Raw genomic sequence first — 144,179 nt, 5'->3', positions numbered from 1 at the left:
CGGACGCTTAACCGACTGCGCCACCCAGGCGCCCCTAGACTGACTTTAAAAGATAATTTTCATCAAGCATATAATCTTAAAAAATTTCAGACTTTCGAATGTCCCCTCTCTGCAAAGAGAGCTTTCACACTATTCTTATTTTCTGAGTTTATACTCTAATAAACTTTTGCCTGCTGCTAAAAAAAAAAAATCAGAAAATATAGTGTTTGAAATTGTTTTGTTTTGTTTTGAGAGAGAGAGAGTGCAAGCAGGGGAGGGGCAGAAGGGGAGGGCAGGGGCAAGAGCACAGAGAGGGAGAGGGAGAGAATATCAAGCAGGCTCCATACTCAGTAAGAACCCAGAGGCAGGGCTTGATCTCATGAACCGTGAAATTGTGACCTGGGCTTGATCTCATGAACCGTGAAATTGTGACCTGGGCTTGATCTCATGAACTGTGACATTGTGACCCGTGCTGAAATCGGTTGCTTAACCTACTGAGCCACCCAAGTGCCCCTTGTGTTTGAAGTTTTGTTATTAGTTTGGCAGGCATACAGAGGTCAGCTGTGAGACAATGACTGTTTGTTTCCAAATAACATTTCTTAGTTCATATTCCTGGCAGAGTTGTTGGGGTAATCCATCTTTGAGGGCTATACCTGAAAATGGTAGATATGAGGTCTTTTTAAAACATTTTTTAATGTTTATTTATTTTTGAGAAAGAGAGAGACAGAGCATTAGCAGACAAGGGGCAGAGAGCAGGGGAGACACAGAATCTGAATCAGGCTTTAGGCTCCTCACTGTCAGCACAGAGCCCGAGCAGGACTCAAACTCATGAACCTCGAGATCATGACCTGAGCTGAAGTCAGACGCTTCACCAACTGAGCCACCGAGAGGCCCCGAAAAAATAGATATGAGGTCTGAAATCTTTCAAAATGGTGGGTTGCATTTTGGTATGCTAACTCCTTTCTTCAGTATCTCATTTTAAAAATGCTTCTCTTAAAATTTATTCTCCCTTATACAGGGAGAAATTAAACCAATTAAAAGTGTACACATGGGATCCTTTATAGACTTGAAAATTCAGAGATTGCTTACAACAAAAAATAAGTAGAGTGGAATTTTAATAACCAATGCAAAGACCAATATATACAGCCCCGACTTCTCTAAATAGGAAAAGATTCCTGAAAACAAAATATCCTGATTGTATTTTATGTTGAAAGACTAAAGGGAGACCCATGAGGGGCGCCTGGGTGGCTCAGTCGGTTAAGCATTCGACTTTGGTTCAGGTCATAATCTCGCAGTTTGTGAGTTCGAGCCCCGCATAAGGCCTGGGGCCTGCTTCGGATTCTGTGTCTCCTTCTCTCTCTGCCCCTCCCCCACTTGTGCTCTGCCCCTTCCTATCAAAAATAAATAAATGTAAAACAAGAATTTTTTTAATAGAATAAATAGGGGCAGCTGGGTGGCTAAGGCGGTTGAGCGCCCAACTCGGTTTCGGCTCAGATCATGATCTCACAGTCCGTGAGTTCGAGCCCTGCGTTGGGCTTTATGCTGACAGCTCAGAGCCTGGAGGCTGCTTCGGATTCTGTGTCTCCCTCTCTCTCTGCCCCTTCCCTGCTTGTGCTCTGTCTCTGTCTCTCTCAAAAAATAAATAAACATTAAAAAAAAGGGAGACCCATGAGGCTTGGGGTGTTCCAGACATGGGTGCAAAATGTCTACCTGCTAAGTGGATGGGCTCTTCAAGTGACATGGTCAGCTAAATGCCACAAGAAGTCGTCTCAGCAGGACTGGGGGCAGTTGATGTCTGTCGCTTGAATGAATACCCCCAACTTATTGGGTTTTAATAATAGGGTCTTGTTTAGATATTGCTACCATTTATAATTTGTGTCACTGGTTTGCATAAGTATATATAGTTCCTCTTCATTATTCATGGATTCTGTATTTGCAAATTTGCTTATTTGCTGAAATTTCTTTGTAACCCCCAAGTCATTATTCACAGGGCTTTTGTGGTCATTTGCAGACAGGCATAGGTTGGGGGGGTGGGTGAAAACTTTTGAGTCGCCTGAGGCACATGTGCCCAGGGGAGGTTGAATTACGAAGAAAAAAACCCCAAAAACAAAAAACTCACCCAGAAAGAGAGACTACTATCACTGTTATCGCTGTTATTAGTTCTTCTGCCATTTTTCAGATACATATGCATTCACAAAATCAGGATATAATGTAAGACTATTTTGCGGCTTTTATTTATTTTTTTTTACTAAACATTATATTATTACCGTGTTCTATGCTTTCAATAGTGTTTGAAGATCCAATTTTAATAGCTGCATTCTATTCCCAGCCACACATGGCAAGCCTAGAAGCTTCTTGGGCTAACCTAAGCCTCATTTTCTTTTCTTTTTTTCTTTTTAAAAAATTTACATCCAAGTTGGGATATAGCGCAATGATTTCAGGAGTAGAATCCAGTAATTCATCCCCTGTATATAATACCCAGCGCTCATCCCAACAAGTGTCTTCCTTAATGCCCCTTACCCATTTAGCCCATCCCCCCACCCACAACCCCTCCAGCAACCCTCTGTTTGTTCTCTGTATTTAAGAGTTTCTTGTTTGTTGTCTATATTTAAGAGTCTCTTCTGTATTGTCCCCCTCCCTGTTTATATATTATTTTTGCTTCCCTTCCCTTATGTTCATCTGTTTTGCATCTTAAATTCTACATATGAGTGAAGTCATATGATATTTGTCTTTCTCTGACTGGCTAATTTCACTGAGCATAATACACTCTAGTTCCATCCCCGTTGTTGCAAATCTGAGCCTCATTTTCTACCTTCAAAGAGGCTGGGGGTTTGCAACCTAGTGCTACCCGAACAAGAGTCTCTTTAGAAAGTCTAACGTAAATGTTTTACAGTTTTCTCCCAAGTGCTCAGGGACTAAGTATAAGAGCATGAAGTACAAGCATTTTGGAAACCATTTGGGAGTTTCTGGTAAAACTCCCAAAATGTGTTCATTTCCTGGTGCAGCAATTAAATATGCTTCAAGAGGAACTCGTACACTTGTCTGCAAAAGGAGAAAAACATTCAGAGATGCTCATTCTAGCCCTCCCTAAAACTACAGTAGTAAAAATAGTGAAACAGTAAAAAAAAAAAAAAAAAAAAAAAAAAAAAAATTGCAACTAACCAAAGTGACCATCAATAAGGGAATGGGTAATAAGCGCTGGTATATTTGTGTGATGGAATACTAGAGAGTCATTAAAAGAAATGGGATGGAGCTATTTACATCATCTTGGGTAGATCTCAAAAGCAGAGTGCTGAACAGACATAGCAAGTGGCAGGACAATACCTTCGATTCAGTTTTCTTTTTTAAGTTTATTTATTTATTTTGAGAGAGAGAGACAAGGCGTGTGGGGGACAAGCAGGCTCCACGCTGCCTGAGCGGAGTCCAACTCGGGGCTCAAACCCATGAAAGTGTGAGATCGTGACCTGAGCTGAAACCGAGAGTCGGATGCTTAGCCGACTGGGCCACCCAGGGGCCCCAATACCTTCAGTTCATTTACGACCATCTGGTTCAGGGATGCACACGTGTACGTGAATATAAAATGAAGGAGGCACAACATCATCATGTCAGGCATGCGCTCTCCGCCTCTGATCTCAGAGCTGTTCCTGGCTGCACAAGAGTAGAGGGAGTTGTGAAAGTTCCCCATCTGCTGGACTGGAAAATAGTGGTTTCCAGACGGAGTCTCCAGCTGCTTGCTATTCAGCATTTGTTTCCCACTGTGAAATTTCCACTCCCGTTTCAACTCTTCAGGACCTTGTCGGTTAACTACTCCTCCGGGCACGCGTCTGCTTGGGCAACACAAAAGACGCTAAGCCACATCTTCAGATTTCCTGACATCTGCATACATCTGGTCAAGGAGAGGTGTGGCTTCTTCAAAGATTTTGGAGCATTGCTTCTCGCACCACCCTCTTTCAGCACACCTTCTTCCTGGCTGCCTCCTGCTCTCGGGCCTAATCTCAACTCTTGGGGGGGGTTGGTGATAGCTGGTGGATGTTTTGTCTGCTTATCATACCTTCTCATCCTCCTTCTTCAGGTTACAGCACTCTTCCTGTTTGGTATTCGTTCCCTCTTTTCCTGGTGATCCTGGTGAGGGTCCCCTCCCCCACTGGTGAGGAGGATTCCCACCCCCTCACCCCCACAGTCCCGTGACCCAAGCAGGACCAATCAGGGCCGTATCTGAACTTCACCTAAGGGAGGTGGGAAACAAGTCTTCTTTGTGGGTGGATCTGAGGCTACGGCTCCCGGAAGCCATCTTCCTGTGTGAGGTGGAGGGAGGCTGTGTGGAGAAACAAGCAGGATGGGTGTTGGGTGTGGGAGGAAGAGAGAGTGAATCCTGGTGTTAGGGAATTCTCTCGGAGGCCTGGTTTCTGCAGCTCACTCTTCAGGCATGTGAATAGCCCGAGTATCCTTCCCAGGTAAGTGAGCCAACACCTTTCCCTTTTTAGTTCTCCTCTTTTGCGACCTAAAGAGCCCTGGCCGATAGAGCTATCCCTTACTGAGATGCTCCACCATTGCCTGGCCTTTGTGTGAAGAGTCCAATCTTCACAGAGTTCTCTGTTTCTCTCTTTCAGTCCCTCCACGTGGACCTGGTCTCTACTGGTGCCTTTTCTCATGCCCTTCTCCCCTCTTTCCAAAGGGATAGCCAGAATCACCCACACCAATATTTCAGAGCTTGGTCTTTTCCGATAACGTATTTAAATACATATGTATAATATACATATGTAATAGATGGACACACAAATATATATAAAATAAATATATTAAAAAGACATACTTTTACATAATACATATTTATTTTATATATTTATATATTTATTATATGTATTTCCACATTATATATTTTTTAATTTTATTTATTTTTTATTTGAGAGAAAGAGAGAGAGCATGAATCAGGGGGGAGAGGCAGAGGGAGAGAGAGAGAGAATCTTAAGCAGGCTTCAAGTTCAGTGAGAAGCCCACCATGGGGCTTGATCCCACAACCTTGGGATCATGGCCTGAGCCAAAATAAAGAGTTGGACGCTCCAATGACTGAGCCATCCAGGTGCCATTGTATGTGTGTGTGTGTATTTTAATATATATTAACATATATAATATATTAACATATATAAAATATGTACTAACATATATATTAACATATATATGCACTATATATTATACATAGTATATATATATACTATATATATAACTATATATAACATATATATAACTATATATAACACACATGTAACATATATAACATATATGTATATGTATAGATAACATATATAACTATATATAACATATATGTATATATGTATATATAACATATATAACATATATGTATATATGTATATATAACATATATATAACATACATATAACTATGTATACTATATATTATACATAGTATAATGCATACTGTTATACATAGTATAATATATACTAACATATGTAATATTATACATAGTATAATACATACTATTATACATAGTATAATATATACTAACATATATAATAATATATATATATAAACAAAGTTGGGAGTTACAGATGCTGTGACAGACTGGTGGAAGAAATGTTTTACAGCCCCAAAGAGGACACACCTTCCATTTGTATAATCCAGTCTTTAAAAAAAAAAAAATAATAATCTTTATTTATTTATTTTGAGAGAGAGTGAGCTCAAGTGGGGGAGGGGCAGAGAGAGAGAGAGAGAGAGGGAGTGAGAGAATCCCAAGCAGGCTCTGCACTGTCAGCCCAGAGCCTGACACGGAGCTCTGTCTCACACACCGTGTGATCAGGACCTAAGCCCATATCACGAGTCAGACTCTTAACTGACTGAACCACCCGGGTGCCCCTGGGTAATCCAGTCTTATACAACGGAATCACGTGGCTCAACTTCATACGGGGATACCCAGACACTCCTATCATGGAACCCTCTCGACTTTTTTACAGTGAGTTGGAGGATCTTTACTTTTATAGCAGCAGGTACAGGTTTCCTTATCAACTGAGACGCGCCATGGTTGGGAAGATGCTTATTTAAAGCCACGCCCGGAAAGGAGATGAGCCTCCAGGATCCAAATAAAGAACTATTCTGCTGATAACAGGGGGAGAGTGTGCCCATCACTCCAAGGCAGAGAAGCAGGGAAAACGGTGGTGGGGGTATTAAGGAATGGCCTATGCACGAAGAAGCCGGCCCGTTCATGATGCGGCCTTGTCTGTAGTTCCTGAGGCACAAAATGCTCGGGTGTGAATGACACTTGTGTGGAACTTCCAAAGGACCAGACATTCTGTAACCTGGTAACACATATGGGTGGATGCTCGTGGAGAGAATTAACTCAGGGAATCTGCAGAATGATTAGGTAGTCCTTGCATAGGGATGCAGATTTAGGATTTGTTTTGTATTTTTTTTCCCGAATATGTTTACTCCTTTTTTTTTCTTTTTATTATTTGTTGATGTAATTTATTTGCTTACATCCAAGTCAGTTAACAGATAGCAAAGGATGCGAAACCCCAGACATCTGTTAAAAAAAAAAAAAGACACTTTGTTAAACTTTACTTCAACAATCTTGTCCTGGTGTTTGCTCGAATTTGTTCCTAGGGTCAAGCTGCCTCAAAAAGTAACGGTAGCTGTTATTATGTGAAAACACGTTGCCAGGCTTAATCTTGTCAGCGGAGAAAAATGCGGTATTTACATGACTTTGTTTAAGCAAACTCTTAATGGCATCTAGAAAGCTAAGACAAGAGAAGTCACTTGATTCTTTCCAAAGTGACAGGCTGTCTGGAAACCTGTGAAAAGGGAAGATAACCTAATATCTTCTGTGCCTCTGTGTTGGAGGGCACCAGAAGCTTTCTAGCTTCTGTCTTGTAAGGAAAAGTAAGAAAGGGCTAAGAGACAGGCACAGGAGAAAGGGCAATATCTTTATCCCGGCCAATCTACTTCCAGTAAGGGAGAGAGAGACCGAGGGCTGGCTCGTTGTGAAGGCTCTGGAGAATTTGGGTCTTTACTCCCCAGAATTCCACAGACTTCAGTGATTCCACTCAGTGATTCCACTGGGAAAATTCTGAGAATCGCGTCCAATGAGTGAGAACAACGGGTTAACTGTTTCTTGGAACATAAGGAGGAAAGTGGACCAATGCAAAATGATTTAGAACCATAAGAATTTAGTAAGAGTGAGTGAAGAAAAGACAAAATATTTGTTTCTATTCTTAATCCTTTGTTGACAGACTTAGTATAGTTTAGTAATACTTGGTGGAGTTAGCTATTTTTATATGTAGTTCTGTTTTTATTTTATTTACGCCAAAATTTCCAACTCAAGCAGACCACGTCCATGGCAAAGGATTCCTGTTTCTCCAGGAGCTTAACCAAACCCATGACTGTTTTCCTCGTGTCTGGAGACCTTCAGTAGGCAACACAGCTCAAGAGGAAATAACCTTTCTGGCATTAAGTTAACAACCTAAAAATATGGCATAATGGTATGTTATACTCCCACTCTCGGACATCTTTGCTCTTCCTGTTATCCTGGCAACTTCTTTTTCTTCAATTCAGGTGGATAGCAGTGCGGGAAGCTGGCGTCTGGAATCACCATGGTGACTTTGATTTCTAGCTGTGAGGAAGAACATGCCCACGTGGCCATTTCTCCAGCACCATGGTATCTATGGGCACAGAAGATATCTGCAGAGATCATGGGGGCAGGATCCGGGAGCATCCACACTGACAGCTGGACACTTCCTGCCAGTGCATTCTAGGGAGAGCTGGCCTCTAGCATCGTCTGTAGTGACCAACAGAAGTGAGTTACGTCTCCTCTGAAGAACAATTACTTTTCAATTTGGAGAGGGGACAGGTTCACTGTTAAGCGAATGTGGGAGTTTTAAAGACTAAAATATCATAAATAAAAGCAGCAGAGCAGAGAGGGCATGAATAGGCTTTGGAATCAGACAGCCCTGAGCTTAAATCTAGGCTTCCTCAATTACTAGCAGAGTCATATATAACTTGTCACAAAATTATGAGACCCGAATTTTGAGACACAAAGTTCTCAATGAGTTAGATCCCTAAAAATTCAGGGTTTTTTTTTTTTTTTTGCCAATTTCTAAAATCTTGTAGCTCTTCCTGCACACCCCAATCCATTGTAATAATATGTTCAACCTCTAAATCATTTTTGTATTTACCATCTATGCAAACCATTTGGTTATTAATATAAATTAGTGAGGATTTGCTAAGGACAGAACCAACCAGGTATATATAGGAAGAGATTTATTATAAGGAAATTGGCTGAGAAGTCCCACAATCCACAATCTGCAAGCGAGAGACCCAGGAAAGCCAGTGGTGACATTCGGTCTGAGTACCACGGGGTACCAATGGCAGAACGAGATTAATATGGCAGTTCAAGCAATGGGGCGGGAGAAGCCAGATTCTTCCAGATTCTTCCTTCCTTGGCCTTTTTGTTCTATCCAGGTTCTCAGCGGATTGGGTGATGCCCTCCCACGTTGAGGAAGGGGCCCACTTACTGAGTCCACTGATTCGGATACTGATTTGATCGGGAAATACCCTCACAGACATACCCAGAAATGATGTTTAGCCAAATACTCCTGGCCTCCCTGTGATCCAATCAAATTGACCATAAAATTAATCATCACATAATATATGTCCTGTTGGTACACTTATCATATTTAGTACTTTCCCTTTTTCCAGGATTAAAAAATAAACTCCATAAGGGCAGATAGAGAAGACTGTATCTTATATCTCTTTATGTTCTCTTCAGCAAAGAAGATCCCTCCGCTTTTGGGACTCTTTTGATTAGTCCTGGATGTGTAACATCTCTGAACCTCAACACCAAATACTAATTACTATTAGTCATGGTGACCACAAAAATGCTGTTACAGGGGTGCCTGGGTGGCTCCGTCAGTTAAGTGTCCAACTCTTGATTTTGGCTCAGGTCAGAATCTCACAGTTCATGGACTGGGAACCCACATTGGGCTCTGCACTAACAGCATAGGGCCTGCTTGAGATTCTCTCTCTCCCTCTATCTCTGCCCCTTCCCAGCTCACGCTCTGAGTCTCTCTCTCAAAATAATTTTTAAAAAATTATATTAAAAAATGCTGTTACCAATTCCCAAAGCTCCTCATAAGGATGGTACAACCTTTGACTGAAAAGCACTATAGTGTCAAATATATTGTAAATGTGTGTCCGGCAAACCTAAGTTTATTTGCTCAGCATTTTGATTGTTTCATTAGTGGCAGTAGGGGGATTTCAGTCAAAAATCCATTACTTTTACAGCAAAAAAAAAAAAAAAAAAAAAAAAAGAAAGAAAAAAAAAAAGAACCCAAGAAATCAGTTCATTCAATATTCTTTCAATTGTGGTTCTACCCACTAATCTTTGTTATGAAGAGACCTGTGAGTCTGTGTTGCAGCTTACATTCTCTGAAACGCAGATCTGAGGAAGACGCTGCATAGTGTGTGTGTGTGTGTGTGTGTGTGTGTTTAAATTAGGCAGTTCTTTTGGGATCGGTTGTAGAGGGAAAGGAAGAAAGTAGGATTAAGCAGAGGGAGAAGTTAGCAGATGGGATTCAGATTCAAGAAAGGCCTGAGCCAACTTCACAGGGGGCTCTGCAACTGAGATAGCTCTTCCCAGTGGTCCCAAGCTGGAGCAAGGGAGCCAGACTCTGTCTCCTATGCCAATCTGTGCTCCGGTGTAGAAGGGACACGAGCTGGGTTATGGCAGCTCTTTTCAAATTTTATTTTATTTTATTTTTTAGAAAGAGCGAGAGAGAGGGAAGGAAGGAGGGAGACAGAGACTCCTAAGCAGGCTCCGTGCTCAGCACAGTACTATTGCTCATAGTATTGAGCCAACGTGGGGCTCATGACCTGAGCCGAAATCGAGAGTCGGACACTTAACTGACTGAGCCACCCAGGCGCCCCAAGGTAGCTCTTTTCAGCAGAAGGCTAGTCTCAAAGACTGCTGAGAGCTCAGGGCTCTTTGTGGGCCTTCATGGTGCTGGAGACCAGAAGTCCAACATCAAGGTGTCAGCAAGGCTTTGTTTCCTCTCAAAGCTCTAAGGTTGAAGCTTCTGATGGCTCTTCTCATTCCTTGGCTTATTGGGAGCAGAGCTCCAATCTCTGCCTGTTGTTACATGGCCTTCTCTTCTTATTTGTGTCTTCTCTTCTCCTATAAGGGCATTCGTCATTGGATTTAGGGCCCCACTTTTATGATCCAGAATGGTCTCGGCTCAAATTCTTAAATTACATCTGTCAAGATCCTTTTTCCAAATAAGCTCACATTCACAGGTTCCAGAAGGTAGAACATTCACGTACCTTTTTGGGAGCCACCATTAACCCCTTACAAATGGTTAACCGTAAATGTTCCAGCTTTCTCATATAGGGCAAATAGACTAATTGTCAAAGGGAAAGAACTTTGACGTGGAATGTAATGTCACATAGGGGGGAGTGTAGGAAATTGGGAATTAGGACGACTGGGGACACTACTGGTACAGTGGGCGAGGGTTTGGGACACTCGTCACTTTGCCCTGTGTGGGAAACTCTTGAATGAAAAAGGGCTGACCCATGTTCTATATACAACTTTGCAAAATCCTACCCAACTTGCATATGTCCCCTAGGACATTGATGTAGGTGAAAAACCTGTTTATCATTATCTGGGGCTAGAACTTATCTCCATTTTACAAACCACCAAGAGGTTATATCATCTGTAAATTTTATTTCGGAGTAGCAAAAGGGACATTACGAAATATTGATTATAAAAGGGGTCTATGGGGTCCGATAAGGTACAAAATCACTTACAGAAAAAAAAAATTCCCCTAAGGTGTTTTTCTCAAATCTTTTAAGTGCATTTTCCAGCTGGTAGTATTTTATTGTCATTTCCTAAAGTAATTACAACTGTCAGCCTCTCCCTGAGTGATGTGTACTTGGACCCAACCACTCATGCTGCTCATACTTTGAAACCATCTAGAGCTCCTGGTGTGGGAAGCAGAGCTCTCTGTATTGAGACCTCTTCCACAGTCCTGTTGGGTGACACTGGAATGGTAACCAGCCCTCCCTGAAACTTAATTTTATTATCTTTCAAAGAGAAATGTCACACATCAAGTGATTGTTGTCTGAAGATTAATCTGACTAATGAATCTGACTAATCAAATTATCCGCAAATAGTTTTTAGAACGTACCTAAAAACTAATGAGGACCTAAGAAGTAGGAACCCTCTGAACAGAAGTACAGCTCATCAAGGCTGATGTCTCTCTCTGTTCCATGAACTACCAGTGCAGGCATTTGGAGATAACAAAGTGGGAGAGGATAATAATCCATACCTCAAAATCAAACTCTCCAGTGGCGCTCCTATAATTGACTCCATTAATGGTAGACTATGACCTATGTTTTTAACATCTGTTCTCCTGCTCTCAGATTGAAGATCAAAACAATACCTTTTGAAAGAATTGGCAAAGGAATACAAGAGGACCCGACACCTGGATGATGCAGCTCCTGGTGGACAGAGGTCTTCAGATGGAATCCCTACCGTGACCTAAAAAACTCTACAAAATCTGGCTTCGGCCCTCCACGCATTCCCCTCTGTCCTCAGTGTCTTTGTTCTGGTTCTTGAAATGTCAGCCATGGTTTATGGTCTGTGTCACCCCTTGAGTCTGTCTTCTCCCAGATATTTTTTCATGCTTCGTGCTTTGTACACCGCGTATCCTTTTCAGTTATTTTTATAAAATAGCATCCCCCAACCAATAGTGTTTTTTGACCTTACTTAATTTTTCATCTTAACCTCTGACATCGTATTACATAATTATTTGATCATTTATTTCTTGCTCTTGTCTCCCACTGAAATGGAAGACCCACCAGGGCAGGGACATTACCTACTTCGTTGCTTTATCCTTCATGCCTAGAACAGAATGGCATATAGTCCTAGAATTCTAAATTGATGCTCATTCATGTGTTCCTCCTGCATGTTTTCTTTGTGATTTAAGTTATGTCTTTCTGCAGGGACAAGAGCTTTGCCTTCTATTTTTGTTTTATTTCCTGAATTTCCTTTGGATAATTAATAAATAGCTTTGATCCGCCTTTATTATTTCCGTTCAACCAATTTGTTTGTCATGGCTTAAAGAACTAGTTAGAAATTTGGCTGCGGAGAGGTAAGCTAGGTGTTGAAGGGCTCTAAACATGACTCAGCCAATTCATTATGTAAACTTTGCAACCATAGACCGTTGAACATGGGCAAGACTAAGAGAATTTTGTAAGGGGATTTAGAGCAGATGATGGGAGGATGGACTCCCTGATTCGTTTATTATTTATGCTGTACTAGGAAAAACAATGGTTACTGGTTATCATAGTCTAATTACTGGTTATTAGACTATAGACTATAAGTCCATGAGGGTAGAGATCTTGCTCTCTTGCTCACCTGTATTCAGGACCTAGAATAGTGTCTAGTATACAGTTGGGGTTCAACAGATGTTTTGAATGAATCACCAAATGAAAGAAGGAGTATTGCCATTGGGGGAGGGGGCAGGAGGATACTCTGGAAAGCAATACCAGTAGTATTTCTTATGCATATGCCTTTTTTTCACACTTCTGTTATCAGCAGAATAAATCAGAGTCCTATCACCACATTCTTAGAGTCACTGATGTATTTTATCCTATATTTAGTAAACTTAGGTATGAGTACCAATCATCAACTAAAAACAAGGATGAACTCTTCAAATGTTGCTTTTGAAATTCTTTCCTCACAAGATTTTGTGCTAGAACAATAAACGTATTCTTTGCTGTGTCATCAAGTTTTGTAACATGATCACTGCAAGAGGTTGAATGGTGGACCCCAAGATATGTTTCTATGTCTTAATCCCTAGAACCTATAGATTTTTTTGTTTATGTATTTATTTTGAGAGAGAGCAAGTGGGGGAGGGGCAGAGAATGAGAGAGAGAGAGAGAGAGAGAGAGAGAATCCCAAGGAGGATCCTCGATGTCAGCATGGAGCCCAATGTGGGGCTCGAACCCACGAACTGTGAGATCATGACCTGAGCCAAAAACAAGAGTCAGGCACTCAATGGACTGAGCTACTCAGGCACCCCTGGTGCCCCCTTTCATGGCAGGGAATGGCTTACTTACTCATGAAGGGGACTTCAGATATGTATTTTTTGCAAAAAAAACCTGAAGTATGACAGTGGCTTTGGAAAACCTATAAAGGCAGATGAGAAAATCCCTTCCTGGGGAAAAAGAATATACATCCACAAAACACCCAGGGACCCATGAGGATGTACAGCACAGTTTCCAAGATGTAATGGCGATCGGCCTGATCTAAGTGGGAGAGCGAGAGTAACCATTTTAGACATGAAAAACCAAGACTCGAGAAAGTTACAAGTCACGTATCTAGAAAATGAAATTGACCAGGACTTGACCTAGATTTTTGACTCTGGCATCCAATGCTGTGTTCAAATGTGGGGAAATCAGGTTCAATTTATATCCACTTAATTGACAGGCTATCTTAGGAAGGCACCTACAAAATAGATGAAAGGGCTATGCTATCAATTTGTTATGTTGGGTCGGGACCCTGGTGCCTGCTTCCGGTGGCAGAGCACAGCTGAGTTCAGTAGGTGGAGGAAACAGAACATGCCATTTAGCCTGCCTGCAGATCAAAACTGGGTTTGCCCTTGTCACTTCCTTTCTGGGAAGGCAATTAAGTGGCGCCCATCTGCCACCCTCCAGGTGCTCAGAAAGAGATGGGTAAACAGAGTGAAATGTGGGCTGGAAGCTCCTCCCAGACCTGCTTCTTCGGCTTTTGATTCTGTCTGCATCACCAAAGCCCAAGTGAGCCTCCTACCCTTAGCCATAGCTTGATTAAGGCATTTCATGGCAACCTACCAAGTAAAGTTGGCAAGGGAAGTGGCTCAGATCTTAAACCACTTACGGCCTTGAATGCCCTTTTTCAATTCCCTCTCTCCCTAATCCAACCCCTGGCCCATCATTTAGGACACAGGCCAAGTATTTCTTTGTGGACGTTTCTGATTATTCTATGGAGCCCACATTGATCTTCCCTTACAAGATAAGTCCTCCATTCCGAGTCTCCATTTATGAGTTGGGCCAGGAGAGCAAAAGTGGTCATAACTTGGCAGTATTTACTAAAGAGTGGATCATTATATAAATATATATCGTTATATAAAATTAATCTCCACCTAATCACCCACCTCACTGATAGGAAAGTGCTTACATCATAAGCGAAAGCCCTTGGTAAACAGGATCTGGCAGGGCGCCACTGGTTTACAATGGAAGAAAAAAAGATCAACATTAATGACAGGATTAAACTGTCAAGAAATGGATCAGAATGCCAAAGGATGAGGAAAGGCCCTTAGGAAAATTGATGGCAACTCAATTACCTCTTATTTTTATTTATTTTTAAATTAAGAAAAATTTGTCAATGTTTGTTTATATTTTGAGAGAGAGAGAGAGAGAGACAGGGTGTGAGCAGGGGAGGGTCAGAGAGAGAGGGAGGCGCAGAATCCGAAGCAGGCTCCAGGCTCTGAGCTGTCAGCACAGAGCCCAACACAGGACTCGAACTCATAAGCCATGAAATCATGACCTGAGCCGCAGTCAGAGGCTCAACCAGCTGAGCCACCCAGGCCTTCCTACAGCTGCTGTAATAAATCACCACAAGTGAGGTGGCTTAACTACAGAAATTTATTTTCCTACAGTTCTATAGGCAAAAACCCCAAATCAAGATCTCAGCAAGGCCACACTGCCTCCAGTGTTTCCAGGAGAGAATTCCTTCTTTGCCTCTTCCAGTTTTGAGTAGGCTGTTGGCATTTCTTGTCACTTGTTGCCTCCTGCTCTCCTGGATGTCTCCTGCTCTGTGTTTCTCTCTTATGAGGTATGCATGTGACTGCATTCAGGGTGCACTTGGAAAATGCAAGATAAGCTCCCCTCTTAAGGCCCTTCACTTAATCACATATTTTGCCGTAAAAGATAATAATCTACACGTCCCAGGGGTGCCTGGGTGGCTCAGTGGGTTGAGCGTCCAACTCTTGATTTCAGCTCAGGTCATGACCTCACGGTTCATGAGTTTGAGCCCCGCATGGGGCTCTGTGCTGACAGCATGGAGTCTGCTTGGGGTTCCTCCCCTCTTGCTCTCTATCTTTCTCTCAAAATAAATAAAAATGAACTTTGAAAAAGAAAAAAAAAAAAGAAAGAAAGGGAGCGCTGAATTACATTAGCTAGGTCTTAGACAATCCGGGCAGAAAACATTCATGCAGCCTAGATAATTTGTCCCTCTGGAAAGTTGTGAAATGTACCTCTAGATGTCACGTTTTAGAGTGCTGACATTATCTCAAAGATAATCTATGCGAACAGGTGCTAATGATGAGGCAATGGGAAAAACCACTAGGCTTTTTCCCACCTATTTGTTTTGAGTGCGTCTGGTTCTTTCTCTAGTCCTCTGTTTGCCCAATCTATGAAATGGGTGTGTGAACGCCACACCTTCCCAAAGGACTATAACTTTGACGTCAGCTTCATTAAGCTGCTGTTTGCCTAACCAAAGAGAACACAGGAGAGGTGGAAAGTGTTTTTTAATTAGCTGTCTGCTCACATGCCAGGTGCCAGTCGCCCAGTGTTCAAACTGAGATTGGCATCAAATGGCCCAGCTAAGCAACGAAGCATGGAACCGGGGAAACAAAAAAGCAGGAAAGGAGCCCAAGAGAGGCTGCTGAGTAGCAGAGCTTTGGTCTGGGTCCTGTGTTTCAGGATGGTGTGATCGAGCCATCACATGTTGGGAGGTTAGGCAGGCTCAGATTGAAATCCCAGATGAGGGTCTTTCTGTAAGTTACTTAAATGATCGAGCCTTATTTCCAAGACTAAAATAGGGATCGCCATACAAACAGTCTAGAACTAGAATTAGAAACCTGTATGTAAACCAAAACTCTGTCGTACCGCTCAGTAATTACTAGCTGATACTGTTTCTGACACTCTGGGGAGAGAGCAGGTTAAGTGTGATAAGTCCTGCTGTACGTTCAGGTGGAAGAAAGTTGCCAATTTTTTCTCTTACGTGCTGGGAGAAACTATTATCCACCAGTTAAACTGGGAAATAGATTTTGAAGATGAAATTTTGCTTCAAAAATAGTCCCTTGCCTATCGGTTTCATTTGGTTTTGCTTTTCTCCTGAAACATCTTTCGTGTCGACTCACCCCTGGTTACAGTTGAGCTTACTGGAAATGCATTAAAAATGAAATGTAAGCTTGTGTCCTCCTGAGGGGTTTCTCTTCTGATGCCATGCACATTGGTGATGGTGTCTTATTCCACACGTCTCCTGCTCACATGGGCATTGATTATGGACGCAAGCCTACGGAAGGATGTTCTAGAACCAGAATGACCACGCAGGTACTTTTACGTGCCGGCCTTGAGAGCTTCTCACCTCAGCTTCCCTGAGCCTTCTGTTCAGTGGAATCCCTAGAATATTTTAGAAGAACATCTAAAGTTCCTTGGAGCAAGACTGCTGCTGCTATCAGAATCTTCTGCGAGACAAGCTGGTCTTGGGCAGCTGGCATAGAAGTGAAGTGCACATAAAAATAAGACTCTTACAAAGGCCAGGAATGGAGAACCCAAAATATGTATGGAGAGAGTTGAGAAGTAAAGGAGAAGGAGGGGGTTTCGCCATTGGCTTAGCGAAGATACCATCCCATACATTAGCAAGCAACCTTGGGCATGTTACTTCACCAAAGTCTTATTTTCCACAGCTTTGACGTGGGGGGATAATGAGTATCGGCCTCAAATGTTTATTGCCACGATTAAGCAAGATAATGTTGGTGAAGCACCTTGGAGATGGCCCAGTATTTAGCAGGTACTAAAAAAACATCAGCTGCCACATCCTTCCCACAAATCCTCTGTCTCATATAGTGATGTGTTGGGAGTCGACTCACATTGGAGCTCGGGTGAGTTGCATGCGTCGCTTCCCCTTTATGTTGAAGGGACACACTGTTGGTGGCTTGGAATTTGCTGCGGTGGGATTATTTACACCATGGAAACTGGCAAATGCTCTCAGTCAGGGCTTTCTCATCTACTTCTCTCCCCAGAAGGTTTGTTGCTAAATAATGTGTCAGCACAACACTGGGTATTGATCGGGGAACTTGATATCTTTGAGCCTCAGTTTCTTCACCTTTAGGGGAGGGAGCATCAACACATTCTATCCATGTCACAGGGACTTTGTGTCACATAACATAATGAAAAACTGAAAGTGGCTGAGAGTAGTGATGATTAATATTAATGTAAGCCAGAGAAGGTGCTAATGGCATTTCTTCCAGGGAAGGACTCCCCAGTCCCGGTTTTCTGAGTACCCTGAGGCAGTGAAGACCACAAAGGTGAAAATCTCAAGTAGAATGAGACTTGCTTTTCCTTATCACCGTCCACACCCTCCATCCTTGATTCCCTAGTTCCTTGCTCAGTTCTTTTTCTTTACGTTTTTTTTCTTTTTTTTTAAAGTTTACTTCTGAAAGAGAGAGAGACACAGAAGCTCCCTCTAGAGAGGGAGACACGGAATCTGAAGCAGGCTCCAGGCTCTGAGTTGTCAGTGCATTACTTACTTAATGCTTAGGAAGCACACTTACTTTCTAGCCAAATACACTCAACAAACACATAGGCTCTGTACCAAACGCCAAAGATATAACAGCCCTGAGATGGTCTCTGCCTTCAGAGGGCTATAGCCCAAGAGGGGATAGGCTAGGAGAGCAGAATAACAATCCTGCGTGATAGGTGTTATGAGGAGGGTGAGCGTGGGTTGCTCTAGAAATACGTGGTCTCATGTAGCAGCCACTAGCCGCATGTGGCTAGTGAGTATTTGAATTGTGGTTATCCAAACTGAGATGTGCTATGAATATAACCCACACCCAATTTAAAAAAAATTTTTTTTTTTAACGTTTATTTATTTTTGAGACAGAGAGAGAGAGAGAGAATGAACGGGGGAGGGTCAGAGAGAGACGGAGACACAGAATCTGAAACAGGCTCCAGGCTCTGAGCAGTCAGTACAGAGCCTGACGCGGGGCTCGAACTCACGGACCGCGAGATCATGACCTGAGCCAAAGTCGGCCGCTTAACCGACTGAGCCACCCAGGCGCCCCTAACCCACACCCAATTTTGAAGACTTAGTAGAAAAACAAAAAACAAAAAAACAGTAAGCTAACTCATAAATAACTTTATTATATTAATTACATGTCAAAATATTAATATTTTGGACATATGGACTTAAATGAAATATATTATTAAAGAACCTCAAATAGTTTCTTTTTATCTATTTTACTGTATTTATTATTGTTATTGTTTCAATTTAAATCCAAGCTAGTTAACATAGTGTAATAATGGTTTCAGGAATAGAATTTAGTGATTCATCCCTTACACACCCAGAGCTCATCCCAACAAGTGCCCTCCTTAATGCCCATCACCCATGCCCCCACCCAACACCCCCCCCCTCGCCAGCAACCCTCAGTTTGTTCTCTGTATTTAAGAAACTCTTATGGTTTGCCTCCCTCTCTGTTTTTATCTTATTTTTCCTTCCCTTCCCCTATGTTCATCTGCTTTCTTTCTTAAGTTCCACATATGAGTGAAATCATGATGTCTGTCTTTCTCTGACTGGCTTATTACACTTTCTTTTTACCTTTTTTAATGTTACTGTTAAGAAATTTAAAATTACATCTGCGTTCATATATTAAAAAATTGTTTAATGTTTATTTTTTTTTTTAATTTTTTTTTCAACGTTTATTTATTTTTGGGACAGAGAGAGACACAGCATGAATGGGGGAGGGTCAGAGAGAGAGGGAGACACAGAATCGGAAACAGGCTCCAGGCTCTGAGCCATCAGCCCAGAGCCTGACGCGGGGCTCGAACTCACGGACGGCGAGATCGTGACCTGGCTGAAGTCGGACGCTTAACCGACTGCGCCACCCAGGCGCCCCTAATGTTTATTTTTGAGAGACAGAGAGGCACAGTGCCTCTTGGCTATTTGTATATCTTTGGAGAAATGTCTATTCAAATTGTTTGCCCATGTTTAAATTGTGTTGTTTGTCTTTTTGTTGTTAAATTATAAGTGTTCTTTATTATTCTGGATATAGACTTTTATCAGATCCAATGATTTGAAAATATTTTCTCTGTGCCTTTGCACTTTTTCAGTAGTTTCCTTTTCTTTAAAAAAATTTTTTTTAATGTTTATTTATTTTTGAGAGAGAGAGGGAGACAGAGTGTGAGTGGGGGAGGGGCAAAGGGAGAAGGAGACACAGAATCTGAAGCAGACTTCAGGCCGAGTTCTCAGCACAGAGCCCAATGTGGGGCTGGAACTCACAAACCATGAATGAGATCATGACCTGAGCCAAAGTCGGACACTTAACTGACTGAGCCACCCAGCCGCCCCGTAGTCTCCTTTTCAAGATTATTTTAGCTGTTCTGGGTCCTTTGCATTTCCATGTGAGGTTTTTGGTTTTATTTTTCCATTTTTTTAAAGTAATCTCTACACACAGCGTGGGGCTCAAACTCACGACCCCAAGATCAAGAGTTGCATGCTCTTCTAACTGAGCCAACCAGGTGAATTTTAAGATCAACTTGTCCATGTGAATTTTAAGATCAACTTGTCCATTTCTGCAAAAAAGGCAGCTGAAATTGTAGGGCTTGCATTGATCTACAGATCAGACTATTGGTCAATATTGCTGTCTTAACAATAGCAAGTCTTCCAATCCATGAAGATTTATTTAGGGCTTCTTTAATTTAATTCTGTAATGTTTTGTACCTTTCACTGTACACAAAAAGTTGGTTAAACATTTTCCTAAGAACTTTATTTTATTGATACTATTGTAAATGAAATTGTCACACCTGGGATGATAGTGATTTCATTGGGACTCACTTTGAACCCTCCCCCTGATCTCCCTGTTAAGCTGTCTGCCTCTGGGGGGTTCACACCCAGATTTCCCACTCCTCTCATTGCTGGTTGATTGCTCTATTGCTTAGACACCCTGGTTGTTAACTTGCTGTCTTTCAGAGCCAGCTAAATTTGAATCCTTCACAGAGATAGTTTTTGAGGCAATTCTTCAAGGTTTGTTTTGACCCCTGGAGGGCTCTCCTTAGCTCTATGCTTTCCTGGTTCTCTTTGATGAACTAGCTGATCTGTGGTTTAAGATGTTACTCCAATGGAATTACCAACTTCTCTCTTAACTGCTACCCCCAAAATCTCCAATGTTTTGAAGAGTGACTGTAAGCCTAACCTTCCCCATAATCTGTTTTAAATAAAATCGGTTCCTCTGGGAGTAGCCTTGGAACTTTCTGTTCTTAGGAACTGCCTCTCCCCCTGTTCAAAATCTCTGAGCTCCTGCTTTTGATATAGAAACAGTGGCTCATGTGTCTTATAACGATATTGCTCCCTAACAAGCAAGGCACTGGATGGAGGTAATAGCTTCTGGTCTTCTCCATTTGCTTCTCCCAGCATGGAATCTCTGCTCTATGAGTGAGGTGGGGCAAGGGTGGTCAGGGCCTCAATATTGTCCACCTGACACATCTCGGACCAAGTCTGTGCCCTTGTAAGTGTGAGATGGATGGAGGAAGGGACTCCCCTATCTTTTGGTCACACTCACCAAGAATTTAAGTTCAGCAACTTGTAGCTGGAGGGAAATGAGAAATGATGATGTTTTGCTCCTTCTGGTAAGGTACTGTATTCCTTGATGGGAAGTGGGGAGGAAAGGGAGCTTTGTTTTCTTGGCCACACCCATCCGGACTGAAGCCTCTGTCTTTGCACAGAGCTACAGCTGAGGGTAGAAAGGAGCCGTGTTGGTTCAAGTGCCACAGATCCTTGGTGTTACTACTGAGATTACTTAGTAGATTTTCTTGAATAAATGCTTCTTCATTTGTTGTATGCCATTAGGACAATTTTCAGAAACTCGAAATGGCCATTTTTACATATTTTTCACCAAATTCTAGTTATTTCCTGTTGAGTCTCTTCCACAGAGCTCCTCATGCTGCCATTCTGGAACTGGAAGTAGTAACGATTCTTTTTAAAACAAAACTAAAACCATAAAGGGGGGAATTCACTGGTGTTTACTCTATTAGAATGAAAGGTTTTTGTTCAAGAATGGATGGCGTTTAAGTAGTTAACTGGTGACTACCAGATAGCAGATTATGATAGAAAAAATTTCAGAAGACATGAATAATAAAATATGGTGTATTTTTAAATTTTTTTTTCAACGTTTTTTATTTATTTTTGGGACAGAGAGAGACAGAGCATGAACGGGGGAGGGGCAGAGAGAGAGGGAGACACAGAATGGGAAACAGGCTCCAGGCTCCGAGCCATCAGCCCAGAGCCTGACGCGGGGCTCGAACTCACGGACCGCGAGATCGTGACCTGGCTGAAGTCGGACGCTTAACCGACTGCACCACCCAGGCGCCCCAAAATATGGTGTATTTTTAATGGAATATACAGAATACGTAGGAATTCCTGTAAATCTGCTAGAAAATGATGTGGAACCTCATAGAAAAATGGGCAATGGATGAGAATAAGTGGTTCAGAGATGGAGGAAACTCTTACGGCTAATAAGTTCAGAACGAGAGACTTAGCCTCATTCGCAGTCCTAAAAATGCAGTTAAAATATTTACTTTAATCCAAATAATAGGGAAAATTAAGTTATTTTCTGTCAAATACTGATGAAAAATGGGGAACAGAAGCCTCACAGACTCTTGGTGAGATTAAGCTTTTGGAGAGCAATTTGGTGGTATCTAATACAAACAATTATGCATTTAGCTTATAACCCAGGAAATTTCATGCCTGGTAAATACGTTGGAAAATCTTCACAAAGAAGCTCGAGGAAGGTGATTCATGGCAGCGTTGTTATTAGTATGTGTTAGAGTGAAGATTTGAAATCTGCCAAAAGTGCATGAACAGAGAATGGATCAACCCATGTGGTATATGCATGTTATCAAATAAGTGTATCAACGAAAGAGAAGGAAGTAGATATATCAGTACAGATGGTTTACAGATGTGATATTGAGTATGAAAACTGAAAAACAAAATGAAATGTTTGGCATCATATAATTGACGTAGAACATAAAAAGATACTTTATGTTGTTCATTGTTACACAGATTTGTGAATAAAGATATGGATGGTGAAATAATATCCATGAGGCTATGTGTGGTGGAGATCAGATGGTGAATGGCAGTGGGTAAGGGAAAGGGAAGATGACAAAAAATAAATAAATAAATAAATAAACTCATTAAAATTAAATTAAAAATGGATTAGGCAAAGGCACAGAGGAATAAAAAAAGAGACTGCTGGTAGTGCTCCAAATAATATGCTCCAAACTAAGGAGTATGCTTGGCCCTATTTTTTCTTAATTTTATTTTTTTTTTATTTTGGTGGGGGAGGGGCAGAGAGCGAGAGGGAGAGAGGATCTTAAGCAGGCTCCACACTCAGGGTGGAGCCTGATGTGGGGCTTGACCTCATGACACTGAGACAATGACCTGAGCTGAAATCAAGAGTCAGTTGCTTAACTGACTGAGCCACCCAGGAGCCCCTGATTGGTCCTATTAGTTGGTCCTATGCAATTCTGTGTGCCCACGAGTCCCATAGTATTTTTGATGATGATAAAATGAGATAATGTATGTATAAGTGATTGGATAAACATTCGAGAAACATTCGTGAAGATTCCCACGGAAACTATAGTTTGAATTACCTTTGTAAAAATTAGACATGAATTACTATTATAAAAATTACCAGTGATTCGTTTTAAATGGCCTGTGGCTTAGTCAGGTAGAGAGCAACTGGGAGGGCAGAGTTTATCTTTTTTATTTTTATTTTTTAAATATGTATTTATTTTGGGGAGAGCGCGAGTGGGGGAGGGGCAGAGAGATGGGGACAGAGGATATGAAGTTGGCTCTGTGCTGACAGGCTGACAGCAGCGAGCCCGATGTGGGTCTTGAACTCATGAACCGTGAGGTCATGATCTGAGCCAAAGTCGGACGCTCAACCGACTGAGCCACCCAAGTGTCCCTGGGAGGGTAGAGTTTAAAAAAAGAAAATATTTCAGTAAGGCAAGCTGTCAAGGTGCCTATGAATTATACACAGAAAATGAAACAAATTCCTGGACAAAATCTGTTAAGTCTTGGTCCAAAGGGTGCCATCTGCTCATAAAATCATGGAGAAGCTGTTGGAACTTTCCAGCACTGGGTTGAACAGTCTCCACAAAATTCTGTGGCACCAGATCATCAGGAGCATTTCTAAGGGGAGAAGGCCACTAGGATACTTTCACTCTTCTTGTCTTGTTTCTGCACAGTAATTCCCAAAGTAGAGAAAACGAGCATTTTCCTTCATAAAACACTGGTCCAGACTAAACTTACTTCTACTGAACTAAATCCAGGAGTGCCCCTGCTTGATCAACACCACCCATCCAATTCATAATCACTCTTCGAATTTCATCTCAAGTCCAAGAGAGAGCGGAACGAGCAAGGGCATTGGATACAGACAAACTTGGGTTCAAATCTAGATTCAACTTCTTATTGGCTGCGTGAACTTGGGCATAGTTTTAAATTTCACGGTGCTGCAATTTCCCGAGTAGAATGGCGGGGGTGTGGGGAATACCTAACTTTCAAGTTGTGGCAATGAAAGAATCAGAACGGATGCTCAAATCAATACTTACACAGGCCCTTCACAGGCCTTGACTACTCTTGTCCCCGTCCACCTCTCCCTTCTCGGAGTTTCCCCAACACATGTAGGTGCAACTCAATAACCTCCTGTCTTGATGGTAATCTCATTTCATGGTGTAAGTCTCATCTCACCAGGAAGAGCTTGGCATGACAGTCTTTTCCTTCTTCTCACTTTGTCCCCTGCCTCTTCTCCCTGTTTCCCGCCTCCTGTGCCTAGCAGACCTGGCACTTAGTAAACCCTTGCGGGCATGATGACGAGGATGCCTCCAGCTTTCCCAGAGGCCTCCAGGAAAACATCTCAGTCAGGGGCAACATGTCTGAACAGGCGTGAAGGGAAAGTTTATTATCAGAAAGTGAAGCAAAATGTCACTGTTGGGCACACGATCTCCACGCAGCGGGTGGTGCCAAGTACTTCTGTGTGTGCCCACAGTTAGTCCTTATAATGCCAACCTCGGGCAACCAGAGGCCTTTTCCAACTGGTTCCTCTTTTCTCCTCCCTGACGATCCCTCCCAACCTTTCCTTGCTTTGCGCTCTGCTGGACTCCCAGAGAAGCACTTTCTGGGTCTCTGTGCCCTGGGAATCATTAGTGGCTCCATCCAGAGTATCTGTAGACGTTCCCTGGGTGTGGCTGAAAGAGGCTTTGCATCCTTCGGATTCTTCAGAAGGGGGTACTTCAGAGCCATAAACAAACCTTTCTTTTGTCAGGGTAAAATGCTGCTCAGGGGACAATTTTGTCGCCTCGCTCTGCTGGCAAAGCCTCCATTTCTATATTGTCTTGTAATAAAATGACCTCCCACTTACGGACCATTTATGCGTAAGCCCATGAGATATGAACTGTCATTACCTATTTTACAATCGAGGAAACTGAGGCACAGAGAGCTTGCATAACTTGCATAAGGTCTATCTCTACTGCCTAATCTAATCCATTGCTCCACCACCACTCACAGTTAAATAAGGAAGAGAAAATCTTATCTCATCTCGTGAGTCTTAATGCATGGGAATGCTTCCCTTAGAAGCTTCCTTCCCTCAGACTTCTAAATGGGTAAAATGGAATCTCATTCTCCATCCAATCCTCGAAACCGGATTTGGTGGGGTCAGGGATTGGCTGGCAAGGACACTTCTCCAGGGCCTGGCCCCACATGGCCTCACATGGTCAGAGGGGACCCCAGGGAATCTTAGGGGGGCGGGGGTGGAGGGAGATGAGCATTTCCGTAAGAGCACGTCTCAGGAAGCTTCCTAATCAGGTGAACTGGATACTGCCAGCCCGTGAAGGCTGGATCACAAAACTGCAACAGGCATTAAAGAGAGACGTATCTTGTCAGGGGCGCCTGGGTGGCTCAGTCAGTCAAGCGTCTGACTTCGGCTCAGATCATGATCCTGCAGTTCGAGGGTTCAAGCCCCACGTCGGGCTCTGGGCTGACAGCTCAGGAGTCTGGAGGCTGCTTTGGATGCTGGGTCTTCCTTTCTCTCTGCCCCTCCCCCACTCACACTCTGTCTGTGTCTCTCTATCACAAAAATAAATACACATTAAAAAAGAAAAAGAAAAACCCACCTTGCTAGAAGGAAGAGGGATAGAGGAGGACTGTGTACAATCCAGCCTGTGTAAACTGCTAGGGAGTGAACCCGTTAGAATAGGAACCTGGCTGCATGTTATTATCATGAATAGATACAAACTGAGGGGGCTTTGCATTTGACTTAACATACCCCACTGGTGATCAGTGGTAGGGGAAAAAAGAAGAGAGAGAGGGGCAGGGGCACCAGGTGGCTCAGTTGGTTGAGCATCTGACTCTTGATTTCAGCTCAGGTCATGATCCCAGGGTCGTGGGATCGAGCCCCCTGTCAGTCTCCTCACTGAGCGTGGAGCCTGCTTGACATTCTCTTTCTCTCTTCCCCTGTCCCACTTGTGTGCTTTCTTTCTCTCTCTAAAATAAAAAAATTGCATCTTTCTTTCGCCTCCACACACATAGTGGTGACTCAATTTCTCCTTATCTGCAGCCACAAAGGAAGGTGGACACTTTATTTTTTCTATGATAAATTTAAAGTAGATAATCATTCTTTTCTCCAGATAATAAGGCAGTACTCACAGTCAAAAGGCTTCTCTTTTCCTAGTTCATTTAAACTCATAATTTCCCATGGGCCTATGATATACCAAAGCACAAAAATAGGTCACTGTCATCCCTACTGCTCCCAATCAGAAAAAAAATACAGTTTAACTGGTAAGGGAAGGGAGTGATAGCTAAATTTCTTATAAAATCTTTAAGCTTTATGGATGCTTTCATGGCTATATAATCGATGCATTTCCTCGAGATTCACCGGGAAAAGAGATGCTCCCCATTTTCCTGGGTGCAGAAAGCCAGGTGCCCTGGCTGGTGGGAATGTGCACGGGCTGCCTTTTCGGTTTCCGTGTTACAGCGGTTCCCAGGAAGCCAATCACTGGGCCAGCTCCGGGCTGTCCAATTACCCAGGCTCTCCAATCAAAGGTCTTTTCTCCTCCTCACGCAGTACAGATTTCTATGAAGCGCTTTGAACCCTCAAAGGAACTTAAAGTAATTCTATTTTGGCTTTAACATACAAGCCATTTATCCCATACATTTACATCAGTCCAGTTACATTTCAATTAACAACATTCAAGTTTGCTGAGTGGGTACCATGAACAAAGCATTATGTAAATGCACATGGATAGCAGTTCTCACTCACGGAGGGAATAGAAGAAGACCTGGCGAGCTTTTCTTTTCCTTGTTTCAAAACAGTTTTGTGGAGGTTTAAATCACATACTCCTAAACGTTACCCATTTTGAGCGTACGGTTCAATGGCTTGTAGTACATTTGCAGAGTTGTGTGAACATTGTGGCAATCCTATTTTGGAACGTTTCCATCATGTCAGGAGCTTTGACAAAAAGTATGGATGCCCAGGCCACCCAGACCCAGGTAGTCAGACTTTTCGGGGTGATTTAGGCAGCTTCCCAAGTGGTTGTGAAAGGCAGCGTGTTGAGAAGGACTATTGTGGAGGATACAAACACAAGTGGTTCCTAGCACCTGCTCGTAGGGGACACACAGTCTACAGCTGTCCCACCAGGGCACTACTGATGTTTTGAGCTGGATAATTCTTTCCTGTGCACTGTAGGGTGTTTTTTTTTTTAAGCTTATTTATTTATTTTGAGAGAAAGAGAGAAGAGAGGGAGAGAGAGAATCCCAAGCAGGCTCTGCACTGTCAGCTCAGAGCCCGACGTGGGGATTAAGGGAAAGCTGTATAAGTAGTCATCCATCCATCCATCCACCCATCCATCCACCCACTCATCCATCCATCCATCCATCCATCCATCTACCCATCCACCCACTCATCCATCCATCCACCCACTCATCCATCCATCCATCCATCCATCCATCCATCCACCCATACACCCATCCACCCACTCATCCATACACCCACCCACTCATCTATCTATCTACCCATCCACCCACTCATCCATCCATCCATCCATCCATCCATCCACCCACTCATCCATCCATCCACCCACTCATCCATCCATCCATCCATCCATCCATCCATCCACCCATACACCCATCCACCCACTCATCTATCTATCTACCAATCCACCCACTCATCCATCCATCCACCCATTCATCCATCCATCCATCCATCCATCCATCCACCCATCCACCCACTCATCCATACACCCACCCACTCATCTATCTACCCATCCACCCACTCATCCATCCATCCATCCATCCAACATGGACTGAGAATCATCTATGTGCCAGACACTATTCTAGCCATTGGACATACAGTCATGAATAAGACAGCAAGAGCAGTGCCCTACCAAGGTTTATATTCCAGTAGGGGAATATGACTTTTGATTCATATCTTGCAGGAAGGATAGGAGTCCACTGTGCAGGTAAGGGAGTCAAGACTTTTCCAGTAGAGAGAATAGGACATACAAAGGCACAAAGGCAAGAAATAGCAAGAAATATAATTAAAGCACTCAAAATGCTTAATATGGTTGGCTCATAGGATGCTTGGTTGGATGGCAAAGATGGAGGGAAATGAGGCGGGGCCAGTCAGGCACATAGCTGGGAGCTTGGGTATGATTCTGTGGAGAGGGGAAGGTTTGATTAATTGTGTAATGTCTCTGCCTTCCTTTTTCCCCACTGCTGTGCCCTCTCTTCCTCTCTATTCCAGTCAGCATGTGTGCTTGTCAGTCCCACCAAATGAGTCAGTGGAGATGGGAGCATTAATTTATTTGAGCAGACATGTGTCAACATCATTTGGAGAAAAGGCACCAGACCCATTACACACACTCATATAACATGATTAAGACTAGTTTGAGAGCAGCGAAACTCAGACCTTCCTAATTCAGTCCTGATCGGCTCAGCTCACTCTGCTTCTCAGCCTGTCTCCCTAGGGAATTTCTCCCTCCCTATCTCCACACCCCTCAGCCCCTTCCCCTACCACACACACACACACACACACACACACGCTTCGTATAAGTGGGTCTCTTTCCTGTTGTATGGTCTTGATTCTTGTTAGGGCAAGCCATAATATTCATTGGATTGCCATAACAAGGAAGGGGTAAATTCTTAGAACCTATCTCCCTTAATGTAGGGGAAGGTACTATAATAAAAACATGGTCTGATCCTAATCTCCTCACATCTTTATTAGATTCATGAAATTGTAACGATCTGGACAGGATCTTAGAGGCTGTGTAATGAAATCCACCTCCTTCATTTTAGAAAAAAAAAAAAGTCTCAGAGAAATTTATCTAAAGTTAACAAGGCTCTGCAGTTGAAAACAACATGAGCACTTTCTGGTTCCTTAATCAGTGGGGGATATGTGTGAGCGTCTGTGTGTGTGAGTGAGTGTGAGAGAGTGTGAGTGTGTACGAGTGTGTTTGTGGGAGTGTGTGTGTGTGTGTGTTTGTGGGAGTGTGTGTGTGTGTGTGTGTGTTGTAGAGGAGTGTGGGGTAGGAAGCCCGGGGGCTATGTGGGAAAGTGGAAAAGGTAACATGCAATCCCAACAGCCATACAGGCAGGCTTATGGCTGCTGGAACATTCTTTAGGCTCTGCAGAAGTTGAATCAGCACCGAATCCAGGCCAGCTGGCCATGCCCTCAGCATCAGGAACTCTAAGTTCCTACTTAAGGGTATGCCTTGCCATATCCCCATTCCTCCTGATCTCTGCTTTGACTATTCCAGCTGCTTCTATCACCTCATGTTAATAACTTGAAAAAAACCTCATCTGTCTTTTTTAGGGCTTATGCTGACTCTTGGCGTCTCCTGATTGTGGTTTCTGCTTGTTGGTTCCCTCTGTGGAAGCTTCAGCTTGTCTGTTGCTAACTCTCTCTCCTTCTGTCTAGCCTTCAGTCTCCCTGAGAGGCACTGACTGGTTCATTTAGTCTAGTTATTCCTTGTGGACAAAATTCTTGTGGCAGCCCTTCTTGGAGACTGCCACCTGGCCTGTGGATCAGCTGTCCGTGGGCCTTTCCCTTGTGGCCAGGATGGCAGGAGTTTTCTTTTGTAAGACAGGATTGTGCAGGTGGCCGTGTTGAACCAACCTCCTCTCCAAGCGGACTCTCCATAAATATTAGTGACTAAGATAGGGCTTAAATCCAGGTTCAGACTCCTAGTTCAGTGCCCTTTCTATTATGCCACGCTCGCCTGGGTTCCCAATGGTTCGTGTATTTCTTCCTTACCACCTGCCTGCCCCTCACCTTCTCATGCTGTGCATGGCCTCCTGGTGCATTCGCTCTCCCACAGAGCAAGGCCCACGCTCAGAGCCTGGAATTATTGAAAAGGACCCGATCAAGTAATTATAACTAAGAGTGGCTTAGTCTACTTCCCTGGGTATTTACATTTTAACAATGCCTTAAGCTGAGCAAATTACCCTCTAATGTGGCATTTTAGACTGCTCAAGAAGGAAAGAAGAATCTGGGAGGAAGCAAATTTTCCAGGGCGCTCCAATTACCATATAAACCGCGACGTATTTTGTATGCCGGTAAGTAGAGCTTCCAGCCTCTTCTACATCCATCATCTCCTCTGTCACCACCACCTTTATTTCACAGATGAAGATTAAGAAGTTAATACATTTTCTGGGCACAACCCAGATTAGGGATGTTGAGACTGGCACATGTAACCACTTCTTATGCTCCAGAAGAAGCTCATGCAATACAAGGTGAAGGGAAAATGTTTCTAATTTAAAGAATTCTTGAACATTCTATTACCCATCGCACTCTCCTGCAAGGCAGAGGTACACTATCTTTCACAGACCTGGAATGAGTTCACTTGTATTCCTGGAGAGTTGTGAACCCACAGTATTAACCTAATGCCTACTACGGAGTGGGTAGTATTTAAGAAATGCCAATTAGTGCACAGAACTGAGTAAGGAGCCCCCATGGAGATATCCACTGTGAGTATTTTTATTTTTACATTTATTTCATTCATGTTTCAAATAAAATCGAGAATATGTGTGTATATGCATACATATGTATTAATATTCTATTTGTCTTAACTTCACTTTATAAGAATTTTTATGTAACTGAACATGTAGAAAGATATTATTCTCAAAAGATGTTATCCTAATAAACTACATAATATTCCACCACTTCAGTATAGCGTATACATTAAATGTTTCCCTCCTGGTGGATGTTTAAGTTGTTTTCCAGTTTTCGCTATGGCAATGATGATGTAAATATTCTTTTACGTAAATCCTTATTTGCATTAATTATTATTCCCTAAGGTAGATCCCCAGATCTAGAAATAGTGAGCCAAAAAGCATGATGGTGTTTCCAGCAAAGAAAGAAGTTCTCTTTGAGACGGAGTGGTAAAGAAGATGTGGGACCCTTTTCCCAAGTATGGGGTAAACTTGATGAGTCCACATTCAGTTTCCTCTCTCATGGGAAGGGAGCCCACTTGAGGGCTGACTTCCATTTTGTCCATCTTTTTTTTGGAGAAATGTGTAACCAGAGTTAGGAGGACAGGTTGGTCCTTTAATATCATCGGCCACTTCTCATTCTCTGCTTGAACCGTATTCTCCTTTCAACGGACTTCTTTCTCTTAAATATTTTTTAATCTTTCATTTATTTTTGAGAGAGAGAGAGAGAGAGAGCTTGAGTAGGGGAGGGGCAGAGAGAGAGGGAGACACAGAATCCAAAGCAGGCTCCAGGCTCTGAGGGGTCAGCACAGAGCCCAACACGGGGCTTGAACCCATGAACTGCAAGATCATGACCTGAGCCGAAGTCGGATGCTTAACCGACTGAACCACCCAGGTGCCCCACGATGGACTTCTGACTACTCTTAGAATGGTATCCAGGGCCTATGCTATCCACACCATCTGTCCCCAGACTGCTTTTGCAGCCATCTTGTGACGCTCTTCCCTTGCTTAACGTCCGTCTGTGGCTCAACCATGCCAGACTCTCTAAAAAGTCTTAATTACGCCTTTTCCCTATGTCTAGGATATTCCTCTCCACACTCTTTTTGAGACGGAGAGGGGGTGGTAAGAAAACATGCAGGGGAGAGGCAGAGAGAGGGAGAGAGAGAGAATCCCAAATATTCCAGGCTCTGAGAGGGCAGAGTCCAACTCAGGGCTCAACCCACGAACCTGTGAGATCATAACCTGAGCTGAAATCAAGAGTCAGATGCTTAACTGACTGAGCCATCCCGTTGCCCCTTCTCCACACTCTTTCCATGACCTAGCTCTTTCTTTTCCTTTAGGATTCAGTTTTAAACGTTCCTCAGAGATTTCTTACCTGACCATGTCACAAAATGTTGCTACTTTTTAGAACTTGCTAAAATTTGCAATTTTTTTTTTTTTTTTTTTTTACTTATTGCTCTGTTACTGTTACTTGTTTTTTTTCCTCTGCTTCCCATCCATGACGGGAGAGCAGGTTCTGGGTGTACCACATGTGATCTGGAATTCCTGGAGCTTAACGCGGTGACCGGCTCGTGTTAGGGCATTGCGTAACTACTTATTGTTGAATTTCTCGTGAATTTGGCCAATTGTAGCGGTGGTACAGGGTGGATAGTGAGACAAGATGTGGAAACTAAAGCCAGGTTTGAAGGGAGGGACTCGGGCTATCGGTCTGAGGTTGGGTTGATCTGCATTTCCCCGATGTGGTGGTTGAATAATGGCCCCCAAACACGTGCCTGTCTTCATCTCTGGAAACTGAATGTCTCAGAATGAAATACCTTAGTTTGCTCGGCTAAACAGCCGACAAAACCATCCCAAGGTTGGGGTAGCTGTGATCCAGGTTCAAGGTCAGGGTTCTATTTATTAAGTTCCCAGCTCAGCAGAAATCCAAACTGCAACAGTCACAGCCTCCAACGAAGCCCAAATAAAATTAAGGGTGATTAAGGTACCTTCCATATAGGGCTATCATAAATATGGCATTAGATAATGCATGTAAAATAGTTATCGAAGAACCTGGTATAAGGTCAGTTGCTCAGTAAACCTGAGCACGTTGCCATGGGGGGTAGCAATGTTGAGCCCAAAGACGCTAATTATATGGATGGTGATGGAGATTCAAGAAGACTGGCTTCCTGACTGAACTCAGGGAACACCCTGGGAGTTATCAGTGCTCAAGCAGCCCTAAGGCAGAATTCTCTTTCTTTTTCTCTTTTCTTTCTTTCTTTCTTTCTTTCTTTCTTTCTTTCTTTCTTTCTTTCTCTTTCTTCCTTTCTTCCTTTCCGGAGGTGGGGTTCAAACAACGCACATTTATTCTCTTACACTTCTGAAGTCAGAATGTTGAAATCAAATGTCAACAGGACTGGTTCCTCGTGGAGGCTGTGGAGGGGCAGGGCAATCTGTTCCCCTGGCCTTTTCAGCTTCTAGAAGCAATCTTCGTTCCTGGGCTCGTGGCCTTGCTCCATCTTCCGAGCGCATCACTCCAATCTCTGCTTCTGTCATCACATTGCCTTCTTGTTTCTTTGACCTCTTGCTTCCCTCTTATAAGAATGCTAGTGATTACATTTATGACCCACTGGATAACCCAGGATAATATCCCCATCTGAAGATGCCTCACTTCTGTCTGCAGAGTCTCTTTTGCAATGTAAGGCAATAGTCACAGGTCCTGGGACTTCGGATGTGGATATTTTGGTGAGGGGGAGGGAGAGATCATTCGGCCCACCACAACCTTCCGTCATCTGTCCCCATCTCCCCACTTCCCCAGTGTAGATTCCTGGACGGTCTGTGAGGCTCCATTGTATACTCTCTCAACACCCTTGCTCTCATCTCTGTCGTAAGCCTCATCCCTGGTTAACTCAACTTCTCCAAGCAGCAAAATGAGTCTGGAGAAAAATGCAATTTTGCCAGCAGGTTCTGCCTAATATTTTTTACCCCAAATCTGAAGTGGGCCCTCAGCATTATGGCAGAGCTCTTGACATATCCCGGGGCACAGACTGGGGTAGAGGGAGAGGTAGAATGATTCAGTTTGAGATAATTAGTAAAGGAGAGGGGAAAAAAGGTAGATGATGTTAAATAGAGATAAGACAATGCAACTGGATTAAAAAGTGAATTGTGAGGAACATTTGCCCTGACAGTGAAGAGTTTTTATGTGACGCCCTCTCGGTGATGGAATTCTACCGCAGAGGGAAAGTTGTGTGGCTAACTCAAAAGAAGGGAATCTTTCCAGGTCTGCTAAGAAGCTTGGGGAAAAGGTCATGTAAGTACAGGGCTTACATTCTTATGGGGGAGACAGGAAATGAGATAGAGATAAGGATACAAATAAAGATACACATAAAGATAAAAAAATAATGCCAGTTGGAGCAAAATGCCGATAAAAATAAAACAGGGAAGAGGATGGGGAATAACAGGGCTTGCTATTTTAAGTTCTTTTTAAAATTATTATTTGAGAGAGAGAGAGAGAGAGAGAGAGAGACAGCACGAGCAGGAGAGGAGCAGAGGGAGAGAGAGAATCCCAAGCCAGCTCTGCACTCAGTACAGAGTACCACGTGGAGCTTGATCCCAAGACCCTGGGGTCATGACATGAGCCCAAGTGAAAAGTCAGATGCTCAACAGACTGAGCCACCCGGGCACTCCAAGGGATTGCTATTTCAGAAAGAGGAATTAGAACTTCTCTGAGGAGGTGGCCTGTGAGCCCAGGATGCAGCCAGGGAGTTCACAAAGAGATGGGCAGGCAAGGAGAACAGCAAGTGTAAAACCCCTGAGGCAGGATTTGCTTGGTGAGTTTGAGGAACAGCACGAAAGTGAGTGTGGCATGGACAGGAGTGGTGGATGAAGCTGGGACGGTCTCCAGGGAGGGTCTTCTCGGAGGATTTTATGTCTTCAGCCTCTCCTCTGGTCAGGGAGACAGGTGCCCCTCTCCTCCTCTCAACTGAAGAGCTGTGCTGCCTTCAGCAGAGCCCTGTTGTCTGTCACTTCTGCTGGGAAGTCCTCTTGGATGCCCTGGAGGCATACCCGATCACAGCCTCCGGTATTCGCCCTTGACTCTTGCGTCCCTCCCCTCGGGCAAGTCACTGCTTCTCAAGATCTCCGCCTCTGCATTGGACCAGCTCTACCTTTCTGTGAGAGTCGAAGTGACACATCTCTTCCCAAACTCCAATATATGAGTCACCACCACATGTCAAGATTTTTTAGAGGATTTTCTTCTTTCTGCTCTATTTGAAAAGAAATGTTGCTTTCTCCTCCATTGTCTAGTTTTGTTGACCTCTCCTATGATTTCCTTTGTTACGTGATTTGCACGTTTGGCCTACGGGGTGAAGAGGGTCCCGAAAGCATAGAAGGTGCCAGGGGGAGGTCAGAGAGGAGGTGGGAGCTTAGAAGGACAAGTTGAGAGCATACTGAAGCAAGGATAAAGAAACAAAATAGAGCCAGGGAGAGAAGTCTGATCCCCCCTGAGAAATCGACTTCCACACCATTGCTGTTAATGCTTTCTTCCCAATCCAGGGGCTAGAGTGGATGTCCTTGACTGTCCCCACCAGCGGTGGCACAGTCCTGTCTGCGTCCTGCAGCTGAAATGTCCGAGGGCTGGGGAGCTCACCTTTGAGGATGTGGAGGAGGAAAAATGGGCGTTAGGCTTTTGCTTTTCGCTTGTTTGCTTGAAGAATCATCAAGGTTTTATTGATTTTATGTCGTTCCATAGGTTATCGTAGGAACTAGGACCATAGCTACGTAAAGACAGACATTCTGAACAGTGTTGCTGTAAGAAATTAAAAAAAGGAGAACAGCCAAAGGAACATTCATTTTAAATCCTTGATCTAATCTCAAATCTCTTCCAATGTTAAAACAATCTGCAAATGATATGGGAGCAAAGAGTTAGACACCATGACCTTGTCCCTTATGTTTTCTTAGCACCTTTGGTGCCTTGTGACATAAGTCTATTTTCAATATTTTGAGGAGCTCTGTATTGGCTTTTCCACAGCGGCTGCATCAACTTACATTCCCACCAACAGTGCATGAGGGTTCCCTTTTTTCCACATCCTGACCAACACTTGTTCCCTCTTGTATTTTTTTTTTTATATAATTTTTTAATGTTTATTTATTTTTGAGAGAGAGAGAGAGAGAGAGAGAGAAAGGCTGTGTGAGTGAGGGAGGGGCAGGGATAGAGGGAGACACAGAATCCAAAGCAGGCTCCAGGCTCCAGGCTGTCAGCACAGAGCCTGAAGTGGGGCTCGAACCCACAAACCATGAGATCATGACCTGAGTGGAAGTTGGACAGTTAACCAACTGAGCCACCCAGGAGCCCTCCTCTGCCCATCTTCTAATTGGATTGTTTTTTGTTTTTGTTACTGAGTTGTAGGAGTTCTTTACGTATTTTTGGATGTTAGCCCCTTATCAGACATATCATTTGCAAATATTTTCCATTTGGTAGGTTGCCTTTGTGTTGGTGTCACATCCAAAAAGTCATCGCCAAAAGCAACGTCAAGGAGCTTCGTGCCTGTTTGGTTCAAGATGTTTTCTGGTTTCACGTCTTGCATTCGAGTCTTCGATCCACTTTTATGGAGCTAATTTTTGCGTATGGGTAAGGTAGGGGTCCAGTTTCATTCTTTTGCCTGTGGCTATTCAGTTTCCGGAAACCCATTTACTGAAGAGACTGTCCTTTCCCCATTGTACGTTCTTACCTTCTCTATCGTGAATTAGTTGACCATACATGCATGGGCATACTTCTGACCCTCTATTCTCTTCCATTGATCTATGTATCTGTTTTTGTTTCAATCACTAGAGTTTTGTAATAGTGTTTGCAATCAGGGAGTGTAATGCTTTCAGCTTTGTTCCTGTCTTCAAAGTCTTGCTTTGGCTATTCAGGGTCTTTCGTGATTCCATACAAACTTTAGGATTGTTCTATTTTTGTGATAATGTTGTTGGAATTTTGAGAGCAATTGCATTGAATCTGTAGATTGCTTTCAGTAGTGTAGACATTTTAACAACATTAATTCTTCTAATCCACGAGCATGAATATCTTCCTATTTATTTGTGTCTTCGGTTTCTTTCATCAGTGTCTTACAGCTTCCAGTATTTCTAAGTATTTTATTCTTTTTGATACCATTACAAATGGAATTTTTTTTCCTTAATTTCTCTCTCTGATAGTTTGTTACAGAAATGCAATAGATGTCTGTATATATTTGTGCCCCAGGTTTTAAAATTGTAATTTAAAATTACACTGGTCAAAATTGAGGACTGAAAAGGTGAAACCAGATATTCATAATAACAATTATAACAAAAACAAAATGTAACTTTTTTGTTTTTGACAGATCTCATGACTCTGGTACATATACATTTTTAAGTTTCTTTTTGAAAGAGAGAGAGAGAGACAAAGTGTGAGCAGGGGAGGGGCAGAGAGAGAGGGAGACACAGAATCTGAAACAGGCTTCAGGCTCTGAGCTGTTAGCACAGAGCCTAATGCAGGGCTTGAACTCTGAACGGAAAGGTGATGATCTGAGCCGAAGTCGGACGCTTAACCTACTGAGCCATCCAGGCACCTGGACTCTGATATATTTCTAAAAAGAGTTCAAAGAGTAGGTTTGCAGGCCTGGGTTCAAGTCTTAATTCTGGAACTTAACAACTGTATAACTTTAGGTACATAGTTACATTTCTTCCTACAGGAGTTTTTCTTGTGTAAATGTGGATAAGAATATGTGGCTTACAAACGCATGGATTAACTAATAGCATATGTCTAGCAAGTTGCCTAACGTGTAGGTAAGGCCCACTCTCACTTCTTTTTAACTTTCCTTCCTCCCTTCCTCTCTCCACCTTTTCTTTCTGATTCTTTAAGGAGCTGTATGACATTCCAAAGATACTTAGAAAGTACAAACATACCAAAAGAATTTAATAAAAATGCTGACATTTTTCTAAGGAAACGTGTCAGCGTTTATAATGGGTGTCATACCAAACTCAAAGCAATAACAAGGAGAGGGAGGAGGAGAAGAAGAAAAGGAAGGAAGAAAAAAAAGAAAGGAAGGAAGAAAACAAGGCAGGAAAAGCCTACATAATTTTTCCTCTTTCCTTCCCCACCACTTTCTTTCTCTCTCCTCCCCTCTCCCCCTTTCAGAATATAAATTCCTGAAGGGCAAGTTTTGCAAACATATTTTTTTTTTCAACGTTTATTTATTTTTGGGACAGAGAGAGACAGAGCATGAACGGGGGAGGGGCAGAGAGAGAGGGAGACACAGAATCGGAAACAGGCTCCAGGCTCTGAGCCATCACCCCAGAGCCTGACGCGGGGCTCGAACCCACGGACCGCGAGATCGTGACCTGGCTGAAGTCGGACGCTTAACCAACTGCGCCACCCAGGCGCCCCTGCAAACATATTTTTATATCAAGTCAAGTAATGTAGTCCAGAAAAAAGATTAGATATACTGCTAATCTTGAGTTGGTTAAATAAGCAAAAGTTTTTCAAGCTTCTGTACAGAAAGCATTGTTCCAGGTGCCATGAGATGATACGAAGATGAGCAAGGAAAGTCTCTACTTTCAAGTGGTTTGCACTCTAGCTACATTCACATATAATCTTACGGAAATACAATGGCCATAATGCAGTGCAGACATCCATGCATAAAAAGAGACTGAGTTAGAACCAAATCACCTAACTGTCCTTTCTCCCTGTGCTTGAGGTTTTTATAGCTACAGAAGATATGAGGATGTGGGACACAGTTGGCACTTTTGATGCCAGCCCGGGTCCAAGCTACTGCCCTTTCTAGTCTGGTTATTTCAGTAACCTCCTAACTGGTATCCCAGCTCCCCCACGGTCTGTCTTCAGCACAACAGCCAGGCCGATTTGGACAAACACACATCAGATCATGAAACTCTGCTCATGGCTTCTGGATTCACCGGGAAAAAGCCAATGTTTTATCACGGTCCTGTCCCTCTTTTCTCTCTGAGCTCTCTCTAGCAGCTCTGCAACACTTGGCTTTCTCGGAATTCCTCCAGAACAATGGGGACATTCCTGCCAGGGCTACCGCGGGTGTTGCTTCTCCCAGACACCTGCTTGGCTCCCTCCCCGACTCCCTCCCTTTGTATCAGATCTTTATGCAAGTATGGTCTTCCTTGATCACCTCCTTTAGAGATTGCAATCTTTCTCCGCTCTGCCTTGTCACTATCATACCGTGTAACTATATCAGTATGTTGGAGCTGCTGTAACAAAGTACCACAGACTGGGTGGCTTAACAACAGAAATTTATTTTCTCAGTTCTGGAGGCCGGAAATAAGAGGTCAGGGTGTCCACGGGGCCAGTGGATTCTGAGCTCTCTCTCTCTTTGGCTTTAAACGGCGGCCGTCGTGTCCTCATCTCCTTTTCTTTTTTTTTTTATTTTTTTTTTCTTAAAAAAAATTTTTTTTTTCAACGTTTATTTATTTTTGGGACAGAGAGAGACAGAGCATGGACGGGGGAGGGGCAGAGAGAGAGAGGGAGACACAGAATCGGAAACAGGCTCCAGGCTCCGAGCCATCAGCCCAGAGCCCGAGGCGGGGCTCGAACTCCCGGACCGCGAGATCGTGACCTGGCTGAAGTCGGACGCTTAACCGACTGCGCCACCCGGCGCCCCTCTCCTTTTCTTATGAAGACATTAGTCATGTGGGAGTAGGGCTCACTCCAATGCTTTCATTTTACCTTACATGCCTCTTAAAATACCCCATCTCCAAATATAGTCATGTTCTGAAATACTGGGGATTAGGACTTTAACATATAAGTTGGGAGGAGGGTGGGAGGGACACAATTCAGCCCCTAAAAATAACTTAAGTATTTATTTTTATCTGCTTCTTGGTAAGTTCCAAGAAGGCAGGGGTAAGTGTCTGTTTTGTTTGCTGTCAGTTACCCAGAACTTAGAAAAATGGCTGGCCCATAGTGGACGATTAACCAATGTTTGAAATGAATAGATAGTAAAGGTATCGACGAGAAAGTAAAAATCTGAATACTTTGGATATATAATGGCTGGGGGCAATGTACATTGTGAATTTGGAGACCTGTCTTCAGCAAGGGGTCAACCAGTCAGGGAGAGACAGAGCTCAGATTCTTCTCTGATCTCAGCTGATCCTTAGCTGGATAGCACTGCATTTCTCAAACTGTGTCTTTGTCCCTGTCCCAAAGGGCTGGAAAGGACTGTAGCGTCATCACTTGGCTATGTGAGCTTGGACCAGTTGCTTGTCTCTCTGGTAATTTGTTTCTTCATCTGTAAAATATGGTTAAGGATTTTTACCTCATAGGATTCATATGAGATGATATCTGTGAAAATATCTGGCATATAGTATTCCCTCAAGCTAAAGTTGCTGACCCATGACATTTCAAGTTATAACCTTCTCAGAGCTCTACAGAGATAACACTCCATCCCTGAACCCTGCCTCTCCATCCTTCGGTTCCGTCCTCTGCCTTCCATATCCTTCCGTCACAGCTCACTGACAGAAGAATTTGAAAAAGAAGCAAGAGAAATGAGGGTGTGGTTATTTTTTTCATGGCTCGTAAACAGATAAATTATTTTTTTTTACGGAAACAATAATTTAATGCCTTAACATGAAACTCATTTTTACAATCACTTCAAAGAGAAAAATTGTGTAAGACAGCAACTTAGCAACCAATACAGTCATTTGCAACCCCCCCTTTTTTTTGTTTATTTTTGAGAGAGACAGAGAGAGAAAGAGAGAGAGAGAGCATGAGTGGGGAAGGGGCAGACAGAGAGAGAGGGAGGGAGACACAGAATCCGAAGCAGGCTCCAGGCTCTGGAGCTGTCAGCACAGAGCCCAACTCGGGGCTGGAATCCACAAAGCATGAGATCATGACCTGAGCCGAAGTCCGACGCTCAACCAACTGAGCCACCCAGGCGCCCCTACGACCCTTTACTTTTTAAAATAGTAAACAGCTCTGTGTTAAAGACAGAGTTTAACTGATTCGTGGACGTGTAAGGAGGATGGGTTTTCAAGTAACACTGTTCATAAATCATTTCTAGAAATAAACTACTTTACAATACAAATGTCCCTTGTGCTCATCATTATGAATTCCTTATGTAGCATTAGTTTTAGTGCTGTGCAGATGGATGGCTGAAAACTGTGCAGTGACAACATTTTTGGTTAAACTAAGCTCTTTAAGTACTTTAGATATTTCAGTGAAATGATTATTTTTCCAAGCACATTCTGGTTGTCCACGTTGCTTGGGAAATGATTTCGGATTCAAGCAAATGACTTCAACTGAGCCTAAGGCATAATATGTATAGGATGTCCCCATACCTTACTGTGGTTTTAAGATTTAATTGCTGGAAAAACGTATGTGTTACAAACAATAACGAATTGGTTGAAAGTGTTATTTCAATGATTTTACCTTTATGCAATTTGGTGAATTCTGAATATTCACTGCTTTATTTTAATTTTTTTGTGTGTGTTCTGGTCAATGTTTGCCATTTTCAGTTAGGTCCAAAATTCAAATTAAATGTGTATTATTCCGAAGACTAAAAAATGTAGTCACAGTACAAAGTTTAAAAATGAAACTTCGGAATGTTTTTTTGGTTAAGTTTGCAACATAGACTTCTGCAAGCGTTGAAGTTTGAAACTGCACTAAGACCTGTGGGGGGCACTCTCTGTAAGAACCCTCTACCTAGTAAGTGCTGTGAGGAATAAAAGCAAAAAAAATTTAATCAGAAGGGGAAGTTTCCTCTCAAGAAAAAAAAAAAAATCCCTTTCCCTGAGATCAGTTGCTGCATGCAGGGCAGCAAAGACCAATCATCCAGAAAACCCCAAAGGCCTTTGAAGGGGTGAGGCAGGGTGTGTGGGGTGGTGAATTGGAATATGAGATCATATTACCTAAATTTCCATTGCTTAAATGACTCTGGATCCAGTTTTCTCTTGCTGATGAAATTGTCCATTTGTCAGAGGCTTTTAATGCTGCCTTTACCATTTACAAAAGCTGAGAGAATGGCTTAAGAGAGGTGCTCCTTTCCCAAGGGATCGTCTACAACCAACAACCTACCGTTGTGAGAGAATCTGTATATTGGCTGAGCAGGTGAGCTAGGAAGCCACAAGACTTGGGTTCAAATCCTATCTTCGCCAATGACTGGGTGTGTGACCACAGGCAAATTACAAAACCTCGGGAAGACTCCGTTTGCCCACCTGTGCAAGGGAGATGATGATTCTAATAATACGTACCCCGTTGTATGGATCAAACAAAATAATATACGTGAATGGCTTATATGGTGCCTGGTATATGGTAAATGTTCAATACATGCTGCTGACGGTTAGTGTTACTCTGATTACAGTGCCCCAAACCCTCTCCTTGCTCTCATCATAAATGGAATCAGGTTTCTTCATTTGAAGTTGGCAAAAGGGGAAAGCTGCTGTTTGCTTTGCAAAATGCCTAATTGCAAGGCAAGGTTCTCCGTGTCAAGACACAGAAAGCCAAAGGGCTGGATGTGAAAAGCAAAATATTTCTTCCCTACGATGTGTAGGTTTTTCCATGCAAAATAACGTGGGGTTCTCTTGGGAGAGACCTTAGAAAGGTTTGGGGAAGGGCAGGGAAGCTGAGAAAAGATGCTGGAAAGGACTCTGTAGAGAGGGCCGGCCCAGAAGCAAGGTGGGAATCTTCAGGACAGAGAAGGCTGCTGGCCTCCTTCTGACTCCCTTGGCTCCCTTTGACAAGCAAGCAGACTTCAGAACAACAGCATCGAATCCAACTTTGTGTGGTGCCGATGATCTTAACCACTACACTGCAGGGCCTCCCTCTCCTGGCAATCTCACTCTTGAGGTCTTCTCAGATGTGCTCCCAGTGGAAATGAATCTTTGCTTCCTATACTCTACTACTGCACTATGTTTGCATCTCACAGAACGCTTAATCGTTTAGTCATTCAGCAAACATGCATCACATCATCTGGGTTCCAGGCCCTAGCTAGGCATTTAAGGCAGAGTGTGAAAATCTGAATGCCATTTGTATGTTTCCAACATCAAGTCTCTCAATAATATTGCCAGCCCCTAAAGGCAGAAGTCACCTTCATTCACCATTGTATGACTTACATTGCCTAGCCTAGCGCATTGAACACAGTCCTCAGTAAATGTTTGCTGAATTGAATGGAACTAAATAAGAGAGGTGAAATATTAAGGTGAGTCTTGACTGAGATTTCAACTGGTAGAGACCGCATGCAGAGAAAACGGACGACACAAAATCACTTAGGAAAATGCACGGTGTGTGCTAGGAATGATGAAAAGTTTTTATTCTCTATAGCTAAGAGAGTGGCAGAAGATGATACAGAAAAGGGAGGATGAAGCCATACTGTAGAGACTTTGAAGTCCAAAACGAAATTTTGATGCTTCACTTTTCAATCAATGGGGAACCATTGAGTGTTCTTCGGCAGGAATGATCAAACCTGTGATTTAGGAAGCAAATTTGGCCTTGGTGTGTCAGTGTTAGGGGAGATGAGCTAAAGACCAGGAGCCCAGTCATCAAACTAATGAATTCAGCTAAGCAGAGATGTTAACAACTTCAATGAGATTGATTATAGAGAGAAATGGAAAGACATACAAAGACACGCGAGACTTTGCTAAAGCACAGGTCTTAGCAGCAAAGTAGACGCAAGGGTTGGGAGGTGGGAGAGAGAAGGCAAAGAAAAGGAAGACTCAGGGATGGTTTGGGAATCCAGAGCTGTGGATGAGAAAAATGTGGTGCCACTAAAACAAAACAAACCAACAAAAAACAGCGCCCCCGCCAAGTCCTTGCAAAAAAGAGGTGTGGGTTGATTTAGGAAAGAAATGGAGAAGTGTACGGGTTTTCTTTATTTGTTTATGTGTTCATTTACTTATTGGTTTACATATTTAAGGATGAAGGTCTCTGGATATTATAGGGATGGGAAAACCAGAAAAGAGAGATTTTCTAGAGGCAGGGCGAGAAGGAGTTGTGATTTTAGAGGCAGAAGCGGTGAAGTCAAGATCCTAAAAGGAAGCGTCAGCCTAGCCAAGGACAGGTGCTTCAAGCACTGAAATGGAAGTAAAGAAAGAAAAGGAAGGGAGGGTAGAAAATGATTCAGGCTTGGGAAGAAGGGAGCAGAGGAAGCTCACATTACATCAAGGTGATCCGATGAGGGCCAAGGGGCCCAGGTGGGAAAGAGAAGATTGGAGGGAAACAGGAGTAAAAGAAAAAAGGCTGATTGCCACCGAGTGGTGAGGACCAAGCCAGAGAATGTCCACCGTAACTACTGAGTCACTGAGCAGATGAAAGGTCCATCAGAGGGAGCAAGTGAGGAAAGGGGAGAAGCCAATGACTTGAAAATTGCCAACTTGGACGAGCATGTTGAACGTGAACCCTGAACAGAAGCTAGTTGGGCTCCATGCTTCTCGCACCCCTCCCTGCATCTGCTTCGACTTCCTCCTCCCCCAATCCTCTCTTCGTCAATCTTCTCTTCTGATTTTAAAGAACTTGAACCCCTCTTGGCCAGGAGAAAGTATGCTACGGGAGCCAATTAGGACCCTAGTAGTAGAAAGAATCATAAATGATTACTTAGTTCATATTTACCAGTTTGCACACCAGGAAGCTTAAACAAATCCAAACAGATGCAGAGGAATGCAGTGAATTGTCCAAATTCGCACAGCTGGCTACTGCCAGAGCCAAGACCACAAATCAGAAGTCCCGTTGCACCTTTCTTTTTTTTTCTTTTTATTTTTTTTAACGTTTTATTTATTTTTGGGACAGAGAGAGACAGAGCATGAACAGGGGAGGGTGAGAGAGAGAGGGAGACACAGAATCCAAAACAGGCTCCAGGCTCTGAGCTGTCCACACAGAGCCCGATGCGGGGCTTGAACTCACGGAGCGCGAGATCATGACCTGAGCCAAAATTGGACACTCAACCGACCGAGTCACCCAGGCGTCCCCCGTTGCACCTTTCTTGACACCACTTTGCATCCTAACAGAGTAAGCAATTTTCCTATTTGTCCCAACCCCAAATTCTAATGTGTCTAGGAAGAAATATTACACTTTCCAGCCTTTCTGTAGTTAGAGTAGTTTATAAAATACTGTCCTCTCAAAAGGGAACTGGAGAAGAGGAGTGGATTTATTGAGTACAAACGAAAGGACAGGCACTGTGCTGGGAATTTTACATATTTTATTCCATTTATTCCTCATATCACCACTGTGAGATAGTTCTCACGTCTTACACATGGAGCAGCTCACACAGGTTAAGGGACTTTCTCATACCCACCCAGTTAGTAAGTGGTGTAACAGAGATTTGATCCCATTATCTGGTCACTCCTCAAACCCACTGTCTTTCAATTAAACTATTAAATGTTATATATAAAAATATAAATATATCATACATGAAATTATTATATAAAATTACATAATGATATATTTATAAATACATAAATTAAAAAATTAAGTATTATATATAAAATTATTAAACTTTCTCATCAACTCTCACATGAAGGGAAAAATTATTTAGGGCCCTGAGTGAAAAAGCTTATGGAAAAATGAAAACATTACCGGTGGGGAACCCTAAAGTTCATGGATGATGGGCATTTCAAGGTGAGCCCCACTATTCCCAGCTCTACAGATTCTCTCCTTCGGGGAAGGGAACTAATTTAGTCACCTCCCTGCTCTTCGGAGTGAGACAAAGGTGTTGTCCCTTCAAAGGGCTGTCTATTTTATTTTCCAAATCATCCTTCTCTTGTCCTCCAAGAGACAAGGAAGCTTCTGGAACTGTGCCTGCTTTGCAATTCTATTCCCATTTGATCTTATCCAAGAGTGCCTTCTTTGTAGAATGTCACCATGGAGACTTGATCAAACTCATGCTCATGCACTTAATCTTGCAATCTGTTGCTGAATGGCTGATATTCCTTCTTAGGCCAAAGCACAGCAAGTTCGTAAATGAATTTTTGAAGGAAACAGAGTCTGCGGACAATATGTTTAACCCAAGTGTGGGACGCGGCCCTTTAGTAATATACAAGATTAAACCTGTTGTTGAATAACACAACTCAAGATGTTTAAATTAAGGCTTGGAAAAAGGAAACGTACAATCTGGTATGTTAACTCCTCTGCTGCTTGTCAAATTTTTCCAAGTTTGTTTTGCTCAACACATATTTACTGAGGCAGGTAAATATCTTGAACCTTGACTATGGAGATATGAAGATGATTAAGATATCAACTTTGGCCCCAAAGAGCTCAATATCTGGCTGGGGACACAGAGAAGTAAGCTAACTATATAATGTCATACATGCTATAATAAAGCTGCCTGTGAAAAAAAAAATGAAAGGAAGGAATAACTAAATCTTTCAAATGAAGGTAGAGAAGGTGAAAAGAGGACATTACAGAAGGCTTCTTAGATGAAGTACCGTTTGAGGTTGGTCTTAAAGAGTGGATTCACAGGAATTCAAAAGCGGAGGAGGGGAAATGAAAACACCACCTAACAAAGGTCTGGAAGAATCACAGGGACAAGGTAGTCAGGAAACACAATGATCTAATGGGATTAGTATGTAGACCTTGGGATTCGTAGGGACTGGTAGCATCGGGGATGGAAATCTGAGCTGGATATAGGACGTAAAAGCTCTGTGTGCCATATTTGTGCCTGTTTACTCAATCTTGTAGCAGTGGTGACAGTTGAATCATAAGCAGAGTTCAGAATATGAATGGTTTTATTAGGACTCTGAACTTCAAATTGAGCCTAATGAGGGTTCTTTGTTGGGCTTTCGGCAAGGGAAGGGCATGATCAGATTTGGGTTCTACCAAGCTCCTTTTCCTTAGGGTGTGAAGAAGAGATTTATTGCAGAACCGAGGGGGTCCAGGCAAAACTAGAGGCAGAGAGGCAATCAGGAGGTTTGCATAACCCCCTAGGCAAGAGGCAGAAGGTTTACAGAGGAGGAGCAAGGGGGAAATTTTCGATGTGGAACCAGATCAGGCTTGACTGAGATAGGATTAGCAGGTTTTAGTGAAGTTTGAAGGGGAGGGGTGATGAATAAGTTCTAGCCAATGGGAATGTTTTTCAGAAGACGCACGGGACAATTCTGCTTCCCTGAAATGTGAGACACGTGCACGCTTAGGAGCGCTGTAGGCTGGGAAAGGTCGACTCTTACTGTGGGCAGCCGCATGACCCCTGCAGTAGGTGTGCATCTGTAATGGGGGTACAAAGCAATCTTTACCACCCACACCTGCTATACTATTATTTCTCCTGGAGACTGTGAACGCCTCGGACAGGATCACTTAGTATTGTTTTTTGCAGTACCCAACAGCGCCTGACACAGAACAGATACTTGATACATGTTGCAATGAAACAATCTTGCTGTTGCTTAGACAAGTTTCCTGCTCTTTCTCTGAGCCTGGCTTCCTTGGATTCTTGTACCTTCCACGTGCTCACACCTATTCCTGTCAATTCCTGCCTTTCCTTCACCGAGGATCAGCTCAGGATATTGGCCATACACTACACAGGATGCAGCCCACTTCTATTTTCATGATAAAAACTGGGTGCTCGCATTTTTGGGCATGCTCACCTTTTTGAAAACTGGAATTTTATTAGAACCGCCCCAAGTGTGCAGGATAAATAACAGTTTAAGGCAAAACTCGAGGCAAGATGGTAGTTTTGGTGATTTCTCCAGCGTCCAAATATGTAATCCGGATTTAGCTAGCAAGACAAAGAAAATGGAAAAAAATATATATAGGAGGATAGAAGAAGCAGATTGACTGGAAATGTGCTAACAGAGGGAAAAGAAGCAACAATGATTTTGAAACTGGAAGCCTAGAAGAAATGTGTAGCAATGGCAGAAATGTGGAAAAAAAGCCCAAAGCTGGGAGGTGTATAAGGAGATGGGAGTTGGAGGGTGATGTGGCAGAAATACGACAAAGCTAATCCTTATGGGTTACTGGATTTCCGTCCTTTCCCAGAAAATGAACATATCTGAGTGACCACACTGAAAATGTGGCAACGAGTTAATCAATAGCTGAAGAATTTTTACGGAGTGAAATAAGATCATTCATATATTTGAATTCAAAGTAACAGTTTCACACCCCACTTAGATTCCAATTATCCATAACCCACTTATGACTCCTATAGAGGGACATGTACTTCAATGTTAGTAGAAAACAGGATTGAGTGAAGTTTTCATCCCTCAAAATGGATATTTAATTTCAACTTGATGTGATCAATACCACACCGGGGGAAATGGTGAAACTTGTGAGTGGTGAAATCACAATTCAAACGTCTTTTAAGAAGAGAGACAGTTAAGACAGGACTCCTTACACCTGCATAGTAACCCAAAACCTAAACCCGAAATTTGCCCAAGTTCATGAAGCAAATCAATCAGCTCCGGCTTTGAGCAAGGTAGGTTTAGTTGTGAGGAGTTAAATGAACTAGCTAACAAACAAGGGCTGTCACTCTCACCCATCCACCCCCATTTTTTTACACCCATGTAACTTTTTAAAAAAACATGATGATATTGACCAGTCCTTTGAGTTTTTAAAGAAATAGTTGAAACCGTTATATTTGGAGACACAATAAATAACCCTCACTCTCTTGAACTTCTGGAAATAGCTAGAGACATTCAAATCCAAACATTACCCTCTCCCCAAACTACATATTGAGTGCTAATATTTTCTACCCGTTCTTTTAATTTCACCAGAGGTTACACATTATGGTCCCCCCCCCCTTTAATATTTATGGAAAATCCTTTTCTTTACCGACAGATGTCTGAAATAAGAGATTGGAATGAATCATCATCTGTCTATCTATCTATCTATCTATCTATCTATCTATCTATCTTTTTATCATCTTCCAAGCAAGCACAGAACAATGGGCAAAGCACAAATATGTCAATCAAAAAATGAATAGTTCACACCTCTGTTTTAATAGGTTATCTTCAGGGGTACTGGGAGTCTTGAAGCAGGTGACTGAGAAAGTGTGTACCTTGAACTAGAAGGGGTCAAGGAAAGCTGGAACAAGCCCAGCACCACAGGGCTCACAAATGAGGACGACAGAGTGAAAGTGGCAGGTTCAATACAGTATTCTATGAGCAGTCAGTATCTAGACGATGGACACCATGGTACCAGACAAGGCGGTCACAGTCAGGGGATGGACTCCCTCCAAACAAAGGGATGCTGGGTCATATCTCACATTCAGAAATGCAGATGTTAACTATCCAAGAAAACGTTCTGGCTGTTCCTACTTCTGAAGCACTGTGCTAACTAACTTCCTTTCTACCCGCCCACAACGGCATTTGAAACTCAACTTCAAAATGTTAACACTTTTTTTGGGGGGGGGGGGGGAGAAATGTTTTTCATCTCGGTGATAATCTGATTCAAAACACTGGATCCTTTAATTAGAAAGATGCACCTGCCCACACATCTCAAGGATTTCCAAGGCCTCACAAAGACCACCCACGGACCCAACTCCACAGACTCTGAGTCTGGAACTCTTAGTCTGGGTTTCCTTAACTGTGCTCATCAGCCCAGAGGTTTTCGGAGTTTGCTCCAGAGTAAAATGACCTGGCGAACCTATAAAAATCCCAATGCTCGGGCCACACCCTATTTTCGATTAAATCAGAATCTCTGGGGTGGGATCAGGCATGCATACATGTGTTTTCAACTCTTCAGGTGATTCGAAAACGCAGCCAGGTTTGAGAACCAACTCACTGGTATATTTTTGGCACGCAGTTCATCTACGTGTTCTAGGGTGCTTGGCTGTTTTTAATCACTGCGTCAAAAACCACAGATGGGCGCCTGTCGCAGAAATAATTTACTTAGAATCGTCTTAGAAAAAACAAGTAAATTTGGGCCAGGGGTGGGCATACCTTCGCCGCGGTTTCCCCGGGTCAAAAAGCAGCTGCAGTTCCTTCAGCCAACGCCAAGGGGCACCCTCTCCCTCCCCGCTCGACCTGGAACGCCTTCCCGGTGCTGATCGCACAAAGAGCCCGGCCTCCTCCCGGGTGACATCACAAAGGGCCGATCCCCCGCCCCTTCGGCGCCACCACGTGTGTCCCCGCGCCCGGCGGCCACCCGACTCAGTCCCTCACCGGCCGGTCTAGGCAGCGGTGGAGGGTGGTTGGCAGTGGCTGGAGGCTTCGCTATGGGAAGTTGTTCCTTTGCTCTCTCGCGCCCAGCCCTCCTCCCTGGTTCTCCGCAGCCGCTGTCGGAGGAGAGCACGGGGAGGCGCGGGCTGCAGCCACCGCTGCCTCTCCCCGCCCGGGCGGCCGCGCGGCTGGGCAGGTGCTGAGCGCCCCCGGAGCCTCCCTCGCCGCCTCCCTCCTCTGCCCGGCTGCCCGGCTGCCGCAGTGCACATGGGGTGTTGGAGGTAGATGGGCTCCCGGCCGGGAGGCGGCGGTGGATGCGGCGCTGGGCAGAAGCAGCCGCCGACTCCAGCTGCCAAGGGGCCACGCGCCCCGGGCGCCTCTGCGAGCCCCGGGCTCAGCCATGGGGACCTCCGCGAACAGCAGCACCGCCCTCGCCTCCTGCAGCCGCGTCGCTAGAGCTACGATGATCGCGGGCTCCTTTCTCCTGGTGAGCGCGCGGGGGGGACCGGGGGCGGCGGGAGCGCGGGAGCCCAAGGCGCCGCGCTCCGGGAGCGGGGCGGGTCCCCGGGCCGGGGTTGCGGAGGGCGCGGGGTCCGCCCGGCTGGGTGGGGGTGGGGGTGGCGGTGGGGGTGGCAGAGCGTGCAGGCCGAGGGGAAGGTACCCGGGTCGTCTGGGGGAGCCACCGGGCTCAGCCGGGACTCTGGAATGAAGGCGAACTGTTTTCCTCGCGGTCTGGCTGCGCTGGAGGAGGCGCTAGAGGTGGCCCCCCGGCTTCCTGCGCATTTCGGGGCTTTTCCCGCACCTCGGGCCCCCGGCGCCCCCTACCCCCTCCACACACCGGCACTGGCACGGGCCGCTGCGCCCTCCGCGTGGCGTGGGGCGGGGGCTGCGGGGCGGGGCGCCGGGGGCGGCGGCCGCCGCTGTGCTGCAGCTGCAGTGTCGTGTCGGGATGCTACCGCAGTGGGAGAGCGGTTCCGGTGCGCCCCGGCCGCCGGAGACCTAGGTGCGTCCGCGCGGTGCCTTCCCGAGCGGCGCGCCGGCCGCCCCTCCCCCACCTCTCCTCCGCGCCTCGGGTGGGTCGCAGTTTCTGCGTGCCAAAAAAAGGACCCTTAGACCCGCTGTCGGGCGCCTCCGAAGCGCCGGCTCCCAGCCAGCCAGCGCGCTGCCACTTGAGTGGGGGGAGGGGGAGAGACCCACATAAAGGAAGATGAATTGCTCCAGCCTTTCCTATCGCTCGCTTACCTGCGGCCAGGCAGGTGACCCTGCAAAGGGGAGCAGGTTCGTTCTTCACCCGAGCCGCATTCAGCCTCCAGGGCGTGCCCTGGACCTAGTCCTCCTTCGCTTACCTGGTCAAAGCCTGAAACCACCCCTTGACCTAAAACTTATCCTCAACTTCCCCAGATCCCTTCCCCTTTCCAAATGTTGGAAGGGAGGGGGCGAGTCAGGTGGAAGAAAAATTGAGATCAAGCCCTTGAGCCACCATAAGCTTCCCATGCCTGTCTTTTTGTCTCTGGAGGGAGGACAGAGATTCTTAGCTGAAACCCAAACAAAAACAAAAGACAAGAGCCTATTTTCATGGCTGGGCTGTGTAAGGGAAAGGCAGGCTCGCTGTCTCCTTCCCGAAAAGGGCTTAATGGCTGGTTAGCCAAGATCTCTTAGATCCCAGGGCATTGCAGTTGCTATGGCCTGGGAATTCATCCTACAGACGCTCTGGTTCCCTGTGTGAGTGTAGGTCTTAAGGGGAAAAGAGAGGCTAAAGAAAAGTTTGGTGCTGTTAGCATTTATAATGAGGCAAGTCCCAGTCTCCTTTCAGCGTCTTTTCTGCCCATTAATAGTAAGGGCAAAGTCAAGATCTGTATCCTTGAAACAAGTGGGAGGGATGCTGAGCATAAGGGGGTGGGGATGGGCGTCTCTTCAAGCAGTGGACCTGGGTTGACAGTGTTGGTGTGGAGAGAAACCCATCTCGGCCCATGGGAACACTGACCCTAACATCAGTGGAGTTACATCAGTCCTTGAATTTCTCCATGCTCCTCTACCCACCACATGCCTGTTGGTCCCTCTGACATATCTGATTATTACATGCCGCACACAGTCCTTGCCTCGGTTAAATCCTGAGTCCGTGTGCTATTTCATTCATTTTACATTTGAGCATGAGATAGGTGTTTAAAGGAAGGTCTCCACATAATGAAAGTGTCTCCACTGCTTTGACCATCAGAGAAAGAACCATGCTCCTTTCCTGAAATCGTTAAACTCAGTTTATCTAAAAATCGTGCCCTGGATTTGCAACGAAAGACCTGAGAATTTAAGTGTAGCTGTCTTTGTTAAAAATGAGATTTATAGGGGGGCTTAGAGGCTACCTCAGGCTGTTAACTCAAGTGAGAGTCTTTATTCTCCTGGCAACTAATTCAGTCCATGAAATGGCTTGGGGTTGACCCAGTTGTCCTGAGGGTGACCGAGAGGGTGTGCCAGGGGTCACCAGGGATTTTGCTCTAACACCCAACGAGGTGATGTCTTTTATTTTTTTCCCATCCCCACTCTGCAAGCCCAGTCCTCAGGATAGACATTGCTAATGTGTAAAATGATGATCTCATGATATTGGTATAGGATTATTTATCCCTTTGGAGTTCTTAGCCATGTGAAAATGGCAGACAACAGGCACTGGAGCCCAGTGAACCATGGCAGGTGCTCAGAACACTCGTGGGGGAAGTGGGGAAGTTAGTGTTCTACCCACATATTGCAGTTAGATTAAAAAAGAGTGCACTCAATAAAATATTGTTTTTATTATGGCTTTCAGTTACTCTAGTTTTTCAAATATCTTCTTTTTATGACTATGATTGTTATTGTCATCATTTAAAAAAATTTTTTCTGGGCGCCTGGGTGGCTCAGTCGGTTAAGCGGCCGACTTCAGCTCAGGTCACGATCTCGCGGTCCGTGAGTTCGAGCCCCGCGTCGGGCTCTGTGCTGACAGCTCAGAGCCTGGAGCCTGCTTCGGATTCTGTGTCCCCCTTCTCTCTCTGCCCCTCCCCCGTTCATGCTCTGTCTCAAAAATAAATAAAACATTAAAAAAAAATTAAAAAAAAATTTTTTTTTGTAATGTTTGTTTTTGAGAGAGAGACAGAGCGTGAGTGTGGGAGGGGTAGAGAGAGAGGGAGACAGAATCCTGGAGCAGGCTCCAGGCTCTGAGCTGTCAGCACAGAGCCCGACGCGGGGCTCGAACTCACGAGCTGTGAGATCATGACCTGAGCTGAAGTCAGCAGCCCAAATGACTGAGCCACCCAGGCACCCCATTATTGTCATCATTTTTGACACTGTTTTTTCGGGATGACAGGCTAACTGTATGAAAATCTCATATCTCTTTAATAAGCTTTAGAAAAAACTTATGATACCTACATAACATACAATATCACATATATATATAAATCACTGTGTCAGGTGCTTTATATACCGTATCTCATTTACTCCCAACATCTCTGCAAAGCAGGTGGTGTTATGCCCATTTTACAGATGAGGAAACCTACGGCTGCAAAAACTTCATTGGTTTGTGCTGGGCCACACAGCTCGCTAGTGATGGCACTCGGGCCGGGACCCAGCAGCGCCTGACTCCTCGGCTCGTACTCTTGCTCACTCCTGTGCCACTTTACCCATTTCACGACTCCAAATTGCTAGACGATGAAGTGTAGCAACCGAAGGCTCACCGGAGGAAAGTTGAGACTGGTGGTTTGGTTTGTTGCAGAGTATTAATGAGGAACGTAAACCAGAAACTGAGAGATGGAATGTTATGTGTTCCAGGCCGAAAGTCTGGAGAGAAGTGAGGCTTTGAAGTTTGTGCCGTTGTTAAGGAATGCCCTACAAGGGCATGCCCAGTAGGTAGGACACACTCACAGGGGTCTCTCCTGCTCTCAGGGAGCTTGCTTTGACCGGAAAGATAGAATGTTGGCAGGGAGGCAGTCAGAAGAGAAGGGAACCGTAATGGATAAGGAAATGAGGTCTGAAGTTTTGGAAACTGCTATTCTGCACGTATTACGAATTCCAGATAGAGGGGCGTTCGTTCTAGGAGCCTGTTCAGCCGTGTGCCGGCCTAGAAAGTACCAAGTAATGCCAGGGTCACTGAGACTGGATGTCTAGCTTCGTGTCACCTCCTGCCCTTCGCTTATTGAAGTTAATCATCTAGCTTCTTGGCACTTGACTTTGGCTATTGGGCTAGGCATGCCTGGAGTGGTCTGGTGGGGCCTGAAGTCCTGAAGCACTTGATGGCAAGTTCAAATAGAACTCTGAATCAGAGCTGGTATTATATCCAAAAGATTTTCTCCTTTCTTTAATATAACTTCCAAATCATAGAGTGGGAAAGTGGCAAGGGAAAGCTGGAGGGAAGACAAGAGCCTAGATTAGGGGAATTGATTTCCTTTCCATGTTAGCAAACCTACTCTGAGCACCTGCTCTGAGAGAGGCGCTGTACTAGGCAGTGGGAACCCAGGGATGAGTTGGGATTTGGATCTTGCTCCTCAGGCACGGTTTCTGTGGTATGTAAAATGCACATGGCTATCAGTAGGGCTGATATGGAGTCCGTGGATGAATGTACTCAAAGTAATACACAACGTGTGGTTGATGTTAAAATCTTTAGACTACTTTAAGTGACTTTGGCTTGTTTAGTTTGAAAGCCAGCAGAAGAAAAACCTTCCCAGGTCTCAGAATAACCTACATTAGCACTGGTAGGGGAAGTGACTTATAATCGGAAGAACAGGGAAGGCCGACTTGGACTGGAACGCAGGATTTCTGACTTACCCCGTGAATCTCCCATCCCCCTTGTCAAAATGTGTAGAATAGGATCAAGCTTTCTCAATCTGCACTGTTTCCAAAGGCATATGGCTGAATCTGCCTCAGGTTCAGTCCAAAACAAACAGACAAAAATCTACTGTAAAATAAAATACACGGGCAAACCAGATCAGCAAGAAAAAAGTTCCTTGTGGAAAGTACACTACCTTAAGTTAAAGGAAAAAAACCTGAGACTAAATAGACACAGATCACCAACTGGCGAAATTATACGTGTTTTAGTGTGGCTAAATTTGCACAAAGGCTACCAAGCTGGATGTGGTCCAAACAGTTAATGCCCTCTTTTCCAGGACAGTTTGAAGAAGGTGACTTTCTCCAGGTATGCCTTATTGGATAGAGGCAAGTAGGCGTGGCTTAAGGGGCTCTCTAACAGGTGGTCTGTGTACTTTCTGCACTGTAGATCAGAATGTGGAGACATCCCACTTCAACTCTAGTCAGATCGCCAGACTATTTAGGAGCCAGTATGAATTGAGTGACTTATCACTGCATAAATGGCAACGTCTATTTTCCAGTAAGCACTAAACGCTGTTGACCCTCTTCCCCCCCAAACAGGCCTGGCAAATTCTGCTGAGGCTAAGTCACTGGCAACTTCCTGGAAAACTCAGATGCTTCTGCTCTGTGACTGGAGGAGCCTAGGGTATGTCATCGCCTTTGGGCATGTGCCCGATGACCATTTGAAGCAGGTTCAGTCCGGGCCATCAGGCGCGGATATGTGTGTTTGATGGAATGAAAACAGAAGCCTTAATAGGAGTCAACTTGTTCCCCCAAATTGGATCTGTGTTTAGCATTAGCAGGACACTGGGCTTTGTTGCTGCTGGGGTAGCAGCTGCTGAGCTTTGATTCTTTAGGAACTGGGGAGGGGTGCTAGATCACGAATAAGTACTGTCTTTGTCTCAGTGTTTGTATTTGTCAAGTACCAAAAAATAAACAAGAGTCTGAAATTGGCTTCTCTGCTGCCACCTGGCTTTCCTACCACCTCCCGTTTCCTGGCCTGAGTCCAGGGGAGAGGAGCCCGGGCAGAGGTATAACCAGGGAGGAGCTTGGCAGGTGTCAGTGAGTGTGTCCTAACCTTGGGGCTTCAGACAGGTGAGGCTCACTGATATTCAGGCTTTTGATTCAAAGCCGTGGTTTCATGGATATTTACGCTTTTGACCTCACTCTTCCTGAGGGGTGGAGAGTCCTCCTGGAATGGTCCATTCTCCCTGGATTCTGGCTGTTTCCCCGCCCCGATCAGCATCCCGGCCTTGTAGAGACCGATGCTTGCAGTGGAGGGAAAGTTTGCTCCAAGGGAGCTCTAGCAGGGTGAGAGTGGGCCGGGTATAGGTGGGTAGTCAGGACACTGACCTCTATAGCCCCATCTCCTCTTTAGAAGATTTGGAAATTATGGGGGCGCCTCCGTGGCTCAGTCAGTTAAGCATCCAGCTTCGGCTTAGTTCACGATCTCACGTGGTTTGTGAGTTTGGGCCCCACGTCGGGCTCTGTGCTGACAGCTCAGAGCCTGAAGCCTTCTTTGGATTCTGTATCTCCTTCTCCCTCTGTCCCACCCCCATTCATTCCCTTTCTCTCTCTCTCAAAAATAAATAAACATTAAACAAAATTTAGGAGATTTGGAAATTCTGTCTAAGGCTTTGTTGCAAAGTAAAGAACAAAAGGAAAACAACAGAGAAGTAAGGGGGCTTTGTAAGTTACGTCATAGCAGGGGCCCTTTCCCCGATCTTATATCATTTTCCATTTGCCTTTTCACCACCAGAACTGCTTGGTGGGTCATCCGCTTGGAGCTGTATGCAGATCTGTTTTGGGAGAAGGAACCTGAGTTTAATGGATTTAGGAGGCAGGAGAGGCTTGCGTCCGTGAGTCCCGGAATCAAATGAGAGTAGCTGTGGATTCAAGAAGGCTTCTGCACCGAGAGCCCAGAGAGGAGGCATATTAATGGCTGTTCATATTAATCACTGATGTGGATATTACTAAGCTCCTGTTAATTGACATTACCACTGACATCGTGTTGAATACCTTCTACAAATGATCTCAGTATACCTTATAAGTCCGTGATGTAGTAGCATTAGCTACTATTATATTATTATATTATTATATAGTAAGTAAGTAATTTTATATTATAAGTAAGGGATATTATATTATAAGTAAGGGATTGAGGTGTGAGAGAAGTTATGGTCAAGCAGTTGGCAAGTGGCAGAGAGAGGATTCCCATCTAGGCCATTGTGGCTTTGTACACAATGCTTTCTCAGCCAAGTTGTGGGTAGGGAACAAGTAACCTTCAGTTATTGGAATTTCGTTTCTCGTTAAGGGAATGATTTTACCTGAGAGTCGAACATTTCCCTTTCTCCCTGGCAAGCCATTCTGCCCTGTGATGGCACTAGGAAGTTTAGCCAGAACAGCTGATTATAAAGTAAGAGCAACCTGTGTGTGTGTGTGTGTGTGTGTGTGTGTGTGTGGACTGAAAGTGGACGGACGATGGTGCCATGGTTAGGATGGAAAGATATTCTTGCAAATTGAAATGTTATAACTAGGGAATGGATGCTTTGCTTTCCTACGCCTTGGGTCATTTTGACAAATATTTGCTTAGTGAGTAACGGTGTGACCGGGGTTCTGCTTAGCAAGTAGTTTTAACTCACTTTTCCGGAGAACTTGAGGACCTGGTAGGGTTTTCTTCGCTGCCAGCCTGGTTATTTGTGTAGGATTAGTGCATGGGTTTGCCTCATCTGTTAGTAGTATTTACTTCAGTAACTTTGCAGGTCTCTTAGAAACTGGTTGAACTCCATGATCTGCACGGTCCCGTAAGTCATGTGTTTGTGTGTGGTTTCTGACACTCACTTTTAGCATTCTCTTAAGCGGGCTTTTAAACATATCTCTTCCTAGATTGTAGATGCTGAGTAGACTAAAGAAAGGCCAAGGATGAGGAGAAGTTTAACCATTGGTTCTGGGAAAGAGGTTGGGACTCTGGTTTCTCAAAGAACTCTTGAGACAAGACCATTATTTGATTTCATCCTAGGTACGGCCAAGTTGGCTTCACCAGGATTAAGAGAAATGGGCCGGGGAGGGAGGAAAAGATTCAAAGGCAAATGGTAACAGGTTTCCAGAATAATTTAACTGGTTATCATTCACTTTTTGCTCTTCCTTTACTTCTAGGAGTCCAGGATCTCGCTCTAAACTAACCATTCATTCTAGACAGGCTGGAGGGTAGTTGGGTCTGGAGCTGCATCTCAACACTTTGAGCTACAACTGGAGGGTGTTTGAGTTATTAACAAAGGACATTTTAAACTTAGGCGAATCGGCAGACTTGAGGAACCTAGTGGGTATGCATTTCTCTTCCCAATTCATTTTTATTCTTTGATATACACACATTTACGAGTAGTTAAAACTCATGTATACATACTTGCTTGTATTCTGCTTTCCTTTATGCATCTATCTTACCTGACAGAGACATTTTCCTTCATTTGATAAATATTTACGGCGCCTTGCTAAATTGCACTGCGAAATGTCAGGCATGGCTAGACTTTGGGTGGGATAGTAAAAGGCCTCTCGTGGCCTTTTACTCCTTCCCTTTTGGAGTTCATAGTTTATTAGGGAAGACAGGAAGGGCGATGTTCTGAAAGAGCACAAGGAAGAGGTTGCCAGTGAGAGGGAACAGCATGTAGAAGGGTCCAGAGGTAGGAAGGAGTCTACATGTTCAGAGTGTAGGCAGAACGCCACTGCAGTTGGTGCTCAGCGAGTAGGGGCAAAGGGAGTGTGGGCTGAGGTTGAAGAGGCAGGCAGGGGTCAGGTTGGACAAGCCCTTTAAAGATGTGAAGGTGTCAGGATGTCGCTGAGCATACAGTTGTAAGCAACCTTGTAATATGATTTTAATGAGATTTCTTAAAAAGTTTTTTAATGTTTATTTTTGAGAGAGAGAGAGAGAGAATAAGTGGAGGAGGGGCAGAGAGAGAGGGAGACACAGAATCTGAAGCAGGCTCCAGGCTCTGTGCTGTCAGCGCAGAGCCCGATGAGAGGCTTGAACTCACGAGCCATGAGATCATGACCTGAGCTGAAGTCAATTGCTAAACCTACTGAGCCACCCAGGCGCCCCTTAATGAGATTTCTTTTAAAGATCACTCTGGCGGTTCTGTGGAGTAAGGCTTAGAGAGGGGACCTGTAGGGGCGCCTGGGTGGCTCAGTTGGTTGGGTGTCTGACTTCGGCTCAGGTCATGATCTCACAGCTCGTGGGTTCAAGCCCCGTGTCGGGCTCTGTGCTGACAGCTCGGAGCCTGGAGCCTGGAGCCTGGAGCCTGGAGCCTGGAGCCTGGAGCCTGGAGCCTGGAGCCTGCTTTGGATTCTGTGTCTCCCTCTCTCTCTGCCCCTCCCCTGCTCATGCTCTGTGTGTGTCTCTCTCTCTCTCTCAAAAATAAATAAACATGAAAGAAAGAAAGAAAGAAAGAAAGAAAGAAAGAAAGAAAGAAAGAAAGAAAGAGGACCTGGAGATACAGGAGGGCCAGTTGGATTCTTTTGCAGTTAGTTCAGGGGAAAGACTATGGTTCTGGGGTCGTGGCAGGGAAGATGGGGATTACTAGCTAGATTTGAAAGATTTTGGAGAGGGTTTACTGACCATGAGATGTGAGGGGGCAGGAGCTGAAGGAAAGCATGACAGCTTTCACTCGGTCATCAAGCCGGACTCCCTGGTTCCTGAGTGGAGTCTTTGGTGGTCTGACAACTTTGAAGGGGAAAGCTGGGGGACGGGTGGGTGGGCTCAGGAACCCAAAGTTTGGATGTGTGTTGGTCAGTTTGAGGTGCCTGTGGTTCATGCAGTTCAAGCCTTCCCACCTGCCATTTTTAAATAGCCGTCTCTCCTCCGGTTGGCCATGTGTTGAGCCACCCTGCCGTTGGTGGACGCTTGGGTTATTGGCATTGCTCTGCAAGCGAGCAGCACTGATGAAGTTGTCTCTGTACAGACCAACCGCTCTTTTTCCTTTTGGGTTGTTCCCAAAAGTGAGGTATATTTGGGGTGTATTCCCCAAAGTGGATTGCTGGGTCACGGGAAATGAATGAACCATTTTATGGCTCTAGCTGCATACTGCCAGATTGTCTTTAGAAAGACTGAATTAATTTAAAGTGCTACCAGGAACTATAAATGTGCCTTCTAGCCCACAAGGCTGCCAACATTGGAGTTTATCATTTTAATTTATTTATGCGGCTTTAATATAGATATGTAAGGGTCCTTGGTTGCCCACGTTTACATTTCGGTGATTGCTAGGGTGTCATAAGTTTATCCATGTGATAATTACCTTTGTAATTAATTACTCATGTTGTCCTCTGTCTCAGCTGTTGGGTGGAATTTATGTTAACCTCATTTGCATTCATTCGTTACATTTTTGGTTATAAGCTTTTGTTAGCTGTGTGTGGCACACATTTTTATGTTCTACTTTTAACATTATATTTAATAACAAAAATTGAGGTGAGTAAATTCTTAAGCCCCCTCTTTTTTGTGTCCGAGAGTGTCTTTGGTTGTCGTTGGTTTTGTTTTAATAGTCAGAAATGGATCTCTTTACAGTCGGGCTCAACCGACTATTCTGACGGCTTTGAATTTTATGCTTGATCTTTTTAACGTCAGGTTAGCCGACTTTTCTGGTCTCGAGCAGCACGTTGGTGGTGGAAACTGCGTCAACGTGTTCTGCGGGGTGTTCATCCATCTTGCGTGAGTAAAGGATTGTATGGCCAGTTCCCAAAAAAGTTTGGGAAATGCCGGATTCAGCGAAGTCACTATTTTCTGCAGCCCTCCTGCAGAGCCTCCTGGAGCCACAACAGGCTAATATGAATTGTGCCTCTGGGAGGGCTGCCATCAGGAGTATTTCCTAAACTTTTAGGCCAGGGGTTGGTACACTTTATCTGTAAAGAGCTAGATAGTGTTTTTTTGGCTTTGAGGGGCATGTGGTCTCTGTGGAAACCGCTCAACTCTGCTTTTGTGCTTTGAAAGCAGCTCTGGGCAATACCTAAAAGAATGGGCGTGGCTGTATTCCAATAAACCTGGATTTGTGGACACTGAAATTTGAATTTCAAATTTCCATGTGTCACAACATTTTATTCGTCTTTTGATTCTCACCCCAGCCACCCACCCCCACCCCCACCCCCCTACGCCCGCAACTATTTAAAAAGTAAAAATCATTCTTAGCTCGTGGGCTATAAAAAAGCAGGGGACTGGGCTATAAAAAAGCAGGGGACTGGCGGGAGTTTCTTCCCCCGTGTTTCAGACCCGAGAGCATGAGCATCCTGTCGGACCAGGTCAGGGAAACTCATTCTGGAACATGCTTGCTGAAATTCTGCTGCTCCGTTTGTCTGAAGTACACTTTATTGAAAGTAAATCCTTTCTCCTCTCTTGTGTTTTCTCGTTTGCTATGTATTGTTTACATGTTAAACCTTTTTTGAAGTGTCAGTTGGCCCTTGTTTGTCTCTTAACTCCTCACCGTGCACTCTGTATTTTGTTTTCTGTTTTTTGGTTTTTGTAGCATGCTCCAAGGCTAGTAGGGAATGTTTTAGGATTACAGCTTTCTAAAGTCTGGTATCTTTTTAAAATTAAAAAAAAATTTTTTTGTTACGTTTTATTTATTTTGAGAGAGAGAGAGAGAGAGAGAGAGCATGAGCAGGGCAGGGGCAGAGAGAGGGAGAGAGAGAATCCCAAGGAGGCTTCATGCCGTCAGTGTGGAGCCCAATGTGGGATGCAAACTCCCGAACCTTGAGATCTTGACTTGAGCCGAAATCAAGAGTCGGATGCTTAACTGACTGAGCCACCCAGGCGCCTCTAAAATCTGGTGTCTTTGATGCACTTCTCAGGAACTGGACATTTGCATTTTAATTGGGGTGTTTTAGGGGACTGCCTAATCCCAAGGCAATGAAGCTACCATATAGTAATGTGATAAGCAGAAGGAGTGATGATTAAAATAACTACAATATCCGGGGGGCTGACTTGTGTCTCTCGTGTTACACCCGCTTTATCTGTATTAACGATGAATCCTGAAAACAGTCTTGGGAGAGTAGTTCTCGCCATTATACCGATGGGGACACGGAGACACAGGTTGGGTCACTCGCCAAGATCCTACAGCCAGGACCTGGTGGAGCCAGCCTGCAGGGCACACGCCAGGCTAAAATAGGTCTTGTTTATGCTCTCCTGCTGGGACCGTTGCCCTGGCTGGTGTTGTTAGTGTTGCCTTGGTTTATATGAGGATTCTATAAATGCTCAGGGAGCGCAGAAAAGTGTTTCCCCTAAACCTTGACCACTGTCTTGTTTATAATGTGGCTTCCCCATGTAGGCGGGGGTCCTGGCCCACGGAATTAGCCACTGGCCTAGATGGAAGGAGCTGAAATCTGTGGTCCAAGGACTCAGTGCTGGGTGCGGGCACTCCTCTGCATTGCAGGTTCCAGGCCAGACAGCATCTGGGTTAAGTTGTGCCTGTGTTTTTCCTTTTCCCAGTATGCCCTGAGCTCGCCTCCTTCCAGCCCTGGAGTCAGCACATTCTAGCCTCGGTGTTTCTTTATATTCGCCGACGTTAACAGCAGTCCCTGCTTTTGCCCTAGCAACAGAAGACCTTTTTAAGGCAGCGTAGATAATAGGGAATGCAAGAAGCTGACCAAATTTATATAACATACCTGGGAACAGATCTGTGTTTTGTGGAAGCTTTGTCCTTGCAGCTTTCCTCTTCATACCGTTCTTTTTCCCCTTCAAATTTGGAGAATTCCCAGCAATGTCTGCTTCTTTAATAAATTTGATGTGACTCTCATAATAAAATGGTCAGAAATTCTGGGGGTGCCTAGCTCTGCCTGGCTTTTGCCTTTTGAGCATCAGTTGGCAGGCTTTATGGTCACCATCTCAGCAATAACTTACTTGCCTTGTCTTTGTTCGAATATCACAGTAACCGAGATCCCTCTTAAAATAATAGTTTGACGTGCCATTAAACATTTTCTCTAGCAAACTCAAAAGCAGTCTTCCTGCTTGCCCGTTGTGAATAGGCAGAAGTCTGTCACTGCCTTGAGCTTACTCATTTTCCATGAAAAATTACTGGAATTTGATCCAGAGCAAGAATGGCATAAACACGTTGTACAGGTAAACCGCAGGGGATTTTCTTTCCCGTTTGTTTGAAGGATGAGGTCATGGGATAAGACTTGTTCAAGATTTATAAACATCAGCAATCTGACCTATGTTTGCACATCTGGGTGCTTCTGGTCCTCGGTCTCATCCCAGTGCCCTAGAGGAGAAGTGACAACAGGACCGGTGTGATGTGGGCCACCAAGGTGAGTGTGGCAGCCTTGGCGGCCTTTACAGCTGGTCATTTTGGAGCTGCCTCTTTCCTCTTTTGCAATTTGGTTTATCCTGGGGTTTGCCTTTTGGCTACTCATTAAGCATTTATAGCACTCCCACATCCTGTACGGTGAGGGTTGGTACACTGACATTTGGTTATTTATCCATTATGGCCGGTGAAATCAGCATCCCGGATAAATGAAAATCTCCCAAGAACTGAAGTTTCGACTAGGGTGGAACATGAAATAGTTTCTGAAGAATAATCTCATTATACCTCTCACAAATCCAAGTCTCACATTAGTGTGATTTTTTTTTTTTTTTTATAAAAGGAAGAGGGATGTTTTAAATTCTTCATGACGTCTGGTTGTCATCGCAAGCGCCCCGCCCAACCTAATTCTTGTACATCAGGCATGGTTCTGTTAAAACGGTGATGTGTCCTTAGTGTCTTTGGAGGTGAAACAGACTGTGTGCCCGCCCACCGAAGGCTGCCAGACTTGGATTCTGATGGCTACATTGTGGAGGCCTTTTGGTTTTCTCACGTTGGCTCCCATACCTGTGCTCCAGCAGCCGCTTCTGTACCATCACACTGTAATTTGTTGCTTCTAATTGTTTGTGGTCTGCACATCCACTCATTGAGTCAATAAACACTCGTCAGGTATGTCATGAATCGGGTACAGGCCTTGAGGGCTTGCGTTAGCATCGGTATGTGAAACAGACTCTATCCTTGTCCTCATGGAGCTTGTCCAGGTGGGAAGGCACACCTAACCTTGACAGATGTACCACTGCAAAATTATGGGTTTCATAGGAAGAAAGGGGAGGGGACAACGTGAAACCTGATTTAAGTTAGGAAGAGAAGGGCAGGGATGATATTGCAGAGGAAGTCCGATCTCTGTGAAAGATTTTGCATTTCATCCTAAGTCGTATGTGAAGCCACTGAGGTTTTGTTTTGTTTTGTTTTTTTAAGTTTATATATATCTGAGAGAGAGAGCATGAGCAGGGGAGGGGCAGAGAGAGAGAGAGAGGGAGACAGAATCCCAAGCAGGCTCTGCACTGTCATCGCAGAGCCTGATGTGGGACTCGATCTCACGAACTGTGAGATCGTGACCTGAGCCAAAACCAAGAGTTGGCTGCTTAACTGACTGAGCTACCAGGCGTCCCTCGAAACTATTGTTTTAAGCAGGGGATAAATGGATCAGATTTGGTGTGTGTCAACAAAGGAAGCCAAGAACTCAATACTGACTGTTAGACTGAGAGAAGGTCTGGGGGTTCCTATGAGTGGGCTCCTGGTCCCTGCGTTTTTTGACATTTCCTTTGACTTCCCAGACCAGGTATTAGTTGGCTTTTTTTCCTGTAAAAGGCCAGATAGTAAATATTTTTAAGTTTGTGGGCCATCTGGTCTCTTTTGGAATTATCCGGCTCTGCTGTTGTAGTTGAAAGCTGCTATAGGCAATACCTAAATGAATGGCTGCATTGCAGTAAAACTTATTTACAAGAATAAGTAGCATGTGCGATTTAGTTCGCTGACCCCTGGCTCAGAGGTTGCTTTGTTTATGATTTCCATGGTCGTCATTATTGAAGTGGTTCAGCAAGGAAGGAAATGCAATCCATGTGGTTGTCCCTGGCCTTGAGCTGCTTATAATCATTATGGGAAGATAACTATATACACTTATGAGGCCATCAACAAACATTACCAGCAAGATGTAATTAGTCACCGAAATGAAGACTAGAAACAGGAAATGTGATGAAGAGCTTACTCATCTGCTTGGAATCCTAGACATAGGAGTAATTGTAAAGCCTTCGTGGAGGAGGTGGAACTTGACCTATAGCCGCAGACAGAGTTGAATATGATCTTGAAGGTTAGAGTTGAATAGGATCTAGTACAACGTACCTAATTTGACACACACGTGAGGCAAGGTGCAACTGATCTTAAGGCATAACCTGGACAAAAACACGTCTTCTGTTTTCTAAATCTTAGTGCACATATCCTTTCTTATTCAGGTCTGGTCTTCCCACAGGCTGACAATACTTATATAGTAGATTCATTTTAATAGGGAATGTGGGGGGAGGGGCAGGGGAAAGACAGAGAGGGAAAGAGAATCTCAAGCAGGTTCCACACCTGCATGGAGCCTGGCTCCGGGCTCGATCTCACAACCCTGAGATCATGATCCCTGCCAAAATCAGGAGTCGGACACTCAACAGACTGTCCTCCAGCTTTGTAGCTCAGATGGGGTTTTGCCATTGACTTTGGAATTGGAGGAGATATTAGAGGTCCCCCAAGTGCAGTGATTTGCAAACTTGTTTTAGGAGTAATCCTTCCTTCAAATGAGTTCTTACTCGGAGCCCCAGCCCCCTTAGCAAATTGGTAAATCAGAGCTGCTGTGTTTGGGGCAGAAATGGGGAGCTCGGAGCCCTCCCTCCTGACCTTGTCATGGCCCACAGGTGCACGCTCCTGGCTTCAGGGGCAGCCTCGAGAACGGTGCTCTCAAGTCTGATATGAAGATGATTGATTTTTTTCTCTCTCCTTCCATAGGTAATTGTTCACCAAATCTAGCTGCTCTGACCTCTCGAATCCATTGCTTTCTTCTCTTTCCATGGCCACCCCCTTAATCCCAGCCACCCCTGACTTTCACTTTGGCTTTCACCTTTTTTCATCCATTCTCCCCCCAGCCACTTTCCCCCCTCTACTCTGCTGCCAGTTACTTTTTTATTCACAAATGTGATTATATGTCCCCCCCCTCATATAAATGCAGAGTGACTTCTCATTGCGTTTTGGATTACGATCAAAATTCAGAGCCTCTCCAAATTTAACTATGGCCACTGTGTTGCATTTGAGGTAGAGCCACGTAAACTTTTTTCGTTCTTGAGCTAAGCTTTATTCTGCTCCAAGTTTTTTTTTTTTAAGTTTATTTATTTATTTTGAGAGAGAGAGAGAAAGCATGCAAGCAGGGGAAGGGCGGAGAGGGAGGGAGAGAGAATCCCAAGGAGGCTCTGCACTGTCAGCGCAGAGCCCGATGTAGGGCTCGATCCCACAAACTGTGAGATCATGACCTGAGCCGAAACCAAGAGTCAGATGCTTAACCAACGGGGCCACCCAGGTGCCCCTCTGCTTCAGAATTTTGCTGTGGGGCTCCCTCTGCCTAATCCGCCCTCCCTTCCCCCTGCGCAGAATTAAATTCTGCTTCTCTGTCCTTCGGAACGACTCCAAACACTTCCATAACATCCCTGAGCTAGGAAGCATGTGCTAACCTCCCCCTCACGGGACTCTGTGTTTCTCCTTAGCAGTAATCTCAATTGGAATTAAGTAATACCTGATGTAATTCGTTGTTTCTGTCCACCTTGCTTTAGAAGGTGCACTGCATGGGGCTGGGATGGAGTTCACGGGGCTCTCTTGTCAGCCGGTGGCATGGTGCCTCGTATACACATAGTAGGTCTTCACTACATGTTTGTCCAGTGTGTTCCAGATGCCTAGTTCTGCACAAATCTCATTTCTAGCGTTCAGTCAGGGTGAGATGTTGAGGCATCATTGTTAACTCCGTGTGTAGGAGCCAGAATTGCCTCCTGTAACATGAGGTAATTGAAAGGTCCATTTTTAGAGCCCCATTGTCTATAAAGTGGGTTACTTAGTATGATGCAGTTAAAGAGCCCCGAGCTTTGCTTCAGTTAGAAATCTGACAAATTATTCTAAAGAAACAGAGAACTGAAACATCTACTTAATGAGTGGCGAAGAGCGGGGGTGCAGTGGGATCTGGAAGTGGGTTTTGTGTGCTGCTGCGGGGCGGAGAGGGGGACCTCTGGTAATTCGGTAGTCAGGGGCTGATGCATCCCTGAGAAGTGTGCACCCTGGGGAGTGAAGTGAAGCTATAGAAGACAAGCTTCAACCCCATGCCTGGACACACACACACACACACACACACACACACACACACACACACTGCTATTCACCACTATGCTTGTTCTGCAGAGCCACCCTGGAGTAGATGCCTGGCTGACTGTCTAGCCTTGCACAGGTAGGGGCCAGACTCAGAGCCCATACGTTGCACAGCAAGATGGTGGTTGTCCTGACCACCACTCTCTGGCCAGATCTCCTGTATGTTCTCTGATTTATCTCCTTTACAAAAGTGTAATAACCTGCCATTTGGGTTGTTTATACATCTTTCAAACTTCCAGAACATTGTGTCCATCTAGAAGCGCTTTTGCACTTAGAAGCTACATATAAAGGAACTTGGAGCAACACAGAGCAGGGCCACTTTTGTGGCCTCTTGGGTCGGTCCTTAGTGTCAAGGAGATGGGGACAAGATTTGTCCTCATGTGCTTGACAAATGGAACTTGGGCTCCACACGATGGTGATGGGCTTTCTTCCCTCAATCTAATACGTCTGCAATGCTCAGAAGAGTGTGGCTGGGCTGATTTTGCAAACAGAAAGACCAAGAAAAGGAAAGAAAGCCAGAAGCAAAAAGGGGATGATAGAGAATTTATCATTATTAAGCAGGAGATTCTTTTTCTTCACAGTCCAACCTGCAGTTAAGTTTCTTACCAAGAAAAATCAACCACTAGCTTTTTTGTGTGTGTCTCAGATTAAAGAAACGATGACTAGATTCTCACAAGCTAAAAATTTGTTTTCAGTATTGTTGTTTAACTGGAGGCGGCCCTGGGAGAGAGTAAGGGATGATACTTTTGATTTAATTAAATTTTGCGGTGGAGGGGAATTGAATCTTGGGTTAAGTTGCAGGGTGCTAAGGAGACAGGAGCTCTGATCAATTTTTGAAAAAATTCTGCTTTTATTCTCCTAGTTTTTGGTTCTAATTTAGAAGGAAATTGCCCTGATGGGTATCTGGTAGTTTGAGGCAGCCATTATTTTCTTGATGCTTGACCTTTCTCCATTTTGAGGAGGGCAGTGGGAACTTGCTTGTTGGACCCTCTCAACCTTCATTCATGCAGAAAAGCTCTCTCTTAATATTCATTCTTAAATATTTTTCTCCCCTCTCGGAAGGACCTCAAGATTTAGTACCACAAATATAATTTACTTTCTCTGAAGTTTTCAGTTTGGAAGCTAGCGTAAAATCTAGCTGGGTGAAGTTTCCGTCCTATGAATTAAATTTACGTATGTTGAGTCTCTGCTGGACCCAGCTTTGTGTTTGGACCCCCTAGGTGTCTGTAGGTCCATGCTCCCGCAACCATGGTCTTCAGAGGCTGAGCAGAACAGGATGTACATCTAAAAGCATCGACTCTATTGTTGAAAGCAAATTAAGAATGCCAAGGGCCTGCCTCTGTTTTGCAAATAAAACAAAACCAAAAAATGTTTGGCGTTGCATAGAGAAAAGCTTTGAAAAAATCATGCATTATCAGTTAACCCCATGTGAGCAATCTGGTGCCATAATTAAATAGACATCGTCATACTTCTCAGTTGCTTTGTCCTGGTACCAAGCAATGGCAACTGAACATTTGGGCCACGAGAAGGAAGACAACTATTCAGGAAGTCAGTTTCTTCTTGCATTAGGACTTTTCACTTCTACACAGCATTTAAAAACAATTTTTTTTTTAATTTGAAAAAAAAAAAATTAAGTAAGCTCCATGCCCACCATGGGGGTTGAACTCACGACCTTGAGGTGAAGGGTTGCAAGCTCCACCAACTGAGCCAGCCAAGCGCCCCCGTATAGCATTTTGAATATGAACTGCAGAGTGTTTTCATGTTCATATTCTCAGTTGATTTTTTTGTAATCGATTTGAGCGGTATCATCAACTTCATGTCACTACAGGCAGAAAAAGAAGGAAGTTGAGGCACAGGTCACGCAACAAAACCAAATCAGGCCTCAGGATGGAATCAGAGTCTTGGGTCTCTTCCTACTGTGTTGAGAGGCTATGGGACCGGTTGGATCTCTAATGGGAGCGATGGTGGTTGTGGTGTTCTTTTCTTTCTTCTCCTCTGTTCCCATCTAACACCTTCTTGGTTTTTATCCCTTCTCCCTCCCCTTTTATTTCTTTCAGCTTGGATTCCTTAGCACCACCACAGCTCAGCCAGAACAGAAGGCCCCAAATCTCATTGGCAAATACCACCATGTGGACCGTGCCACTGGCCAGGTGCTAACCTGTGACAAATGTCCGGCAGGAACGTATGTGTCCGAGCACTGTACCAACACAAGCCTGCGTGTCTGTAGTAGCTGCCCTGTGGGGACCTTTACCAGGCATGAGAATGGCATAGAGAAATGCCATGACTGTAGTCAGCCATGCCCATGGCCGATGGTTGAGAAATTACCCTGTGCTGCCTTGACTGACCGAGAATGCACTTGCCCACCTGGCATGTTCCAGTTTAATGGTACCTGCACCCCCCATACGGTGTGTCCTGTGGGTTGGGGCGTGCGGAAGAAAGGGACAGAGACCGAGGACGTGCGGTGTAAGCAGTGTGCTCGGGGTACCTTCTCTGATGTGCCTTCTAGTGTGATGAAATGCAAAGCATACACAGACTGTCTGAGTCAGAACCTGGTGGTGATCAAGCCGGGGACCAAGGAAGCAGACAACGTCTGTGGCACACTTTCGTCCTCCAGCACGACCTCACCTTCCCCTGGCACAGCCATCTTTTCATACCCGGAGCACATGGAATCCCATGAAGTCCCTTCCTCCACCTATATTCCCAAAGGTAACTTAACCTCATGAGTTACTTATTTGAAAAAGGCTTTGAGCCCAGTGGAACTACCGAAAATGGGCTTGTACAGAGGATGTTTTCTCCATTTTGTATATTCCAAAGTCACCCTTTGAGGAAGGGGCCTCCATTTCGTGGCTAATTTAATCTGGCTTCTTTGCATGTATTAGAAACATTTAGACTCAGGTTTTCTGTTGGGGGGGGGGGATCAAATATCTAAAAACTAGGTCACATCAAGTTTAAAAATAAGAACGAGAGAAATAAAGGTAGTGTGTGGCCTTATGTAAGTCACTTCTTCAGGCCTTGGTTTCAAACTTGTTAAATACATGATGTTCAAGGTTCCGTCCAGACTCAAAAGTTTTCCAATATGGAATCAATCCTGGATAGACACAGCCAGAAGGAAAGAAGGAGGGATAAGGGCAGAAAATACCATGATGCCTGGAAGGGAAGGATGAATATTAGAAACAAGTTGGGGCATAAAAGGAGAAAGAAAGAAGTTTCAGGAAACAAGCAAATTTGTAGCATGTTGAACATAACTGGCATTCACATTTGGAAAATAATAAGTTTAATTTTTTTCTTTAAAAAAAGTTTTTTAATGTTTATTTTTGAGAGAGAGCCACTGGGGGAGGGGCAGAGAGAGAGGGAGACAGAGAATCTGAAGCAGGCTCCACACCATCAGCACAAAGCCCAACATGGGGCTTCAGCCCACAAACTGTGAGGTCATGACCTGAGCCAAAGTCAGACGCTCAACCGACTGAGCCACCCAGGTGCGCCTATAAGTTTAATTTTTTCCAATTATTTTAACTTTATGCCCTTCATCAAGTATCTTAGTTGTTAGGATTTGGACGTCAGGCAGAATATAAAATTTATTATTTATTTCCAAGTCCTTTTTGATTAATTTTCATGAGATGATAGCCAACTTGAGTTGTGCTTTCTAGCATACTCTTTGTGTGTGATTACACTGGACCTTCATGATAACTCTGTAAGGAGGGCCTTCTCACAACCGCCATTTTGAAATGAAGAAATGGGCTCAAAGAGCTCAAATGAACTGTCCAGGTTTTCTCAGTGAAGGATGCAGTCTAGGTCCTGTCTCTTGGGACTCGAAATCCCTGGCTCTCTCACCAGGAGTATGTGCAAGCTTCTCTGAAAGAAGTCCACTAAGCTGCCCCAAATTTACTAATCTATTAATAGCCGATGCTAAGTCCTGCTTTGTTTTATTCACTGACTTTCCTCACCAAAGCTTTCCCTGGTTGGATTTGGAACTGAGTTTGAGCTCTTTTTCCCTACCTTAGTTATAGTCTCAGTTTTCCCATTGTATCCTGAAATGGTCAAAAGGAGGAGGAGTAAAGGAATTAGATTAGTTTTGTGAATAATCAGCACAATTAAGAGTTGACTAGAACCCTGAACATTCATGGGTCTGCTCTGAACGTGAAGCATAGGAGAAGCTGCCCTGAAGCTCAGATGTTGGGTCCCTGAGGATGCTGTTGGTTTTGCCATGAGGAAGTGAGTTTAGCTGTTAGGTTTAGTTTTTACCTTCCACGTAAAAGTGCCGTGAGAGGCCTTACGAAAACGTGCAGTATAAATTACTCTTAAGCTCCAACAGTTCACATCTTGCGTTATCTGGCCTGGTTTGAAGATGAACAGGAAGAGGAGGAATATACAGATCCCCAAATATAGAAAAGCTCTCCCCCCCTCCTTTTTTCTAGGCATGAACTCAACAGAATCCAGCTCTTCTGCCTCTGTTAGACCAAAGGTACCGAGTGGCATCCAGGAAGGGACAGTCCCCAACAACACAAGCTCAGCGAGGGGTGAGGAAGGCGTGAACCAGACCTTCCCAAACCTCCAGGTAGTCAACCACCAGCAAGGCCCCCACCACAGACACATCCTGAAGCTGCTGCCATCCATGGAGGCCACTGGGGGGGAGAAGTCCAGCACGCCCATCAAAGGCCTCAAGAGGGGTCACCCCAGACAGAATTTACACAAGCATTTTGACATCAATGAACATTTGCCCTGGATGATTGTGCTTTTCCTGCTGCTGGTGCTTGTGGTGATAGTGGTATGCAGTATCCGGAAAAGCTCAAGGACTCTGAAAAAGGGGCCCCGGCAGGATCCGAGCGCCATTGTGGAAAAGGCAGGGCTGAAGAAATCCACGACCCCAACCCAGAACCGGGAGAAGTGGATCTACTACTGCAATGGCCATGGTGAGCCTTCTCTCCTCCTTTGCTCACAGATCCCCATGCCTGTCCTTTCTTAGTCCTCGCTGCCTGAAGGAGTGGGAAAGGCAAAGTTTCTGGAAGCTGCTGTATACCGTGTGCTGTTGGATCGAGTTGTGCTATGAAAAATGAGGTGGTCCGCATTTGACGTAATACATTCACAGACAATAACCAGTCTGCCCTTTTCTCCCCGGCACATTTAAAGGAGAATGTTGACAAATCAGAGACCTGAGAATGACCCTTAGGGACTTTGTCCAACCATGTCATTTAACAAGCGGGGAGATAGAGTTCAGGGAAGTTTGGCCGTGTCCTTGACCCAGGCTGGTTGTTTGTTCAGCCCAGATGGGGCTGACTCCGTATCTCCTGACTGTTAGGTCCCTTGCTTCTACAATACGAGGCTGCTGGAGAAATAGAGGGCGAAAAACCCATCTTGTCTTCATTAAGTTTGCCTTTTTGAATCTGAACCTTGCTTTTAGATTCCTGTCACTTTCTCACAAGTGCTTTTCCCCTCGTGTTTTGAGGATCCCATTTCTATCAGGAGGCTAGGAAAGTCTTTGAGATTATAGACACCCAAAGCTTACTCTACTGGTTATCATCCGAAGCTGGACCCTGTGTCTTCTACCGAGTGGTCAGTGTGTGCTGATACAGGCTAGAATATTTCAGTTTTTCCTTTTCTCGAAGGCTAAAAACAGCCAACAGGACGTGTCCCAGCAGCTAAGTTTGATGTGACGAGTGCAGTTTTTAACTTGTGGTAGTAACTTCCCTTTCTTTGAATCCTCGGGGGCTCAATCCAGTGGGATCACAACCTGAGCCAAAATCAAGAGTCAGACGCTCAACCGACTGAGCCACCCGGGCACCCCTGTGTTGAGTCTTAAAAATGTTTATGCCCTTTGCCCCAGTAATTCAGTTTTTGTGAATCTCTCATCAAGGCATAACGTGGAAATACTAAAAAAAAGATATGAGCCCAAAGACCTTAAACTTTTAACTCAGCATGTTGTGTAATAAATAAAAATTAAAAATAATCAATCGAAGGCCTAGTTTTAGGGAAATGGATAAGTAAATTATGGCATATCCATGTAGTGGAATACGGTGTTGACATTGACGATTTTTTTTTTTTTTTAATTTTTTTTTAAATTTTTTTTTTTCAACGTTTATTTATTTTTGGGACAGAGAGAGACAGAGCATGAACCGGGGAGGGGCAGAGAGAGAGGGAGACACAGAATCGGAAACAGGCTCGGGCTCTGAGCCATCAGCCCAGAGCCCGACGCGGGGCTCGAACTCGTGGACCGCGAGATCGTGACCTGGCTGAAGTCGGACGCTTAACCGACTGCGCCACCCAGGCGCCCCGACATTGACGATTTAATGAGGTTTTGTTCTTTTTACCCGCGACATAGGGAAATGTTTACACTAGCTTAAAATAAAAACAACAAAGCCAACCCAGGCTACGCACTTTACACAATAAAATCCTGGTTCTCTTAAAATGTTGGGAAAAGACTGAAAAGAAATACGCCAGAATAAAAATAATGTTTCTTTCAGTTTGGTGGGGTATAGTGGAATTTTTGAGTGCTGTTTTCCCCTTCTTTATTAGTTTTCTGTTCTTCTCCCCAAATTTTCTATAATAAGCTCATGCAATTTTTATAATCAGAAATTTAGGGAAAGTTAAAAAAAAAAACCCAAAACTCATTTTGCTTCCTTTTGCTAGTCTGAGTGAAAATCAGACCGGGGGGAACATCCTGTTTGGGATAGAGCCTGCATAGATTTGAATAAGATGTCTCTTTGCAGGCAACCCAGCTGGGGAAGGAAGGCTTCAATTAATTCTCCCCTCCTTTTTCATAAAACGTAGTTTTATTTGGACATAATTTCAGACTTATGGAAATATTGGCCATAGTACAAAGAATACCCATATACCTGTGCCCAGATCGACCGGTGGTTAACTTTTGTCCCTTTGCTTATTTGCTCTTTTTATATAAAATTACATACAGACTTTGTGTTGTGACATGCGTAGTAACACAGACGAGTTTGTTACATATAGCATAATGTTATATAATATATATAAAATAGTGTTACATAATACGTAGTGTATTTATGCAGAATGTCCCTGACTTAATGATGGTTCAACTTCAGGTGTTTTGACATTACGACGTTGCCAAAGTGATATCTACATACATTCACTCCAAATTGTACTTCAGATTGTGAATTCTGGTCTTTCTGGGCCAGTGATGTGCAGAATGATACTCTGTCATGATGCTGGGTGACAGGCATCTCTCAGTCAGCCACGCGGTCACGGGGGTGAACAACCAATACACTTATAGCCCTGATGTACCCAAATAACCATTCTGGTTTTCACTTTCAGTACAGTATGCAGTAAATTACACGAGGTACTCAACACTTTATTATAAACTAGGCTTTGTGTGAGATGATTTTGCCCAACTGTATGCTAATGTAAGTGTTCCGAGTATGTCTAAGGTAGGCTAGGCTTAGCTGTGATGTTTGATAGGTGAGGTGTATTTTTTTCTTAGTTGAGAATAATGAGTTAGGTGTATTACATGCATTTTCAACTTACTGTATTAAATGATACTTTCAACCTGCGATGGGTTTATCAGGATGTTACCCCATCACCAGTTAAGGAAGACCTATATACATATGTACATGCATACAATAATTTTTCTGAGTCATTTCATGGCCCTTTAAGCCTAGGTACGTTAGTATACATTTCTTAACAGTAAGGATAGTCTCTATATTTTTTTAAATTTTTTAAATTAAGTTTTTAAATGTTTATTTTTGAGAGACAGAGACAGAGTGCGAGCAGGGGAGGGGCAGAGAGAGGGAGACACAGAATCGGAAGCGGTCTCCAGGCTCCGAGCTGTCAGCACAGAGCCCGACGTGGGGCTCGAACCCACAAAGGGTGAGATCGTGACCTGAGCTGAAGTTGGACGCTTAACTGACTGAGCCACCCAGGCGCCCCAAGGATACTCTCTTTAAAAAACGTAGTCATTTTCAAACTTAATAAATTTAACATGGATACAGTATTTTTATTTTATTTTATTTTATTTATTTATTTTTTTAACGTTATCAAGAGCTCCTGGGTTTATTTATTTATTTATTTTTGGCTACAGTATTTTAATTCACTGCCCATATTCCAGTGTTGTCAGTTGACCCAGTAAAGCCCTCGATGGATAGCATACCTTTTTCCTCTGGTCCAGGATCGGTCTAGGATCAGCTATTTCATTGAATTGCCCTTTAAATGGCCAGTCAGGACACTTGTTCTGATATATCTAATTAGGAGAACACGAGCAAAGAACATCTTGCTGGATTCTGTAAATGTCCGGAACCCTCCTCCTACTTTATTAAAAAAGTGACTCCGGGGCGCCTGGGTGGCTCAGTCAGTCGAGCGGCCGACTTCGGCTCAGGTCACGATCTCGCGATCCGTGAGTTCGAGCCCCGCGTCGGGCTCTGTGCTGACAGCTCGGAGCCTGGAGCCTGTTTCGGATTCTCTGTCTCCCTCTCTCTGACCCTCCCCCGTTCATGCTCTGTCTCCCTCTGTCTCAAAAATAAGTAAACGTTAAAAAAAATTAAAAAAAAAAAAAGTGACTCCATTCCTGTAGTAGTTGCACTTACCGATTAGATCGCGGTCATAGCTGTCAGAATTCTTGAGAACACTGCGAGTTGAAGAAGTAAAACTGGTTCGGCGGTAGAAAGCAGCTTAATTCAGTGACCTTTAGGCATTCTTAGGACCACCTTGTGTCCCGTGCCCTTGTGTCCCATGCCTGTGCCCTTGAAACAATCTCCTGTCTCGTAAAAAGGATGGAAGTGCCAAGTCAAATAAAACCATAACTCCTGCATTCAAATCAGTACCTCGGGATTATGCTTTTCCAGCTAAATCACAGTAGTCTCATTCGGGTACAATGATCTCTTCCCGTATTTAAACTTTTCCCCCAGGTTTTTGCATTGCAATGTTTATATTGCAAAAAGTGTGAAGACCTAAGGAAGGTCTCTTCTTTCCAAATTGCTATTCTCAAAGGTGCAACCAGGTAAAATCCCATTACAAAGCAAGGTTCTGTTTAATAACCGTCCCAGGGGCTCAGAGAGGCCTCTGGAAACAATACCTTGTTGATCTGATTGCAGTGAGTTCTGGGCAGCAGATAATCCTGTATAATAAGATCTTTTTGTGATCCTCACCCATTTCACACTGAGTTGTTCATGAGGATGAGAGGGGATAAAATCACCTAGCCCTGGGGCGTGCTCCATAAGAGATCATGTACATGTAGGACGTCACTTATCTCTCCCTACCTTAGCAACCCTGGCTGTGATCCTGAGTGCCTTATAGACCTTCAGCACTCTGACGCGGGGCCATTGGTTCCCATCCGTTTTCCCAACAAGAGCCTCTCCTTTATTTGGCCCCACTCAGCCCTCTTTACCCACTATAGACTTAGGTTAGGAGTTTTAAAGTTGAATACCTGCAAACTGCAATCCTGCTTTCATGGAATCCTAGTGTTGGAAACACCAGATGAGACGTTATATGGCCAAGAGGATCGAAGACCGAAGGTGCTGTGGTACTTGTATACTTCCTTTTTGAAGTCGTAGCAATTTTATGTCTGGTTGATTGGGTCTGGACTGTGGTTTCCTGTAATGCATCTATTGCAGCAACAGAATTAGAAGTCCCTTCAGAATTTTAAAAAATGTATTTATTTATTTTGAGAGAGAGAGAGAGAACACGCACGTGGGAGCGGGAGCGGGAGAGGGGCAGAGAGAGAGGGAGAGAGAGAGAATCCCAAACAGCAGTTCACCATCAGTGCAGAGCCTGATGTGGGGCACAGTTTCACGAGCCATGAGATCGTGACCCAAGTTGAAATCAAGAGTAGGCTGCTTAACGGACTGAACCACCCAGACGCCCCAGAAGTTTTATACATAAAAATCTATGTCACTCTTTATTACTGCGTCATGAGTGCCCTCAAGATGTATGTCTGTTGTTAATGGTCCATTTGTCATCGTTTTGTCACTTTTAAAAACGTTCCTTCTTTCTGTAGTATAACCCCAACATAATGGGTCAATGGTGGGACCAAGATGTTCCATTTAATTTAAAATGAAGAGAAGTGTGGGTTCACATTCATTGGGAGGTCACATGGGAAACAGTAGTTTTTGTTTGATCTGCTTTGTCACAAAAAGCACAAACGCAAAGATAGTGAAATTTAGCCTGTGCACAACTGGCCATACATTGCAACGCGAGAGGCTCAAATGGTCTCAAAATAGTCTCTCTATTCCCTTCCTGGTAACCGTGGAAGAGAGAGAACTGTAGCTGAGGGTATGGCCGACGACGGGAATCTGTCGCCGCTCTCTCATGGCTGTTCCTTTGTGGGCCATTTCTAGTTACCTTTCCTTCCTTCCTTCCCCTTCTCTCTCCATTCCCACTTCTCTCTCTTCTTCCTTCCTTTATCCCCCCTTCTCTTTAGCTATTTGCAAAAAGTGTGAAGTTGCGATCCCGGGCAACCTGTTGTCCGAGGGATTTGGAAGGGGAAGTTTGAAAGGCAGGGCGAGGAGTGGAAGTCACCCCGAAAAATGCTTCTATGGATAAGAGAGGAGAATACAGACAGGAGCCTCTGCAAGGTGATAAAGGGAACAAAAAATGGACAGTATTTCTCCTCGATCGTATTTCCTTTCTCTCTCAGACTTCAGGATATGGAGAAAAATGAGGAATAAAAGAGTGAGAGACCAAGGAAGTGGATTTATCTCGTTTAAACTGAACTTGGCTCCTGACTAGCACCTTCTGAGTTCTGTGTCTCGGGGAGACAGTAAGCATTGGCCAGGGACAGTGAGCCGTTCTGGTGTGGCTACTTCAAGCACATGACATATAAGGACAGCGGCACCTCCTAGAAATTGACTGCAAAAACAATAGTACACGCGGCGGCTGGTGCACTCTTTCTCAAGCAACTCTTTCGCAGCAAAAGGGGAAGGGACTCATTCTGTAGAACTAGATTCTAAGATGCTATTTCTTAACTCCTTTTGCTCTTATTGTCTGGCACTGTTTAACTGTTTGTGTCTATGTGGTTTGTCTCCCCACATTGTTTCTAAGTTCTTAGAGAGCAGACACTGGGTTTTATTGTGTGTCCCCAGGCCTGGGCAATAGCCCAGGGCCCTCAGAGGGGTGGTCCGGAGTCCAGCTGGCCCGTGTGGTAGCCACCCGAGCTATTTCACGTAAAGGTAAAAGTAACTAAAATAAAAAAAAAAAAAAATCAGTACCTCAGTTGTGCCAGCCACCGTTCAGGGGCTCAGTAGCCACATGTAGCTAGTAATGGCCAGATTGGACAGGACAGCTCTGAAACATTTCCATCATAGAAAGTTCTATTGGATAACACTGGTCTAGAGCAACCATGAACTAATTAATCTACCTCATCCCTTTCCAGGTTGCATTGTTTTCCATTCAAATATTGGATTTTTTTCCTTTGGCTTATAATCATATTTGGTGTGAGGGGTTTCACATAAAGATCTTAAGGTGGGTTCTTTACACGAAATTGCCGTAGATACCAAGGGTTATTATTCGGAGCCAAAGGAAGCTTTCGTGACAGTAGTGCTTTAAAATATGCAAAAACCAGCTACCAAATTTGCTGATATTCCTCCATCTGATATGCTTCTCCAATGTGGAACACTTGGGCTCTTGGACACTGGAGAGCTGGGTGACGTGAAGAGAGGGAATTAATTCGTGAATGCTTCGGTGCTTGCGTTTAAGCAGAATGCAAATGGCTCAGTCTTGTGGGTGCCCTCAAGCAAGGAAGCCAGTGGGAGGCGGCCCTTGGTTGGGTCGGAGGTGAGAGCAGCAGAGGCAGTGGAGGCCAGGGGTTTGGGGAGGAGAGCAACACTACACTACACCCTGGAAATGACAGCAATAAAGCTGGGTTCTAAAATTCTAGAATTGCCATTCCCTGTCCATTTCAGTGAAGACCTTTCACTTCTCTGGGCCTCTGTTTAGAAGGTTAGAAAGAAGTTGTTCTCATATGCACTTCAGAGCAAGTTCTCTGGAGTCTGGTTCCACTTAGTGGCTATGTGATCAAGATCAAGGTCCAGTTATTTAGCCCCTCGGTGCCTCGTTTTCCATGTGTATAGAATCGGAATCATACTAACGGATCGTTTGTTGTGGGAGTGAAGGGAGTGTGTGCCCAGCGCTCAGTACGTTGCTGGCCATGTGGTCCGTGGTTTGTAAGGAGAGATGGTAGAGAAGTGACTCGTCATCATCACTTCTGTCCTCTCTGGTAGTCTCTCGGTTTGTTTCCTGATTCAGTCACAGAAATGATGACCACAAGTCTCCTTTATAGTGCGTGCAGCTGTGCTTACATAGCGTCAAAACTGCTACCTTAAAAGAGCTTGCTGGAAATGTGGTTTTCCCTGCATGCAGGGTATGGTTCCTTCTTGGTTTACTTAATCTGCTGCTGGAGGCAGTGCTCTCGGAAATGGCAGAAAGCCTCATAGACAGTCAAACAAGACTCCTTATTGGCTTTATATTTAGATATGGACTTATCCTTTCCATGGTAATATTTTCTCTACGTTCTACCGGGGTCGGCAAGCTAGGACGTATTTCAGCATTCGAAGGTTATACGGTCTATGTTGCTATACTCGGCTCTGCTTTTATGGGATGAAAACAGCCTTATAGGCAACATGTAAATGATGGACGTGGCTGTGTTCCAGGAAAACCTTATTTGTAGGAATAGGGGGCTTGTCTTGCACGTTCTAGTTGGCCAGCCCCTGATATATACCATAGCGTTGTCTTTTAGCAGCTTTTTTAAAATAAATTTTTTTAAATGTTTATTTATTTACTTTTATTTATTATTTATTTTTGAGAGACAGAGAGAGACAGAGCACAAGTGGGGGAGGGGCAGAGAGAGAAGGAGACACTGAATCCGAAGCAGGCTCCAGGCTCTGAGCTGACAGCACAGAGCCCGACGCGGGGCTCAAACTCACAAACCATGAGATCATGACCTGAGCCGAAGTCAGACGCTTAACCCCTGAGCCACTCAGGAGTCCCAAATGTTCATTTATTTTTGAGAGAGAGAGGCAGAGCGTGAGAAGGGGCGGGAGGAGCAGAGAGAGAGGGAGACACAGAAGCTGAAGCAGGCTCCAGGCTCTGAGCTGTCAGCACAGAGCCCCACGCGGGACTCAAACTCACAGACCGGGAGATCATGACCTTAGCCAAAGTCAGATGCTCAACCGACTGAGCCACCCAGGCGCCCTTCTTAGCACTTCTTTTTGTATCTTGCCTCCCGGTGCCTTGTACGGCTTGGAGAAGCAGTCTGGTTCTTCTTGGACAGCTGCTTGAATTCTAGCCTCCGTGTTCTACCTTATATTTAGCAGCAACTATTTCCCAGTCTGACTGCTGAAGGGCTGAGTTATAAAACAGGACCATCGGATATGGGGGGCGGGGGGGAGGAAAAGGTGGCAGTTACCCTGTATTTTGCTGAAAAATTACTCCAGGGTTTCTCCACCTCCTCCTGATAGATACCAGTTTTTGCCAAGAGACCTTAGTCTCACCTCGTGGGTCCACCTCACGGGGGGCACCTGCCATGCACCTGCTATATCTTGCCTCTTAGGCAAACCAGAGCCATAGAGGGAGGAGGCAGTGGTTTGGGGTGTAGTCTGGTCGCCTACCTTTCGTCGTTCGCTCAGGGGACCGATGTGCTTTGCGTAGAGAGAGGGTCCGAGCGAGGCAGTGGACATGCACAACCAACTATACGCTGCAGCGCGCCCCTTCTTTCCTCAGAAGCTGAGAGCGTGCACGGCTGCATAGAATATTTTCTTCGTTCAGTGTCCAAATAGTGGTGTTGAGGAGAGCTGGAAGGGAGGCATGCCAGATTGCTGCACAGAGTAAGAATATCTGAAATGCAGTCCCTTCAACAAGCATGAGCTGGTTGAGTGGAGCCACGGGCTTGTTCTTCAGAGGCTGGATCGCGGTGCCCAGAAGGCGCCACGGCAGCAGAAATGACACTGGACTGTGACACCTGAGGTCCAGATCTGGGTCTTCTACTAAAAGGCTGCTTGATCCTGGGGGGAAGACTTGCTCTCTTTGAATCTCAACTTTGAAGAATGAGGAAACTTGAACCCAACACAGCAGGGTCATCAGATTTTGGTCTGCATGATCATTTTACTGTAACCGAGGACACTGCCGTCACGCTGTTGTCTGTCCCAGTGTGATCTGCCCTCATGGATCCTGCAGCAGGCTGTAGAGTGGAGTACAGGGGCTTCTGGGCCGAGATAAGAGGCCAGGCTTAACCCCAAACTGATGCCAAAGAAGGACCGCGTGCTCACTGCCACGCAGTAAAGCTTTCCCTTGCGCTTACCCTAGAGTAAGGTCAGGGCAGCGGAAATTTCCACCTAAGTCAGGACACGTGGCTGGGGAGGACCAGGGGAACGTGCGATAACCGTGCATGCTTTTGGCGAGAATGTGAGACATTTTTGTAGCGTGGTTGGGACTGGCGGGGCGGGGGGGGGGGGGGGCGGGGAGCTACTTTTGAGTCTTTCAGTCCCTTCAGATGTGTCACCTTGATTGCCTAAGGTGAAGCTGTGTCCAAGGCTCTCATCCATTTCTGAATTATTATGCTGAGGAAGGCCTTGGTCTCCTCATGTGGGCGAGGGACTCCATTCCCAACAGAACTCCTGAGAACAGCTTTACCCTGGTGACACAGAGAGCATACCTGGTAAGTGCTTTCCTGCCTTGGAAAAGTTAGTCGACTCTCGTCCTGGCTGGAGGGCGGCCAGCAGCTCATATCCACCTGTCATATCCACCTGTCAAGGCAGCTTCCAGGATACACATGTTGGGGCAGTACCCCCTCGCAGTCTAGCTGAGGATCAATGAATAAGTTCAGACTTCTGCTGAAACTCTCTTTAACTTTCATATATATTTTTACGAGTTCTTATTAGTTCTCAGGGAGGATTACTCTCCCTGTCAAGGGGTTCTTAAATTACACATTTAGCACAGATCCGTGCAGCTTTGTAATTTGTTGGGACTATGCTTAAAATGTTCCAGGATAATCCAAAAATAATCCTTGAGGATGAGGGAAAAAATGTCACTCATAGATCAGTGGAAGGCTGGGGTTATAGAAAGAATTTATCTCGCTTCCAGAAAGGCAATGTCCAAGTCTGGTTTCACCTGCAGGAAATAGGTGAGGCGCCCTGCCGGGTACTTCAGAGGCCCAGGCAGAGCTCTTGTCCACAGGTTTTGCCTTTTGCCTCGACGGTCAGGAATTTCTTATTTCTTCAGGGGAAAGTGCTATGAGAGACATTAGATTGGAGAGGAGCTAGTCTCCATCTTAGTTACATATTTCTCCCTCTTTGTTGAGTCTTTTGCCGTATTATCTCCCGTGTCAGAGTTGTCATCCAGATGTTGACTTGTTTTCCTGAAAAGGAACTCAATGGTCAATCTGCCTGATTCTGAATTAGCTGCACTTTGGCTGAAGTAGGGGACTATAGTGTCTGAAGTCAACTCTTCCTGTTTGTAACCAGGGTTACCTTTAAGGAATCCCAAGGCAAAAAAAAAAAAAAAAAAAAAAGGAAATTTCAAACGTGACTCGTTTTAAACTGCTTGACTTCTGTTATTTTTTCATTTAATTATGTGTGTGTGAACACCAAGGTTAAGGTACAGTCCAAGGACTAGGCTTTAGTAACGTAGAAGGTATTTGGTTTAGTTTTATTTGGGGAGAGCTTCAAGTTGGAGATCGTGTGTGTGTGTGTGTGTGTGTGTGTGTGTGTGTATTTGTCTAATCTACCATTTTACAGAAGCTGAAACTGAGTGCCAGACGAGAACAGTGACTTGCCCAACGTCATGTGGCCAGTAGGCTTAGAGAAGAAACTAAGGCTGAGTCTCTTGGCTCCTGGGACAGTGCTCTTTATATTTCAGGTGTTGCTTCTCTGGTCAAAGGACTGCAGGGTCCTGCTCAGTTCAGAGGCTATCGGGGTTTGAAAGCAATTACTCCTATTTCTTAAATGACAGCATGGAGAGGCTGTTTGCCTGTGAGGATACCGAAGGCTGAGGCTGGGGTAGCAAAAGAACTTAGCCCTTTGGCCACAGGGACTCAGAAGTGGATGGGGAGGGAGAGACGAAGGTATGTTTCAGAAGGGGACGTCTCCCTGGATTGCCTTCATGGGGATGGTGATGGTCCCTAGGTGGTCATTCATTTGGGGGGGCTGCAGGTGGTGGCGGTGTTCCGCTACCTTTGCTGAGCCTCTTAATTGGATGATTTCCGACTGCGGGAGGTGAAGAAGCTGGGAGCTGGAGACAAATTAGATCTTGGCAGCAGGTGAAAGTAAAGAAGTTCTTAAAGCTCTTGCAATATACACGGAACTTTCCCACCTTGACCTTGAAGAGGCAGAGGCATTCTCCTTTCATTTATCCTTTCCTTACACCCTCATGGCCTGCTTCTCAGGCACTCAAGCACCTTTCTGGCTGCTCTTGACATCCTCTGACTTTAACTCGGTTTTACTCAGAAATGTCCTTGCCTAGGATTATTCTATAAGCAAATTGTTCTAAGGGAGCCTATGTAAGGCCTTGGCATTGACACACTGGTTTGGAGGAAGGGAGAGAGAATACACCAGGGTTATCGGATGCTTACTGTGTGCCAGGTACTGTTCTGTGGGATTTATATGTACTTTCTCATTTTTTAAAAAAAAAAATTTTTTTTTTCAACGTTTATTTATTTTTGGGACAGAGAGAGACAGAGCATGAACGGGGGAGGGGCAGAGAGAGAGGGAGACACAGAATGGGAAGCAGGCTCCAGGCTCTGAGCCATCAGCCCAGAGCCCGACGCGGGGCTCGAACTCACGGAGCGCGAGATCGTGACCTGGCTGAAGTCGGACGCTTAACCGACTGCGCCACCCAGGCGCCCCTGTACTTTCTCATTTAATTCTCAGAACAACCTTATAATGGCAGGACCGTGCCCATTCTACAGCATATTAAGAACGGAGGCACAGAAGGATTACATGACTTGACAAAGTTCCACACGTCAAGCCAGTGGTGAGCCAGGACTGGCATTCACACAGCTGGCCTTGGATTCTGAGCTGGTCACTAGCATGTGCTGCTGCCTCTCCCACATCTCTCCATTGTTTGGAGGAGGAAGAGTGGGCAGAAGGTTGAAACCTGGGCTATCGTAAATCTATCATTGTAACCGATTTCTCCTTTATTTCCACTTGTCTCCTTTCCTGTGACCCCATGAAGGGGAGTCAGGGTTGGCGGGAGACATATTCAAAAGACTTATGTTCAGGGAAGCAACCAAGACTCAAGAAGGACAGGGTGGGTAACACTTTGCTTGGTCCCGGGAGGCATCATGGTGCAGTGAGAGATGTGGGCTGATGGGTGGATTCACCTGCGGTTTTGACTCTCCGTCCTGACTGTGCAACTATGCCAAGCTACCGAACCTCTCCTCAGTTTTCTCATCTGTAATGTGGACATAGCTCCTATCTCATGGGGTTGTTGATGAAGACTAAATTATGAGATCATATGTAAATATTGATAAAGCTGCCAGCTCGGTTTGCTTCTCTTTCTCTCTTTCCTCACAGGAAGGTCAGGAAGTTGAGCTGTACTAAGCATTCGTGGAGAGCTGAGGCCAGGGTGGAGGGACAGTTGTATCTGATGTTCAAGACAAGTAGAACTCCATCGAGGGTGAGATTTAATGAGTCCTGTGGGTCAGGAGAAATGGCTGCAGGGAAAAAAAAAAAAATCTACACTAAGAACGGTGGCCATAACGTGCCTCAAAGCCCGACTGACCAGAACAAAAAGAGCTGGAAAGAAACTGACAGTGTGGCACATAGTCTGTGACTCTCAGCATTCTCGAGGGCGAGAGGAAGGAATTTTGTTCACCCAGCCTGCTCCCGTGGTCGCCTCGACAGTGCAGCCTGGGGCAAGGGGGAGGGGGGAGGAACCCACCATGCTCAGGGGACATGTGCAGTAGGACAGCATTGGCTTGGAGGGAGGCTATGCAGAGGGAAGGACCTTGTGACCTTGTGGACCCCGGTTTTGCTCACTGGTAGGATAAGGTCTTGGCTTCAAGTATCTCCAACATCTTCCATTCCAAAATCCTGTCCTTCGGCGCTGCAAAAACTGACCAGTGAAGTTAAGAATGACCCACGACCAAACACCAAACTGCTTCCGTGTCTCAGGCTTGAAACCTGAAGACGAAGTTCAAGTTCAAGTACAGCTCAGCTGTCTTGGTCGTTAAACCTCTTATTTGCATAACTTGATTGCATAACTTTATTTGTCTAAGATTGATATCCCAGTCTGTCTGTAAAGACTGTTCTTTGGGAAAACAGTGCTGCCTGAGAACCCGGACGTAATTTGCCAGTGCACTTATTTAAAAAGTTCAGACACTGTCCTTGAACGAAGCTATATTTTAGGGGTTGAGTTTCTGGTAATACGTGTTTTGTTTCTTCCATCCTGTTCTCTATCCTTACCCTGCTGCTTAAGCAAAGCACTACCCAGCAAATAAGCAAAACCTATCTCTTCTTTAAGTGTTTCTTACGAGCATCATCCTTGGTTCTAGGTCCTTATGAATCCCAGCAGTAGGCTTAGGAAATGTGTTTCCTTTCTTCCCAAATTGTGGTTCCTCCTTCAGGATGGGTCAGGTATGGGAGAATGGGTCCTTACGGGGGTTGTGAAGGAAACCTGTCTCTTGGATTCCCAGCTCTCATAGCCTTCATTCTCTTTCCAGGGAAAGCAGCCAGATGCGGTCCAGTTGGGACTGTGTTTCTGGCATAAATCTTTCCCCCAGGTTGCAGTGGTTGGTAGGGGACAGAGGTTGAGTAACCGGAAGCCGTGCCCTGGATATTTTTTGAACAATATCAATAGACTTCTTCAGTCAGGTTTCAGGGAGCACTTAAAACATTGCAGTCGAATTATGGAAACTACCATATGCAGCATTCAGAAATGATGAACAAGTGAAGTGTGTTAGGAATTTGATAATAAGTACTCGACTCATTTTTTTTTTCCCCTAAAGTGATGTTACGGGATGTTTGTTAGTGCTGACATAGGCAAGATCATGAAAGTAATTCTGGGGTACAACTGTGACTAGTAAATATATTTTTCTAGCCTTATAAGAAAGGCTTCTGTTACCATTAAGTTTCCATTGTTTACTTTGCTTCAACAAAGACTTACCTCACGCTTACTGAGTGGCATATCCTGTTCTACGAATTTTGTATTTGATTTTTATTTTTTGAGAGATTTTTTTGAAATTTCCCGTGAATCACCTGAGGCTAGAAACTTCTAAATTTCTATGCTTGATTTTTTTTTTTATCATGCTCTATTAAGAAAATTTTATTTCCCTTAGCAAAACCCAACTTGTCTGAAATAAAACAACTACAAAATTGTCATCAATAATGAGTTCTCCTCTATAGAAGTTACACCGATTTCCTACTTTTCACTTTTCTCTTAAGCTTAGGCTTGGAGGGCTCTCGTAAAAAAATAAATAAATAAAGGCCGTTACAGATAAGTCAGAGGTGATGGAGTCCTGCTAATCTGAAGTCACATCTGTTGAACTTGGTGGTGTTCTCAGCCCCAGACAGCAGACAGCTGCAACCAAAGAAACCTTCCTTCTTTGCCTCAAGCCTCCTTGACTAAAAATTCCAGACGGTCACCTCTCTGTCAGCCCAAATTTCCTATGGGAAGTAGACTTGAAATGTAAACACCGGGAAGCTGGGCTGAAGGGAGCAGATTGTTCCATTTTAAGAGGCCGCTGTGTCCTTTGCTCCGTCCCCGGGGCTGCCCCACCACAGCTATTTTACAGTGGCAGGAAGAGACTTTTTTTCCACCTCCCCCCTTACCCCGCTGCCTTTTCCACCTCTGCCTCCACTAATGCCATTTCCCGCCGACAGCACCTATCTGTTTAACCTCTGAGGATGTCTGAGGATTATGCAGCAGAAAGAACTGTTGCAGGAGAAAAGCCTCTTATCACTGGAGCCTAAAAAGCATTATCTCGTGCACAAAGTGGCCAGGGATGGGCTTTTGCCCTTGGGAATCGCAGGCTGCAGTCCTCCCCAGGCCCACCCGCTGATGATGCTTCCTCTGGGCTTTAAGGGGATGGTATTTAGTTTTAAGTGTATATTTTATTTTGTAATTTATCTAACTAACAGCTTTTGCATTTAAGCTCTTTGGAAAACAAATTAGTGTTTTCCCCCACAGAGGGCTAAAATACAAATAAAAACCAACCAACCAAACAAAAAACAACAAAAAAAATCCTTAAAAATCAGTGCCCTTGAATCAACCTGGTCAGGTGTTATGTAAGCAGATTTTGCAGAGGAGGAGGAATTTCTAGATTTCTGTTGGTTGTTCTTCTTGAGTAATTGGTTTTTAACATTGCAGGGTATGCACAGATTTTGACATATTAAGTGTGGATGCTGTGACGTATTTTAAAAAATAGGTGGGTTCAAGTTTATAAGTTAAAAAGATAATGACTCTTTATATTTTATCAAATCTAAGACACCACTGATGGTGACATAACATTTTTTAAAATACCACTAAGGGGGGCGCCTGGGTGGCCCAGTTGATTAAACGGCCGACTTTGGCCCAGGTCATGATCTCGTGGTTTGTGAGTTCAAGCCCCACATCAGGCTCTGTGCTGACAGCTCGGAGCCTGGAGCCTGCTTCAGATTCTGTCTGTCTGTCTGTCTCTCTCTCTCTCAAAATTAAACATTAAAAATATAATACCACTAAGGAAGAAAATCCACTGTAACCAAGATATGAAAAGGCATTGACTGAAATATGCATTCAGATGTCTTAGAATCAGTGAAATATGGCAGTATTTTAGCTACAATCTTGCGTCTTTTCTGTAGAGTCTGACAACATGATTTTGTCTGTTCAGTTCAGTTTCCTCTGAATCTGCATGGCCTATTGGCAGCATTTAACATTCTTGATCCCCTTCTCCTTGAAACATTTCTTTACCTTGGCCTCCAGGACACTGTTCTCTCCTGGTTCTTCTCGCACCTCTCTGGTTATTCCTTCTCCATCTCCTTGGCTAGTTCCTCCTCTTTAACTTGACCTATAAACAGTGGACAGCCCCAGAACTCAGGACTTGCACCTCTTCCCTACCTGTACACTCTCCCTTCCTTGGTGGCTAAGGTCTTTAAATACCGTCTATCTGCTGGTGATTCCCAAGTGCATCTTGGTTCTTGAACCTGAATGTAATATACAAATATCCTCTCCCTTGCCCGATAGACCCAGATGTCTAGACGTTCGACACCTAAAACGTTTAAACTGAATCCCAAGCCACGCCTCCACATCAGTTACCCATTGCAGAAAGAGGCCCCTCCAGCCTTCCAGGTGCTCAGGCCAAAATGTTAGAGTGACTCCTTCTATCTCCCCCCATATTCAGCAAACCCAGTAGCAAATCTCATCAGCCTTCCCTTCAAAATACATTCAGAGGTTGACCCTTTCCTATCATTTTGCCCCTCAGGCCCAAATGACTGTCCCTTCCCTGGGGAGATCGCTGTGACCTCTGACCGGTGGCTTCTATTCTACCTGTATCCCTTCCATGTATTCTTGACGGCAGCCAAAATGACCCTGCTCAAATGGAAGTCAGATGGTGCCATTCCTTGGTTCAAACGTCTCCAGTGACTTTTTGTTACATTTTTCTCCCCAGCATGCCTCGCTGTCTATCACGCTAAATATCTTACTAGTTTCCATATCTCCCAGTGGAATGCAGGAAAGGCTTTTGTTATGCCCTGTACACCACAGTGTCCCCAGTGCCTACGACAGTGGCAGGTGCAGAATAAGGGCTCGATATGTTTTTGTCGAATGAATAAATGAACAGCTTCAAACACAGACTAAGACCAGGAGAAAGGAGGCATCTTGGGCCTTGTGCTTTTTGTTTTCCTCCACGGAGTGAAATACAAGGTTATTAGTTTTCCCCACAGCATCAGTGGTATCTATTTCTTCCATCTGGAAAATTGTCTACTGTTTTGATAGAACTTGTCTTTGGTAGACAGCCCATCATTAGCTTTATGAGACCTTTGCACAGTGGTTTTTTTTTTTTTAGTAGCTTTTGAGATTCATCTGAGCTTATAGTGATTGTCCATTGAGCCTTCAACAAGATAGTGATTAATTCTGCTTCGGAAGTCACTTTTCGAGTTAAAATGAAGTTTAAGCAGTTCTTTCAACTTTTGTACTTCCAACTAGAGGAAAGGAGTATTTTTAACTTGGGGCGTACTGAGCTCCCAAGTGCTGATAAAGTAGTTTCCTGTGTGATGCGTTGAGAGTGATTCCTGTTGATAATCCCATTTTTAAAACCATCCCGTAACCATACTAGTTACTACCAAACACAGGTGCATGGTTTTGGTGTGTGGCTTTTATTTATTTATTTATTTATTTATTTATTTTATTATATTTTATTTTAATTTTTTGTTTTAGTTTTATTTTTGAGAGAGAGAGACAGAGTACGAGTGGGGCAGGGACAGAGAGAGAGAGGGAGACACAGAATCCGAAGTAGGCTCCGGGCTCCGAGCTGTCAGCACAGAGCCCGACTCAGGGCTCGAGGTCGCGAACCACGAGATCATGACCTGAACTGCAGTCGGACGCTTAACCTACTGAGTGACCCGGGCGCCCCGGGTATGTTGCTTTTAGAAGCACTTACTGTGTAATTGGGCCAGACAGACCTTGGTCTAGACAGCCTCTCTCCGCAGGAGGATTTGGCTGCAGGGGCACACAGTCTAGGAGACTTTTTCCTCCGGTGCCTGATATGGTTGTGGTGGACCACCCTCACTGGGAAGAGGGCACTGCCAGAGGGAGAGGCTCTTGCACAAGAACTGGGTCCCTGTGCCAGGAAGCCCAGGTTCCACCCATTGTTGACCACATGAGATCTGGCACGGTTACGTGACGAGGGTGTGTCAGCATGTGGCCCCTCAGGTTCTCGATGGCTGCAGTTATAGAGATTAATGAGATGATAAAAGGTGGTGGTGGTGGGGGGGTGTTCAGGCAAGAGGGGAAAGCTGAGAAAAAAAGGCTCCCATTCATTCATTCAAGATGTTCGTTGTAATTCCCGTTATGTGCTAGGCTCTGGCAGGTGCTGGGGATAATGGTAGTCACAGCCAACGTGGGGCTCAGGCAGAAGAAGGAGGTCAGAAAAGGCACCAATGAGGACATGACCATTGGATAGGGAAGAACATCAATTCTAGGAATGCTAAAGCCAGGCTTTTACTGAGATTTCCAACTTGCTGTACATTGAGGACACAGCACGTGTTGATAAAGAGTAATGTCGGGGCGGGGGGAGGAATTAGGATGATGGTAGAAGGGAGATAATCTTGAGCTCATTTATCCTGCTCGTTCTTTCTTTTTCTTTCTTTCTTTCTTTCTTTCTTTCTTTCTTTCTTTCTTTCTCTCTTTCTTTCTTTCTTTCTTTCTTTCTTTCTTTCTTTCTTTCCTTCTTTCTTTCGTGTGTCTACATCGCAGGAGACTGTTGCGTGTAGAGAAACCAGCATAGAGATAATTATGGAGTTATCTGTCCAGGGAGGAGGAAGTTGTGTATTAATTGCCTCTATGGGAATTTTCTCGTTATTCGTCGCTCTACCTCTCTTTCTAAGAAGAATAATGAGAACAGACATTACATTTCACAAGTATGGGAGATGCAGTGGGAATGCTCGAATCTTTTAAATGATGAGAATTTGGTACCATCACAAGGCTTATAACCTACTCATCTTTTCCACGCACCCGTTCTGTTGAAGCCGGGTGCACGGCATGAAACCAGGTGCTGTGTTGTGGGTTACAGATGGCCTTTGTTTCCATCATCACTGTCCTTCATACCTCGTCCGGGGAGGCTTTAATGTGGGTTCTTAATGATGGCACTCATTTCAGATATTTATCTCTAAAAAGAAAGAGCTTTAATACCTTCTCTGAATATAAAGGGCAGTTCAGGTTTTTAGGAAAAGAGGTGGAACTCTTTTTTTTTTTTTTTTTTTTTTTTTTTTGCATATTGGAGCTGACATTGGGCTTAACAAAATGAGCCTCAAATTAATGTCGTCACCCAGATGATATCTAATTCAGGATTTTAGGATGCACTAGAAAAATGCCATTGTGTCCACAATAGCTCAGTCAGTGACCTCCTTCATGCCTCTGTTCTTGAGTTCCCTGGTGGCCAATCTGGGCAAGGTCAGCAGTGAGTACTGATAGGATGCCCTGCATGTTGCAGGGGCAGAAACAGTTTTCTTTCACATCTGCCTTTCTGTGGATGGTGCCCTTCTGTGTGGCGGTGCCCCTTCTGGTATGTGCCAGTGAGGTTCCAAAAAGCACAGGAAGCCAGGATGCTGGTGCTGGCCTTCATTGTCAAGTAGCTATAATCCCTAGGTCTCTGCAAAACCCCTGCCATCTTTCAGGTCCTTTGTCTCGACGACCTGTCTTTGCAGAGGTGGAGGGGACAGAGGAAGCGAAACCGATGTGCACTCAGGCTCTCGGCTTGACGGTTTTACTGCCCGATCCCATAAATCTCCTTACCTACCCTATGAGATCAGAGGTGGCATTGTCATTTTACTGATGTGGACCCTGAAATCTTAGGGGTGGTCATTTGCCCAAGGTCACACAACTAACAAGTCATGGCATTTGAAACCGTATCTTGTGATGACTAAGTTCATGATCTTTCCGCTACCTGCTCCTCAAAATTCAAAAGCCGTGTCCTGGGGCCAGGGCCACCTTCTCACACACAGCCCCTAGCAACTATCTGGCAGATAAGGGCTTGTTTGACTCCTATGCTGATTTCTTTAGAAGCTTTGTTCTCAGAGCTCCGGGACCTGACATCACAGGAAGAGCAAAGTTAAGCTTCACACCCTTGTCAGCACTTCCGTGGGTGGAGGGATGTGTTATTTTTCAACCTAAGGAATGAGATGTGGCATCCCTTTCAGCTAAATGAGTCCCATCTATTCAGCTCCTCTGTCTCCGGGATAGATAAAAACCTGGGACTTGCATAGGACAGTTGACCAGGACCAGGGTTGGTCTCTCTTTCAGTTACCCCCATTTCACATTAATGATTGGGGCGAGAACTCTCATTGTCTTGTGTGTGTGTCGGCAGGGTGTTTCTTTTAACAAGATGTTTTTCTAAATCTTTGTGCCATTTGATAATCTAGCTATGATCCCTTTATTTTTTTTTTTTAAATGTTTGTTTATTCTTGAGAAAGAGAGGGAGAGAGAGAGAGAAAGTCGGGGAGGGGCGGGGGGTTACAAAGGATCCGAAGCAGGCTCAATCATGACAGCAGAGAGCCCGATGCGGGGCTCAAACTCATGAACTGTGAGATCATGACTGGAGCTGAAGTCCGACGCTTAACTGATTGAGCCACCCAGGCGCCCCCAAGCTATGGTCCCTTTTTTTTTTTTTTTTTTAATTTTTTTTTTCAACGTTTATTTATTTTTGGGACAGAGAGAGACAGAGCATGAACGGGGGAGGGGCAGAGAGAGAGGGAGACACAGAATCGGAAACAGGCTCCAGGCTCCGAGCCATCAGCCCAGAGCCCGACACGGGGCTCGAACTCCCGGACCGCGAGATCGTGACCTGGCTGAAGTCGGACGCTTAACCGACTGCGCCACCCAGGCGCCCCGCTATGGTCCCTTTTAAGTGCATCTGCTTCAGGGGGTGGCAAAGTACAGTGTGTGGGCCATACATAGGCCACCCCCAGTTTTTGTAAACAAAGGTTCTTATAGGCACACTCATGTGTATCATCTATGGCTGTTTTCACATCACAACAGAGTCGAGGAAGAGACCTCGGCCAGAGATCATGGCGGTACTCAAAACCTAATATATTTACTGTTGCCCTTTACGGAAAACCTGTGCTGACCTCCCTTTACTTCCCCCCTAAGGGCACCATAATTTTTTTTTGTAAAATTTTTTTTTTAACATTTATTTATTTTTGAGACAGAGAGAGACAGAGCATGAACGGGGGAGGAGCAGAGAGAGAGGGAGACACAGAATCGGAAGCAGGCTCCAGGCTCTGAGCCATCAGCCCAGAGCCCAACGTGGGGCTCGAACTCACGGACCGCGAGATCGTGACCTGAGCTGAAGTCGGACGCTCAACCGACTGAGCCACCCAGGAGCCCCAAGGGCACCATAATTTTTAAAGAAAAATAAATTTACTAGCCCCACCCACAGAAAACTTTCCCAGCATCTGCTTGGTCAGTAATAACAGGCCAGGAAGAAGCATACACACTGTATCCGACCCCAAGTGCATTCATAATTTCAGCATATAATAAGGCTCCTGTCCTACACCACGTTCCCTATTAACTGCAGTAGAGATACTACTAACTGGCTAGCTGATCTCGAACCAATAATAAAGTAACAAGATAAAAAGAGGACCCATTTCCCCGGCATCCAGTTTGACAAAGAGAACCTTGTGACTACCTCTCAAGTCCCTTCTGTTTCGTTACCCGGTAACCTCCGCCTCGCTCCCGCAGCCCCCACGTAACTATCTCAATGTGGTTTTGTTATCCTACTGCTTTTCTCTATAGTTGTATGGCTTAGTTTTGCCTAAAACTTCTTTCTAAGTAAAGAGCACTCCCAGAGCCCATCACACTTTCCATTTCATTGGCATTACTTCACTTTCTTGGCGATATCATTCTTTCTGCATTAAAATTCTGTAGGGGTCATCAGTCCAGCAAACGCAGTAAGCCGCAGTGGCCGCTCAGCAAATATTCTTGAAATACTCCACAGGTCTTTCTTTCCCCTTTGTGGGGGTGGGGACCAGGGGCCGTAGGCTCTTGGGCCAGTTCAGACTGGCCCGTCTCCTGCTGTGTTGTGATCCCCTGTGGTGTGGAAAGGCTGCTCTCTCCAGTAGCTCTCTCTGCCATTAAAAAAAAAAATGAGGGGCGCCTGCGTGGCTCAGTCCGCTAGGCGTCCGACTTGGCTCAGGTCATGATCTCACCGCCTGTGAGTTTGAGCCCCGTGTTGGGCTCTGTGCTGACATCTTGGAGCCTGGAGCCTGCTTCGGATTCTGTGTCTCCCTCTCTCTCTCCCCTTATTCACGCTCTCTCTCTCTCCCTCTTTCAAAAATAAACAAACATTAAAAAAATAATAAAGAAAGAAATAAAATGAGACCTGATCTGTGGGCCTTAAATTTAGCTTCCAGTCAGTTAGTTGAAGGAAAGTTTCAGTGTATCCATTCTTTGTGTTTTTCTTTTTTTCCTCCTTTTTCTTTATTTTGTGACTGAAACAAAGTATAAATACTGGGTTTGGGGAGAGGGAACTGTTGTTAGGTTTGAGCCTTTTAAACTCTGTAATTACTCTAGGCTGTGTATTTGCATCAGAAATGCATTTAGTCTTAAGTTTTAGTGTTTAGTATATGGAGCATTTATAATGACGGGGTGCTTCCAAAAATAAATCAACTCTATAGAAAATGTTAATCAGCCCATCCCCAGGGACTCTAGTGAGTATCTCCATTGTACAAATGAGGAAATGGACATGACAGTTAGTGGTTTGCCCAAAGCCACACTGTCACGGGCATTATGAAGATTTAGGCAAAAGTCCCATGTACAAGAAAATGCAGTCATGTTTTCGTGTAAGACACTGTGGGCCTTAGTCAAATTAACCTAAATTAAGATTCAGGGATGAACAAGCCTCTTGGTATTTGGAAGAACCTACCGCATCAATCACAAAGAGCTGGCTGTCTCCTTAAAGTTACCTGCAGGGTTTTAAATAGGACATAGACTTTTTTTTTTTTTTTTTTTTTTTTTTTTTTTTTTAGGTGTCTGTTGCTTGAAATCAAAAGCTCTGTATCTGGCTGAACATTGCCATGAAAATTGAAAAGCAACTAGTTCAAGTGTATCTCACACTGCCCAGGGAAAATCATGTGGAAAGTACAGTAATGCCTCAATTTGTGGCATTCTACTCTTAGAGTTGACAAGAAAGCAGCCTTCTACCAGGAACTTATTTTTAAAAGCCAGTTGCGGGTGGTTGGTTCAGGATATGTATGCAATCTTGCAGATAAATCTGCCTCTATAGGTTTGCATGGCAGAGTAAGGATTGACATCGAGGAAACACAAAGCTCTCCATTTTTCAAAGAAACTTCTGGAATTAGTGTTGCTCTTTTCTTAGGCAAACATTGAGAGCTAGTTTTATAATTACTTCCCCAAGAACTGACTGAAGCAAAAAAAAAAAAAAAAAAAAAAAAAAAGACTTTTTCCCCTTGGTTAACCTCTAGTTAATTAAAAAATTCAGTTCTCGATCCCAGGAATCTTCCCTCTCTTCTCTTCTTTTCTTCTTTTTCCCCTAAGCTTCACGTGGGAGCTTGACTCCTTTTTTTTTTTTTTTTTTTTGAGTAGTTAGTGTGTTAAAGACATAACAGTTAACATAATACCTCCGGTATCTGGGCATGGGAGCACGGCCTCATTCGAAGACATGGTACTGGCTGAGAGGGCTCACCCCCTGTTGTGGTAAACTGCCTGCCAGGTCCCCAACTGTGAGGTTCTCTGTAATGCCGTGTATCAATTTGGGCAAAGCCAACGTGTAAATGCCGAGAGAAGGTGCTGTGTACAGGAAGACACCAAAGCGTATTGCTAAGGGAGAGCCACACCTCACAGAGGGTCAATGTCAGGCACTCACCTCGAGCTTGCAGCTGCTGGGATTTGACTCAGCATTTCACCCTGCGTTCATCAGATCTGGGTCCCTTAGACCCACACTGACGGAGTTTACAAGTGACCGATCCGCCAGAGTGACCGTATAATATGTGATCCAGTGAGTCAGGTTCAGTTCCGACCCAGCTGCCTTTGTGCTGTTGGGCAGATTGTCTAACTTTTCTAGGTGCTGTGGTCTTATCCGTGTGGTTGGAATGTTAACGCTTTATAAAGATGTTCCAAGAGCTAGTGCCTGAGACATAAAACCGGGGAGATAATAGCTATTGTTATTATAGTCTCACTTTGGTTGTTGTCTCCCTTTTAACTGTGCAAGTCAGCTTTGGAGACTGAATAATAGATGAAAAAATTGCTTGCTGAGCATAGGATTAGAGCACAAGGAGCCAGAGGTTCTTAAGGAGTGCCTCCATTGGGCTGGAATGGCTGGGCATACCGTCAGTTGACATAAAGGACATTATTTCCAGAATCTGAACACTCTACCCAGATGGTGCTGGATAAAGCCCACTGCGCTTTTAATCCATGGCTTACTTTTTTCTTAATCTCATGAATTTCTTAATTTCTTAATTTCACCACTTTTTTAGTCCGGGGGCCTCTGGTTACACTTTTTTTTTTTTTTTTTAAGTTTTATTTATTTATTTTGAGAGAGAGAGAAAGGGTGTGCGGTGGAGGGGGAGAGAGAGAATCTCAGGCAGGCTTGGCACTCTCAATACGGAGCCTGATGTGGGGCTCAAACCCGAAAACCCATGCAAGATCGTGATGACCTGAGCCGAAATCAAGAGTCAGACGCGTAAGCAGCTGAGCCACTCAGGAGCTGTGGATGCACTTGTTTTTAGCAGTAACAAAGGAGTCCCTGGTTCTTTTGTTTGGATTTGGCTTTCAAAACATCGTTTTGGGGGCTATTTATTGTACTTCCAGGATTGTGCCTTCTTCTGGTTCCATATTCAGGAAGTGAAATTTATAGGAGGGTACCTGACTAGTCCCCAGGAGGGGTTGTGTATGTTAAGTGCTTATAGAAGGCAGTCCACTCCCTTGGATGTTATTACAAGGGGAGAGCATGCTTCTTTTAGGTCATTAAAACAGTCGCCATATATAAAGAAAGACCTTTCCTCGTGTGCCTGTGTCTGTTTTTTCATTTTATTTTCTCTCTGGTTTAGGGATTGACATCCTGAAGCTCGTAGCAGCCCAAGTGGGAAGCCAGTGGAAGGATATCTATCAGTTTCTGTGCAATGCCAGTGAGCGGGAGGTGGCCGCTTTCTCGAACGGGTACACGGCCGACCACGAGCGGGCCTACGCAGCTCTGCAGCACTGGACCATCCGGGGGCCTGAGGCCAGCCTCGCCCAGCTCATCAGTGCCCTGCGCCAGCACCGGCGCAACGATGTCGTGGAGAAGATTCGGGGACTGATGGAAGATACGGCCCAGGTAATGTCCCTGGGTTGTTGGTCTTTCCAACTAACCTGTGGGTCCCTGTGTTCAGATTTTACCAGGTGTATATAATAAGGAAAAATACAGATATTGGGTGTTTGGATCACACACACTCCCCTTCTGGGACAGTGTGGTTCTCGGTGGTTGTCCGTTATGATCATCTAGAGAACTTTAAAAAAATTTCTGGTACTTGGATTGCACTGTAGACCAGTCAGATCAGAATCTGTAGGTGGAGCACCACAGATCAGTATTTAAAAAAAAATTTGTTTTTTAATTTTTTTTTTTTTTTTTTTTTTTTTTTTTTTTTTTTGAGAGAGAGAGAGAGTGCGTGAGCGGCGGAGGGGCAGAGAGAGAGGGAGACAGAATCCGAAGCAGGCTCCGGGCTCTGAGCCATCAGCACAGAGCTGATGCAGGGCTTAAACTCACAAGCCATGAGATCATGACCTGAGCTAAAGTTGGATGCTTAACCGACTGAGCTACCCAGGCGCCCCAGAAATCAGTATTTTAAAAAGCTCTCCAAATGGTGTTAATTTGGGGGTGCAGAGTTGAGAATCATCGTGTTTGGAGTATGTTCTGTCTTCAGACTATGCAGCCAGATCTCGTTATCCCATGTACGGTCTCATTTTGCATAACACACCTGAACAAATCCAAGAAGGAGGACTTTTTTTTTTTCTCCCCCTATTCTCCCCTTTCCCAACCCTCCCCCAGGATATTTTTTGTGATGTAGTTTAGGAGGACTCAATCTTACCTTCTGAGGTTGCACGTGATGCTGACAGCAGTAGGTAACAAGATTGATCAAGTCTTCTTCTTGTGCTTGTTCAATCTGTACATCAGATGGGAACAGAGGGGACCCAGGAGTGTGACTTATTTATAGTCACTGGTCACTGAGTTCTGGCTTTGGAGCCAGGCAGCGCTGGATTTGAATCCTGGCTGTGACACTTATTATCTGGGTGACCAAGGGCAAGTTACTTCCCCTTTCTCTACTTCTATTTTCTCATTTGTAAGCCGGCCTTATAGGGCTAATTGAGATTAGAAATAAAGTATATGGAAGTCCTGGTACGTTGAAGATGTTCTACAAATGGTAGTTATGATGATAACATACCTGATTTTACTCAGCCTTTCCTTTAATCATAATATGCTTCCCTGAAAGGCCGTGAATTAAGTACAAACTTGAGTATTGACTTCTGTTTCTCACAAACTTCGATTAAAGTTTCTGAATGTATTCCCAAAGTAAAGAAAATGTTGCCACCGAGACCTGATAAAACCCACTTAAAATTTAAAAGGCCATTCTGTCGATGTTATTTTCCAGTGCTCCAAACTCATTACCTAAAGAGCTGGAGAGAGTTTTTTCCCCCCATCAACTCTAACTCACTACTGTTCTGTACCAAATTTTGTGTATCAAGGGACTCAATTTTATATATCCAAGAGGTCCAAGTGCTTTTATTTTTTTGTACTAACAGTGTAGTCTTTCTTCACTATTGAAGTAAGCAGTCAAGAGGTGGCTCTTTTATCTAAGCGAGTGGATAAAATTTATAGGTGCTAATTGGTACTGAAGGTGGTCTTTAAACTCCTGGTATATTTTTGGCTTCTTTGAAATGTGGAATTTCAGGAAAAGTATATATTTATTTATTGTTATTTATTTGTTTATTTTGAGAGAGAGAGTGCGAGTGAGCAGAGGAGGGGGAGAGAGAGGGAGAGAGAGGGAATATCCGAAGCAGGCTCTGTGCTGTCACACAGAGGCAGTACGGGACTCGAAGCCATGAACCAACCATGAGATCATGACCTGAGCTGAAATCAAGTCAGACGCTTAACTGACTGAGCCAGCCAGGTGCCCCCAGAAAAAAATATTATGAACAGATGCAGTGGTAAACATTCAAAGGCACGCAGTAGTGTCTTGTGACTTCCTGAGAATGATACCAAAAGTATGGCTCACAACTAAAGCTGGCTTCGAGTTAGCTGGATCTGGGGGAAAGGAAAGGAAGATGTTTAATCTCTAGTTGGATGAAATGACTGCCGTTCGAGTAAGGGAGTTGAGAGGCAAACATGAATGGGCTTCCTTGGAATATTGACTCAGGGAAAGAGCTGGCAGGGCAAACAGGCGACTTGAGGATTTAGATGTTGGAGAATAAGCCGCTAGGTCTTTTCGATGATCCCTACAAGAAACGTAAATTGTGATCGATGCAATGTTAGCATTTGGTGGAGTGGAATCTTTGGTAAAGTAGAAAGATGATCATGATGAATTTTTAAGGGAAAAGAAGGTGTCTTATTAGAAAAAAAAATGCAAGCGTAGGAAAATATAAACATAGGGAAATGAGAAAGCATTAATGTTATGTCATTCAATCCAGGTGGTACAGTGAGAAGTGAATTTTCTTGTTTATTTTTTTCTGTAATGAAAACACATTACTTTTGTGATTTAAAGTTTATTTATTTATTTAAATGGCAAATAGAATGTGACTTATTTAAGTTTTTAAAATTATATTTACTTATTTTGAGAGAGAGAGAGAGAGAGAGAGAGAGAGAGACAGTGCAAGTGGGGGAGAGGCAGAGAGAGAGGGAGACACAGAGTCTGAAGCAGGCTCCAGGCTCCGAGCTGTCAGTACAGAACCTGACGCGGGGCTTGAACTCACGAGTGTGAGATCATGACCTGAGCCGAAGTTGAACGCTCAACCTACTGAGCCACCCAGGCACCCCAAATGTGACTTATTTATATTCAAGTTACCCTCACATACTGATTTCATAAATCAAGTGATACCCACTCTTCACCCCCAATCATACAATTGAAAGATGTGTCGCGGGTATAGATTTGAAGAAAGTATGTTCTGGAATCAGTCTGTGTAGGGTCCAAATTCTGGATCCTCAATTTACCCACTGTGTGATCTGGGACAAATTACTAAACCTCTCTGGTCTCAGGTTCCCCATTAAAATATTTTTTAAATGACTGAGCTGAAAGGGCACAAGCAATAGGGTAGGTAGGGCTTTGTTTGACTGCTGAATTGAGAGAGGGAGGCCCATCCTGTTTCAGTTTAGGGAGAGTAGACAGTGTGACCATATCTGTGTGACAGTCTTCCTTGTAAATGTTTACAAGGACTGACTTGAGGTTTGTGATGTTGGGTCAGGTTTGCCAAAAAAATCGCCGAGACTTATTTCGCTTTTTGATTTCTGCAAGTCTGTCTCATTTCTCTGTGCATACTCAGCAATCACTTAGAAAACTCAGTCCTAATCTTCAGGGTAATTCTCTTTTGGGGGGTGCCGGTGATGGTGGTAGGGTGTTGACTATAAAAAATGACCTTTGGATGTTTCTCTGATGATTCCGTTGAGGTCCATAAATGTTTCTTGAGCACCTACTTTATTCCAGGCACTGTCACAGGTGTTGGGAGAGGTAGGCCCCAAAGTTTCTGTGGAGGCGACCGTGTTTGCGTACCAAGGAGAGTGATTCGTAACAAAAATCACTGAGTCAGTGAATCCGAAAACAAAACAAAATACTGAGTCCCAAAGTGCCAGACTCTTGTACCCTTGAGCGCTTTTCTTCTGTCTCCTCTATATCCAACAAGATTCTAATATCTATTTTGTTATTTATTTTTTAAGGAACAGTGGCATCACGCATCGTCGCTTTCTCTGTAGTTCTGGGGTAGCCTATGTGTGATGATGGAGCCTGAGAAGCCAATATGAAGCTTCTTGTTCCGTGTTTTCATAATGGCCATCATTGTCTAGCAACCCTGTGGACCCAGCTCTGACTCTCATTTTAAGAGCCAATGAGCATGGATTTCTGGCTGCCAGCTTTTATTAATCACACAGTATGTAATTGTCTGCAGCTTATCTCTGAGATTAGTTGAGTCAAACAAGACACAGAGTGCAGGGGGCATAATTGAGACTTATTCTTCCCACTTTATGATGGATTTGTATTCTCGCTGTATTGTGGTAACTGCTGGGGACTTGAGACTTTGCCCTAGGAGTTAATGGAAGCTTAATGTGTAAAAATGACTATGCGTGCGTATGTTGAAAAACGGTTAATAGTTTTTCCTATTCATGAACCCGAGAGCACCCACATTAGCTTCCACTCAAAGGATTAGCCTGGTGTACCTTTTAGTTACCTCTGGCAAGGACAGCTGGGCCATTATTAACCATGGTGGCCTATTAAGCCATGTTTTAGTTAAACACATCCAGAGTCTGACATCAAAAAATTTTTTTATGTACTAAAAAAATTACATAATAAAATTCACTTTTTGGCGTGTTCTTTTTTTTTTTTTTTAAGACTTAAGTGTTTAAGAGCAGTTGTAGGTTTAAAAGAAAATCAAGAGGGAGGTACAGAGATTTCTCATATACCTTCTCCTCCGACATATACATAGCCTCTCCCATTGTCAATATCACTCACCAGAATGGCACATTTTTTACCAAGGAGGAACCTACATTGACATACAATAATCAGCCAAAGTCCATAGTTTACCTTAGGGTTCACTAAGTGTCTATTCTACAGGTTTGGACAAGTGTATAATGATACAATACCATCATGTGGAGGATTTAGACTGCCCCTAAAATCCTCTATGCTGTGCCTGTTTATCTCTCTCTCCTACCCCACCCACCCTGGCAACCACTTTTTTTTTTTTTTTTTTTTTTTACTGTCTCCATGGTTTTTCCTTTTCTAGCATGTTATATAGTTGGAATCATGCAGTATGTAGCCTTCTCAGATTGGCTTCTTTGACTTAGTAATATACAGTTAAGATTCCTTCGTGTCTTTCCATGACTCGATAGCTCATTTGTTTTTAGCCCGGAATAATACTCCAGTGTTTAGTTGTACCAGTTTATTAATCCATTCAGCTACCTGACTCTTTCTTTATCTAAGGTGTGAGTTGTTTTTCAGTACTCTCTTCTTGGAGTTCAACATCTAAAGCCTTCTAGAATCGGATCTATTTTTCCCTTCCAGGGCATCAGCGTTTGGTAGAAACAGCAGTGGGGCCGTAGTTGGAAGTTATTGGGACTTTGCCAAAGCTATTTAAAAACCCCAATACAGCATTCCAAATTGTATGTTATCTCTTTTTTCCCAACCTTTTACTTTGATTTTTCCCCCCCTGTGGCATTATTTAAAGAAAGTCTTATGTAAGTAGCATATATTTAAGGTTTCAAAAAATTTAGTCCGGCAGCTTTTTTGTCATTTAATTAGAGAATTCTAGTGTGGTTACATTTCTAATGTAATTACTCATCTATTTGGGTTTAAATCTAACCATCTGATTATTTGTTTTGTATTTGTCTTGTCTCTTTTTCTCCCCCTCTTTCTTGCCTTCTTTGGGATTAATCAAGTATTTTTTATGATTCGACTTCTCTTCCTTTTTTAGCTTGTTAGTTACACATGTTTTACTGTACTTTTAATGGTTACCGTAGAGATCACAACTTAAATTATGAGAGATGTTTCGTAAGTGCGTACTTCTTACTATTTCTAAACAGCACAACGGCCTTAGGAGACCTTAATTCTGTTTATCCTTCTCTTGCATTATGTTTTTTTATTGTCTTGAATTTTAACACCACACATTTCTTAGCCCCCAAAAGGCACAATTATTACGATTTTTCACGTCAGGATTCCCATGGATAACACCTGCATCTTGATCTTTTCTGTTGTTCCTTGTTCCTTTCTGCAGCTTCTGCTTCTACCTGAGATCATTTTTCTTTGGCCCCAAGAATACTTGGGGTAGGTTTCCGGCAATAAATTCTGTTTTTCTGTGTCTGGAAAATGCCAACTCAATAAATAAATTGCATTAGTTGCCCTTTGGTTTTGAAGGATAGCTGGAAAAGAGAATTTAGTGGGACCGTTGTTTCTTTCCAGTGCTCTCATGTCTGTATGTAAGTTTCCTCTGCTAAAGAGCAAAGGAGATGATGTGATTTTGTGTTCAAATCTCTATTACCTAACAGACTAGATGTGCAGTATTATACCGGACATTTGGGGCAAATGCAAAGACCGGTCTAAGACAGAGTCAGTGCGGTCAAGGAAGCTTACGGTTGAATGGGAGAAACTTCTATATACTTAGGGAGTGTGAGGGAATAAATCCACAAGGGTGGGAGGAGGGGTTGCTGGATATACAGCTAATCAGCCGGTAAGGCTCCAGATCGGAGCCTCAGTGTGGAGATGTGTGCCAGGTGAAGTTCCTGCCCTGGCAGCACGTCGCGGGGAACCCTGGCCTCTCTGCCTCAGTTTGTTCCTGAGGAAATGGGAGCGCCATTAGTGCCTGTCCTATGAGGTGTTGTGGGAGCTAGGTGAGTGTGCCCCCACAGTAAGCACTTGGTGAATGTTTACTGTGCATGGCTGCCATTATTCCCCGGGCTCTAGAGGCAAGAGAGATGGAAAAAGTGTTCCTAAGTAGCTCCAACTCATACACATAATGGATCCTTTAAATCCATCCACTTAGTGTCGGGTGGGGAGGTACTTCCCATTCCAACACTGGTTAAAGTGGGCGGTTGAGCATCAGGTTGCCATCTGGGTTCAGTGCCCAAGAACTGGAAATTCCACTAATGGTAAATATTTATTCCTTGCTGCCTGAGCGAATGTTCCTAGGCTGGGGATGTTTTCTCTAGCGAAGAAACAAAGGTGATGGTATGTGTGAAGATAACGGTCTGCTTTCTCAGTGGCTGTCAGAAAAAGGGAAACAAAATTGAGCAACTGAATCTCTAGATTTACTCTCACCCCTCCTCACCCCTCCCCTCCCTTCAGCTTCTCTCTCTGTCATCCCCTCTCAGATTTTTCTTTTTTCTTTTTTAACTTTTATTTGCTTTTAAGAGACAGAGCATGAGTGGGGGAGGGGTGCGTGCACTTGAGCGTGTGCACGCGCACACACACACACACACACACACACACACACAGAATCCAAAGCAGGCTCCAGGCTCTGAGCTGTTAGCACAGAGCCCGACACGGGGCTCAAACCCATGAACCATGAGATCGTGACCTGAGCCGAAGTCGGATGCTTAACAGACTGAGCCACCCAAGGGCCCAGATTTGTCTACTTAAAATGGAAGATCGAGTGGTTATCAAAATTGAATGAGGTACTGATTATTTAAACTGCGGGATGTAAGAAAATGGCATAGTAAAGCAGTGCTTACTGGCTGGGTTCGACAGTAATTGTGATTGGAATTTCAGTATTCCTTTATCGTCTCAGTTTGATAAAGGATAGAAAAAGGGATTTTATGCACCTTTTACAGAATGATAATATTAAGAAGACCTGCAACAATTGAAAACAATATAAAGTGTTACTTCAGCTGTCTGCTTTGACCAGCGATCCTCAGATGTAAAGAACTGGTGCTAATCCAGCAGGGGAGTTGGGTACCTTACCCCTCCTGCCCGCCTTCCATTAGATAAGACCGATCAAAACTATGCTGTAGTGTAACTAGTGGACTTGAACCCATGCTGTTGTTGTGGACTGCTGGGTAATAGAATGACTCTTTGTTAGACATTCTCGATCCCTTCCAGAAACCATGCAGGAGACCTACGTCCCAGAGGCAGAGTCCTCCCCCCACCAGCCCCCAACTATAGTCGACGCTGTTTGGACACTGGATGGCTTTGCTTTGTATAATCAACTGGGACAGTCTCTGCGTTGGGGACAGCACTGGGCATTCTGATTTTGCCACTGTTTCTGTGGCGGAGGGAACTACAGTTGCTGATTTTTTTTGTTGTTGTTAACCAGCTGCAGGGTGCAGCTGTCCTTACCTAAGGTCTGACTGAGACCAGCTCTTTTCAGACACTTAACATAGTGAGGGCGAGTCAAGGCGAATACCAGCTGTATGTTCAACTGTTGGCTTTTTGGCCATTCAGATTCGTCTTCGTCTTTAATTTACCAGTTGGTCATCTCTGAGAAGATAGGGATTATTATCCCAAGGCCCTAAGACGCTAGCTGAACTCAGCCTGTATCTCGCGCCTGCCCTCGGCCGGCCGTGTTACCACAGCATAGAGGGTCATTTAAGGTCAAGTCACTTAATTTGCAGGGTGTGACTGTGGGCTCTGGGGAACTCCCCTGTGTGGTGACAAGGGGACTTTATAAAAGGATTGTTGCCACACGATAGGCTTAGGTACATTTCGTGGTGCTTGTGTTTAGGGTGGCCATCATGTATAAAGAAGCAAGCTCTGTGAATAAGCTTTTAGGTTTTTAATGGCATTTCAGGCCATTCTACTTATTATCACATTCCAGGGTTTCATTCAGTTGGTCAACAACCTTTTGTGGAGCACCAGCTGTGTGTCTGGTACTCTGTAAAGAAGAAAGGTGGTCTCTAGGCCTTTCAGCAGCTCGGTCACCGAGAGGGAGACTCTTGTGCAAATAATGTGCAATTCAGTGTGATAAGCAAATGTTATAACAGAAGGGTACACAGGAAATTATAAGGTTGTAGCAGAAGGCAGGGGTACTGACCTACCCCAAAATACAGAAAACAATAGCAGACGTATATTTGTCCATTTGAGAAAGTCATTTTTAGGGGCGCCTGGGTGGCTTCGTCAGTTAAGCATCTGACTCTTGATTTTGGCTCAGGTCATGATCTCATCGTTCGTGGGTTTGAGCCCCACGTTGGGCCCCGCACTGACAGTGTGAAACCTGCTTGGGATTCTCTTTCTCTCTCTTTCTGCCCCTCCCCCACTCACACTGTCTCTTTCTCTCTCAAAATAAATAAGGAAAAAAAGGTACTCTTTTTTTTTTTTTAATGTTTATTTATTTTGAGAGACAGAATGAGCAGGGGAGGGGCAGAGAGAGAGGGAGACAGAATCCCAAACAGGCTCTGCGAAGTCAGCACAGAGCTTGACATGGGGCTCGAACCCACCAACTGCAAGATCATGACCTGAGCTGAAATCAAGAGTCGGACGCTTAACTGACTGAGCCACCCAGGTGCCCCCCAAAAAAGACACTCTTAAAAAAACAGACTGTAGTTTCTTTCAAGACTGGATTTTGGTCCTCTTCCCCAAGATTTTCTGTCTGGTTTCTGCTGAGGAAGCCCTACCTAATCACACTTAGGGCTTCTCAAGCTTTTGACTCTGCAAAGGACACTTGTTTTACTGAGAACCTTGTTTTGTTTTGCTCTGTCGCAAGCTGTTCAGAAAGCTTTCACTGTTGCACAGTATTAAAGGTACATAAATAAGTTTCCAATGCCCCACTTCATGGAAGTGCTGAAGTTCGAACTTTGCATCTTTAGGAACTAATAGAACTAATTGGCGGATCCAACAAATTGACTTTCAGCTTCGTGAATTCATGGCTGTCTTCTAAGGATCTGGGGAAGATTGGAACCAGAGTGTGTATACTAGAGATCAGGAGTGTAAATACCCAGTCCTGCACTTGCCATTGAGTGGGGGCTCAATACAGTTTTGCTACTATCCTCTACGTTGAAATTAAATTTTGCCTTCTTCCGTTTTTAACTCAAGAGTGAATGATACCACTCTACTTTCAATAAATGCACATTAAGGAGAAAGGGAGCCAGCATTTGCTGAGTATCTGTTGTGTCCCAAATGCTGTGTGGGTGCTTTACATCTGTGATTATCTAGCAAGCTTCATCGTTCTGCAGGGTATAGGTAGGTATGAGAATTAAGACATCATTTTGTATTTAGTTCAAGGCCGTGTCCATTGTGAGATGCACCATTATTGTATATACTACCAAGGTAGCAATTAAAACACTGCCAATTATAGTTGTAAGATTTATCCCTATTTGAGAGATGTTAAAATGTGAAAAAATACATATCGTAGGATTAATCCAATATGGTAGTTGAGCTTGAGGTGTATAGTTTATAAGGAGTTTCTTGGGGATCTTGAGATTGATACATTTTTCTCTCCCAACGCATGTATTTGCACATGCTTTTTCTTTTCCTTTTTAAAATTGCTTTTGAGGATAGATGGATTAACCTAAACAACTTATTTAGTAAACATTAATGGAATGCCCATTATGTTTTGAGCCCTGTGTCCAACACTGGAGATACTAGATGGAAACATTTACGTATAAGACACACATAAAACACGAAACCTGGGAATCCTCCCTCAAGTTGCTGACAGTTTTACAGGAGGGGTAGGTATTTGAGCCCCACGTTAAAGGATATTCTGTAGACTTGAAGTGGGCTTTTATTTGTTTCCTGAGACACGGTGTCTCCATGTTCAGAAAAGGCAGTCTATTAGTTGATGACATTTTCCGTTGCTTAATCCACACCTTCACTGGCTTTCTCAAAGAATCCACTGAAATGAAATCAGAATCAATATAGTGAAAAGAAGCTTATTTTCTCCATCAATTACCAGTGCTGGATATCATATTTTTAATTTATTTTTAAAGCCAAAACTCATATCTTGATAAAGCTTAGTAGCTTCCAATTCGGGCCCAGTTTCTCCATTTTATGTTTATGAGACTATCTCTTGTTCTGTTATAACACATGTACCAATCACAGGTACACGTGCTGGTGAGGAATTGCATCATGGCCAGCAGTAGGTTTTATTGTATACCAGTTAGTTTCAGTTCAACACTTTCAATGCTTAATTCTTCATATTCTTTGGGAGAGGTAGCTTTCACTCCTGACTTTCCCATTAATTTTTTTTTTTTTTTACACAGAGAAACTTTTGATTTACCCACAGTTGGACTTTGTCAGGGGACAGTCTGCAGTGAACAACCATGAACATGACTTGTCACCAAAAAAGTACTAGAAAAAAACATGGGGAAATTTTTCTTTGTTCTTATTATCCCAACAGTAGGTCAGTCTCTTTTGAGAAGGATAGAAAACACTGAAGTCACACAAGTAAGATTCAACTACTTAACAATAAATGGGTAAGCCAGAAAACATCATAGGTAAATCAAAAGAATAATAGCTGGGAGAAGTTGTTTGCAACGTAGGGTTAACAACCTTAAAAAAAATCAAGAGCTTTTACAAATTAATGAAGAGACCAAGGACCCAACAGAAAATTGGGCAGTCTGTGAACAAGACAGTTCACAGAAAAGGAAATCGTGAGGGTTCCTAAAGGTATACAGGTTTTTTAGCCTTGCTCGGAACAAGAAAAATTAAAATGGAAACCTGCACAGAGATGCAATTTAACTTCTTAGATTGGTAAGGAGGAGAAGGTGTGACGCCATTTTTTGTGTTGTGAGAGTATAGAGAAAAAGGGATATTGTCTGTTGCCAATGTGTGTGTACGTGAGCCCAACCCTTATGGAGAGCCATCTGGTATTATCTACCAAAGTATATGGGAGTTGATGATTGACCTGGTACCTCCAGGACTATGTCCTACGAATAGTCCTACGTGCCTCTGCCATGTGTGTAGAATGTCCCAAGTAAAGTATTCCTTGTAACGTCATCTGTAATAAAGGAGTGGAGGCAGCATAAATGACCTTCAACAGAGAACTGGTTGTAGAAGTTGTGGAAGGCCCGGACAGTGGAACAGCATGCATTTGTCGAAAGGAGCGAGTATTGTGTTAAAAAAAAAAAGTAAAATAAGAAAACTAGTAACAACTAAAGAAGAGGTGGGGAAGGGTAGAGACTATATAATACCTCTTTATTGGTGTAAGTATCGACTGGGAGGAAGAACACGCGAGGAATGGGTAAGAATCACCACCCGCAGGGGAACCGAGTAGATGAGAACTGTGAGTCAGAGATTAATAAGGGAGAAGTATTTTTCACAGTAGCTCCTTTTGGAATTATGTACCAGGTATATTCCAATTCTAATGGCATGCATCCAACTAATGATTTTATTAAATAATACTAATTTAATCAAACTTAGCAAGTTCAAAACAGTTGAATCACTGAGATGAGCTTGAGCCTTCTTAGCTCAAGATCATGAGTTTCCTGTGAAATTACTTTCTGTCTTCCACAATGCCTTAAGGCAAGCTTTGTCAGATTCATGCACCTCCTTCTCATGGTTAGAATTGGTCAAAGACTTTTTTGTGGGAAAGGCTTCCTCATGGGTTCTCAGTGAGTGAAATGTAGGGAAACCCACGTCATTCCCGGCAGCGTGACCTCCTCATGTGTCCACGGGGCCGAGCTCTTGTAAGGCTCAGCAGTATGTTTGGATATGAGTGGGCTCCAGCTTGGAACCAAGAGAACCCACTTGCTCTCTCTGTTCGTCGCTTCCTTTTTCGAGAAAGCTAGTCAGTGAGTCAGCTCAGGGCTGCAATGTTACCGTTGATGTCAGCAGGCTGGACAGCTTGCAGACACAGCGCCAGCAGCTGGGCGGGGCTCACCCTCCCTTCCTTCTCCTTCCAGAGCCAGCTGGTTCTTCCCAGCTCTGGCAGCTTCATACAGCACTACTTGTGGCTTCCTGTGGCTTTTCCCCTCTGCATTCAGCAGAGGAACAGTTCTCTTGCTTAGGGCAGGGATTAGCCACCTTCACTTAAATGTGGGTGGATTTGTAGCCTTTGGGATTCCCTTTTGAAATTAACTCTTAGAAATGACACATACACACAAGACTGTAGCAACTGCCTTGACTTGGGCTTGGCGTAGTTAAGGGAGAAACACACTATGGCCAGCTAACCTGGGATGCAGCTTCAATATAGCCTTAACTGAGGTTGCAGTCGATACAAAATACTTTCATGATGCTATGCTTGGACAGATCTAGGGTGGGTGTGAGGTGTCTTTTAAAAGAATTTCCCGGTGGCTTTGCCATTCTTGGGCCAAGTTAATCCTATGAGCCTCCCGAGGATGAGTACTGTAGGTCCTGCTATTAGTCCCCAGCTCTCGGGGACAGTGCACACCTCTGCGTCCACTGAGCTCTGCTACTGCTGTGGGCTGACATCGGGCTTCCCAGGGAAGACGAGCAGGGCTTCTTGGCATCGCACTCCTGTTCCTGCTTCCATCCCATGACCTCCGGTGGCCCTAGGGGGATCTAGACAGCATGAGGCCAGCAATGCCCACTTGCCAACTGATGATTTAGATTTAAGTGTTAGCCTTCTTCCCTGCTTATGCAACGGAAGCCCCCTCTTGTCTCCCTTTCCTGGGACAGGGGCTGGGCAAGAGAAGAAAGACGGAATGACAACAGACTAAAGAATCAGAAGCTTAGGAAAAGTTTGGGGAATTTTTGTCCTATAGTTACTTGGCTCTTAGCCTTTGTTTAAAATTTATTTTTCCAATTAAGAAAATAAGGCTTATGAAACAGAGAAGTTGAAAACACAGTACAACAAATACCCATAAGCTTAACCACCTAGATTTAACAGTTAACTCACATTTTAACGTCTTTGCTTTATCTATATACGTGAATGTATATTTCCGGGTCATATTCCCATTTCTAAGACTTCCCTCCAAATTTCTTAACAACTGATAACGCTTCTTTTAAAGGCTGAGGAATCAGCATCTTCCCATTTCCTTTTTTTTCTTTTTGTTTGTGAAAAAAATTTTTATAATTTTACTAGGTGTAAATTTGGATTATTCCTGCCAACACCTTTTACTCTGAGTGAATTTAATAAGAACTCACACTCAGAAGAATAAAGCCATTGTCTCCCATCCATTTTTTCTCTTTTCCGTTGTTGGGATCACCACCGTATTTCATTTATTAAAGAGAGAAATCGTTGTATTTCTCAGGTTTTCTTCAGTATCTGAACCTAGGAATTGAATAGATTCAGGTAAGTTTTTTGAGAGACAGCTGGTAACCATCATTGTCTGAACCTTATTTATATATGAAATCCTGGAACCACATAGATTTAGATGACAAAGGTTTCCTTATCATCTGGATTCCTGTTCTCTAAACAAAGGGACTGCATAAGATTCAGATATCTAGATGCTTATACGGGCAGGGAAGATAGCACTTGCTTTTATCAGAGCCCCGGCTTACATATCTACCAGACCTATAGGACGTCATGAAATCTAATTTGATTTTGATTACACGAGCAGCTGGGAGAGCAGGGGAAACAAGCTTGAGATAATATCATAATCCTCAAATAATTTTAGTTATGTATTTATTTGTGACTGTAATTCCTTTGAGATAAAACTTTAGTGGAAATTACGTGTGTGTGTGTTTTGTTTTTTTTTTAAACAGTCCCTGGTCTGTCAGACTGGAAATATTTTCAAATACAAATGCAAGTCATTGGTCCACCGTTGAGGTGTCTGATATTTACAGAATCTCTCTCTCATCTTTATCTCAGGGCCGTCATCCAGCCGGAGTCTAAGCTCTGCCACTGAATTACAGATCCTTGCAGACCCCGCCTTTTGCTTCTTCCTTCTGGCTCAGCAGCCAGGGCACCTCCTTGTGGTCATGTGGTTGCTCATACTGAGGTTACGGGGTTTGTCATTTTTCTGTAAACGTAGTGGGTCCAGACAGAGAAGTGACATGGCTCAGCAAAGAGGGTCGCTTTGCAACTGGACAGACCTGATCTTGAATCCTGGCTCCGTGACCTTGGGCAGGGTAGTCAAACCTCTTAGAGCCTCAGTTTTTTCATTTGTAAAATGAAGCCCCTAAGAGTTACCTTCACAGCAAATGGAATATGTGTATTTCACACTGAATCATTTAAGCACAGTACCGGTAATGGTTTATTTCTTAAAGTCCCTGTTGTTTGCTGGATCTGAGTGACAAGCTGGTCAACTCAGATGGAATAGCAATTAGTTTTCATTGAATTTAGCAAATGGGCTTTTAAACACCATTATTAAAGTGATGGAAAACGTCGCAAATGTGACATAGGATTCTCCCATCTTTCTAAGTGTTGGAGGAGGCCTGGAGGGAAAGTTCAGCTGAAAGGGTAGCTTTTGATTGTGAGGAGTTCTCTTCTTGAGGCTGTCGGGCATATCGGTGGGATATGAAATCTTGTGGAATCCCAACTGGCTAGTGCCAGGAGCCAAGGGGTTAAGTTGAACCATTTTAGCAGATTGGCAAGGAGCATCTAGGCTGGGTAATTAGTGCTTCATTTCAGGGGGTCATTGATGCATCAAAGTTGTGAATTCGTTTTATGAAAACAGATTGTGCAACCACAGGGAGATTATAATTGGGTAGTAATTGAAAATAACTCAGTGGTAAACTTTCGTTGAGTGAACCAGTTAGGGGTAACTTGGAAGGAGAAAGGGAGTTGGGGGTGGGTGGGTTGAGGGGAGAGAAGGGAATAGCCATAGTGTGGCAAACAATAAATAAGACATAATTTCAACAGAGATGACCTAGTCTAATCTTTTTTGTTCAAAAATGAGGAAATAGGTCTAAGGAGGGAAGTGATTTCTCCAAGACCACACAGCTAGTTGGAAGTCGATTTCCTTTCCTCTCTTTCAGTGGAATTTCCAGGATGTTAATGATTTTGATGTTGAGGAGTTGACTGTGGGGCACATGAAATGCATGCTGGAAAGACAGCCTCTGGGGCTGGCGTTCTCTGGCCGATTCCTGTTTGCAGACTATATTTGGGAGTAGTCTTGGAACCTTATTTCATTTATAAACCACTCTTGCCATGACTGAGGCTTGGAAGGATTTTCCTTTACCATCCCTGGCCACGCCATCCCCAAGGCTAGTCAACAAGGAAAGCGATTTGGGGTTTGATGCTAAAACCGAAGAATTACTTCTGAGCTTCAGTTTCAGGTTGTAGTTGAGCTGAGCACCCAGAGTGGGTGCTCATTTGGATGCCGTAGGAGTGGAGGGTCGCAAAGACACAGCTGGAAATGAATGGCTCACCCCGGTGTAGCCCAAATACAAGTTAAATCACTGTTCTTACAAGGACTGCTATAAACCTCTACAGCCCTGGGATGGTCAAGCCCACCAATTTCAATCAATACGTTGGTTCCCTCATCCATTTGGATGGTACCTTGTACTCGGTGGTTCTGCTAATCAGAAAGAAAAGCAGTCAGGTCAGCAGTGGACCTTTAGGTGTGACTCAGCTGTTGAGTAGGTGAATCATTTATCTATCTCCCTTCCCCTATCACTTGGGACTAATAAATACAGTATCTGGCAGGACTAAGTGTACTTGCATAGAAACTCATCAGGAGGACATTTGGGGCTCATTTGGCGAAAGTAAATTGCACGCTCTTGAAGTTCGTACAATAGAACCGTTCTGGTTTTGGCTGCTTGGGGAGCTCTCCCCTCGTTATCCCTGCTGCCTCCCCCTTCCGTGTGTCTTACCGTCTCTACCTCATTTCTCAAGTAAGTCTTCTAAGTTAGCATGATTTGTCTCCTGGCTGTAAGGCAAAAAGAATTGTATTTTTAAAGTTTCTGCAAAAGGACTTCAAATATCTGGTGGATGTATTGCCTTCATTGGCCAGATTTCTCCAGAGGCCTTTCTTTTAAGTCGAGTGTCTACCTCACTGCAGTGAATTGGAGGGTAATGTTACCCTTTTGTGCCTGTGGACACTTAACGGAAGTATAGCGAGGTGCTCAGCCAAGTAGGTGATCTTCCAAGGTGATCCTGTTCCTCGGCTACCAATATAAATAAATAAGAGCTACTGTAGCCATAATATTTCCAAGTTAGCAAATAGAAAATATACTTATCAGTGGTGACTGCTTTTATTTTATTTATTAAATTTTTTTTTTAAATTTTTTTTTCCAACGTTTTTATTTATTTTTGGGACAGAGAGAGACAGAGCATGAACGGGGGAGGGGCAGAGAGAGAGGGAGACACAGAATCGGAAACAGGCTCCAGGCTCCGAGCCATCAGCCCAGAGCCTGACGCGGGGCTCGAACTCACGGACCGCGAGATCGTGACCTGGCTGAAGTCGGACGCCCAACCGACTGCGCCACCCAGGCGCCCCTATTAAAATTTTTAAAAAATATTTTATTTATTTGAAAAAAAATTTTTTAACGTTTATTCATTTTTGAGAGACAGAGAGAGACAGAGCATAAGCGGGGAAGGGGCAGAGAGAGAGGGAGACACAGAATCTGAAGCAGGCTTCAGGCTCCGAGCTGTCAGCACAGAGCCTGATGTGGGGCTCGAACCATGAACTGCGAGATCATGACCTGAGCCTAAGTTGGATGCTTGACCGACTGAGCCACCCAGGCACCCCAGTATTTTATTTATTTTTGAGAGAGAGAGAGAGAGAGAGAGAGAGAGAGAGAGAGAAAATGGGGGAGGGGCAGAGAGAGAGGGAGACGCAGAATCCAAAGCAGACTCCAGGCTCTGAGCTGTTAGCACAGAGCGCAATGTGGGGCTTGAACCCACACACCATGAGATCATGACCTGAGCCAAAATTGGTTGCTTAACCAACTGAGCCACCCAGGCGCCCCATTGTGGTAACTTCTTTTAAAAATAACTTGTATTGTTTTTATAGTTATAAAAGTTGATATGTCCCTGTAAAGTTGGAAGGCCCAAAGATGCATAAGGAAGAAATTAAGTCCCTCATAATCTATTTTGTGAATATTTGGATAAGTGTATGCTTAAAGATTTAACAAGAGGACCCTTTTCTGGCTTTCTTGTTTAGAGTGTTTGTCTTTTAGTATCTAAATCTTATTAATAAGTATTCTTTATTTGCTATCAACTCAACAATGAACATGAACTTTCTGAATTAATAAAGAATTAATTTATTCCACATACCCCGATGACTTAATTTTCTTTTTTAAAAATTTTTAAGTGTTTTATTTATTTTTGAGAGAGTGAGTACGAGCAGGGGAGGGGAAGAGAGAGAGGGAGACACAGAATCTGAAGCACGCTCCAGGCTCCGAGCTGTCAGCACAGAGCCTGATGTGGGGCTCAAACTCATGAACCGCTAGATTATGATCTGAGCTGAAGTCAGATGCTTAACTGACTAAACCACCCAGGTGACCCCCAATGACTTAATTTCCATTTAGAGCTATCTAATAGGTATCGTAGGTAATACAATGCTTGAGTTGCTGTGTTGTAACCCAGTGTTGATGGATATTGTAAATAGTAAGATAAAGGGAGGAAAGAAGTTAACTTTCTATGAGCAGGGTTTTTTTTTTCCTTATAGGAAAAGTGCAGATAATTTTAGAGAAATCTGGAAATCAACCAGCTGCTGTGTATCCTGCATAAAGGGAGAGATACCTATATTTAGTAGCTGAATAGATTTTCTAGAAAGATGATTGTCACATGAGCTCTGGCTTTGGCTGTGATTGTTAGCCCTACGGTGATGACGCTAAAACCACTCTTAGGGACATCTTCTTATTCGCTGGACTCATCGTTAATTATAAGAGAGCATCACTGCAGCATTCTGTCTCACTGAATTGTGTTGGAAATCACGTACTTAATTTCCACTGATAGGATCCTTTGGCAAAAGTGGGGGAAAAATAAAATATTTAAAGTTTTGAGCTAAGTTCAGGAAATAGGTGGGTGGACTCCTTAGTCTGTTGGCATGTGATTTGTGGGCAGGAATTTCTTTTTTTAAGCAAGAACAGTGCACTATATTGACTGACCATGTCGTCCAATGTAATGTGGTCCCTGAGAACCAGAGTGTAGACAAGTGCTCTTTGTCTAATTGAGTGAATAAAAAATGTGTATTGGCATGAATGGCCATGTGCATTTCAGAGAGGAGGGGCACATGCCAAGGCCTATTGAATTAAAAGTGTAAAAGCAGAAACATAAAATTTTGTCTGTGGATCAGAAAGGGGGCAGCTGGGAATGCGTTATGCAAGTCTTCAGCTTGTACTGGGAAGCAGAAGCAGGGTGTGGGTGGTCGTGCGGAGGAAAAATGCTGTTGGAACAGTGGGCAGGTGCAGTAATCGGTGGTCTTTGGAATCTCCAGTCAGTTGCGAGAATTCCTCAGGCCTTACAGGTTGTAAAAGAAGCAGCTGTGTTTGCCTTGTGCGTTTTACAGCCCTTGAGCACAATACTTTGAAATGAGGGTCAGTGTCTTCCTGATTGAGGAACTGGACAATGTTTTGCTTGTCGTGTCTGAGTGAAGTCATGAGGGTTCTAATAAGTGGTGATTAGCACTCCCTGAACCCTGCCCTGTGCGATCTGGCCACCTGGCCCCCAGATTTTCATCCATGCCAGAAGAGCCAATAAAAAGATTCAAGTCAATGAACTAAGAGATGCCACAAATGCCTGCCAGAGTTCTAAAGCAGAGTGTCAAATGAGAAGCTAAGTAGAGGTATTAAGCAGACCCGAGTTGAGCACCGGCCTCCTCCCAAGGGCTGTGTGCCCTCTCTGGACCTTGGTCATTTCATCTGTAAAACGGGGTGATATCGCCTATCATTTCCCCACTGCACACCTAGGTACAAACCATGCTTTTACCTGACCCGGCCACTGTAGCAGCATCCTAACTGGGCTCTCTTGTTTCTTGCCCGCCCTCCCCCGCGCCCCCCAAAATCCATTCTCTGCATACCAGCCAATGGGCATGAAGCTCACCATCTCCATGTGAAACCATCTTGTTTGTTTGCTTCCTTGTTTTTGTCTTTCTGACCCTCCCCTCCAGAATGCAAGCTTCACTGTCTCCATTAAGTCCTTGGGAGCTCTATACTGGCTCCAGTGGGGTGGTCCTCACTCTCTTCCAGCTGCTTTGGCCTCTGGTGTTCTCCTGAGCTGCTTTGAAATGGGAATGAGTCTTAGCTCTGCCCCTTACTCTTTGGGAGCCCATAATTAAGAAAGTCATGTCATTTCTCTAGACCTCAGTTTCCTTACTTGTAAAAAAAAGATGTGTTCGTTTGCTAGGGCTACCGTAATAAAGTATCGCAGACTGGAAGCTTAAACAGCAGACGCTTATCTTGTCACAGTTCTGGAGGCTAGAAGTTTGAGGTGTCCTCAGGCTTCTCGACTTGTAGAAGATGGTAACCATCACCCTGTGTCTTACATGGTCTTTCTGCTGTGTGCCTCTTCTAAAGGCTTCTTCTGAGGATACCAGTCATATTGGATTAGAACCCAACTATACCTTAATCACCTCTTTTTAAACTTACTTAGTTGGCCCCATCTTCAAATACAGTCATATTCTGAGGTACAGGAAGTTACAACTTCAACATGAATTTTGGGGGACATAATTCAGCTCATACAGAGGGGAAGGTACTAGATGTTATCTAAGACCTACACCGGCTCAATCAATGTTTTTCTAAGTTGGAGATCTTCCTGTTCATTCCCTTGTCCAATTCCGTTCCTGTGAGGTAACAGCTTCGTGCACATGCTTCCTAATTTTTAATGCTTAACGCTTAGCCAGCGCCTAAGGTTTAAAAAGTGTGTGTGTATGTGTGTCTAGCAATAATGTAAGTTACAGACTGTCAGAATGGCAGAATTCATCTATAAAATAGTAAATGGAACAAAAATAGCATCTGAGAGGGTGTTTTGATTTCATTGTTTTCCTCTACAATTTTTGAAGTGTATAATAAGAAACATTTTTATTTGTTTGTTTCCCCTCACAGCTGGAAACTGACAAACTGGCCCTCCCGATGAGCCCCAGCCCACTTAGCCCGAGCCCCATCCCCAGCCCCAACACGAAACTTGAGAATTCCACCCTGCTGACGGTGGAGCCTTCCCCGCTGGACAAGAACAAGGGCTTCTTCGTGGATGAGTCGGAGCCTCTTCTTCGCTGTGACTCCACATCCAGCGGCTCCTCGGCTCTGAGCAGGACGGGCTCCTTTATTACCAAAGGTACAGACGTTGGCAGAACGGCAGCAGGGCATATTCATTGTTTAAGCCTCCCCCAGAGGAGCCCCCCGGGGTTTCCCTGGCCAGCCCCACAGCCAGGTAGTTGCCTCATGGGAGTGATCTGCCCAGGAAAACCTATAACAGACCCCAAGGTGAGGCTGGCCCCAGAGGAACTGAGGCATCAGACAGCGGGGGACCCCCCCAGGAAGTCTTTACAGCTCTTTTGATCTGGCCGAGAGCCTGCATTGGTCGCCCTTTATCCTCATGATGCTATCGAAGGTGTTTCGGGGAAGGTCCGATAAAATGTTGTCTGGCAGGTTTTTTTGAAAATTATTTACCAGACCGGGTTTGCAGAATCCAAGGATTTAGAGTCTAACCTATCTTGGGGGTCAGAAGTGTAAGTTTCAGTGACTCAAATTAAAATGCACTCTCTTCAGAATCATTGCAGAGAACAAGGTTTTAAACATTGAGGATTGGTATTTTTGGTAAATAATTTCCCACTTTCGGATATTTCATGGCAGTCTAGGGAATTAGCAGGCACACTATATCTGTAATGGGTTTTTGTTCGAAATTTCCCCGTTTGGCTAATTCCAGTTAGATTTTAAAGAAAGGGTTATATTTCATGTTATGTTGTAGTTTATGTTTATAAAATATGTTCTCTCTTATATACCTTACCTATTTACATTTATCTATTTTATATTTATAGGAAAGATTTATATTTTAGTTTGTATTTTATGCTACATATTATATTTTAGAGAAAGCTTTTTAGAGGAGTAATAAATACGTTACAGTCCCTTGTCTCATTGTAAGGTGTGATCCAAGAAGCAGTATTTCTTATTTGTGTGCTTTTGCCCTTGTAGTTTAGTTTTGAAATGTGGCAATGTAATTTGAAAGTCAGATAAGCAGATTACATGGACTTGGAATTTTTGAGGGGAAAAGGGCGGACTGATCTTTGTTTAGTAAACACATTGCAGATGGAAAAGTGGTTCTTTTGTTTTGTTTCCTTAAGTGTCTCTAAGTATTTCAGCATTCTGCTGAGTTATAGAAGAATCCCGAAGTCTTTTAGGTCTAGACAAAAGTCACGCTAAGGACAGTCAACAACCCATGCAAGTGGTTCCTTGTCTGCTCTCTGTTAGGCAGATCTTATTATCTTAAGCGCAATGCAAGTAAAAACTATTGTATCGTTTAAAATGTGCCAGGGGTTCACTCACACACCTTGGGGTGGGGGTGGGGACGGCCTGGGAGAGGGGAACTGCCCCTCCTAGCGCTGTTCTGTTTCCCCAGTCCAGTCCCTTGACCGCCCCTTACCTTCCCTGTCCTCCCTGCAGAAAAGAAGGACACGGTGTTGCGGCAGGTACGCCTGGACCCCTGTGACTTACAGCCTATTTTTGACGACATGCTCCACATTCTGAATCCTGAGGAGCTGCGGGTGATTGAAGAGATTCCTCAGGCTGAGGACAAGCTGGACCGGCTATTTGAGATTATTGGAGTCAAGAGTCAGGAAGCCAGCCAGACCCTCTTGGACTCTGTGTATAGCCATCTTCCCGATCTATTGTAGACCATGAGGGATACCGCACTCTGGAAATTACTCAATTTAGTGGCAGGGTGGTTTTTTGTTTGTTTTGTTTCTGTTTTTCTAGTTGCGTGTGTGTGCATGCGCACACGCACGTGTGTGTGTGTGTGTGTGTGTGTGTGTAACAGAGTATATGGCCAGTGTTTGAGTTCTTTCTTTCTTTTTTTAACCCTTCTAGGAAGTTAGTTTATAAGCCTTACTCAAGGTGTAACTGTTGAAAAATACCCACCACTAAAGTTTTCTAGGTTCCATATTTTCTGTTTCGACTTCTTATGTGTTTTCAAAATTGTTCTGTGCACTTTAAATTCACTTAATGTACCACAAATGCAGTGTGGCTTTTCCTGCACACTGGATTGTGAGGCTCTGAACTTCTTAAAAGTGTAATGGCATCTTGTGAATTCTATACGCAGTCTTCATGTCTCAACATCCACATCAGCTTTTTATTTTTTAATTGTAACTTTTTTTTATTATTATTTGTAATTTACAAATTTTCTTAAGGGTTAAAGAAGTGTAATACCCCGTTGCGTTACTGTAATGCAATAGATTTTGAGTTATCGTTTTAATATGCCTTGTTGTATAGTTCATATTCATGGCTGAAACTTGACCACACTGTTGCTGATTGTATGATTTTCACTTGGGCACCGTGTAGAATGCCTGATTACTTGTGCCCCTCTTATGCTAATGATGCTCTGGGCTGGAGACATGAAATCCTCAAGCCATCAGACCTTGCTATTTAAGTGGCTTGACACCTGGGCCACCAAAGAACTTGAACTTCATCTTTTAGGAATTGAGCTATTCTGGAACGTATTGCTGCACTTTGGAAAGTCACAACTGAGTGCCCGTGGCACCTTTTTCCATAGGGGATTTGCTCAGTTTTGCTTTAAAAGATGTCTTGTTTTTTTATACACACACGTAGTCGGTAGGTCCAGTCTGCCCTCGAGGCCTTGGTCTTGGTGGGTGTCCTTTGTCATTCAATCACTTTAATTAAAAGTGGCTGCAGCTGTAAGAGCTCTTGTCTGATATATTTGCAACTCTGCTCCCGTTTATAAACATGCTCTCTAATAACGCTCAGTTGCCAGACTCTAACGCAAAGGTGGCGTGGACTCCCTTTGTGTGGGCGGGGTTTGTGGGTCATGGGGAGGGACTGATAGCAGAAAAAATGCCTTCAAGTGTACTAATTTATTAATAAATATTAGGTGTTTGTTACTTGAGTAGTTTGAGTGTATTTACTACTTGCCTTGTACATGTGCTCAAATTACAACTCTTTGGTTAGCCTCTTGGAAAAAAATGTGTGTATTCTAAAAATCTCTGCGTTTCTGACCTGTGAATCATGCAGATTCGCAAAGCTTTGTGTCTGGAAGAGTATTTGGAACTTCAGAGAGAAGGATGACCAAGTGTTAGAGATGACCAAGCATTCCCTAGTCTTTGGGGGGTAAATCTTAGGCTCCTATTTTGTCTCTATTTTAAGAAAAGAGGATTTGGAGGTGGAGAGGTATAAATGATGACATAGGTCCTGGAGTGTATTCTTACTCATTTCCATCTAGGAATTTTACCACTCGTGGGGGGCGGGGGTGTGGAGGGGGTCTGTACAAGTTCACAGGCTTCTGTGTGAAACGTCATTGCCCCTGAGTAACTTCAAGGGGCTTTCTTGGCAATAGGGCAAAGTCTCATGATGATGGATGTATTACATCATATTATATATATTATTTTTTTATTATGTGCTATCATATCTCCTTAGCTTGGGAACCCTGGCTCTATAGAATTCCAGTGGCCAGGACATCAGCAATTTTGAGTTCCTCTTTCGGTGAGAAACTGGAAGTGGGTGCCCTGTCTGGACACTTTGACACCCATGTCAGGGACATTGAAGGGGTCTTCTGCTTTCATCCACTCCCATGTGGCTGGTTTCTAGAGAACAATTCTGGTATTTGGTTTTATGGTTCTCAGGCCAGGTTTCCCTTCCTCTTTTGTGAACAGAAGACAGAAACTCTTCAAAAGGGAAACAAACTAGGATAGGTCGGTGATGGGAGGGAAGGAGACAGATGGGTTTTTCAGAGGATTTGGAGACTGCGACTTATTTTTTGTGGGGCTTGAAAACAAATCAGTGTTATAGTTGTTAAGTTTGTAAGTTACTTCTAGCCTGGAGATCATTATTTTCTTAACCTTTACAGCTTTGTACTTTACAAGGTGACTTTTACAATATCTCATTGAAACCTCATAACCACCTTTTAAGATAGGTACTATTATTGTACCCATTTTATAGGTGAAGAATAGGCTTATAAAGGCTAAGGAACTTGCTTAAGGCTCTACAACAGAGTGGTAGAGATCAGACTTGAATCTGAATCCAAAAGGGTTTATTCAGGACTGATAACCAGAAATACTTTGTCAGGCTGAAGCCGTGGATACAGAGATCACAGTGGTGAAATGTATGTGGCTTATAAAGAAAGCCTTATACTTAAGTTCAATGAATAATTGTGGAAGTGTAAGAAGGGGGAAGCATCTTTTGATGATACAAGGGGAAGGGACATGGAAGTTAGGGTTAAACAGAAGCTTAATACTGAGTTAATATAATACATAGCTTTCCACCTACCCCCAAAAGTAACCCCAAGCTGCATTATTAAAAAATATATATAATGTTCTGGTCAGAGTTGATGACAATCTGATTTATATATTATGTGGCTCGCTTTGGAGGTTTTCTCTGGTGTGAACTAGCTTACTTTGAGGGCTGTGCTAAACTAGGTTTCCAGTGCGGGGTTGGAGGGATAACCAGAAGAGTAGGAAACAGAAACAGGAGCATTTGTTGAGAAATCTAAAGTTGACTGCGAAGATCATCTGGGTAGGGGAAAGACTATCTTCAGCTATTTGCAGGGCTAAGGAAGAGACAATTTATTTTTCTTTAGAGAGTAATACTGTTTCCTCTAAGCCAATTTAGGTGAAATGCAGAAGAGCTCTTAAACAATTAGATCTGGCTGCTTTTCCAAGGAGAAAATATCTCCTACTCTGGGAAAAAGTTGGATGTGCTTCACTGGGTTATCAACTTTTCATGTAAATAATCACCTGGGAATGAGCAGTCTGTTCTAAAGGTTTGCCGTGAAGTACAGAACAAGTGTCTCCCATATTTTTTTTTTCTGAAAAGTCTTGGGCTCAGTGCTTGAGATCCTTGCCACTGTGGGCTGTCACCGCACCCAGGAGGTTGTTAGAATGCATCCTTGGAGGCCACTTTGTTGTGCTCCTTAAACTTTAATGAGCACATGAAACACTTGGGGATCTTGTTAAAATGCAGATTCTGTTTCAGTTGGTGAGGGGATAGGTACCTAGGTGATGTGGATGCTGCTGGTCTCTAGATCGACACTGGGTAGCCTGCAACTGGGCCTCGTTTTCATGCAAAGAGTAGTGCTGATGTGGGAGAAGATGACACCATTTCCAAATGAGAGAAGTAAACGATTTCCGATGATCCAAAGAGATTTCCAGAATCAGGCAGTCCTGGTCAAGATCTACAGCGGTGGTTCTTGATCCTGGCGGCACATCGAAATCAGCAGGGCGGCTCTGGGAAATCCAGTGCCCAGGCCAACCTCCATATCGGTGATGTCAGAATCTAAGGGCCTGGAACCCAGGAATCAGCATTTTTAAAGCTCCCCAAGAGATGCCAATGTGTAGTCAGTCAGCTTGGGCAGCCACTGATTTAAGAGTTTGTGAAGAGAGAGTGCTTCTCAATCCTCACCCCAGATCTGATGGATAAATCTTACAGGGAGCGAACTCGGAAATCTGCAATTGTGAGTTTGCTATAAATCGTCCCACTCAACTCTGCAGGCTTGCTTTAGAACCCATAACCGTCCTGTAAAACTACATGTAACTGTCAAGAACTGATATGCTCCGTAGCAAGGATGGGCAACATCTTAAGGCTTAATTGCACTGCTGGACAATTACTTGATGCAACTGACCAGTTCTTCATGACTTTGAGCATAATGTATAAGGTATGATTAATCAAGAATATTTGGGATGTGATGTTGTTCTGATTTATGTTTCTATATCTATTTGATTGAAGGTTTGCCAATTTTCAAAAAATAAAGTAAGATCTGATGAGTCATAACTGCACTGACTATGTCATAGAATCTCAGACTGTGGGTTGCACCTGGGCTATGGGAGTGTCAGTTTCGATGTACGGTCCTGTAGATGTATCGGGTACCTATCTTACACTTCGATTTGAGAAAAGGAGATGTGATCAGTCTCTTGTTTAGCAGACTTGTGGCCCTTACCTTTGTAAGGAAACTTGGACATTGTCTAGAAATCTTGCGGTTTTCAGGTGGGAAGCTAGGCTCATTTCTGCTACTTCATGGCAGACCCCAGTTACCTTAGTCCCTGCCAGTACTCGTCCACTATTCCGAGATACTTCTTTGGCCTCTTTTCTTGAAAGCAGGTGGAAAATGAAGTTAGCGATTTGACCAAGAGTTACTTGCATTAGAAATCTAAAACAGTTTTTATGCTATTTGACTTCAAGTCGCCGAATATGTGAAGCGTGTTGGATGCCAGAGCCTCACTATTTCCAAAATAACAGCTTTTCGTAAAGTACCTCACAAGGATATAAAAAATATGGCAATGGATACGTCTGGGGAAAGGAACGAGCTATCCAGGGGACAGGAAGAGGAAAGGAAGGACACGTTCTTTCCACGGTTTGTTCTTTGGAGACTTTTGAGTTTTGCACCATGTGTGTGTATTGTGTGTGGAATTTGAAAAATTATAAATAAAAACTACTTTTAGAATATTTCTAAGGCATCCAGGGAATGTACACCCGTGAAGACCAAGGTAATGAACCAGGCTTAAAATGTTAGTAATAGTTCTGTGAGGGGCGTTTTTGTAAAACCTGCAAAAGGGAGACAGGGTCTCGTTCTGCCCACTGCCAACCCCAACCTCTGTGATTTTAGATTCTTTTCCCGGACGTGGCTCCCAACAAACTTAATTAATGCAAAATTTAGAGGGAGGGACTTCAAACCGAGAAATTCAGAGAGGTGGAACATAGCAGCTATTTTCTGGCCCATCTTTTTTATATTGCTCAATACAGGAATCACTCGTAATTAAGATCTTCAGGAGGAAAAAGGTCAAAGATTTCTTGAGAGCCTTTTGATAGTTGTTCATCTCTCCAAAGGAGGCGCTTCTGTTCTGCTCTGGCATTGTCTTGTTTTCACTCACCTAGTGCTTTGTCCATAGCAAGATGCCAAACTAGAAATCCCATGAAGGAGGCAGAAGAGGGACACAGGTAGCTCGTTTCCAAAAGTCCTGTGACAATTGTGTTTCATTCTCTTTAGAAGTTAGAACAATTTCATGCTAGGTTTTGGCCCCTTTTGTTTAAACACAGGGTACCCATCAACAGAAATATTCATTTTGTCACTCCATTCATCCATCCATGAAACGAAACACGTGAGCACCTACGATGGGTGAGGCACTAAGCCAAGAGCCAAGAATACAAAGAATTCTATACAAGCCAGTAACGACCGTCGACACCAGGGCATTTGTCTGTTCATCGCTGTATCCTCAGCATCTAGAACAATGCCTGGAACATGGTAGGCGCTCAGTTACTCTATGTTGAGTAAATGAAAGCATGCAGACCCTGACCTCAAGCTCACATCTCAGAAAGGAAACAGACATGGACATTATAATCAAATCAAATTATAATCAAATGTATCTGAATGAAATGATAGAAATACAAAGAGGGTATTAGGAGAGTTAGAAATGAAATATGAATCAAGGAAAAAATATCACAAAATCCTTTAGTGGAAGTCTTCCTTCTAATTTTAAAGAAAATTGCGCTAAAAGAAAGGGCAGATGGTTACAGTTCCATACATTCCAAATCTCTCGGGAGAGAGATAGTTTGTAAAGAGAAAGTTTTCCAAAAGGAAAACGTAGGTATTGTAGACATTATTATGCAAGCAAGGAGTTGATATTGTTTAAATATTGGCTAACCATCATAAGACACGAGGCCCAGTCATGTGACTGCTTTGCATATACATCACATATTGGGAGTCCAGAATGCATATGTCCCTTCATGAAACAACTCCTCCTCCTATAAAGTATCCAAAGCACTTGGTATTATTCACTCTAATCCTAACCTGCATCTTATGATGCAGGAGCTGTTAGAATTTCTCTTCTGCTGATGAGGAAGCTGGTGCACAGATAATGACTTCCCCAAGTCACACAGCTAGTAAATGGTGGAGCCAGGAAGACCGTTGTAGAACTGGGTGAGCCAAGCATGGTCCCAAATGACAAATTAGGTGGACTGGATTGCTGCCCTTCTAGAGCATCTCATCTGGAATCGACCGAAGTTGAATTGCTTTTTTGTTTGGCTTTCACATTGTTATTTATTTATTTTTTTTACTTTGAAATAATTTAAGATACACAAGAAGTTTCAAAAGTAGTATAGAGAGTTCCTGTCCACCCTTTGCCCAGTTTCCCCAGGATAACATCTTGCATAACCATGATATTACCAAAACCAGGAAATTGACATTCATATAATATTACTAACTAAGGCTCCAGACCTTACTCAGCTCACACCAGTGTTTACATGCACTTCTTTAAAAAAATGTTTGTTTATTTTGAGAGAGAGAGAGGGAGAGAGAATCCCAACCAGGCTCTGCACTGTCAGCACAGAGTCTGACTCAGGGCTTGATCCCATGAACCGGGAGATCATAACCTGAGCCGAAATCAAGAGTCAGACACTGAATTGACTGAGCCACCCAGACCCAGGCGCCCCTGTTTTTTTGGTGTGTGTGTGTGTGTGTGTGTGTGTGTTTGTGTGTGTGTAGTACTATGAAATTTTATCACATATGTAGATTCCATGAAGGCGCTACCATAATCAGAATACATAACTGCTTTATCACCACAAAGAAACTCTCCCCCGTGTCCTCTTTATAGTGACACCTTCCCCTCCACCCTAAACCCTGACAACTGTTTTCTGTCACTAGTTTGTCATTTAGAAAGTGTTATATAAATGGCACCATGCAGGATGTAACCCGAGATTGGCTTGTTTTCCTTCAGCATAATTCCATTGTGATCTAACCAAATTGTTGCACATACGAACACGTTCTTTTTCACTGCTGAGTAGTATTCCACGGTAGGGATGTACCACAGTTCGTTAACTATTCATGAATACATTTGGGCTGTTTCTAGTGTTTGACTATTACGGATAAAACTTCTATGACCATTTGTGCACGGACTTTTATGTGGAAATAAATTTCATTTCCTTAGGGTAAATACTCAGGTATAGGATTGTTAGATAATATGCTAAGTGCTTTTTCAACTTTATAGTAAACTGACCGTTTTCATAGTGGTGGGACCATTGTATATTCCCAGCATTATGCATAAGAGACCAAGTTGTTCTGCATCCTTGCTAGTCCTCAATATTGTCAGTATTTTTATGTTAGTTATGCTAGTATGTGGTAGTACAAACCTGAATTTATAAAATCGTGGAAACATACAAATGAGTAAGAATTTAAAATTAAAAAGTGCTACCTCTCTGATGCTCGCTTCTGTTTAATTGCCGTATTTCATTCTTTTTAAAATTTCGTTTATTGGGGTAAGAATATTTCATATGAGATTGACTCTCATGACAAATTTTTTTTTTTAATTTTTTTTTTCAACGTTTATTTATTTTTGGGACAGAGAGAGATAGAGCATGAACGGGGGAGGGGCAGAGAGAGAGGGAGACACAGAATCGGAAACAGGCTCCAGGCTCTGAGCCATCAGCCCAGAGCCTGACGCGGGGCTCGAACTCACGGACCGTGAGATCGTGACCTGGCTGAAGTCGGACGCTTAACCCAGGCGCCCCAACATGACAAATTTTTAAGTATATGGTACAGTATAATTTACAAGTGCAATGCATACAGTAGACCTCTAGAACTTACTCACTTTGCTTCATTAAAATTTATGCCCCCTTGATTAGTAACTCCTAATTTTCTCTCTACTCTCAACCCCTGGCCACCACTATTCCACTCTTTGATTCTACGAATTCGAGTATTTCAGATACCTCACCTAAGTGAAATCATATAATGTTTGTCTTTCTGAGATCGGCTTATTTAATTTAGCATCATGTCTTCAAGGTTCATCCATGTTGTCATGCATTGCAGAATTTCCTTCTTTTTTAAAGTCTAAATAATATTCCATTGTGTGTATATATCAGATTTTCCTTATCCATTCATATCTCAATGGAAATTTAGTCTGTTTCCCTATTTTGGCTATTGTGAATAGGGCTGTTGTAAGCATGAAGGTGCTAATATCTTTTTGAGATCCTGATTTCGATTATTTTGGATAGATTCCTAGAAGTGGGATTGCTGGATCATAAAGTTTTCTATTTTTTATTTTTTGAGAAATATCCATACTGTTTTCCATAAGGTCTGTAACCAATTTACATTCTTAGTAATACTGTACCAGAATTCCCTTTTCTCCACATCCTCACCCACATGTTATCTTTTTTTTTTCCAGCAAGGAATTTTTTTTTTTTAATATGAAATTTATTGTCAAATTGGTTTCCATACAACACCCAGTGCTCATCCCAACAGGTGCCCTCCTCAATACCCATCACCCACTTTCCCTTCCCTCCCACCCCCCATTAACCCTCAGTTCATTCTCAGTTTTTAAGAGTCTCTTATGGTTTGCCTCCCTGCCTCTCTAACTTTTTTTTTCCCCCTTCCCTTCCCCCATGGTCTTCTGTAAGTTTCTCAGGATCCACATAAGAGTGAAAACATATGGTATCTGTCTTTCTCTGTATGACTTATTTCACTTAGCATAACACTCTCCAGTTCCATCCACGTTGCCACAAAAGGCCAGATTTCATTCTTTCTCATTGCCACGTAGTATTCCATTGTGTATATAAACCACAACTTCTTTATCCATTCATCAGTTGATGAACATTTAGGCTCTTCCCATAATTTGGCTATTGTTGAAAGTGTTGCTATAAACACTGGGGTACAAGTGCCCCTGTGCATCAGTACTCCTGTGTCCCTTGGGTAAATTCCTAGCAGTGCTACTGCTGGGTCATAGGGTAGATCTATTTTTAATGTTTTGAGGAACTTCCACACTGTTTTCCAGAATGGCTGCACCAGTTTGCATTCCCACCAACAGTACAAGAGGGTTCCCGTTTCTCCACATCGTCTTCAACATCTATAGTCTCCTGATTTGTTCATTTTAGCCACTCTGACTGGCGTGAGGTGATATCTCAGGGTGGTTTTGATTTGTATTTCCCTGATGAGGAGTGACATTGAGCATCTTTTCATGTGTCTGTTGGCCATCTGGATGTCTTCTTTAGAGAAATGTCTGTTCATGTCTTCTGCCCATTTCTTCACTGGATTATTTGTTTTTCGGGTGTGGAGTTTGGTGAGTTCTTTATAGATTTTGGATACTAGCCCTTTGTCTGATATGTCATTTGCAAATATCTTTTCCCGTTCTGTCGGTTGCCTTTGAGTTTTGTTGATTGTTTCCTTTGCAGTGCAGAAGCTTTTTATCTTGATGAAGTCCAATAGTTCATTTTTGCTTTTAATTCCCTTGCCTTTGGAGGTGTGTCAAGTAAGAAATTGCTGCGGCTGAGATCAGAGAGGTTTTTTCCTTCTTTCTCCTCTAGGGTTTTGATGGTTTCCTGTCTCACATTCAGGCCCTTCATCCATTTTGAGTTTATTTTTGTGAATGGTGTAAGAAAGTGGTCTAGTTTCATTCTTTGGCACAACATGTTATCTCTTGACTGTTTTGTTTTGTTTTTTAATTGAGGTGTAATTGACATACAACATTATGTTAGTTTCGGATATACAACATAATGATTTGATATTTGTGTATATATTGCAAACTGATCACCACAATAAGTCTAGTTAACATTTATCTTTTTTGACTTTTTGATAATAACCATCCTAACAGGTATGAGGTGTCATCTCACTGTGATTTTGGTTTGCATTTCCCTGATGATTGGTGACATTGAACATCTTTTTATGTACCTCTTAGCCATTTGTATGTCTCCTTTGGAGAAATGTCTATTCATGTCTTTAGCCCATTTTAGGGTGTTTTTTTGTTTTTGTTTTGTTTTGTTTTGTTTTGCTATCGAGTTGCAGGCATTCTTTATATATTTTGGAAACATGGTTTGCAAATATTTTCTCCCATCACATTGATTGTCTTTTCACTCCATTGGCTGTTTCCTTTGCTGTGCAGAAGGTTTTTAGTTTGATACAGTTCCACTTGTCTATCTTTTGTTTTTGTTATCTGTGATTTTGTTGTCATACCCATGGAATCATTGCCAAGACCAATGTCAAGCTGTCCGCTGTGTTTTCTTCTGGGAGTTTTATAGTTTCAGGTCATGTATTTAAGTCTTAACTCCATTTTGAGTTGGGGTTTGTGAATGGTGTATGATAAGGGTCGAGTTTTAGTCTAATTTTTAGGGAAGTCTTGACTCCCTTGCTCCTTTTGCATTCTGTCAGGGAGAATTTTGTTCAGGTGACTTCAGGTCAGTGTCAAAGAATGGAGGTTAAGTCACTTAGCATTTCCCACACGACGATCTGAGGAACTTCTGGTGACATGTTTAGAGTGTTCCACAGAAAAAAAACTCTATAGGCCAATAAATGTGACAAAGCTACATACTCCGTTTTTCTCCCTCCCACTCCCTGAATTAATATTACAATGGTCACTAGTAGCATATTAAAGGGCCTGAAAGTCTTGCAATGAAGTAACACACTTAGCATTGTTTAACACAGCATTTTCCAAATTCACATGATTATGAAATATACATAGATATGCTCGTATAGTGAATTTGTCTGCTTGTTTTACAAATGCTTATTGTCTCATGGAATACAAATTTTCTGCGGAACAGAGTGTAGGAAATGCTGAGATAGATCAGAACATTGTGGCACCTGGAAAGGACACGGATTTAGGAACAGAAGATCTGTGCCCATTGCTGCTGTTGGTTAATGCTGGGAATATCTGAGCACATCTGAGCCAGCTGTTGGAATAAGGTAATAACCCCATGGCTAAAGAGGCCCTGAGACTTCTAGGGAAGCAAGAGGCATAAAACGGCCACTGTTACCATGGTCAGGTCAAGCTCTGGGTCCAAGACCAGCGTTGGGACATATAAACGAGAAAATTCATATGAGGCGAAGCCAGTTAGAAAGTGATAATGTGGTGCTGATAACTGAGGCAAAGCTTTGGTAGAGCCAGAGATTTTACTTTTACTTTCTTTTTGGTCAGAAGCCAAGTCTGGGATCATAAGTGGGGCCTCTGGCCTGACAGGGGCTGGGACAGACATGGGAACTATGTGGGATGATGAGCCTGAGCTGAAATGTCAAGTCAGGCCTGAAGGTCCTCATGGGAGCCCAGCTGGGAGATGTAAGGTGGCATGGTTCTAGGTAGGATGTGTCCCAGGGATCTAAAATTTGTAGGTCACAGGGACAATTTTAAAGCCCTCGTGGTTTAAAATCCACTGGTGGCTTTGAGCGGGAGTAGGGTGGGAGATCAGCCAAGGCCCAGAGAGCAGGTTTCTAGAAGGCTAGCAACATGTGTCAGGTCAGCAGCTCTCCAAAGATTGGAAATAGGGGTAAAATCCACACCCAGTGATGGTCTGGTGGTGATTGAGGAGGATTTTAGTCTCCAAGTACCCCCCAAATAGCCCTTCACCTCCAAGACTAGATGTATTCCTGGAGGTCGAGGGTGCAATTGAGCTTATAGATGAGGGTGAGAGGCAGGTGAGTGGAAGGCAAGCAAGATAATCCGGTCAGGGCATAGAAAATCATGGGCCACAAATGAGGAAAATAGGCGAGTGAACCCCTGATTCAAATGGCGAAGAAATGAGTGGCAGGGAAGTCACATCTGGACGCAGGGGACCTGGCATCACGTGGAACAAGGTTCTAAATCTCATAAAACGTGAAACTAGATCTTAACATGGTCAAACTCTCCCCGCCACCATTCAAACTGGTCACTGAGTCATCTTTCCAAAGTCTGATTAACTTAATTTTATAATAAAATGATTATCAATGTAGTAGCTCCAGATATCCGTGTTCCAAGGATGGGGGAGTTATGTAAATGCAAGGAACATTAGAGGTCACTTAATCACCCTTCTCACTCCCAAACTCTCTCTTGCATACTTCATTGCAATTCAAATGCATGACCCCTGGAACCTACAAACATCCCTCCAGTCTTTGAGCTCTGAAACCAGTCAAGTGCAACCGCTTAAGTGCAAAGTGTGGGATTTTCAACTGCCAAGCAAATTGGGGCAGTGACGATAGCCCGAGTAGATAATTCCATGGCAATGATTGTCTACACACTCCAATTCAGCTGCCAAATGGCAACTCTGGATTGCATTTTGAGTTCTGCAAATCTAGCTCAAAGTCTCAGCTACGTGATTAAGCGGCTCTTGCGCTATGAAGTGAATATTTCGAAATATATTTGCACAGGTGCAATTGCAGATACTGTGAACCTAATACCAAGCCCAATAAAAACAATTTATGTACATTATCATCCTTTCATTCCAATTAGCATTTGTTTTGTTGCAGCAAGTGAAACAAATTGAGAAAAATAATGAGGTCTGGGCCGCTTTCTGTTTTGAAAACATTTTGGGAGAAAACAAATATTTGCACGCTAAATGAACGCGCGTGCTTGAATAATATGCCTAGTCCGGCAGGTAGGTTCTATATCAAGGAAACCTCTTTGAGGGAGGCATCAGTCTTTAGTAAACTATCCAAGAGATATGCTAGTCCCAGGAGGGCATGTTCTTTGAATTTTTTTTTTTAATGTTTATTTATTTTGCGAGAGAGAGAGAGAGCACGTGCAGATGTGCGCCTGGGAAGAGCGGGGCAGGGGCAGACAGAGAGAGGGAAAGAGAGAATCCCAAGTAAGCTCTGCACTCTCAGTGCAGAGCTTGGTAGGGGGCTAGATTCCAGGAACCATGAGATCATGACCTGAGCTGAAATCAATAGTCAGACGCTTAACCAACTGAACCACCCAGGCGCCCCTGATAAGGCCATGTTCTCACAGGAGATACTGCAGAAGGTGAAAAGTGCCTTGGTGAATCCAAGGACATAAGATGCTTCATGGCTGTGTGTTCAGCATTCAGGACTCCTCTCTCCTACCAGCCCTCCTCCAACCAGCTCCCATGCCAATCCAATCGGCACTGTCCTCCAACGACTGGACATTGCTTAACTTTATGTTTTCACCTCTCATTATTCTCCCCTCTTTATCCACTCAGATTGATTGGTCCAGCCAAAAGATATATTTTGCAGTCCCCCCCCACAAGACCCAAATTTCCTTCATAGACCCTTGTCAGGGTCTGCTTCCTCTGCCTAGAATGCCCTTCCTGCACCCTCAACGGCCTCCCACCTCTACCTTTGTTTAATTTACTTTTTAAATCTTTTTCTTGTTTTGAGAGAGAAAGAGCGTGAAGAGGTGAGGACATAAGGACAGGGAGAAAGAGAGAATCCTAGGCAGGTTCCACGCCCAGCGTGAGACTCCACAGGGGCTACTGCGAGATCATGACCCGAGCTGAAATCAACTCACGGAGCCACTCAGGCGCCCTCCCACCTCCTCCTCTGTTGGCGAATGCAACCCTACCCGGCAAGACTCAGCTGCACTCACCAGCTTCCCACTACCTCTCGGCCTCCCGTGGTCTGCTAGATGCTTCCAGCTTACTTTTGTCAGCTGTATGGCAGGAGCCCTGCCATGTAAATGTTGACAGAATTAATGAAAGGAAGCTTTAGAGTCATGAGAAGGTTAGGAGGTTGGTTAGGGAGGAAGAGAGAACATTAAGAAGAAAAGGAGGAAGGCAGGCCAGATGTCATGTGGAGCACTAGAACATAGAATGTTAAATTCATGGAGAAGAAAACGTGGCTCTTGCTTCCCAGGTGTTTCCAATCCAATTGCAGCTGGTGAGGCAAAGTCACGTAAGACTATTAAATTACAAATTACAGGGAAACATATAGAACTACGATGAGAAAGAATAGATGGAATAAATACATAGTGGAGAAGCAATTAAAATGGTTAAGAATTAGTCACTTGCTGCCCATCTTGGCAGCTGGATGTCTCAGAAAAGTAAAAGGTATGTAAAACGTATGTGTCCCTTCTCCCTTTCCTTTCTTTTAAAAATATCCTCATTTCGGGGCGCCTGGGTGGCTCAGTCGGTTAAGCGTTCGACTTCGACTCAGGTCATGATCTCATGGTCTGTGAGTTCAGGCCCCGCGTTGGGCTCTGTGCTGACAGCTCAGAGCCTGGAGCCTGCTTCGGATTCTGTGTCTCCTTCTCTCTCTGCCCCTCTTCTGCTCGTGCTCTGTCTCTCTCTCTCAAAAATAAATAAACATAAAAAAAATTTTTTTTTAAATATCCTCATTTTATTAAATGATACAGTGTTTTGGGATTTCCTTCAAAATAATTTGGGTTTGGGCAGGGAGAGAGTGGGATATATAAAAATGCCTGGCTATGAGTTGACTATTCTTGAAGCTGGGTGATGGGTACACCGGGACCCATTAAACTCTTCTACTTTCCTGTAAATTATTCATAATAAAAAATACAAAATAAATTCTCCTCAGGAACTGGGAGTTCTGCCCTAGTTGAATAATTTACCAGGCTAAATGAAATACTAATTGGATGTTTTTACATGCCTTCAACAAAATTTAATGCACACACGAAATGTGTCAGATATTTGTGAGGTATAAGATATTTACTGTGATACATGCAAATATCCTTATGTGTCCTGCTTCCTCCTCAACCTGAATCCTGGTTTTCCTGGACCCTCAGTTTAGGGATGATTTATTTTGGGGAGACGGTAATGGTCTCATGGCTGAGTAATGGGAATAGCTTTCTCTTGTCATTGGATGCCACTGAGGGCCTCTTACATGGTAAATATCCACAAAATATGGGGACATTGAGCACTAGCCATGCTATATCTCTTACGTGGTTTCATTCATCCACTATCCTTAGATAAGGAAACTAAGGCAGGGAGAGGTTAAGTCACTTGTCCAATTTCACACAGCAAGTAAGGGACAGTGAGAAGATTTGAACTTTAGGGTGTCAGACCCCAAAGCCAGTTCATTTAATCGTTAAGAAATGCCCAAGTCAGCTTCTAGCACTGGTTTCCATATCAACTTCATTTGGTCTCATACCTTCCCACTCTCAAATAGTGGCTTTAAGGAAAACTTTCTCACTCCCTTTCCCTCATTTTAGAGGATAACTACCCCCCACCCCCCACCCCTCCCCTGATGCCTGGATTGCCTTAGGCTAAATATGTCTACTCTAGCCCTCAGGTATAATTTTCCCGCTTGGCTAAATTATTTTTGGTACTGGGGTCTTTGAAACTTTCAGTTATAGGACGTGGTGCTATGATGGCCAAAGACAAAGAGCAGAAGGAAGGAGATGTCAGTTGCTGTCTTAAGAAATTACTGATGCTCCTTCCTCTTTCTAGAGACAGTTCATTGAAGAGGTAGAGAAGGCTAATGACAGTAACAGCAAACATTTAGTGGCCACCCAATGGATTCTAATGCCCAGCACTTTGTATTAGTTTCCTACTCAGCTCTTAGAACAACCCAGTAGGGTAGGCGCAATGGGCTCCATTTTATAGATGAGGGACTGAGGCTGACAGAAGTTAAGGGCTTCCTGCAGGTCAAGCAGCTAGTGGGCACCAGGGGAGGGATTTATACCAGGGCTGCTGGGTACCTTTGTGCAGGTCTTTCTGATGGGCACATGGGTGCCATGCAGATTAGTGTGGGCCCTGTGTGAACCCGGGCCTAGCCGACTTGGGATTCGGAGCTTTGAGTCTCGATTCCCCTTGGACTAAGTCTGAACGTCCTACAGGGGACAGATTCAACATTCCATGGGGTCCAATGGACTTTACACTTTGAAAAGGGGGAGGTCAACGTGGATTGGTAGAGAAGAAGCATTCATGAATGAAGTGAGCCTAAGCCATACTTTGATGGATAGGCAGATCAGTTTTAGACAGGGGTGAAGACAAGATTTCCCAGGTAAGAGAGGAGAGGAAAAGACGAGAAAGAAGTGAGCACAGAGAGCACAGGGAGGAATAAGGGGCGGTTCTGACTAAAGTGGGAGTGCGGGCGAGAGGGTTGCTGAACATGGGGAGGGAGGCTGGGCTGGGCTGGGGGCAGAGCAGTTTAGACTTGAAGCAGGAGGCAGTATGGAGCCAGGGGAGTGCTCTGATCCAGGGAGGGGTGAGATGAAAGCATTTTCAAGAGGATTAGGTTGGCCAAGGCACAAGATGACTTGGTCTTAGGCAGGTTCAGACCGAGGGTTGACGAGAAGTCCCGAAGGAACTGCCATATCCTGAGGTTTGGCCCAGCTTCGGTCTCCCAGTTGTGGTAATGGCAGTCTTTGTACGAAGGCTGCAATTATCTAGGGGACCTCCCAGTGTGTCTCTGGGACCCATCCCGCCACCAGCTTTGCTTCTCTGTTAGCCTCTCACCTCTGTTATCCTCTCAGCAGGCTGGGGTTTTCAGAGGCAACTCCCCAAACTTGCCTGGTCTGGCTTTCCTCCCCTGCAGAGAGGAGAGAACACATTGCTCAACTTGACCAGGGCCTTGGCAATCTACGTGTCCACAGCTGACCTGGGATTCTCTTGGGCTTACCTCGTATCCCTGTCTCCTCTCGGGTGGCCCTTTCTCCCACCTGTTCACTCATTGCGTTTGTTGAAACCTTCTCTAACTCCTCTGGCTTCTGGGAGTGGAGGCCCTGAGGGGAAATTCTGCTGCCAGCTCCAGCAGCAAGCTTTGGGAAGACACCATGCACTGCCAAGCCGAGGATGGGGACTTAATGAGAGGTGAGCCTCATTTCTCCTACTCTCCCTACTTGGCAGTGTTTTATGGGTGACAAGGCTCCCCGCAGGCATGGGTGGCCCACCCCTAGGCAGGTCGAGGGTGGGCCTGAGTTACACCTCTTGCTCCGCCATAGCCTGGCCCAAGCCCTCCACTATCTCCAGGTCCCACTTTTCCTCTGGTACGATAGCAGGCCTCAGGATACCCAGCTTTCAGGAGTCACTGAGCGTCTTCCCGGTCTCAGCGTGTTGGCCGCGTAGAATCCTGGCTCCACCTGGGGCTGTGGCTGCCCAGTGTGGGCACGTGCAAGTGACCACCATGTAGAAACCACTCCTACAAGCAACAGTCACGTAAGGGCTTACCCTCCCAGACACACATACCAGCTTTGCTTCCGGTGACTCTGACACCTCTCTCTCTCACCAGGAGGGATGAATTTGAATTCCGTTTTCCCCGAGAAGCTTTAGTGAACAAACTCCCTGGCCCTTGTCCCTCATCCTCATGCGTTAAGGTCCTTGGTTGAGACAAAGCCGAGGAAAATTCTATGTTGAAGATGCCTGTGTGCTCCCTAAGTCAGACCACTGCCTGGTCCCACTGCTCTGCCCCATTCCCTTGAGTTGCCAGACTCACTTCTCTGCTGTGCTGACCCCACAGCAACATTAGTCCACAGGAGATGGATGCCCACGGCGCTGCCTTGGATGTGCGCAGGACGGGGTTTCGGCTGGAAGGAAGAATTCAGTCTGGTTAAGGGAGATCGGTACCAGCCCTCAACCCTGCAGAGGTTTATGTGGTAAATCCCCAGGAAGGAAAGGGGCCACAGGAGTCCTCCCTTCAGCTGAGGAACCGATCGGCACCGGGAAGGTTTCCCGAGGATGTAACTGCGGTGAAGATAGGACGGATTGGGAAGATTTGGTAAGTGGGGTATTCACAAGGAGGTTTCCCAGAAGAACGTGAGCCAGTGCTCATGTCAGAAAGAGGAGCCCTGGGGGCGCCTGGGAGGCTTAGTCGGTTAAGCGTCTGGCTTTGGCTCAGGTCATGATGTCAGGTTTGTGGGTTCGAGCCCTGCGTCGGGCTCTGTGTTGGCAGCTCGGAGCCTGGAGCCTGCTTCTGATCTGGGTCTCCTTCTCTCTCTGCTCCTCCCCATTACCGCTCTGTCTCTGTCTCTCCCTCTCAAAAATGAATAACATTAAAAAAAATTAAAAAGAAAAAGAAAAGAAAGAGGAGCTCCATGACAAGCCTGGACTTGCTATTTAAAGCAGTTTCATGGGTAGTGGGAGATGATGTTGGGGAGAGAGGAGGCATCTGTCAAGGACACTGGGGATGAGCCGAACAGCCAGCCTGCAATCGGAAAAGTGAGTGTGCAGCTACTAAGGTTCTCACGGGATAGTAGGTCTATCGTAAAGACTTGGCTATGAGTTCGCACTGCTAAGAAATCGTAAGACGGCTTTGAGGAAATGAACATTGACAAGAGGTCCGTTCGTTTCTGCAGCCAGTCTCTTTCCTTGCAGTGAGATTGGCCATCCTCTGTCCATTCCACTCCCTATAGTTGCTTACAGTGCTGCCTCACAGACTTTGAACGTGGGTTTGATGCGGGCAGGACAAATTGCTAGCAATCTCAGGCGTGTGTGCATGCGTGGGTGTGTGTGCGAGAGCGAAAGAATGAGCGACAGAGAGAGACATGGAGAGGTAACACATTGAGGTTGAGCAGGGAGGAGAGAAAAGACAATGTGGTGTCTTACTGTTGATGCTCAGTAAAAGTTAGTGCTTAACAAATGCCACTGTGTTGAGCTCCAGAACACAGCACCATTAGTGATCTGTACTGGGACCACCATACATTCCCTTTCCTGTTTGCTGGACTCCTTCACCCACCAAGTCAGCACCACGCAGCTGGCGTGGCATGGCAACACCCATGGCAACAGAAACTCTGGCAAAAGGAGGGAGCATCTTGGAAGCCAATGTCTTTGGAGATAGCTTTGCTCTTTCTTGCCCTTAGGTTCTATAGTTCTCCCCAGTCTTGGATTTATTAACTTTGCTTCACACCAAGGCTATTACTAGTACCCACAACCCCAGGCCAACCACCTTATACCTGCAGGGACCCTTGAGACTGTGATTGTCTCCACATTAAACTGTCACTGCTGCTGAAGTCCCGCGAGCGTCTCCTGAGGGTGGGCCAGCACTGCCGTGATCCGTGATGAATGGTAGGTGACATATGCCATCTTTCCCAAGGAGCTGAGCTCTTGCTCCCGTTAAACAAGCAATCAATTAATCTAATAAGTACTAATTGAATGTCTATTATGCCCGTCAGTATCTGGAGGCAGCCTCCTGGCCTTTGACACCACAGAACTTCTAACTCTGGCTTGAGCTTGGACCTGCCCTTGCTCCAGAATCACTTGGTTTCTTTTAATTAATTTTTTTTCCTTCCTCTGGAAACCAAAGAAATATCTCTGACCTAAGCATCCATGGGGCAGTAGAGAAATGGGATATTTATGAATCAGTACAAGAAATTCTTTCATGATTGAATTCGCCAGTGATTTTGGACTGCATAGATCTTTGTTCTCTTATCTTAATGGTATGGAATATTTCACACCAACAGAGAAAAATGGAGAGTAACATTGCAGTAACCAGGATAGCCACTATCCAGTTCTGTGAGGTTACCAACATTTTGCCATCGTTGGTTTTCAAAGAAATGAAGCTTTGTACTTAATCCCAATTCTGCGATGCGACCTAGGAACGGGTTGGTTATCTCTGTGCTGTTTTAAAAATGTAGCAAAAGGTTGGGCTTTGAGAGCAGGGAGGGGACTAAAGTTCCAGATTCTGTTGCAGAAGAATTATAAAATATACTTAATGGAAATTCTAAAGTATTCTTCAATGTGGTTTATCAATTGTATTCATTAAACAGGGTTTAAGTGGATCTTAATTTCCCTAACCACTAAAATTTTTGAAAGATTTTGAAAGTCTTTCTGTCTACAGCATAATAAATAAATTCATCTATGATTCTAATTATTGTCCTTGGCTTCCTCAAATTAGCATGTCTGAATAATCATCAGGCACTTGGAATTTAAGAACATGACTTATTCACTTGATTTCAGTTCTTGGAAACCCAAAAGTTCAATGTCACTTCTCTCTTTTGGCTTCGTTTAACAATTTCCTAGGTTGTTCTTTGAAAAGAGACATACGTGTGAATATTAACTCAACCTCGTTAATGAGTACCATGAGCTTAAAGGTTGGAGAGGCCTAGACTTATTTCACTTGAATCAGAAAGTTGGTTTGTATTCATTCATATAGAGAGCCAATCCGATAATGATGTATAGCATTTGAAATATGAAAAACATGTGAGTAATAGTGGAAATATTTGGAGAGATCAAAGATAACCCTAGCAAATCCTAAGGTTTTCCATTCTCATTATAGGTACTATTAAAAATCACTGTCTCCAAGGACAAAGAGCATGTCATACATATAGCATGTGTTTACATCGATGCAAGAGAGAGAGCAGTCAGTTGAGATAATTTAGGTGACAGCAATGCCCAATGCACTTAGTTGGGAACTCTGAGAAGTTCAAAGATGACTAACACACAGCTAGCTTGTCATCAAGTTATGTAGTCAGGGAAACAGGTGTGTGCAACTAAACAAACCACAAGTTAAGAAGAAGCAAGTGCTATGACGGATGTACAAGGGAAATTCCGTGTGATCAGTTAACACACTTTGCTAATTCAGCAAAGATTTATGTGGCAAGTTCTGAGTAATCCATTCTAACTGCCAGGAGTGCAGGGAAGCTCAAGATATGGTAATTGATTTGGGTCTTGATAAATAGCCACCATTTCAGTGGGAAAAGAATTGGGAGTAACGGTATAGGTAAAATAGGGAAAGAAGTGGGACAGGAGGAAACTGGTACAGAATGAGCAAATGGAACAAAGATGTAGTGAGTTTTGAATTTCCATAACGATTTTTTAGAATTCTAGTCGTCAGTGTCTTACCCTCCATCTGTCTCTCTCTCTATTGTAATCTAGCTTTGCCTGCATCAATTTCTTGAAGGACTCCTGGCCAGGTCATTAGTGATTTTTCTATTCTAAATCCAATGGACACTCTAGTCTCCATCTTATTTGACCTCTTGGCAGCATGGACCCTGTGGTCCGCTCTGGCTTTCTCATTCATCCCTTGGCATCTGCAACACTTTGTTTTCCTTCTTTTTCCTCTGATCTCTATTCTCATTTCTCTTTTGTCTGGCCATCCTTTCCTGCCCCAAGTCTTTATGCATACATTTCCTTCTATATTAAAACAGCCCTCTCCCCATATTATATCGGAACAATTCTTATTTAGCTTCAGTTCTCAGCTCAGTTATTACGTACTGCAGAAAACCTTTCCTATTTCTGCATTCCCTAGATCTTGCCCAATACAGTTAGGAACCTCCAGATGATTGCTCATAGTACCAAGCTGTGATCCTAGATTAGTACTTACCACGTTGTGTTTCCATTGATTGTATCATCTAAGTCTAAACACAGAAGTCCTGTCCCCCATTATATTTCCAACACTCAGGATAGTGTTGGGCTAATACAAAGTGCTTAATAAATACTTCTCAAGTGAATAATAGGTTTACTCAGGGGCCATCAAGAAATCTGGGTTGCTTAAAATTGGATGTATATATAGGAAAAGATGAGGGAAAAAATAGGTTGGGAGAGAGTCTTGGACTTTAAACTAAAACGTTTAAACTCCATTCGATAGACGAAATTGACATTTGCAAGGGTCTGGAGCCTGAAAGTGACATGTTCTAGCATTAGCCTAGTCGTCTGTTTTGTTTGCTGGTGTAGTGTGACCCATGAGGTGAGGCATACAGGAGATTCTGGTTGAGCAACTGTAAGAACAGACAGAGTGATTTATTGATGAGGCATGGCGACCAAAGGTATATTGGGATGATGAAAGAGAGAAAGCCATTAGAAGTAACTCTGAGCATTCTCTTCTACATGACCACCTTTCACTGAGAGAAGGCTTGCAGAGGGAGAGCCAGGAGAAGGAAGAGTGAGTTCATTTTTTGATAGTTTGTTGAACCTGGTGGTATATTATGGAGATAGTGCAGAGACATTTAGAAATTCCAGCCTGTAGTTCAGAGAAGTTTTAAGCAAGAGATCTGTATTGGAGAGACATTTAAAAAGAGGTCATGGTTGAAGCTGTGAAGTTTACCAGAGAGAGAGGACGAAAGGAAAAGAGTTAAGGGCTATGGGTGGGACCTTGAAGAAAATCCACCCTTTTGGTGGAGGGACACAAAACCAGCAAAGAACAAAGGAAGAGTTGTTCAAAAAGGAGAAGGTAGTCACACTCAAATATTGTTGCGAGCAGAATCTTCAAAACGTAGAAAAATAACTTGAAAGTTGGCAGATAGCAGAACAATGATGGAGAGGAGGTGATAATCTGATGTGGATTTCAACAGAGGAGAGAGAGTTAAGTTTAGAACGTGAACAGCAAAGATGATCCAGAGGCAACAGGAGGGTAGAGGGCAATGAGAATGTGCCCCTTCTTGACTTTGAGATAAAGGAGGAATGAGGAAGAAAGTAAATTCCACTCGAGAGGGTAAAAAGCCAGGTGAAAGAGAAAGTGAGGTTTTCAGTAAGGGTAGGAAGTGGAAGGAGGAAATGATGAAAGTGTTCAGGGCAAAGGTCCAAAGTGTAAAGGAATTTATTGACAATGGAATGAGAGCTCTTAAGGTTATAGTAGCAAGGTTTAGCCAGTCAAATTTCCATTGAGTCAAGTCAACCTGACATCGTAGTTCATCTCATCAGCGATCTGCCCAGCTATGTAAATAATGGGTCTGTTAACTTTTAACATAGTTAGTTAGGTGTTTCATAAAGATGATTCTTTGGTCATTAGCATTCCCCCTTCCCGATTTTTGTTCTTTCGGAGAACCATCCTCCTGTTATTTTTCTTTAAAAGGACCCATTGTTTTCTTATACTTATTCTAAAAAATACTATCCATGAAATCGCTCTTTCATACGTACATTTTTATACACTGTAATATATGACTTAAGTGCATAACTTAAATATCTCACTTAAAGTACAAAATGTTTATACAGGTAGAGCACGGGATCTGGCGCCTGACAACTTGAGCTAAATCTTATCGACTAGCTGTGTTACCTTGGGTACCTCACTCACCCTTTCTGTGCCTCAGTTTTCTCTCACACGAAGTAAGAATGCTGGGTGCTCCAGCCTACTATGATCTCCTCCTTCTTTCAAACTTTTTAGTGGCTCTTTCTGTCTTGTTTTCTGCACAACTTATTTGTCACTTATTAAAGAACAAAAATTCAACAAAGTAAACTTGATCTAATTGGCTGTATTAGGTGATTTATGAGTCAGGCAGCAAGTAGAGGAAGCTCCTAGGAGTTGTACAAACTGGAAGGTTTTTATAGGTACAAAGTTGGGGCAAAGAAATTATCAGCAGGAAAAAAAAAAAAAAAAAAAAAAAAAAGAATGAAAGGATGTTCCAGGCAAGGTCACCTCCTTTTAGGGGGAAAAGAAAGGGATGTAATTAGGCAGATTACCTCATCTTTCTTTCTTTGGGAGATGGAGAGGGCCCATATGACAGATGACCCTTGGTGCTGATCAGAAAATTCTTGACTGCCCAGTTCAGATTATATGTCTGGGAAGGTTGAAGTGCAACTAGGTTAAATATTGCGCCCTAATCTGGTCACTTGGCCTAAGGACACCATTTTGGGTCTGTGGTCCTGTTTTTAACACCCTTGTCATATACTGCCTTCACTCTTTTTCATTCAAAGAAAATTACTGAGCACTTACTATGTGCCAGTCACTGGGGGTACAAAATGGTAAAGGCCCAGGCCTCTCTCAAGGAGCCCATAGCTTACTTTAGAAGGTAGAGACACGCTGGCAGACTGACCACTACAGTATAGATAAGACCTTTGGCAGAAATCTCAAGAGAATCGCTGTGATCATGCAAGTCCTACCAGAGTGGTGAGGCTTGAATTCAGGCTCAGAGAATGAACAGGAATCAACTGCATAGGCACGGAGTGTAGGATTTAGGCAGAAGGAACGGATTATGAGACTGGAAGGCACTAAGGTTTGTGGCCTCACTGCATTCAGAAAACTTTTCTTTTTTTAAAAGACTTTTTTTTTTTTTTTTACTTTTTTTTAATGTTTATTTATTTTTGACAGAGAGAGAGGCAGAGAATGAACAGGGGAGGGTCAGAGAGAGAGGGAGACACAGAATCTGAAGCAGGCTCCAGGCTCTGAGCTGTCAGCACAGAGCCTGACGCGGGGCTTGAACTCACAGACTGCGAGATCATGACCTGAGCCGAAGTCGGACGCTTAACCGACGGAGCCACCCAGGCGCCCCCAGAAAACTTTTCTAAGTGGTTATCAAGGCTAGAGCATAGAGCAGGGTTGGACCATGAAGAGCTTTATAAGCTATATGAAATGCCCAGACTTTACAAACAAGATGAAGTTAAAAGCACAGATTCTAGAACCATATTTACAGAGTTGAAATCCTACTTAAGCTACCTAGTAGCTGGTATCATTGGGTAAGGAACAGAATTTCTAGATTTGAGTTTTACCGTTAGAATGGGGTTAATATCGGTAATTATACATTTATCCCATACCACTTACTATAGGTAAAGTGCTTAAAACAATGTTTAGCACATGGTAACTGCTGCAAAATGATTATTATTAGTTATGAAAGGATCACTGAAGAACCCAAATGAGGGAGGAGACATGGTCAGGTTTGAGTCTTAGAAAGACAACTTTAAGGGATGCCTGGGTGGCTCAGTTGGTTGAGCGCCTGGCCGTTGATTTTGGCTCAGGTCATGATCCCAGGGTGGTGGGATCGAGCCCTGTTTTGGGCTCTGCACTGAATGTGGAGCCTGCTTGGGATTCTCTCTCCCTCTTTCTCTGCCCTTCTTTATCTCGGTCAAAATAAATAAATAAACATTAAAAATAGAAGCGGGGCGCCTGGGTGGCTCCGTTTGGTTAAGCATCTGACTTTTGGTTCAGGTCATGATCTCAAAGGTTTGTGAGTTTGACCCCCGACATGGGACTCTGCGCTGACAGTGTGGAGCCTGCTTGGGATTCTCTTTCTCTCCCTCTCTGTTCCTCCCCAGCTTGTGCTCTCCCTCTCTCAAAATAAATAAATGAACTTCAATTTAAAAAAATAAATAAATAAAAAGAAAAGATGACTCTAAGAGGAATGTAGAAAACTGGAGTCAGGAAAAGAAAAGGAGGAAAATGTAGTAATTTAGCAGTGAAGAATCAGATGAGGGAGGGAGCAGATATAAAATAAATGAAGGAGGCATTAAAAGATTTGATGGCCCATTAGATGGGAAGTGTGAGGGTGAAGGAGAATGAGGAGTTAATACTCAGGGTTCTGTTATGAACACTTGTATTTCTATTTATGCCACTAACCAAAATAGGGGGAAGCCTGGGCTTTGGAGTCAGGTGAACCTGGGAGGGTTGGGGGAGTCTTCCTTTAACAAAAAAATTTTTTTTAATGTTTATTTATTTTTGAGAGAAATAGAGACAAGTGCAAGTGGGGGAGAGGCAGAGAGAGACAGAGATAGAATCCAAAGCAGGCTCCAGGCTCTGAGTTGTCCATACAGAGCCTGACCCAGTGCTGGAACTCACGAACCATGAGATCATGATCTGGGCCAAAGTCAGATGCTTAACCGACTGAGCCACCTGGGTGCCCCAGGAGTCTCTCTTTTATTGAATGATCATGAAACCTCGGCTAAGCGATGCGGCCATACTGAGGTTTGATGTCTCCTTCTAGAAAATGGGGTTGATGAAATGAACCTTGCAGAGTCGTGAGGCTTGAAATGAGGTCAAGTGAGAAATGTGCCTCTCCTAGTGTCCGACCCACACATGGCAGACATTCAACGGAGTCCCGTGCTGTTGGTGGTTTAGGGTTTGAAGATGCTGAATCCCAGGCCCCTGAAGCTTATCTTTGTGGACAAAACATCTCCCCAAATAAACAAAAGGCATCCTTAGACTGTCGCTTACTGCACTTATCAAAAGCTATACTTTCAACATAGAAGACTCATGACCCTTCTCACTTTGATTTACCTCACTTTGCAGGACCTGGGACTGTCATTGCGGTGTTAGACCTCCAAGGCTTACGTGAATTCATTGGTAAGTGAGAAGCCACTTAGACTTGGGCAAAGGGAGATTGGAGAGGGGTGAGGAGAAGTAGAGAAGCGTTAGGGCCTGAGGATTGATGATTCACTAAATAGAAGGAATGTCTCTACCTGTAGACAAGGCTCACAGCGACAGGTTGGCCTTCCTTTCTGGTTGGGACTTGTCAGACCCCTGAACTCTTGGCTCCCATTTCAAATCTCAGCCCAAAGAGTTTCAAGAAAAGCCCTCTCTCCTTAGCTCTAGTGGATTAAGAAAAAGCAGACACAATGCTTCACATCACCAGACTGGACTGCTACTCTCCTTCTCCCCATGTGTAAAAGGCT

General features: G+C 43.9%; 1 protein-coding gene across 1 annotated transcript; it reads left to right on the top strand.

Moving 5' to 3' along the window:
• The first annotated feature begins 48,964 nt into the window (after positions 1–48,964).
• Positions 48,965–125,475, top strand: TNFRSF21 (TNF receptor superfamily member 21). Its single transcript, XM_043591608.1, has 6 exons — positions 48,965–49,532; positions 68,139–68,787; positions 70,497–70,991; positions 95,721–95,986; positions 116,169–116,397; positions 117,723–125,475. Exons 1-6 carry the CDS (start codon positions 49,446–49,448, stop codon positions 117,950–117,952), a joined length of 1,956 nt encoding a protein of 651 aa, XP_043447543.1. The 5' UTR covers positions 48,965–49,445; the 3' UTR covers positions 117,953–125,475.
• Positions 125,476–144,179: the final 18,704 nt, after the last annotated feature.

Source organism: Prionailurus bengalensis, chromosome B2 (genome assembly GCF_016509475.1).
Source record: "Prionailurus bengalensis isolate Pbe53 chromosome B2, Fcat_Pben_1.1_paternal_pri, whole genome shotgun sequence".
Taxonomy (NCBI): Eukaryota; Metazoa; Chordata; class Mammalia; order Carnivora; family Felidae; genus Prionailurus; species Prionailurus bengalensis.
Note: the sequence above shows the minus strand (reverse complement) of the source record. Positions and strands in the feature narration are given on the sequence as shown.

Excerpts from the sequence above, each read along its gene's own strand:
- TNFRSF21 (XM_043591608.1), top strand. The coding sequence starts at position 49,446 with ATGGGGACCTCCGCGAACAGCAGCACCGCCCTCGCCTCCTGCAGCCGC. Across the intron at positions 49,533-68,138 it reads TCGCGGGCTCCTTTCTCCTG|CTTGGATTCCTTAGCACCAC; the intron begins GTGAGCGCGCGG and ends TATTTCTTTCAG. Across the intron at positions 116,398-117,722 it reads GGGCTCCTTTATTACCAAAG|AAAAGAAGGACACGGTGTTG; the intron begins GTACAGACGTTG and ends TCCTCCCTGCAG.